This window comes from Scleropages formosus, chromosome 1 (genome assembly GCF_900964775.1).
Source record: "Scleropages formosus chromosome 1, fSclFor1.1, whole genome shotgun sequence".
Lineage (NCBI taxonomy): Eukaryota > Metazoa > Chordata > Actinopteri > Osteoglossiformes > Osteoglossidae > Scleropages > Scleropages formosus.
Window position 1 is genome coordinate 19,318,669 of NC_041806.1, and position 142,780 is coordinate 19,461,448.

The 142,780-nt window shown below is 46.4% G+C and overlaps 5 protein-coding genes and 1 long non-coding RNA gene across 15 annotated transcripts in view; 2 read left to right on the plus strand and 4 right to left on the minus strand.

The window, feature by feature from the left end:
• The window catches only part of ndp (norrin cystine knot growth factor NDP), a 6,481-nt gene extending 2,555 nt beyond the window's left edge, over window positions 1–3,926 (minus strand). Inside the window, exon 1 of the mRNA XM_018749935.1 lies at window positions 3,741–3,926. Within this exon, the coding sequence (XP_018605451.1) occupies window positions 3,741–3,926 (186 nt within the window). The remainder of the gene's footprint in view (window positions 1–3,740) is intronic.
• Window positions 3,927–14,084: 10,158 nt separating this feature from the next.
• On the minus strand, window positions 14,085–31,970 carry efhc2 (EF-hand domain (C-terminal) containing 2). The gene is made up of 15 exons (XM_029256803.1): window positions 31,874–31,970; window positions 27,116–27,271; window positions 26,160–26,310; window positions 25,846–26,069; window positions 25,517–25,768; window positions 24,048–24,155; window positions 23,682–23,820; window positions 20,183–20,348; window positions 19,432–19,574; window positions 18,904–19,100; window positions 18,086–18,219; window positions 16,942–17,136; window positions 16,417–16,509; window positions 16,045–16,147; window positions 14,085–14,239 (listed from the first exon to the last, which is right to left on the minus strand). Exons 1-15 carry the CDS (start codon window positions 31,913–31,915, stop codon window positions 14,144–14,146), a joined length of 2,199 nt encoding a protein of 732 aa, XP_029112636.1. The 5' UTR covers window positions 31,916–31,970; the 3' UTR covers window positions 14,085–14,143.
• A 361-nt stretch (window positions 31,971–32,331) lies between these two features.
• fundc1 (FUN14 domain containing 1) lies at window positions 32,332–37,336 on the minus strand. Of its 6 annotated transcripts, none has more exons than XM_018750001.1 (5): window positions 37,281–37,336; window positions 36,380–36,611; window positions 36,020–36,095; window positions 34,741–34,869; window positions 32,332–32,950 (listed from the first exon to the last, which is right to left on the minus strand). In XM_018750001.1, exons 1-5 carry the CDS (start codon window positions 37,297–37,299, stop codon window positions 32,873–32,875), a joined length of 534 nt encoding a protein of 177 aa, XP_018605517.1. In that variant the 5' UTR covers window positions 37,300–37,336; the 3' UTR covers window positions 32,332–32,872. The 6 variants fall into 6 exon arrangements, with proteins under 6 accessions (XP_018605517.1, XP_018605516.1, XP_018605518.1 ...); XM_018750000.1 differs by having other exon boundaries at window positions 36,380–36,635; window positions 37,281–37,334; XM_018750002.1 differs by having other exon boundaries at window positions 36,380–36,635; window positions 37,268–37,301.
• A 4,285-nt stretch (window positions 37,337–41,621) lies between these two features.
• Window positions 41,622–102,118, plus strand: kdm6a (lysine (K)-specific demethylase 6A). 4 transcript variants are annotated; one of them, XM_018749995.2, is made up of 30 exons: window positions 41,622–42,168; window positions 42,313–42,376; window positions 62,106–62,214; window positions 64,535–64,584; window positions 72,389–72,447; window positions 77,390–77,510; window positions 81,031–81,085; window positions 81,576–81,610; window positions 82,810–82,903; window positions 83,793–83,919; window positions 86,566–86,664; window positions 86,864–87,083; window positions 87,631–87,765; window positions 90,537–90,656; window positions 90,921–90,998; window positions 91,617–91,724; window positions 91,878–92,219; window positions 92,586–93,364; window positions 96,661–96,790; window positions 97,007–97,112; window positions 97,665–97,870; window positions 98,352–98,410; window positions 98,497–98,571; window positions 99,020–99,168; window positions 99,654–99,768; window positions 100,050–100,237; window positions 100,341–100,482; window positions 100,737–100,863; window positions 100,962–101,132; window positions 101,250–102,118. In XM_018749995.2, the coding sequence occupies exons 1-30, from the start codon at window positions 41,999–42,001 to the stop codon at window positions 101,274–101,276; spliced, it is 4,260 nt and encodes a 1,419-aa protein (XP_018605511.2). In that variant the 5' UTR covers window positions 41,622–41,998; the 3' UTR covers window positions 101,277–102,118. The 4 variants fall into 4 exon arrangements, with proteins under 4 accessions (XP_018605511.2, XP_018605510.2, XP_018605513.2 ...); XM_018749994.2 differs by lacking the exon at window positions 87,631–87,765; XM_018749997.2 differs by lacking the exons at window positions 41,622–42,168; window positions 42,313–42,376 and adding an exon at window positions 45,470–45,487.
• On the minus strand, window positions 98,492–110,980 carry dipk2b (divergent protein kinase domain 2B). Of its 2 annotated transcripts, XR_001966044.2 has the most exons (7): window positions 110,580–110,980; window positions 110,251–110,483; window positions 108,987–109,251; window positions 108,514–108,687; window positions 107,750–108,038; window positions 103,631–104,412; window positions 98,492–98,554 (listed from the first exon to the last, which is right to left on the minus strand). XR_001966044.2 is itself a non-coding variant. In XM_018749999.2 (6 exons), exons 2-6 carry the CDS (start codon window positions 110,454–110,456, stop codon window positions 104,081–104,083), a joined length of 1,266 nt encoding a protein of 421 aa, XP_018605515.2. In that variant the 5' UTR covers window positions 110,457–110,483; window positions 110,580–110,980; the 3' UTR covers window positions 102,283–104,080. The 2 variants fall into 2 exon arrangements, 1 of the variants encoding a protein (XP_018605515.2); XM_018749999.2 differs by lacking the exon at window positions 98,492–98,554 and having other exon boundaries at window positions 102,283–104,412.
• A 2,684-nt stretch (window positions 110,981–113,664) lies between these two features.
• On the plus strand, window positions 113,665–119,820 carry LOC114910973 (uncharacterized). Its single transcript, XR_003797826.1, has 4 exons — window positions 113,665–113,728; window positions 114,722–114,778; window positions 115,761–115,859; window positions 119,345–119,820. It is a non-coding gene; the product is annotated as an uncharacterized LOC114910973 (long non-coding RNA).
• The last annotated feature ends 22,960 nt before the right edge of the window (window positions 119,821–142,780 follow it).

Here is a 142,780-nt window from a genome sequence, read left to right on the forward strand (position 1 = left end):
ATTGCAACTAACTACTGGCAGCTCTGCATGAAAAAGAGCTGAAATCCCTTATGTCGGAATGTAAATCAAATAAGAGTCAGCCGGGTTACTTAATCAGAATTTATGCCAATATGCATAAGGCAGAAACAGTGCATTTCCTCAAGTAACCACACCGCATCGTTCTCAACTTAAAGGGTCTGAGTGATCTCGTTGCTTGTGTGACCAACACAGACAGGCAGAATCAACTGAGCCAAAAAGCAAAGTGCATTACAATGGACCCTGGCGCCTCCATGTCTTCCAGCCATTCTGATGGACAGTGTCTGCAGCTGTGCCACTTGGCTTTTTGTCATATGCAAGTTACTAGCACCCTGGTGGAGTTTGTGATAACCTTGACCAAGGGTGGTCATGTGGTCCTGTGGTACGACGCTATGATGGGGCAGCCTCACAGTCCCAAAAGGCATAGGGTGGCAGCAGCTGAGCGGCAGATGTAGACCCCCCAGGCCTTCCACTGCAGCCCTCATCAAACAGGTGGATCCCATTGCGAGGCACCGTCTCACCCGCCATGGATGCTTAATAAACTCCCATAAAAAGTGTCTGGCTGTACGGCGGCAGCAGTTTGAAGTGTAGCGTGGGATTCCTGACTCATTACTACAGGGGATGTAGAGTCAGGTCCCAGGTGGGGTTCTGAACCCCCTCTGTGTTTCAGTATGGCACGGCACATCATAAGGATTGTTCCAGGCATAAATCTGCTCGATAAAAGGAAGCCTCGAATCAGACCATTTGTGCACGTTAAAAGGCTGGAGCGGTCATTCAGGGGTCAAACTGAACAAAGCAAAACAAAAAATAGATGTTGAAACTGCTTGTTATTCTGGATCTCTGAGTGTCTGAGAAAGCTGTCCATGGCCCAGAGTGGTTGTGCGTTTAAAATCCACCAGGTTCTCATTTCTTCTGTTTGTTGTTCTTCTCGCTCTTTATCAAGACAGACAAGAACTAGCTGCACTCATCCAGCTCGAGACGGAAATGGGGCTGTCCTCCAGTTCCTTACCAGCTGACATGGGGGAAAACATGGTGCGGCGAATCCCCGCTGTCTGCTGATGAGCCCCAGCTGGGAACTGGGGAGTCTGGGAAATGGGAACCACTGCCGACTTGCAGACACATGGACAGCTCTGCCAAACCAAACCCCTATTTCTGAACTGGACCTTAGGTGATCCAGGGCCAACTTCTGGAGATTGGTATCACATGCTTTTACCCTTGAGCAAGGTATTTAACCTGAATTGCTCAGTAAAAATATCCAGATGTATAAATGAACAAAACGTGTAATCAATTTACAAAAGTTGTTTTGAATAAAAGTCTCTGCTAAGCAACTAAATAATAAAGGTAATCATTGTTACCTGGCTGGGTGAAATAATAAATCCATGAAAGGAGCAGGCCTTTGTATGCAAAGCTTTTGTGGCCATGGGATCGACAGAGCCAGATCTCTGCACTGTGCTCATAGGCACTGGCCTATGTGATTAGCCTGTGTGTCATGTTTATTCGGAAAGAAAAATGAGCTGCACGATCCATCTGTGATCAATCTACCAAGAGCAACGGAGCAAGCAAACGTCTCCATTTAGAGATGTCTAGAGAATTGGTCCGCATTTGTGAACAGCTGGTTTGCCTGACAAGGCAGAGGAATGGAGTGAACACTTGCTAACAGGGGGTTATGTGACCTCCCATGGCACTAGTGTAACTTGATGAGCAGTTTGGCAAAGCAATTGCAATTATTTCATTATACATTGGTGACCAATCACCCTTCATTAGTCCAGGCAAATGAGCATCACATAAAAACCATGTTCTATTACACTATTAGCAGTCCTAAAACAATATCTGTTACATTAGATTTGATAAATATTAGTTAAGATTTAAAAGTGTGGCAACAATTTTTGCTAGTTTAGAGAAATATGTTGAAAATAAATGCATTGTATTGTTGACCTGCTTGTATGTTTGGCACCACTGTCTCACTGCATGACTTGCTTCTTCAACTCAGGGACTGATGGCGTGACATTCTTTAGAATTTTCCGATACATAGAGGAATTTGTGGTCCCTTCAGGAATAGCACGGTGCTCATTTCATGTGGCAGCAAAACATCCCCAGAGCATTACACTACCACCACCATGCTTGGCTGTTGATAGAAGGTTCATATTTTGAAATTCTACACTTCGTTTCTGCCAGACCTAACAGGGTCCATGTCATCCAGTATCCAGAAAACTCTAGTTTTGATTCATCAGTCAACAGAACATTCTTCTAGAGGTCTTTAGAGGCATCCAGGAGTTTTTTTGGAGAACTGTAGACAAGCTTTCATGTTCTTCTTAGTGAGGAACGATTTGCCCTTGCCACTCTCTAGTGTCTTTCTTCTTGCAGAATCATGACCACTGAGCCCTGCAGTTCCATGAATAATAACTGGTTCTTTTTGAGCTCAGTAACAATTGTATGCCTTGCTTATGGAGAGATTTTGGCAGGATGGCCACTTCTAGGTGCATTCTCCACTTTCCAAACTTTCTCCATTTACGTGGGTACATGGGTCTGACCATGGTTCAGTTGAAGTTCAGAGTGTTATAAATGGTTGTGCAACCCTGTCCAGTCTGATGGCCTTCAGCAGCTTTTCTCCAGAAGGCTTCAGAAATGTCCTCGGAGTGTGGCATGAGTTGCCTGTAAAAATCTCTGTTTTGCCAACCTAAATTTTGCTGGCAAGAGTTTAAGTACAGCTGGTAGTGTAGAAATTAGAGCTGCTGCCTTTGGACCCAAAAGACACAGGTTAAATTCCCACCTCCAGCTACAGTACCCACAAGCAAGGTACTTAGCATAAATTGCTTCAGTAAAAAAATTACGCAGGTGCATAAATGGATAAATAATTGTAAGTAGTTTAATACTGTAAGTCACTTTGGAGAAAAGCATCAGCTAAATGAATAAATATACAGTTAGTAGTCAAAAATTATCTTGGACAAGGCTGGTCTAAAAAAGGCCTGACTGTTTAAACCAATGACTCTATTTATCCCATTAATTAGGGTGGTTAAAGTTAGGGGGCAATTACTTTTTCAAACCTATAATTGTACATTTCATTATCTACCACACTGTGGAAATGACACGGAAGCAATACCAGTGTCCTGGCATTTCCACCTCACTCTCCATTCATTCACAATATGAACCAATGAAACTTAAACTCAAAAAGTAGCAAAAACAAATACAGTTAAAGGAGGCAAACACTTTTTCTCACAACTGTAGATAGGTAAAATGCAGTATCCTTAGTGTTCTTCTGTTTGCACAGGTTGTGATTTAACCTGTGATGGAAATTATAAATTTTTTAACAAAATTAATGCTGAGGTGAGCCTAATCAGGACAAAAATTCTTACGAAGATTGCAGTAGACTAACCAGTTTCAACAACTGCTTGTCCTAGGCGGGGTCATGGTGAGCCGGAGCCTATTCCGGAGACATTGGGCGCCAGGCTGAAGGGGTGGGGGGGCACACACTGGATGGGACACCAGTCCATCACAGGGCCACAACTAGGTACCCAGGCACACAGCTAGGCAAAGGTACTGGAGCAATTTCAGGGCAAGCACTTTGCTCAAGGGCACTACAGCTGGAGGCAGGGATCGAAGTGGCAACCTTCGGAGCGAAAGGCAGCCGCTCCAACCCCAACACCACCAGCCACCCCTGATTGCCATAGAATATGATATTTAATACTATAGATGGATGGGTGTTTAGGGCATGAAGAAGTTCTTACCTTTGAGTTGCACTTGTAGATGGGATGAGTGATAGTCTCCACAAAGTGGTGTCGCATGCACCTGTCTGGCGAGTCCCCAAGGGGTCTGACCTCACTTTTACTGGCCACACCCTGTATCATGGCTACCAGGGGACAGGTGACCAGCAAGAGCACCACTCTGAACCTGGCCAGCTCGGAGCTCATCATTTTGATCTCAGCTCAGAGCCGTGTTTCTGGCGGAAGTTCGTTGCCCTCTTTGAGAACGACCGTGCAGCTCGACTCCTTTAGCTCATGCTGGCCAAGCAGAAGATGTGTGAGATGTTGCGGTTCCTCACCGTTTCCATGGCTCCAGCGTGCTCGTGTGGCCCTGCAGTGGGGACAGTGACACTGACTCATATAGGAAGGGCAATACAAAGAATACAGCAGAGACTCTACGATCTTACTGAGAGCCAGAAGAAGTAGAGCCAAGACTGCATTTTGGTATTAGATGGTTTTATCCAGTGCAGTTTGGTTGAGTTATACAGTTTCATGCTTTTCTGGAGTAATTCAGGTAAATTTTTTTCGAGGATACAGCAGGATGGGTCCTGCTGGGACTCAAACCATGAGCCCCCTGACCATGCAGTTATCCATACTATTATATATGAAATCGTATCCTGGCTGGTGCAAACAAGCCTTACGCAGGTTCCTTGCTGAGGATGAGCAGGGTGAGTGAGAAGATACTGTGTGGCATGGGCCCGTCAGCAGTGCTTGCAAAGCTGCCAGGGCGATCCGAGGCGAGGGAGGACGGTGGGAACCCTGCAGGCCGTGATGAATGGGCTGGGCTGGTGGCCCACCGTGCTGTCATTCTCAAAGTCCTCAAGTGTTTTCATTACATGTGTGAGATACCTGATACATTAATAAACAGCCTGGAGAACGCCATCTCCCTGGGAATGCGTTTTTTATTAACAGCAATGGGCCACATAACAAGTTCCTTCATGACTGTAAGGGAAATGCCATCCACATGCAGATATTTTTGAAGCATTCTTCATTTAATTGTCCTCCTGACAATGGTATTCACGACGAAAAAATGTAAAAATCACCGAAGCCTGGTCCAAATGAGTGCTTGACAGTGTCGGGACGCAAGGCCTGCTGATTGTGGTGATGTGTCCGAAAGAACCCGAGCTCCAGACCTGGGACAGGCCTGTTTCACCTGGAGGACATTTATAATAAGTTAAAAAAAACAGCATCATGTGAAAAGATTCCTTTTTTTTTCCCCTTTGTAAATATCGTTTTGGACGCCCATCTTTGTCTGAAGATCAAAAGCAGTCCACTTGTAACTCACACACACACACACACACACACACACACACACACACACTGGCTGAAGCCCCTCATCCCAAGCAGGGTTACGGTGAACCGGAGCCTAACCCGGCAACACAGGGCACAGGGCTGGAGGAGGAAGGGACACACCCAGGACGGGACGCCAGTCCATCACAAGTCACCCCAAGCAGGGCTCAAACCCCCGACCCACCAGACAGCGGGACCTGGCCAAACCCACTGCACCACCACATCCCTGCACCTCCCCCAGCTGCAACTTTTCCCCATATTTTCCTCCTGCAAGTGAATCATTAAGCTTGAACTACCCATTAGATATGTAATGTTCAATTTTCTTGTTAAAATAAATGTTCCCCGGAGTGTCTGGTTAGTGATGAGAGCATGTGCTACAGGTTACCTGCCAACGCAGGGTAAACATTTACTGTGAAAAATGTTTTGCCTTAAATGGTATTTCTATGGTGTTTGTTTATGAACTTTAATTTAAAAAAAATTGATTTGCCAGCCCATATGGGCAGCAACATGTATTCCAAAGCAAAAATAGAGAATGTAACCAGGTACACTCGAGCAACGTGCTTGATCACCTTCAGTAGTTCATTCATTCACTGCTTTTCCAGCTGCAGAGGTTCAGAGCCTATCCCAGAAGCATAGGGAGTGAAGTAGGGTACATTACATCCTGGACAGGGCTCGGGGTTACTGCACGATCCAGCACCTTCCATCAGCCCTCCGCACCTGCTACGTCCGTGTTTTCACTGGGAGCTTTTATATCCAGCAGATGAACATCGAGTCCAGTGCACCTGGGACACGAAGGTCTGGGTGCCCTTTCAGCCCCTCACTCGCCTTTTTCCACGTCGCAGCTGGAGCCCTTTCAGCGAATGTGTCCGGCGAGGCCTTTCCGTGCAGCACAATCACAAAGTTTGTTTGTCGAAGCAGGGAAAAGAGCAGCGTTCACCTTGCTGGAATCCCGGCGTAATCCAATCCGGGAATAAGTAAACAGTCTGGCTTCGTTTAATTAGCCTTAAACGACAAGGGTACGATTTCAGGCAGAGCACGGGGGATTCATCAATTCATGTCAAACACAGAAAAGCTGATGCCGAGCAGGGCAGGACTTGACCGGAGGTGCAAAGCACAGCCCGGGAGAGGCTGAGCCCCACAGCAGCATAATGAAAATATCTGTCAAAATGGTAACAAACACCTTCATGTTTCTGAGAAGGAATTACAACTTTGTTCTGGACTGTTTTTTTTTAATGTAAGTGGGGAAAAAGTTCTACGCTGCACACTAACATAAAGCAGACTGTGCGTTGGGTTTGCCCCCCCGCTCCACTTCGGCTTACTTCCCCATTCCACTGACCTGTCAGGACAGAGGCGTGCGCCACGTGCTCACGGCCCTTCTGCCTCCAGGCATGGCAGTAGCCACAGAAACACACGCAGGGGGCTTTTGATGCCGGCTGATCCCCCCCGGAGCAGCGGAGCGCTGGAGAGGGGCCGAGCTGTCTGTCCCACCAAGGCTGTGAAATTCCAAAAATTCATACGCCGCCCCACGTTTGAGAGCAGCTCCGGTCGGCGTACCCTCTCATACGGTAACGACAAATGGCAATGGAAACCTTACCGCAGTAAAAGACCCTGTGTTTTTGCAAGCTGGATTGGACCCCTTTGCCGATTCCTGGGTGTTCTCCTCATGGAATGGGCTTCAACCTCGGCTGCTTTTGGGGGATGTTATTTCGAAGAGCCTGACTTCACCCGAGATCCACAAGAAGACCCCCGAGGATTCACGACAAGGTAGGCCAGATGGTGCGGCACACGATGGACCACAGCAGGACACGGTGCGGATGCAGCCGGAAACTGGTCGTCACCTCGCCGCGACAAGGAGTGGTCCGAACTGAGAATCGCGCCCACCCGGTGTCTGCTCCGTTGGTCACTGATGACACGCGGCTCTTCCTCCAGCGCAGGGACGCAGGGATGGACGGACTGTTATGTGACGTGTAGAAGGATGAAGGTCTGGTCCGGGAGCGAGGTCGGCCAAATGGTGGGGGGGGCCATGTGGGGCATCACCCCCCCCCCAGTCGCACTGCGGGGGGCTTTATCACTCTGCCTGCTTGCTTAGTTCCAGGCACTTTCACTAGCTTTTAATAACCCAAAGGGCAGATTCCTGCAGGGGAGGGGGGCCACACCCATGCACCCCCCCGACGAGAAGCATACCAGCCCTGAGCACTGTCATCCCGCCCCAGCGCCACGCGCTCACCCTACCCCACAGCGCCGCTAAGCCTGCCACTAAATATATCCGATGCGATAAAGCGGTGAGCGGCACGGCGGATCTGAGGGCAGGCCGGCAGCTGGCGACGGCGCTCCGCCAACGTCGCACTAATGTTAGTTTTACAGTGCGGCCTGTGCGGGGGAGTGGGGGGGGGGGTCTGTTACCAGTGCTCCAATCACATTGCTCCGTCAGCGTCAGCTTCGTCCTGAACTCGTCCTCCACCCACAAAGGGATGCGTTCTATACGGCTTTTAATATTCTCGTTCTGTCCGAGGATCATATTGTTTTGTTTTATTGCTGTTTTTCAGTATCATCAAGTGTGTATGTATAATGTGTGCTGTACACCAGCACCGCAAGGGACTTCGAAGGACACAATATAATAATTTAAGCAATTTAAAATTAAACATGACATTTTGTACACACACACACACACACACACACACACACACACACACATTTTCAGAACCGCTTGTCCCATACGGGGTCGCGGGGAACCGGAGCCTAACCGGTAACACAGGGCGTAAGGCCGGAGGGGGAAGGGGACACACCCACATTTTGTACATATTAGTTTATATTATATGTACTATATGTATATAAACACAAAATTATAGAAGTATTAAATACATTACACATACTTACTCTCCTACGTGTATGTGTATATATATATATATATATACAGATTTGATATTTTTTATATTTATACACAAACACATACATATTATATATTTATACACATACACATATATTTGTTATACATATAAAATATCAAATCTGTCTTAAACCACAGCTCAGGTGCTGTGCTGCCATTGTATTTTTCCAGAGGGCGAAGCCTGTGACACACTGAAACACCTCTGTGTGTGTGTGTGTGTGTGTGTGTGTGTGTGTGTGTGTGTGTGTGTTTGTATCTGTCCACACACACTGCAGAGTCTACCCAGAGTAAGCCATGGGCCTGACACTTTCTCCTCCCGCTCAGACCACTGCAGGACACACCACTTTCATCGCTCACACACACACACACACACACACACACACACACACACACACACACAAACCACTACACACCTCGCCACTCGTGTCGCCACAAGCACCCCCACATGCATCACCCCCTGCACACTGTGCCATTTCACCCCAGGGCTCAGGGGCAGACACCACCCCGCCCCACCACCACTCGCCCCACCATCACCCCTCCCATGAATGACTCAGTGGAGTCGAAATTACACTGTCTGCCTGCGTTCCCATGTAGCCCCCACGAAACTGCGCTCATCACTGCTACAGAGAACGGCGAACATGACGCATAAAAACGTGGAACAGAACGGCTTCGTTCCCGCTGTGCTTTACACAAAGTCGCCGTTTCTCACCTTTTTGTCCATGCACCACATGTGCCAATGATATAAAACATCACACCATGTGGAACAGCTCTGACAGGCAGCTCTTTCGCTGCCGTTTGTGGGGAACGTCGCACGCGGGTGGTGCGCCGATGAGCTCAGGCGTACGGAGGAGTCCGAGCGACAGCGTCCCCGTTCTGGTGGCGCGCGCCCCAGGTGGACGTCCCGAGCTCGTTCGAGGAAAGGACAGCATGCATGAACATCGGCGTGCGGCCGGCGCAGAATCCGGAACTTACCCTGGATGTGTGTGTGCGGCCCAGAGGGGGAGTGGCGGCCACACGTCGCCTCACCTCTACCGCAGGAGCACGACCGAGTTAATCCAGCCACCGGAGCTACGCCGTCAACTGAGATGGAGTTTCCTCAACAACAATTGCTTTTCTTCCTCCCTCCTACCCTGCCCCCCCTCTCTCTCCCTCCCATTCTCACAGTGAGACTGCGGTCGAGCACGCTCCTGCTGCCTCACCCCCTGTGCCCCCCACCCCCCATGATCTTGCCATACTTCAGCTTGACACACGTGCCTTTTGCTGCTCTGCATGTCCACGGGAATTACAAGAAAAGACAAAAAAACAGGGGGGTGGGGGGTTGGGAGGTTCTGCTCATTTGAGGATCAGCATCAGATGTGGAGCGTGAAACAGAAGCTATATATCAGTGAAAGGGAGCTGGACGGGCGCACGCGCGCACAAGCACGGACGCAACAAGCTCTCCAAACCAAAAGGGGATTCCAGGCGCGGAGGGGGCTGTGCTACCTGCAACACCCCCCCCCACCTCCCTCTTTTATGAGCTTGTGCGTGCGTGAGCGCAACAAGTTTATTTTAAAGCAGCTGGCCCAACCCGTTCTGCAAGGTGACCGTGTGGACCCACTCCCACGAGACAGAAGGTATAGCCCACAGTGTAATTGGGTTCAGATGTGGAGGTGATGTGCCGCACGGAGCTCTTTAATCCATCGGTTTAGTGGAGGAGACCAAACTAGAGCTGTGGCTCAAATATGTTTTTGGGTTTCAGGCCACTTTTAGGACCACGTGTTGTCGTTCATCTATTGTGAAAGCTTCCTCCACCCACAGAAAACACACACATTTCTGAACCGCTTGTCCCATACGGGGTCGCAGGGAACCGGAGCCTACCCGGCAACTCAGGGCGTAAGGCCGGAGGGGGAGGGGACACACCCAGGACGGGACGCCAGTCCGCTGCAAGGTACCCCAAGCGGGACTCGAACCCCAGACCCACCAGAGAGCAGGACCCGGTCCAACCCGCCGCACCACTGCACCCCCTCCCACAGAAAACAAAGATGGACAATTGAAACTCTACAAATTGATGTATAGAAGTAATAAATTGCCTGGCAACGCATGAACTGTAGACAATTCACATGTTTCAGAAGGTTTGGAAAGGTCAGCCGATTACTCGGATGGCACCCTACCGTGAAAGGTTCTGAGGTCCGCCAGTCTTCTGCAGGCCAGACCAGCTTTTCTTTTCTAGCCAACTTCTCATCTAGAGGTTCTAATGCTGACTTCTGCAGTGGAAGCTGCCAGTGATGCCATATCTCAGTAGAGGTGACTGATCTTCCTCTCGGAGAATCCTGCCCATCTCCCAGGTGCAAGCAGGTCCTGCTGAAGGGAACTGATTTATCATTTCATCTCATAGTTGGCAGGAATCTAAGAATATGATTCTTCTTCACCTAACCTGAAAAGCAATATCAAGTTACCACACATACTGCCACATTCAAGTGAATAATCTTCTGCTGGAGGTGTGGATGTCTTCCAAGGAAGAAGAGTAGGTACCCAATGGAAATTAGCTGGTCATTTGATTCTTTCACCTTCGGAGGTCCATTACTAGGAGCAATTCTGGGGCATCGATGGTTGTCACCCTGCTAGGGAAAGAAGGCTCCATGTGACCAAGGTTTGACAGATGTTGGCATATCAGTGGTGCAACATGGAAACGATGTGTCAGGACTACGTGGGTGCACACTGAGGGGCGATGAAGGAGAAGGTGCCTGTACCCTCTGATCACTGTGACGGAAAATCAAAGCATACCTCAGAAGGTCAAAGGTTACCTGGAGAGGCAAGCTTACCCTTCTGGAAGGGTTACCTCATTCTTTCAGCTTCGGACTCCACAATTTACAGCCAACGGCAGGAAAGAACCACTTCAAATGCTCTGAGACATTTTAGTTTTTTTTCATCTTTCTTATATCTAAAATATGAATAGAAAACTAAACGTTTTACATTTTTATAGAAGAACACTCAACCAACGAGCTTCGCACTTTGATTTGGTATTTTTAATGACCCCCTCCCCCCTCAGGACATGACAGAGGACACAGATATGGGATGGATCTGTAGTGTCTCATGTATATAGTGATGGGAATATGGTTTCAGCTGTGGAGGACTATTAATCATATTTGAACTCTGACTGTGCGCAAAGCACTGTGAATGACCCAGAGCAGGAAATGGAGAAGTTCTCATCAGCTGAATGTATGAAACGTCAAAAAAATCCTGGCAGAAACTTCCCGAAAGTGCCAATTCTATGAAACTCAACCTTTTGTGCATTCGCCTGTCGGGCTCCATCGAGTAAGGGCTGGTATGTGTATATTCCTAAGTGAAGAGCCTTCCTTTTAGTGTCAGTGCCCCATATGATAATGGACCCCGTTTCACACCCCATTCCGCCCCATGGAGCCCACCTTGGGGTTGCCCTCCAAGGCCAACACCTTGCTCCAAGAACCAAAGGCCAACAAGTATCATGATAGCTCTCGTGGAGATCCTGGAGACGGCGGACATCATACAGCTTCATGGGCTTCATCTTGACACTAATGTTTCCGACAGCTGACATTCATGGGACGTCGTCTCCTTCTTCTTCTACCAAATACTTGGACACCACCATTCTCTTCATCAGCCACAGCTGTCTCTTCCCTTTGACTTATTGACTGCTGATGACAAACATGCGCCAGGACTCCCGAAAGCCAGTCACCTCCATTCTAGACCCAAGAGACGTGAAGTATATTCAATCTTCATGTAGGACATTTGCGCCAAGCTCCACTTTAAGGCACATTTTTATTGAAAAAACTCACAATTTCGGACTGTTCTGATTTACGTTCAGCCATAAGCTTGGAAAAACAAACTCACCACCTTCCAAAATGACTTCCACCGGGAGCGTAGACTTGCATGAAGTCCCACATTTCTAATTTACAGCCCATATAGAATAACTAGTCTTTGTTTTACCACCTAAAATAATGTGTTCTCTGGGGCATGCCAAGGACAGCATCGCGTTGATTGCTGTACCAGGTTTGGGCAGCTGTCGCTCACGAATGCTCTGCTGAGGGAACAAGTGTTCTGGGCGAGGGGGGTTGGGGGGATTGGAGTAAAAAGCGACGGGAAAGTGGAGCTGATTACCTTTGCAGTAAAAAGCCCCTCTCCGTGGCAGCTATGGAAGGAGAAACTTGTGGAGAAGGAGACTGCTTCCCCATGTGTGGGCCAGGGCTCCCCAGTACATTACAACAAGCAACAAAGTTTTGAGCTGTTTTAAAATAGAATCCGAATTAGCGGATAATTCAAATTTATCTGAGTTTTGCAGGAAAAAAGGCACTAAAACGTGTCTTTCTCTGACACTTCAGACCTTGATCAAGGTAGTTGATCCACTTGTGACCACTGACTGTAAAAAAATGCTCAGCTGCATAAATGGGTAAATCCCAGTAAGTATGACATTGTAAGTCACTGTTGAGAAAAACATCAGCTTATTTAATAAATTATATAATTGAATACATTATTATTATTAGTAGTAGTAGTAGTAGTAGTAGTAGTAGTAGTAGTATTATCATATACAGGTAATTATACAGCAAATGTATGTTTCTGTTTCACCAGCAACCATGAGAATCAAGTACTTTTGGTCACAAGAGCCATTCACTGACACTTCAGTTTCTCTAATGAAAAATGTTATTGTAGTGCACATATTAAATCTGCTACCACAATGGATTACTCTGCAGTTTACTCCACTCTACTGCTTTCATATATTCCATAAAAAGAATTTCCTGCCGTAAGCCATATATTTTACATGACATGTAATGGAATATTCCAGCAGAGTACAATCACCCATGAAAATGTTAAATGTTACCCTTTTAAGCTATGTATAATTCGTCAGCTATAAGGTAATTGTACATGACATCTTATTGTTCTTTTCGTTCTTTTTTTGGAATTTCACAGTACATTATTCCGCATTAAACTGGTCCTTGGCTGACGTGGGGCGGGGGGAGGACCACTGCACTTCAGCACAGGCTTCATTTCAGGGGACCTTGGCGTTGCTGTGGACTGAGCCAGAAGTCACTAAATTCTGTGAGCCATTTGGGAAAGGAGGCCTTAGACAAAGGGTACTGGGCAACTTGAAGAGCATGTTGCCATTGAAAGACCTGTGTTTACGGGGAAATTTCAGCATTAACAACAAAGCAGCCATGAACTCGTTCCTTGTTAGATTACAGGAGGAGACGGCAGTTATTACGTGTCACTGGAAGAGTTTAGGTCTCCTGAAGAGCCATTGCCCTCCTGTTGCACTGGTAAGAGAGTTCGAATGAGTGCTTCTTCAAACTCTTTTAGACAGCTTGGCAGACCACACACTCTTTGTCGTGGACCAGAGGCCAGAGCTTGGACCGGTTAATATTTAGTGGGTGCAAAAGCAAAGAAGAAGGAGCAGATAATCCCCATGTGACAAAAATGGCTTTCTACCTCCCTGGAATAGGGGACCAGGCGGTATTGCTAGGGGACCTTATAGCACAGGTGAACTGGGGACCAGGAGCTGCAGTCATGAGCAGGAAGATATTGACCCAGGAAATGAGTGCTGAGAAAACCTGCAATCCCTCCACAGAGGACCAAGGGAGAGGGGCTCCAAAAGAATTTTGATCTCGCCAGCAGTTTGGCTGTGGAAAGACTGGTTTCTTTTCAACAACGAGTGTTCTTGGCTCTGAATCCAGACAGAGTGTCTTCTTATGGACACAGGAATGCATTATTAAGATTTATGCAAATAGTAATGTGTATTATTGTGACCACTGAGTGCAGCATTTCTCTATATTTTGTCACATATACATATACACGGGTAGCAAGCACCATCATGGCCTTTGGATGTGAAAAACAGATTTGAATCCTCTCTCCTACTATAGTACCCTTGGCCAAAGTACTTACCCTAAATCGCTCTAGTAAAAATTACCCATCTGTATAAATGGGTAAATCGAAATAATTGTCTTACACACAGTAAATCACTTTGGAGAAAAGTGTCAACTTACTGAATAAACATTTACTAAGCGTAATTCAGCTACTCTGCAAAATTAATGCACTGTTCACATTAAATCGTTTCTTTATTTCTGCAGCAAGAAATCAAAGCACGCAAAGATACAAGTATGTGACTACTTGCTTATAAGTTAAAATATCTAGGAGAAACGAGCAGGTTGTTGGTGGGAAGGGGCGTTTGTTTCGAGTTCCAGGGGACACTTGCCACTAATGTTCTTTATTCCTGCTTTCCGAAGAGATCTTCCATTAAGGTGGAGAAGTTAATAAGCTGTATTGGTGGGCCTGTAGCTTCACCAGTCCAGACTGTGTGCACCTGAAACCAAGCAGCGGAGAACTGGTTAAGACGACCACATTAAAACAGAATACAAATACGAACACTAAAAAATAGCAGTGCATTAGACACTATGCATCTATTGAAACCAAGCTCTCGAAAAATTCACAGCCCACTTCTGCATGCAAGTTCTCAGACACCATTGATGGCTAGTAGTCTTGCTGTGTTGAAGGGGCTTGAGCTCCTCGGGAATCCTGAGAACCTTGTGGTCTATGATCTTCTCTCTTAACTGCTGAATCTCCTTCCAACAAGAAGGGCCTCAAAACCCATCACATTCAGAACCCCTTCTGTCTTCATAAACTTGCATCACACAGGTGGTTATGGGCAGTATCTGAAAGTGTAGTCTTTGTTGGAAGAGTATCTAGGTTGGGGACATGAGGGCTGCTGTTGTTTGCATATGACGGGATCTTGTTAGCCTCACTGTAATAGTATCGTAAGCAACACTAAAGGATGGGGGGTATGGTGGCATGGTGGCACAGTGGGTTGACTGGGTCCTGCTCTCTGGTGGGTCTGGGGTTCAAGTCCTGCCTGGGGTGCCTTGTGACAGACTGGCATCCTGTCCTGGGTGTGTCCCCTCCCCCTCCAGCCTTATGCCCTGTGCTGCTGGGTTAGGCTCTGGCTCCCTGCAACCCCATAAGGGACAGGTGGTTTCAGACAGTGTGTGCGTGTGCAACACTAAAGCACCATGCAGATCAGTCCAACACAGTCAAGATGATGGTAAAGTGGTCTAGTCAATTCATAGCTGTAATCAGCTGATTCCAAGGACACAACAAAAAAAACCCACAGACCATGAAAGGCCTCTGAGAAGATGCCTGGATGTCCCTCCTCAATACTGTGCAATGGCAGGCTACATTTCACAAGGAAGAAGGCAAAGGTGTTTCAGCAGTCAATTGTCCATGGACATCTGGGAGCCAAAACTACATAGCTGAGTTTGAAAAGGCTGCATGTGGACATGTGCAAGTGGTGTTGTCTGACCCAAACAGCATGACAGCTATGCGATGGGTCTTAAAATATGAGTATCACAGCCTTGGCTGGATAACTAGTTAAATGGATGAATGTAAATGGAGTGGCATAGTGAGTAGTGCTGCTGTGTCACAGCACCTGGGTGGTGTGAGAGGACATGGGTCTGATCCCTGGTCAAACCTTGTAGAATTTGCATGTTCTCCTTGTGTTTGTGGGGGTTTCCTCCCACAGTCCAAAAACATTCTGTTCAGGTTCACCCATGTTGTGTGAGTGAGAAAAAAAAGAGTTCATTGGAAGTCACTTTGGAGAAAAGCCTCTGCTAAATATGTAAATATAGACAGAAGTGTTCAGTATGGTGAACAGAATATAATGTTGCACTTCATTATATGCTAATTATTCTGCCTTGAAAATATGTATTTCATCATCTTCAAACTTGCTCGTTCATCCTCTGAGTCTCTTAAGCTACTATTAAATCTAGTTAACGAAGCAGTTATTAATAGCAGAAAGCCGTGCGACGACCTAAACAACAGCAAAATACCACCCTCTGCTGGTCCGCACTGGAACTGCATGGCGGCCCCCTTAGCTCACAGTCATGTGTCCACTGCAAATGTTTCTCATCAACTTGTTTCGAAGCAGGTCATGCTAAGCCACCAAGAAGGCATCACAGAGCTGGTTTGCTGAAGCTGGTTCATTGGTTCGGGGCAACAGGCCGGGCTGATCAAGTGGCCACTTGGGTACAGAGGTCTCCAGTTTTGCTTCCAAGCCTCAATAGATGGGGACAGCAAAGCGGACTAGGACTAGAGCTGCTGTTAAAGGTCACGTACTTGCACCGTGTTGTCAGGTGGAACCAGAGGAGCTGGATTCTCCCTCCAGTTGATGCCAGACAGGAAGGCATGGTAGTCCATCTCATCGGTCTCTGTCTTGAACCTGAGCCGAGGTGATATACAGCACGCAGAGGGTCAGCAACTGAATATTTCACCTATTTAATTTCTGATCATATCATGGGGAAGGTGAAAAAAACACTTTACAGCCATAGCACTTGACACATCTATATATTTTGGATTGTCTGGGCAGCTTTTGGTTTCAAGTTTTATCCCCAGTCATGGATCAAACTGCTTTGCAGGTTATGTGTGTGATATACTGTGGATTTCATCTGAACCTTTGGAATAGAAAACACACACGATTCGCAGTCGTACCTGTTGAGGATGGTCAATAGCAGCTCATCCGGCAGAGGCAGCTTGAAGGCTTTGCACACAGTCCTCACCACTTTGCTGTTCAGCCGCCCGCTTCTGTGATAACCAGTGAAAATATCCCACAATGCAGTGTGGAGTTATTATTCTATGTGACATGTCGACACCGAGGGGAGTTATCATGCGCTGAAATGCTGACTTCATTACTGGGGGAACGTTACACCAAAGGTGAAAGTGCGAGGCGTCCCCGCACGCCTACGAACGGGACACGTGGATTAGCCCTTTAGCACTGAGAGTGGTCCGCTTCCCCGGCGTGGGGTGTGCCACCCACCCCCGGAGGACGCATCTGTTTTCAGTGCTGCTCCTGAAACGCTGGAACGAACTGCAGATCCTCGACCAGCAGACTGCTGAAGGGTGGGTGTGTGTGTGTGTGTGTGTGTGTGTCTGTGTGTGTGTGTGTGTGAGACGGGGCTCTGCGTGTGCTGTGTGTGCGGCAGGTGAGGCCTGATGAGCAGGGGGTTGGGATGCTACCTGTCGCGGTCCTCGTGAGCAAAGGCCCCGCTCATCTCCGGGAAGTTCTCAAAGTGTTTCCTGCTCAGGTGGTCCTGGGCCGCGGCCAGAAGGGAAGCCAGGTCGTCCTCGGGGGGGTCGCGGACGGCGTAGTTGCGGCCCAGGGTCAGGATCTCGTGGCCTGACAACCGGTAGTTTATCCCATCCAGCAGGGTCCTGCAGGGTCGGCGCAATTAAATCCCCCTGCTTTAAATTTCATCGACATCCCAAGCAATGAATCAAAATGGAAATTCTGTGTCACATTTACATTTATTCATCTAGCAGGCGCTTCCCTCCGAAGAGACACACACCTGAGAAAACAATAGAGAACGTTTATCACGCCAACAGAAGCGGCGATCTGGATGCGGAAACATGATTCTTGAGCACAGTCAAGATGTCGGTGTGACTATTGACCCTATTTTACCCCGTCTCCCAAACAATGGGGGTTCCACGGAACCCGGAGCCGAACAGGGACGACGGGGCGGAGAGAGAGCTACGGCCGCTTTAGCACGGTCTGCGCAGCACCTGCATAAACCACTGGAAGAGAACACCCTCCCCCTTGCACTCGGCATGTGCAAATAAAAGTTAATGAATTTTTTAATGAATTTTTCAGATTTATTTGGCAAAAAATTATGTTTTCTCTCAAGTTCAGACAGGTGTTGTTTGAGTTCTGAAGTGAATTTACACACACACACATACACACAACCTAACCCGGCAACAGAGGGCGTAAGGCTGGAGGGGGTGAGAACACACCCAGGACGGGACGCCAGTCCATTGCAAGGCAACCCAAGCGGGACTCGAACCCCAGACCCACTGGAGAGCAGGACCCAGGCCAACCCACTGCGCCACCGCACCCCCCAGAAGTGAATTTATTGAAGGATTTTTTTAAACTGGTTATTATTATTATTATTATTATTAACAACAACCACAACACATACAATAATAACAGTAATACTACTACTACTACTAATTACAATAATAATAATAATTTAAAAATACATATATATTATTAAAGTGGGGCCATTTGTATTGTTGAGTGGCTACAAAAGTGGCCAGGTGAGAAACTGGTTGCCCATCCCGTTTCAGAGCAAGCGTCCCACTCAAAGGTTTTCGTGAGGTTCCCCACCTGAGGGACTCCAGCGGAAGGACTCCCATGTTCCCAGGGTCACAGGTGGAGAAGAACCGCTTCATCTCCTTCCTCCCGTCCTCGCTCATGGACTTCAGCTTGCTCAGAACGGCAGCGATGTCGGCCTGCGGAAACTGCAGAGCGATTCTTGTGAACAACGCTTGCAACGGCGGCTCCTCATCGACAAACCTATGGAGAAGCCATAACTGCTGAAACACGAGCTTACAGCCCAGTAATGTTCCGTGACGTGGACTCTGGATGCCATGTGTGTGTGTGTGTGTGTGTGTGTGTGTGTGTGTGTGTGTGTGCGTGTGTGTGTGCAAAACATGTTCCACGTTAACCTGATGGAGTAAACCATGTGCCAGAGCTGAAACACAGGAAACGCAGCACCTCCTCAGTGACATCACATAGAACTGGGAAAGGGCAGGGCAGTGTAAGAAAAACCATAAATAATAAATAATAAAGTGCGTGATGAACGTTCACGGAGCCTCTTCGCTACTGTGGTTTGCGGGGACATGCCGGGGGTCAACTGCTTCGCTAAAAATGAAAACATAAACCGTGATGGGACAAATCAGGGCTTTTACATCAGAAGGTGAGGGTATATAAGGGTAAAGGGTGATCTGATTGGTCAGGATACACGGCTTCGACCCTCTGCTCATCTGGTTCAATGAAAAGGCCTCGATTCTTCCTCTTCCTTCTCACAGTAATGGAAGTTCTTCTTCAAATGGGAACAGAAAGAGGGCATGGAGAGTACGTGAGAACAGGAGGAGACGGACGGGGAAGGGAGGACCCTGGCGATCCCTCGTGATCCCTCGTACCTCCTCCGCATGCCTCTCCATGTAGCTCAAGGTGTACTCATCAGCGTGGAGCAGCTCAAATTCATGTTGGTGCAGACACACGCGGGCCCCCACGTACAGGTCCCAGGCCTGGAAGTACTGCGACGGCTCGCTCTTGAACACATCCTGGCCCGGCTTTCTCACCCGGCACCTCTCCAGGAACTTGCCGCCGAGCACCCCTGAGACCACGGGTGGAGAGGACGCGTGGGTTCACGACCCCAGCATATCCGCTTCAAGTGCGGGACAGGCCGCTCCTTGCGTTATTAAGAAATCACACACAGGGAAGGCAGCAGGGGGCGCAGTGGTTAGAGCTGCCACCATGCTCTCAAAGGATCCAGGGTTGAATCCCACCTCCAGCTATAGTACCTTTGAGCAAGGTACTTACCCTGAATTGCTCCACTGAAAATTACCCAGCTGCATAAATGGGTAAATAGCCATAAAAACCTTAACATTGTAAGTCGCTGTGGAGATAAAGCATTATCATTACTGGCAGCAGGTTACAGGTTATACCTAAATTTCTTTGGGCCGGTTCAAACACAGAGATGGTGTCGTCGCTGAGATAGAAGGAGATGATGAAGCGCCTCTCCTTGTTGACCGGGTCATCGCTCACCATTCTGCCCACAAAGCGCAGCACATGGCTCAGCAGGCCCTGCCTGAGCAAAGGGAGAAGCAGAACAAAACACGAAGACCGCTTCTCAAAAACACACCTATGCCGCGCACTCACACAACAAAGACGTACCGTTATGCGAGTAAAACTCGGAAAAAAAAAATATATTTGCATGCAAAAACTACACGGAAAGAAACAAAAAATTAGGTCGGCAGGTCTCCTACAGGGAAGGTTTAAACTGCATGGTGAAAATGATAGATGGATGATAAGTGATCAAGGGTCTCCATCAATGCTCTCTGACAAAGAGGACCCCCCCCGGACCTCCTCAAGTCGAGCACCATTTCTTGTATCTTGTTAACGTTGAGCTGCAGATGGTTCCGGTTGCACCCCTCGACAAAGTCCCTCCCCAAGGCCCTGCACTCATCCTGCTGCCCCACCCAACTACTGCTGTGTTGTACCTAAAGTCCAATGTGTGCCGGGCAAATGGAAGGGGGCTCCAGAGCTGCTCGCAACCACATCTGACACAAACCTTGGACTTTACCACCGATGTTGGGCCAACGGAAGCCAGTGCAGCAGATCGGGGGAGTTGAGCGAATAACCCTGAAAACGTTTGGTTTCATTTGGTTTTGGGTTTTCAGGGTCTCCTCTCCCTACCTGTCTTTCGCCATGAACTTCCCGAAGTCCCTGCGCGGGGGTTTGGGCAGCAGTCCCTCACAGGAGCAAAGGGAGTCTTCCTCGGAGCCAAAGCCATTGTAGGGGGGCACCGGCCTGGGCGGCTCGGGGGCCGGGGGGGGCCGGCGGGGCACGGGTGTGAAGTCCTCTGCAAAATCCAGCCAAAGACAAAGAAGCAGAAGGATGGGGGGAGGGTCAGGAGTCACTGGATCCCGTAACAAAAGACGGAGACCTCCTCCCCTCCGAAGATCAAACCGCAGTTCCATCAGCACCGTCTGTCAACCTGTCACTGGTTGCCTCCACTGACATCATGTGTAACTAATGCGACCGGGACCGTGAAGCAAGGCGGGACGGGCGATGCCGCGGCAGGGAGGATGTCCGCTCGTCTCACGTTACCGCCACCGAGAAGCGCCGTGTCCTTTCTGAGCCCCGGCGAATAAAGATAAGAAGGCAGGATAATCAGTCAAGCGGTGCATTCGGAGACACGTGGTTCAGAGTTGGGACCCTGTCACGGCGCGCTGTGTGCCAGGTGCCACGTTCCTCGTCTGCGAAACGAATAAACTCGGTGCGTTTCGGTCGGAAACATTTCAGATGGGCCTTAATGCATTTTCGGCTAACATCCTGGCGGCCCTTGGTGGCAGTCCAGAGACGTTTCATACAGCCACCCTGGGAGTAATGCAGACACTGTCCTCTGGATATTGGAAAACAATCTTTCCTGACAGTTTTTTTTTTTTTTTTTTTAACTGTGTCTCATCTGTCAGCCGGTGAGCGATCCTTATATCCTCAAGGTTTTTTCAATCTGTGGTATCTGGAGTTGGTTACTGTTTATTTTGGTACGGACGGAACATTTTTAAACGAATAAGGACTCGATGGAAGTTTTGCTTTTGCGTCGTGTGCTGAAAAGGGGCTTTCAGAAGTGCGCCCCCTGTTGGTGAAGGACATTTTCAATAAAACTTTCATTTAGGGCTGTAACTGTCGATCATCTTAATATTGACTGGGGTACTGCGCCCGCTATCCTCACGATTAATCGAGTCATCTAACAGGAAGAATGCTTTTCCCCTCTAATTTGTTTTAATAATCAACTAAAATGAGAGAAAAATACAGGAGAGGAACAATATGACAAGACTTGAAATGAACAAATGCTTTGTTTCACTCAGTAAATATAATTTATATTGTTTAAGTGGCACTATTTAAATGAAACAAAAATATAAGCTAAAGGGCAAACTAGACCTGTTGAGCCGTTAACAACCATATTAATCATGATTTTTAAGGAAAACATATTTTATATATACTGCAGTTCAACAGCAGGGGGACGTGGTGGCGTAGCAGGTTTCGTCTATGCCTGCTCTCTGGCGGATCTGGGGTTCGAGTCCTGCTTGGAGTGCCCTGCGACGGACTGGTGTCCCGTCCTGGATGTGTCCCTTCCCCATCCAGCCTTATCCCCTGTGTTGCTGGGTTAGGCTCCAGTTCGCCGCAACCCGACTTGGGACAAGTGGCTTCAATCGTGTGTGTGTGTGTGTGTGTGTGTGTGTGTGTGTGTGTGTGTGTGTGTGTGTGTGTGTGTGTGTGTGTGTGAAATCCAATAAGTAACCAAAAGCATATTTCAAATTAATTTCCAAGGCACAGCCAGAAATCAAGGCATTAGTAAACTACACACACACTTGCTGAAGCTGCTTGTCCCAAGCAGGGTCACGTTGAACCAGAAACCTAACCTGGCAACACAGGGCACAAGGCTGGAGGTGGAGGGGACACACCTAGGACAGGACGCCAGTCCATCGCAAGGCACCCCAAGCAGGACTCGAACACAAGACCCGCCAGAGAGCAAGACCTGGCCAAACCCGCTGTGTCACTGCTCCCCCTGCTGTTAGTAATCTAAAACAAATAAAAATAAACAGCATTCCTTTCTATATTTTATTAGTGCAAGTTTTACTTAGAGTAAAAATAGTGCAACTTAAATTCCAGATAAACTGCAAGTTATAATTTAAGAACAGCTAAGGAACGATGTAAGGTTTAGAGCAGCATGCAGTGTCAATGAACAATAAAGTGTGTAACATGTACACCAATAATAAGGTGAATATATAGATGGAATGGGCCCTCCAGGCTATAAAATTTGAATGGAGAAATTTTATTAGTTGAATTATTGGAGGAAATGTTTCAGCCCTGCAATAACTGCAGTTTGTTCAAATACATTTATTTATTTTGGAGACACTTTTCTCCAAAGCACCTTCTAATGAACTCTATGTAGACTTATCAGGCCAAACACCTCATTCACCAAGGTGACTTACACTGCTAGATACACTACTTACACTGGGTCACTCATCCATACATCAGTAGAACACACTTTCTCTCTCTGTCACTAACACACCGTGGGTGAACCTGAACAACATGTCTTTGGACTGTGGGAGGAAACCAGAGCACCCAGAGGAAACCCACGGAGATACAGCAAGATCATACAAACTCCACAGAGACTGAGTGGGGAATTAAATCCACATCCTCTCAGACCACCCAGGCACTGTGAGATAGCAGCAGTACTCGCTGTGCCACCGTGTCGCTCCAACAGATCGTAAGTCAAGAAAAGCCTGTTTTGTGTCAAATTTAAAATTCATCCGCACTATTATGAATATGAAAAAAAAACTTTGATTGAACAGATTGGAAACATTAGAATAAAATTTCCAGCTCATGACATGTGGATCAGCAAGCCAGATGGTTTTGTTTTTTTTTTACATTTTATAACTGTAGCCACATTTAAAAGCTTAATCACCGCAAATGAATAAATTATCATATGTTTGTTAATGCAAATGGGAAAAGTTCCTAAGCATAAAACTTAGCAGTAAACGCAGCAAGGGATGAAACACATGAGAAGGCTGTTCACCCGAGCAAATGTCGTGAAGTTTAAAAGCAAGTGTTAAGTTAGCAGGTGCCCCCCCGGGAGAGTTCTGGCAGATGTGGAAAAGTGGAGACGGCAAAACTTATGGACCTGCTGACATCCAGCGGTCAAACACAGTTGATACCTTTTTTCAGAACATCATGGGTGATTTACTGAGATTGGGCCACTCGTGTTCGCATGAAAGGGAAGACTCTGGGAAAGAGGTAAATTGAAAAACTGAAGCGAAACAACACAAGTCGAATTTAAAGAACCCTCTTTTTATGTGTTCAGCTGGAAAAAAAAAATCCCTTATTGTTCTTTCATAACTATGCTGTTATTATTTTGTGCTTAGCAGACATTGTTATTCAGATCCCCCCCCCCCCCCCAGCTAGTTAATCCACTGGAGGGATGCAGTTTAACAAGCGGCTCAAGGGTATAAGAGCAGGACACATATTGGGCATGTGGTTACAGCCCTTGTGTGAAAGCACTTAAGTAATTATATGAATTACTCACAGCTCCTTTTTTAATAAATTTAATTTACAGTGAGGTGGGGTTGCTTGACAATTCAGCTCCAATCTTATGTGCTTCGTGGCGGAACCATGCAGTGTGACTCACCTACGCCGTACTTGGTGCGGTAGAACCGCTTGGTGAAGTCATCGCAGTCGCAGAGCAGCACCTTCCGGCCCCAGACGTTGATGACGGCTCCCAGCATCAGGTCGCTGTCCTTGTAGAAGTCCTGCTGCACGGCGCCCGTCTGGTCACCCCACACATGCACACCAAGGGCCTCCTCTCAGTTACATCCCAGCGAGTGTGGGGCGCACTCTCCATGGAGAGCCCCTTCCGCCCAGTGCCCGACTGGCGCCCATATGGACCGCAACCTCTATTCTAGTTAAATGGGACTTTGCGATTCCTGCCAGTTACGTTCCTGCTACTAAGTATGCAGGAGTAAAGAAGTTGAGAGGACACTGAGACTTCACCTACTTTCTGGCAGTCCAGGATATAGCGCCCACCGCGGCCCACCGGCCCGAAGACGTTGAGCACCGTTCGGTCCGTCGCCTCCCCAGGCTGATACCTCACGGCAGGAGCGTGCTGTTGAGAGGGAGGCCAACAGTTTCTCTTATTTCAATAGGGCATGAGGTTCGTTGGGCTCGATGATGTTTCGATGCTGTGGAATCGCAGGGTTCAGGAACACAGGGTCCTAGGTTCAAGTCCCAGGCGGTTATGCCATTTGAAACTAGACTTCCTCAAATGGCTTTGAGTAATTAGATCTAGCAAAAGACAAACACATCTGAGTAACAAACACACGTGCATCTGGTACAAGTCTGTAGTTTTCACAGAAGCACAGTCACAAGAATGGAAAATACTGACTTTACGAAACGATAATGTTGGCAGGATGATTGCAACTGGTAAGGTCCATGGACGACGTGACAGAGATCTGCACTTGCCCTAACCCAGACCACTACTCCAGAAAATAACTCTAAATATCTTATGTATGCTAATTTTCATCATAATAATAACAGCAATAGTAATAATTCATTTAGCCGATGCCCATCTCCAAAGGAACATATGGTGTTAAGCTACTTACAGCAATTTACTCATTTACATTACATTAATTTATTTAGCAGACGCTTTTCTCCAAAGTAACTTCCAATGAACTCTATGTAGTGTTGTCAGCCCACACTTCTTATTGACCAAGGTGATTTACACTGCTAGATACACTACTTACACTGGGTCACTCATCCACACATCAGTGGAACACACTCTCTCTGTCACTCACACACTATGGGGGAACCTGAACAGCATGTCTTTGGACTGTGGGAGGAAACAAGAGGAAACCCACACAGACACAGGGAGAACATGCTGACTCCACGCAAACAGAGCGGGGATCGAACCCACGTCCTCTCGCACCACCCAGGCACTGTGAGACAGCAGGGCTATTCGCTGTGCCACCATCATTTGTACACTTGGATCATTTTTACTGTACTGATTCAAACCAGGGGGGTGCGGTGGCGCAGTGGGTTGGACCGCAGTCCTGCTCTCCGGTGGGTCTGGGGTTCGAGTCCCGCTTGGGGTGCCTTGTGATGGACTGGCGTCCCGTCCTGGGTGTGTCCCTTTCCCCCTCTGGCCTTACGCCCTGTGTTGCTGGGTAGGCTCCGGTTCACCGTGACCCTGTATGGGACATGTGGTTCTGAAAATGTGTGTGTGTGTGTGTGTGTGTGTGTGTGTGTGTGTGTGTGTGTGTGTGTGTGTGTGTGTGTGTGTGTGAGAGAGAGATTCAAATCAAGTGCCTTGCTCAAGGCTACTACTGAATTCTGAGATCTTCTTGAATGCTAAAAGGGAATCAGCAGTTCTGTGATTCCAGTGTTGGACACAACTTTCTTAACAGGCTGTGTGTCTACACATGAATCTCCTGACATGTCCAATGTCCAGCCTGTTGGCTCCAGTCTCACCTTAGGCAACTTGCTTCTGTGTAGGAACTTGGGCACGGCATCACGGCCTGAGTTGGGGTGGACAACCTCCCGGATTTCGATGGTATCGTCGGCCAGGAAATAGTGCAGAACAAGCTCACGGGGGTCCCCGGACATGTTCTCCGAGTCGTCCCACAGGCAGAAGAAGCGCAGCACGTTGCGGTCGTGCTCCAGGAACTGCTTCAGCGTGTCCCACCTCTCGTACGGCCGCAGGGGCTTCATGCTGTCCTCCATCTGGAAAGGCGTTAGTCAGCCAAGTCAAGACGGCATCCTCGGGGCGGTCAGACCCGGCAGAGGCTACACCCACTCACCTGTTTGCGCAGCTTGCTGTACGGGTCCTCTGGGACAGAGTCAGGTGGGTTCAGCCGCACGCCCAGCTTCTGTAGGAAGGTGCGTGTGAAGGGATCGCAGTCTGCGATTCTGAAGGTACGGGAATACAGCACCACGTCCTGGTTCAGGTTGAAATGGTACACGGTGTAAAACTGGTCATCATCGGGGGATGGGAGGGGGATGCGGTGGCGATGGATCAGGGTTCCTGGTGGGGGACATAGCAATGTAGGCTGTCAACACAGTTCAAAAAGTAATTCACCAAGCTAGCATGGTTCTTGTTTCATTTCACTGCTACCTTGTGGTATCCCACTGTTCTTGTATTCGGGCTCCACAACCTGTATGGTGTCATCCTCCAAGTAGAAGTAGATCTTACACTTCCTGATCCTGTACGTCTCCTCCCGCTTCTCGGTCACAGTCTCCTGGAAGTGGGCATCGAAGCAGAGCACCTGGAGACAAAATTGCAGCAATAATGGAGGTTATTTCTGGGAAGGCATTTCATTAAACACTAAACAGTCAGCTGAAGCTCACTGGTAGGGCAATGCACCAGGAGTGCACCAGCATTCAAGGGAAAAGAAAATAGACAAAACATGCAGTATGACCACATTAATGCTACATTTAGCAAATCTTTAAATAGCGAAGCAGTTGGACAATATTTAAACATATCCCCGAATCAGTCATTATCCAGTGTTGTAAAGACTATTCAAACAAATGATCACTAGAGCTCTGGATAATTCATAAAATTACAACTTAAGTTCTTAAGTTTTTAAATATTTTTATTTCAGGTTTTTTCTGCTGACTTAGTCTCCTGTGAGAATACCTGACCAACTACTTCAAGAAATACAACAAGGCACATTGATTGAAGTATATCAGAAAGAGCCGCATTCAGTGTAACAATTCAATTCAATTCAATTCAATTCAACTGAGCCAATTTTTATAAAGCATCCCCCCCCCCCCCCCCAAGTGTAACATAGAGTGCTGAACATAGGTCACGATAAAATACAAAATACAATGCAAAGATGCAACACAAAGTAACAGCAGTTTTCCCCTATTACAAAAACCAGCTGACAGCTGAGGAGAAGAAAACAAAAACTCTTATTGTGAAGAATTACGGAAAAATAAAATTGTGGGGGTCTAAGTACAAGTGGCTGCCATCCCCTCCTAGACATAATGTACCAGAGTTCTGAGCACACAAAAGACTTTTCTGACTCAAATAGGGAGCCCACTATGAGACAAATATGAGACTTTGCGTACCTGTTTGTCAAAGGCCAGCCATGGGGGGTAGTGACTGTCCTTTGCTTGGGGGAACACAGGGTACCATGGCTGGGTATGGGCCTTCTGCGGAGCCACCATGGGAACACCTCCAGAGTAGTCAAAGTGGTGGGCTTTGTGGAATTTCTCTCTTCCTAGCTGGAAAAGTATTATTACAATAATTATAGCAATATACAATAATTATAGTGTTGATGGAGAGAAAAAGATGCCAGATTATCTGCCATTATGAAATATTTAGTAACACACACACACACACACACACACACACATTTTCAGAACCACTTGTCCCATACGGGGTCGCAGGGAACCGGAGCCATCCTGGCAACACAGGGCGTAAGGCCAGAAGGGGAGGGGACACACCCAGGACGGGACGCCAGTCCGTCGCAAGACACCCCAAGAGGGACTCAAACCCCAGACCCACCGGATAGCAGGACTATGGTCCAACCCACTGCGCCGCCGCACCCCCTATTTAGTAACAGTTAAGTCAAAAAAAGGGTAGGGCCAGCAGGAGTAAACTGGAATATTACTCTTTCAGCAAAAGGATTCCACTCTTTCAAAGTAAGCTAAAACCAAAACCCTCACTCGCTTCAGCTGATCAATTGTCCTTAACAACAATATATCGGTCCGTAACCCATCCCAGAATGACTAGAGGCTGGATACACCCTGGATGGGATGCCAGTCGATCAGAAGGTAGCACCATAGGAGCAATCTGCAGTTACCAATTCAATTTACATTTACATTTATTCATTTAGTGGACGCTTTTCTCCCCTCCATGAACCGCCACCTTAACATGGTGGAGGGGTTTGAGTGCCTGAATGATCTCAGGAGCTATGTTGCCTGGGGCTATATGCCCCTGGTAGGGTCTCCCAAGGCAAACAGGTCCTGGGTGACAGATGAGACAAAGCGGTGGTTCAAAATCCCCTTATGACTATTAAATCAAGGTCCTCGTTTACCCCGCGGGCGGGTTTGGGCTTATTAATAGCCCCCCAGTTCAACCGCCATGTGTTGGAGTCTACCCCGGTGAACGAGAGGGTCGTCTCCCTGCGCCTTCGGGTCAGGGAACGGTCTCTCACTGTCGTTTGTGCTTATGCGCCTAGTGGCAGTGTAGAGTACCCGGCCTTTTTAGAGTCCCTGGGGGGCGTGCTGGAAAGCGCTCCCACTGGGGACTGTGTCGTTCTACTGGGGCATTTTAACGCCCACGTGGGCAGCGACAGTGACACCTGGAGGGGCGTGATTGGGAGGAACGGCCTCCCTGATCTGAACCCGAGTGGTGAGTTGTTATTGGATTTCTGTGCTAATCACAGTTTGTCCATAACGAACACCATGTTCATGCATAAAGGTGTCCATCAGTGCACTTGGCACCAGGACACCCTAGGTCAGAGGTCGATGATCGACTTTGTAGTCGTTTCTTCTGATCTTCGGCCATATGTCTTGGACACTCGGGTGAAGAGAGGGGCTGAGCTATCAAGTGATCACCACCTGGTGGTGAGTTGGATTCGATGGCGGGGGAAAAAGCTGGACAGACCTGGCAGGCCCAAACGCATAGTGAGGGTCTGTTGGGAACGTCTGGCGGAGGCTCCTGTCAGAGAGGTCTTCAACTCTCACCTCCGACAGAGCTTCAACCAGGTCCCGAGGGAGACTGGGGACATTGAGTCCGAATGGACTATGTTCCGCACCTTCATTGTCGGGGCGGCGGTTCAGAGCTGCGGCCATAAAGTCTCCGGCGCCTGTCGCGGCGGCAATCCCCGAACACAGTGGTGGACACCGGAGGTAAGGGATGCCGTCAAGCTGAAGAAGGAGTTCTATTGGGCCTGGCTGGCTCATGGGGCTCCTGAAGCAGCTGACGGGTACCGGCGGGCCAGACGGAACGGGGCTCTGGCAGTCGCCGCGACAAAAACTCGGGCCTGGGAGGAGTTCGGTGAGGCCATGGAGGAAGACTTTCAGTCGGTCTCAAAGAGATTCTGGCAAACCGTCCGGCGACTCAGAAGGGGGAAGCAGTGTTCCGCCAACACTGTTTACAGTGGAAGTGGTGCGCTGCTGACCTCAACTGAGGATGTCCTCGGGCGGTGGAAGGAGTACTTTGAGGATCTCCTCAATCCCTCCGACACGCCTTCCGTAGAGGAAGCTGAGGCCAGGGACTCGGAGGGGGACTCGTCCATTACCCTGGCTGAAGTTGCTGAGGTAGTCAAAAAACTCCTCGGTGGCAAGGCTCCGGGGGTGGATGAGATCCGCCCCGAGTTTCTCAAGTCTCTGGATGTTGTGGGGCTGTCTTGGCTGACACGCCTCTGCAGCATCGCGTGGAGTTCGGGGACGGTGCCTCTGGACTGGCAGACCGGGGTGGTGGTCCCTCTTTTTAAGAAGGGGGACCGGAGATTGTGTTCCAACTATAGGGGAATCACACTCCTTAGCCTCCCTGTGAAAGTCTATGCCAGGGTACTAGAGAGGAGAATCCGGCCGATAGTAGAACCTCGGATCCAGGAGGAGCAATGCGGTTTTCGCCCTGGCCGTGGAACACTGGACCAGCTCTATACCTTCACTAGGGTGTTGGAGGGTTCATGGGAGTTTGCCCAACCAGTCCATATGTGTTTTGTGGACCTGGAGAAGGCATTCGACCATGTCCCTCGTGGCATCCTGTGGGAGGTACTTCGGGATTATGGGGTTCAGGGCTCGCTGCTACGGGCTGTTCGTTCCCTGTATGACTGGAGCAGGAGCTTGGTTCGCATTGCCGGCAGTAAGTCAGACCTGTTCCTGGTGCATGGGCTGCCCTTTGTCACCGATTCTGTTCATTATCTTCATGGACAGAATTTCTAGGCGCAGCCAGGGAACGGAGGGTGTCTGTTTTGGTGGCCGCGAGATCTCGTCTCTGCTTTTTGTGGACAATGTGGTCCTGTTGGCTTAATCGAATCAAGACTTACAGAGTGCACTGGAGAGGTTTGCAGCCGAGTGCGAAGGGGCGGGGATGAGAAACAGCACCTCCAAATCCGAGGCCATGGTTCTCAGTCGGAAAAAGGTGGATTGCCCCCTCCAGGTTAGGGGGGAGTTGCTCCCTCAAGTGGAGGAGTTTAAGTATCTTGGGGTCTTGTTCACGAGTGAGGGAAAAATGGAGCGGCAGGTTGACGGACGGATCAGTGCGGCGTCCGCAGTAATGCGGTCATTGTACCGGTCTGTTGTGGTGAAGAAGGAGCTGAGTTGTAAGGCGAAGCTCTCAATTTACCGGTCGATCTACGTTCCTACCCTCACCTATGGTCATGAACTCTGGATCATGACCGAAAGAATGAGATCGCAGATACAAGCGGCAGAAATGAGTTTCCTCCTCAGAGTGGCTGGGCGCACCCTTAGGGATAGGGTGAGGAACTCAGTCACCCGGGAGGAGCTCGGAGTAGAGCCGCTGCTCCTCCGCATCGAGAGGAGCCAGTTGAGGTGGCTCGGGCATCTGTTCCGGATGCCTCCTGGACGCCTCCCTGGGGAGGTGTTCCGGGCATGTCCCACTGGGAGGAGGCCTCGGGGCAGACCCAGGACACGTTGGAGAGACTACGTCTCCCAGCTGGCCTGGGAACGCCCTGGGGTTCCCCCAGAGGAGCTGGAGGAGGTGTGCGGGGAGAGGGAAGTCTGGGGGGCTCTGCTTGGACTACTGCCCCCGTGACCCGGTCCCGGATAAGCGGAGGAAGATGGATGGATGGATGGATGGATGGACGCTTTTCTCCAAAGCGACGTACATCTCAGCGAAAATACAATTTGTGCATTACATTAGGAGAAAAAGACATGACTGCAGACATGTGATTCTTCAGTAAACCTAGTCTGCTACTTTCCACTTGATGCACTGATGTTCATCGCTCTAGTAGGTGCATAAAACGCAGGATAGATGAATCCTGATAACCTTCCGACATTTTTTTTTATAATGAGGTACACAAACAAACTATTGAACTACTCATCTCTGGAATGTGGCAAGAAACTCATGCAGGCACAGGGAACACAGACTAAACTCCACACAGATGAAGGTGGATTCAAACCTATGCCTGAATGATCCAGGCACTGCAACACAACCACTGCACCACTGTACTGCCCAGAACACTACAACCCATCCTTTCTTATAACAGGCTTGGTACTTGTCCATCAAAACCCAAATACAACGAAAAGACCCTCTCAGTGCAGCAATACATGTAATCAATAGTGATACCCAACAAACAGAACCTATAAAAACATCATTACTAAAAAAATCCATCATTAAACAAAAGACACGTAAACCTTCCCGACTATGCAAATGAATAGATGAATATGCATGAAACGTGAAGATGTATATATGAATATTTAGTTCACCTCATGGGGCACACCGTTGAGTCCGACGTTTCTTTATCGTTAAAGTAATATTATTATTATTATTACTGCTTAATTTGACCTTTTTTCAGCTGATGCCTTTTTCCAAGCCAAGGTGTTTTATTGTCGGGTAATCGACGTTTCACTGATTTACTTAGTTTTACAACTGTGTCAATGCAGGGTAAGCACTGCACCTAAGTAAGGAGGGGTTCTAGAGCTGGAGGTTGAATTCAATCCAGTAACCTTCAGGTTACAGTTCCAATATGCCTGAGCTACACTCTGTCGGTTTCGGCTGCAAGTATTCCTTCATGTCGGACAGTAGTTCGCAATAAATGAAAGAAAGAAGATGATGCGCTAGAGTCGGCGCCGGTTCCGCGGTGTTCCGAGCGCACAACCCTCTTCGTACCCCGATAAAACAAAACGTACATTTTTCCTGGAAGGGTGTCTCAGCAGTAGGGGCAGAGCCATGGCGGAGGGCTGTCCGTGCCAAGTGTGTGCAGCGCTCAGGTGGCCGATGGAGCCGATGGAGTCGACGGACACGACCGTGTTTACAGCCGTTGCCCGGCAACGGCGAAGGGGAGCAGAGACACCACCCGGTGCTCACGCGGCCGCGTATGGAGCGCGTATCCTCCACTTGCACGTCACCTTTCTCACGTATAAATTACATACAAACATACATATTCCTATATTAAAAATATTGGAAAATTATTTCACTTCACTTACCGTCTACTGCGTGGTATATTTTTGTTAGCATAATGTCGCCAGTGAAACACCGCCCTTCATTGGCATAAGTTTATAAAATACAACGATCACGCGATGAGCGTTTCATCCTACAGTTTTATTTTCAGACACACAACTTAAAAATAATTTAAAACAAAGGATCGTTTACTTGGCACAGAAAAAAATAACATTGCACTTAACATCTAATATTGCACCGTTCAATAGGCAACGTGTCGAGAAAGTATATCTGAAATGAACACAGTTTTAAATGCTGTTGACAGTAGACATAATGAAATGTTAGTGTTTTCTACACATAATCAAAGACAGGAGTGTGTAACCAAGGTGCCACCTTGCTCCTGGCAAGTAAAGAGTACGCATATTATACGTATATGGATCACAATGAGATGAATAAGGCCCATCTATCATACAGTACTCAGTTGGTTTACTGTGTGTTGTGCTGCTCTGTGTTCGGAGGTTGTACAACGGGAACTATAGAGGCACAGTATGTGGGCAGGGCTCGGGGTGAGTGGATCAGCTGGGAGCATCACTGCAGCGCTGCGTTCAGGCCTCGTCCCCGCAAGCCAGGCGCACACCTGTTTAACCCTTCTCGCCAAGTGTGGCGGGAGAGGATACTGCACAGCTATAGCAATGTCTTGTGCGTAGGTCAGACTCCAGAGGATCTGTCCAGTGGTAACCGACAGGTTTTTAGGAGGCTAGTCCCAGCAGGAATCCTCCCACAAATCCACTAGAGAGGACAATGTTCCTCTTCACAAACTCTGTGGCCTACAAAGGGGGAAAGCATGTTCAAAAATATTTAGAACAACAAACACAACAATAAAAATCCAAGATAATGGAAAAAGTAAATTTAAATTTGCCTCATTCAAGATACTGATAATTTAAGGTTTCCAACTGTGAACGGTTTCATTTGTTATGACTGAAAAAAACTTCAGACACCAGCTTTATTATGCCTCTGTACAGGATCCACATTTCTGCTGTGTTTGAGGACATTCTCATGTCAACTAATGGGTGGATGCAGAAAGTCATGTTTGCGCCGCAGCAAACTCATTTTAGAAAATACAACAAGAAGGAACATAGAATTTACAATAAACTGGAAAGTTTATCCTCAAAAATCTATTACTAAACTTGAGTTGCCTGCTTTTGAAAAGTCTGGTAAGCAACATTAGAACAATCTTATCAAATGTAAAGAAGTTGTACCAAAAGCATATTACTTCACAATAACATTACGCACAATGTATGACACTTTGGAGAAAAGCATCTGTTAAACTGGAAAGTGTAAATGTTATGTAACATTACAAAAATTATGTAAAAGAGCCTGTCAATGCAATATCTGCTACATCTCAACCAGAGTGCTACGCTCTTCCACATCTGCCCACTTGGTGATCCCATGCACCAAAGGTAAAGCACGGAGGTTCTCAGTTCTGGCTCTGTTGTGGTGAAATGACCTCCTCCTCTCGCTCAGAACTGTTGAATCTCTGTCCACATTTAAAAGGAGTCTTAAAACTCATCTCTTCCAGACCCATTTTGCCCATAAGCTCTTAAGTTCATGTAAGGTATAAATGTTCATGATCGCGCTCGGATCAATTCTTTAGAGCTACTCCTGCAATGTAATGTAAATGTTTATATGCATCTCAAAAAAAAAAAAAAAACTACTAGGGAGGTGATGAGGAATCGGCGATATTTCGGTAAAGTTTTATGCAGCTACTTGTGTGATGAACGTCGGTGCATATGGTGAAGGAAACTAACTGTATTCAAGAGTCACATCTGCAGCTATGTATGCATTTTCTATGAGATGTCGCTTTGGAGAAAAGCATCTACTAAATTAATAAATACAAATGTACACTGCTTGAAAAGTATGTGAACCTCTAACACAGTTGGTCCAACAAAGTCATGGCTCAATTAGAATCAGCTCGTCTTGATTCTTCTCACAGTGCTCTCATGTAAAAGGAAAGAACAGGTTAAGTAACAGCTCTCTTCCTGTGCCCCTCGAGTACTTCTTTAGATCCTGGAACAGTGCATTACATTAATCTCAAATGGTAAATCTAAAATGACCAACTTTCTTGAGAAGCCGGCCCAGAACTTATCTTCGAAGATTTTTCTGTAATTCCTGAACTTGGTATGATTTTCTTCCCCACACCTGATGATAACCTTATTGACTAAGTTGATTTACATTGGGGTTCACATATTTTTGTACATGCAGTGACACAACCTAACAAATGTACTTTTTTCTGTTGCATGCATCAGTTCCTTTAGCATTTGTTTTGCGGTTAAAAGCCTTTATGTACAAAGAACAGTCTGATTCCGATGATTTTATAGTACAAATATGACATGTACTGTATGTACCAGGGGTTTACATTCTTTCAAGTGGCAGTGTACACTATAGCAAGCATGTTAAAAATGTGATCAGATTTAATAAGACACTCCTTTCTTATGAGCAATACTGAGAATCAACCAACTACTGTATTTCTTGAAAAACAAAATATTGACATGCAGCATTACTTACAAGTAATATTTAGATATTGTAAAAGGTAAATAGTAGGAAAACCTAACTTTACCTCGTCAATAAATGTATTTATCTCAGGTGCAGCTTTATTAGCCTTCTTCTTTAGGCATTTCTTTGCTTTATTAACATCCTTTTCAACTTTCTTCCAGTCAACTTGCACGTAGCCACTGTGATTTGCAATCTGTAAGGCAAGAGACTGCAGGACTCAGCTAAACAATTCTGTGTCTTTAGCGCATATAGACTTGTCTCAACGTAAGAACAGACTTGGCACAGAAAATGTGGTAAAATTTGTTTCTCTCTGCAAGGCCCGAAACAAGTACATTCTGCTAGGTGAGGCATAAGTAACCCATAGTTCTTGTACAACAGTTTGTGCATGTGAGTAAAGGACTACAATATAATATCACCATTATCCAAAGTTGTGGTGTAATTTAATTTTTGTGTTATAAGCTACAGGAGGACACGGGGGCGCAGTGGGTTGGACCGGGTCCTGCTCTCAGGTGGGTCTGGGGTTCGAGTCCCGCTTGGGGTGCCTTGCGACGGACTGGTGTCCCGTCCTCGGTGTGTCCCCTTCTCCCTCCAGCCTTGTGCCCTGTGTTGCCAGGTTAGGTTTCTGGCTCCCCTTGACTTGTCCCGTATAGGACAAGTGGTTCAGATAATGTGTGTGTATGTGTGTGTTATAAACTGTTCAAAGTTGACCTGTGTGTTATACACTGTGGTTTAATTATCCTAGAGTCCTTGCTGTCTAATTCACAAATAATGTCATTTAATTCATTCACTTCATTTAAGTACTTTGTGCTGATAATTTCCTATAATTTAAGCTGTTTTCAAGTGCTTCTAGATATGTTGCCAAATTAACCTTAAGATTTTATGAAAAATCAGTTAACTTGATGATATAAAATCAGCCAACCCTGTTATTTGCCCATTTATAGAGCAATATAACACACACACACGCTATGCACAGTTTACATTTCCTAACTGAAATGACGCATATCTTTGAACAGTGGGAGGAAACTGGGGCTCCCAGCAGAACCCACACAAAAGGGGAGAACATGCAAACTCCCAAACAAACTGAACAGGAACTGAACCAAAATCCAAATGTCACAGCACAGGAGCTCTGATGCACCAGTGTCACCTGCAACGAGGTTATGAAACGGATGTAAAAGACATAAACAAATATAAAGAAAATCTAAAATTAATATATCATCCACTAAAAGCCATATTCAAACAAAAAGCTCTTACTCCGAAAGGGAATGCTGTATAAATTAGAGCGTAAAAGTGTAGATTTTCCCAAAAACATGCTTCACATTACATGGCGCTTTACAGTTTGCTACCTGTAACAGAAGGAATCCTCCACCAACAGCTGTGGCTGCAATCTTCCCAACCCTCTGAAACAGATATCCTGCACACCTAACAAACATAAGCATGTTGTTACGCAGAGATATTTCACTTTCCCAAGAACAGAAATGATTCGCTCGGGAGAAATACATGCACGTGGCGTCACACGGGGGGGGCAGTTTAACAAAGGCAGATGTTCCAGATGTCGTGAAGGGAATTTTAATCCGTTGCACACGGCTACATTAACACTGGCCTTGTTGGCAAAACTCCGAGAGGGCCGAACGTCTCGTGTCCCAGACAGCCCTCTTTCCACGCAGCGACTGAGATGTAGAGATGGACGGGATCCATCCACCTACCAGCCGGTTACTCCACCCATCACGATCTGCGTGGCCACAGAGTACTTCTCGGCAATGGGCCCCGAGTTGTTGCCGAAGACGCGGCTCCACCACTGGTGATGCCTGGTGTAGTCGGTCAGGTCCATCACTTCGAAGGAGTCCTCATCGCTCTCCGCGTCCACGCCTGGGGACACAGTGCCGGCGGCAGGAACACGGCGCCGCATCCACGGGCTGTCCGAGCAGTTTCCTTCCGCTGTAAAAGCAATATTCTCACAGGCTGAAAGTGAAAGATTTTGTGAAAACGTGGACATGAGATGACCGTGGACATGAGATGACCGGTGGAGATGACGTGTAACAGAGTCATGGAAGTGAATCGAAGGAGCAGGTATGAAATCTTTGTAACTAAAACGACAGCCTGTGACTAGATGTCGGCGGTTTCCACAACTTCCCCCATCAAAAGACAGCTGAAACTAACTAGTCTGCTTGTTAGTAACCTAAACATTATTTATTCGGCTTTCAGTCCCATGATGATGACACTTTTGACAAATGTGCTCCTCAGCTTAATAACACATTTGAATTAAGCTCCCAACCCCGTCTATTAAAATGTTATGATTACCAGTTGTTGGGAAATATTAGGCTAACACACTGTCACTGCTATTATATAAAGAAGATATAATATTATAACGCCAACGAAAAATATTTTTATTAATTTATTGCAAGACTACTATAGCGGCACGACGACTCGACTGCCCCCTTCGCTTAGCGGCTTACAGTTTTAGCTGAACATCATGTCTCCTCCCCTTGAGAATAAATGCAGTGCGCTGAGAGAGCTGTAAAAGCAATAATGAGACTGGCACTGATATTTACTGACAAGTCGTGACAGCAGTATGCTTATTTCTGACTGCTTACTGGTTGTCCTCACCTGCCCTGCGCTCCGCCATTTTGCAGTAAACACGGATGACGACGTTCACTGTTGGGGCTCCCTTAAGCCCCGCCCCTCGGGGGCTATGACGTCAGAATTTAAAGACACAAACCGTAACTGCTTTCGTCCTGCCTTACGATTGACACGGATCACTGGAGTTAGAAAAAAAAAAAAAAAAAGATTCATAAGGCGAATTCTCGTGCGTTGGAAACGTAATCACAATTATCTTTACCATTTTTTTTTGTGGTTCCTAAGCCCCAAAAATAACACATCATTTCTGCCAGAATTATCCCCAATCCTATTACTATTACAATACAATTGCTTCAGTGGTAAACAATTAGCTATGAGTGATGACAAGACAGTTTCCCTTCATTAATTACTTTGTTATGCTGTATGGCTCTGTATCACAGACATTTGAAAAAAGCGTGGCTTCCATCCAGGTGCTCTGGTTTCCTCCCACATCCCAAAGACACGAGTTTCACGTGAACTGGTGACACTGAAATTCCCGAGAGTGTGTGTGTTTCTTACACTGATCTGCTGTACTGCAGTGTATCTAACACTGTAAGTTACCTTGGAGAAAGGTATCGGCTAAATACTAGTTAGTAAACATTATACACAGATCTGGAGAAAAACATCCGATAAATGAAGAAATGTAAATGTAAACATAAATGCTGCCTGCAGCTCAGACGTCAACTCGTTTCCACAGTGTTTACAGCTGGTGTGTGATGTCTGTCCATGTTGGTGACTGTAGTAAGTAAAGGCCTACTGTTTACATTTAACAATTTATCTGACACTTTTCTCCAGAACAACTAATAACATAAAGCTATTTACAATTACTTACCCATTTATACAGTGGGTTAATTTTACTGGAGCAATTTAGGGTAGGTACCTTGCTCAACAATAATACAGCTGCAGATGGGGAATCAAACCTCTGACCTTTGGGTCCAAAGGCAGTGACTCTTACCATGACACTATCAGCTGTAGGCCTACTGTTACTACCCACAGTGGAGGTGCCAAACGAAGCTGAAAGTAGCATGAAGACGAGGACTGTCCTTCGTTGCACTTGAACGATTTAACACTCAAGTAAGGGTCTCCACATATCGTATTTTTATTTTTTAATTTAATTTTAAGGCATGTAGAAGTTAATATAGGCAGCATGGTGGCTCACAGACCCTGTTTTCCGAGTTTGGTCAAAGGTTTGAATCCACCATGGTCGGTGAGGAGTTCACACATTCTCTTTTGTCTGCATGAGTTTCCTCCCTCAGTCCAAAGACATCGGTTTCAAGCCAATTAGTGATTAAACTATGTGTAGCATGTGAATGTGTGAGTGACTGTGTATGTGTTTGTGCTTACCCTGTGATGTGCTGGTGCCTTGACCAGAGTGTGCCCTGCCTCAAATCTACACTTTGGGGATAGGCTCCAGACCACCTGCCACTGGAGAAGCAATTATTGATCATTATTGATGAGGGGCAAGGGGTGCAGTGGGATAGTGGTGCAGCAGGTTTGACTGGGTCCTGCTCTCTGGTGGGTGTGGGGTTCAGGTCCTGCTTAGGGTCCCCTCCCTGTGTTGCCAGGTTAGCCTCTGGTTTGCTGCAACCCCACTTGGGACAAGCAAAATTCATTTTACAGTGAAATTTTTACTTTATTGCAGTTTTATCTCAGGTTTTACAAGTCTTAACCCACAGATAAATTGAGGGAGATCTGCATAAAGCATTTATTCATTGCAACTTAGTGCTAAAAGTGACTTGATAGACACAAAATGAGTAATGAACATACTTCTGGTCCCAGTTGTGCTTTGTAGCTTTAGCCTTAAAATATTTTTAACGGTTAAAGGACATGTTAATTACAAGCAGACTCTGACCTAGAGTGGGAGAATGTAAAAAGAAATATCAATTAAATTTTCTGCAAAGATAGGAGCCTGTATTGGAGAAAAGAGCTTGTACACAACACAAAGGCCTCATAGCAATACCATTCACTAAGGAATGCTCCTAAAGTTAATATTTAGTAAAGACACTTCCTTTGAATTTGTCCCCATTTTTCTCGACAATGCTGGAGGACAAAAGACAGCTGATACTGGGATACAGGCAGCATCTTTTGAGGTGGCAGGTTGACATCAACTTAAGTTATTACTGACTTCATAAGAGCAGGTCCTTAGTCATACCAACATCCGTTCAGACTTCGTCCCTTTTTGAGTTAACAATCTCCCTGTTTCAGGGGGATGGAGACCACTGTTGCAGTCTGCTGTCAAACCCATCTTACCCTCAAGCTTTCCCGAGTCCTTCTTGTCTGCCTGTGTTTCTGTACATCCTAAAAAGTTTCCAGAACATTAATGCCTTGGATTTTTGTTTCTTTGAAGCTAGAGCAAGAACCAGCTGTAACTGCTATCAGCTGACTGACTTGAACAGATTTATCATGACTGTATTGGTGACCATAATGTGGAATTCCCTGCTCCCATTTGTGGTGGTGCACATATAACATGGCCAGTTTCTCTAGCTTATTCTCATAATTTCTGAAAAAATTCTTACAAATGAGAATGTTAAAGCAAGAAAAGAATCAGGCAGAATATATAAAAAAATAGCTTTAATAAAAGGACCTTGCTTTTTTTTAAAACAAAATCCTAGGGAACTGTAGAATCTTATTAAATTCCATTATTTTTTCTTTTACAAAGTTTGACAAATTACTCAAATTATGTTCAAGGACATCGAAGACAAATGTATGCATAAAATGCTGTTTTCCCCAGAGCCAATCTGAAAAAAAATGAAATCCATTTCTGTGTGCTTCAAAAATATTTCAGCTTGAGCTTCTCCTACTGAAGATGTATGCAAACTGCTGCAGTTCTCAGCCTCCTCAATTGAGCGAGTCATAGAACTCCATCAGTTTCATTAGTGGCAATGATAGCACCCAGATTGGAAGCCAATGTAGTAAATATGCTAACCGATACCCTGCCTCCTTTGAACAACTCTAGCAGAGTCTGAATCAGTTTTTTTTTTTTTTTAAATAATATTTAAAAAAAAAAATGGGTGGGAGGGTATCGGGATTTGCGTATGCTGCTCGGTGCAACAAGCGGTAGGTAAACTAGGTTTGCTTGAGACTTTCAAGTCTGCAGCTATGTCTCCTCCTCTTGATGTAATGCATACATTGGACTTCTGCTAGGATATATATTGCTTTGGACAAAAGTCCCTGCTAAATGAATAAATGTCTATATTTCAGGACCAAAAGGCACGGTGTTCTGTAACATGGCACTCCAAAGTAAATTCATTTGACATTAAACTATACGTGCGACATCACCCCATATCTAAGGTACACATAGGATACCCAAATTCCCATCGAAATATAGGTTGAGCGTAAAGGTAAAGTGTCCCAGCTCTTGTCAGCTAGTTCAGGTGCAGAGGCCATGACGCTATATGTCACTGCACCTATTGCATGGGCAATATCAGGCTGCGCAAAAAAAAAAAAAAAAAAAAACCCACGTAAATCCTGCTCAATGAAATTCAGAGCGGGTATTCATGAAATGTCCACTTTAAGGACAGAATTAAAACTAAAATTCAAACACTCAAGGCACAGCTTTCAGACCGGGGGGGGGCTGCGGAAGACTGAACAAACCAGGAGTATTCTCTAAAGTGGAAAAGCGTCGCATACGAATTCGAAAAATTCAACCACAAACCGTTAAGAATATCCTTGGCATATCCTTTCGGTGTCTAGTGGCAACAGGTAAACCTGCATCGTGACTGAGAAAAACTTTAGCTCTCCAGCATGTCAAATATATGCATAATTTAAACGATATTTTATTAATTGGCGAGCGTCACAGGATGATCTACTCATTTGAATTCGGTTAGTTTAAAACAGATCTACGCTCGCAGATCAGCCTCCATTGGCAAAAAAAAAAAAAAAATGGATTTTAAAAACTAAAAAAAAAAAAAAAACCATCAAACGACCTATTAACACGAACAACTAACTATGCCGAATTATCGTGAAAACAAAGAGAGTTCAATAACCACCTAAAATGCGAGGGTTTTGACATTGGCGAGCACCTCACTACTACTAACTAACACACTTGGCCATGAAAATAGGGCAGCGACTACAACTGCCTTTATAAAGGACGTGGTCCAATCTAACTTGTTACCTATAATTGAACGTACGCGTCAGACATTTAGAACTGTGTCCAATAGACGATTGCAGTATAAATTACATCATAATTATTGCCAAAAAGCAACCAATGAGAATCCCTGTCAGAAGGACGTCACGGAAGCTATGTCTTTTGGTCAGCCGCCCCTAGTAAGTTTATATGAGAGACGAAGCTCTGGAGAAAGGGCCCCCCAGGACAGGACCAGTCACGTGCCGCCGTATAGATGCGCCTATTGGTTGGGGAGAGAAGAGAGGGCGTTCCCAAAGCGGCGGCGTGGGTTCGCTTGTGTGACACAATTACAACAACTTTGAGCCAGTGGTTGGGGGAAGTTTGTGATATAACCAAATACACCCCGTTTAAAGAAAGCTGCACGAGCAGCGTTCCATGCATCACACGGCATTGAATGCATACAATACTTTATATGAAAACAATGTGAAAGGGGAATGATGTGGGTTTCTCGTTTTCCTAGAGGATTTGCAATTGCTTCTGCAAATTAATCCTGGAAAAGTTGGTTTACTTCGTTTATTTTCGCTCGTTTTTTTAAAAAAAAAAAATCGGCGGAGTTCCCCGCTTACTTCACCGTTGCGTTTCCATGAAATCGTGCGGAGTGTCGCTCGCCGCCGCCGCCTGCGTTTCTGCTCGGAGTCTCGGCGCTGCTGGTGATGAGGAAAAGAAAATGGCGGCGGGAAAAGCGAGTGAACCCGAGGAGGACTTTCCGAGGCTGACAGCGCAGGAGAGAGACAGCCTGGCTGCGATAGACAGGTTGGGAACGTACAGCTGCGCGAGCTCCAGCGGCTTTCTTGCCGTTTTTGCGCGCGCATCCGCGCATTTTGAGCGCGCGATTGTCCAGCGTAGCGCGCCCGAGTAACGCGGAGCCGCCTGTGTTTGTCTTGTGTGCTTTTGCAGTTCACTGTTTGGATTTCAGAGGCTTCATGAAGATGGCGCCAGAACGAAGGCCTTGCTGCTGAAGGTATGTCGACTCGAGAGGAGCGCTGACCGCTCCTTTTCCCCTCCCCGAAACGCTCCCGGTTCGCGCCTTCGCTCGGCCCAAGGGTGGCGGGGCTGGGCGCGCGCGTTGCCCGCGATCAGCCCCCGACGCGCGGGGGAGCCGCGCGCGCACCGCGCTCCCGCTGCAGCCGCTCGCGGCTCTCCGAGCTGCACAGTTCCCGCTGCCCAGGGCGCCGGCGCTCAGCGCGCGCATCATCCCTGCGTCTTGGCGCTGTTTCTCGGGGTGGCCACGCAGGAGGAGAGGGCTCGATCGGAGACCCCCTACAAACACACACACGCACGCACGCACACACACACACGAGCGCGCGCGCAGGCAAGCTGTCAGCCCGCGGGCTGCAGACACCCCCGTTAGCTCGCTTGCAGCAGCGGGGCTGGACCGACGTGTTGACACTGCACGGTGCAGCGCGTTCGTGTGGCCCAAAGTGTGTCCGCGCATCGCGTGAACCCGCTCACCTCGGCTCATGACGCAAAAGTGTCTTAAAGTGTTACTTGGAGCTTATGGGTGGAGAACCCTCGTATCGGATAGAGATGGAGCGATCAAAGGCCCGTTTTTGTACTCTCTCTTGTCCGGTAGAAACCTGATTGACTTTAGCCTGCGTTTCTCCGTGTGTGTGGGGCTGCGGTCCGTGCCCGCTCGTGCCCGCTGCTGGGCGCGCGCGCGCTCTCAACAAGCCAAGCGCTCCCGTCGGGCTGCCGCGCGGTGTTTGTGCACTGCCTTTCGGGCTCTCGGCGCCCGGTTCGCTTGGTAATGGCTGCTCCCGGCGGCCCAAGATGGCGGGGCGGCGACGGGAAGCGGGAGGCGCGCGGCCGCCGGTCAGCGCGAGCCCCGCGCGCTTCGCTGGACCGTGGTGGCGCAGCCGCGCGCACTCCCGTCTGCACTTTGTGCCTTTTGTGTCCGGCGGTGCGCGTTGACGGGCGGGCGCAGCCTCCCTCGGCGCTTCGTTCTGTCGTTGCTCACTGTCATTACCGCCATCATGATGATGATCAGCATAGGACTAATCAGTCATCGGCAGTCATTGCCATCGGTGTCTTCATCATGGTCGTCATCGCGTGACATCTTCACCACCAGCGTGGTCATCATTGTTAGGATCACTCTGGCACCACAATCATCACTGACATCTCCACCAGCGCCATGATCGTAACAATGATTGTTAGAATCATTACCAGACAAATCACCGTCATCAGTCATTCATTGTTAGTGTTATCATCAGTATCTTCCTCATCATCCTCAAATCAGACATCACCCCCCCAACACAAGCATCACAACATCATCGCCACCGGTTGTCGCCACCGTCATTTACGCTCAGCATCTTCATCGCGCTCATCTTCATCCACCTGTAGCACGCGAGGCTTTGGATCTCGTCTCTTTCGGCGGCGGCGGCGGCCTCGTCCGCGCTCTTCCTCAGCGAGTAAACCTCTGCTCTCTGTCCCGGACCTTCGCTCGTCTCGACTCGCTGAAGCTCCGCTTTAATTTAAACGCCAGTTTCAACTCCATTTTCCTGCATTTCGTGCAACTTTAGCGACGTTGCATTTTGTCAAGAGCTTCCACCCAGTACTCCTGTTCTTAATGAGACACATGAGAGGCCCCACCTTAGCAAGGTGCCTCCACCACCGCTTGACCGCGTTGCCGGTACCGGTGTTTCATTAAAGACGGCCGTTCCTCACGATTGAGACGCGCACTCTCGAACGGTGTGTGTGGGGCACCGGGGCACCTCTGTGCACCCAGTCTCGGCTTCGCTTTGGGGAGCTCCCCCGCTGCGTCACGTTCTCCGCTTTCTCCCGGGAAACCGTGCAGTCCATAAAGTCCCCAATCTGAACGGTGAAACTTCAACTTTTTTCCAAGCGTTACGCTTTTAAACTCCCCTTTGCTGAGCAAAAAGCCCGATGACACTCGATGAAAGTGGACCCGCATCGCGTGCTCTCTTCGTAGGAGGGTGGCATCTGGTCGTCCGCGAACGCTCGAACCTTTGCTTGGCTTCCGAATGTGGCGGAACTGTTCTGCGCCTTTGCGTTTCAGTATATTTATGAAGCTGCCTTAAAAATGGTTTTACAGAACCGTATGTGTCTTTCGCTGCTGCTACAAATGAGTTGTGACGCCGTCTTTCGATTTTTCAGCTCGCTGGTGTAGGCCCGGTCCTTATTTAGTGGTGGTGGCTCTTTTTCGGCCAGATGTGCGACATGGCAGCGTGTAACTCCTCCTTTCGATAGGTTCGCAACAACTCCGATACAACCTCACTTTAATGCATGAAAGCGCTTGCAAACTACAGTTTGGCTTTAATTTTGCTGTGATTGATATTAATGTAATTATAGACCTTTTTATTTACAGCTAATCAAATGTAGAGTGGTACCGTATCGGCAGCCGAGATCATTTGTGGCCCATGTCCAGAACACCTATTTGTAGGGGCTCTTATTGGATCAATTCATTATTTAAAAACAAATAATCGAGAGCTATGAAGTCAAGTCTCGCTGTTTTAGGTGTCCTCTGTGTGGTCCCTGTTTTGCCGAGTATTGATTATCCGTACATGCATTCATTGTTCTCTATGAATGGCTTGAGTATCGACTTCCCAGCCTTGCTGCTGTGCCCTTGATGAAGGTACTAAGCCAAAGTTGATAAAGTAAAAATGCCCAGACTCCATCAATGTGTCCATAACTAATTTTATTCGAGAAAAAACATCTGCTAGCAGTATCAGTTCTTCGTGCGCTGCCTTGTGTTTTGATGTGAAGACACTACAGCTAGGGTGTAGAAACGCAGTTCAAAAGCCATCTTTACTGTGCTTCCGCTAATCCGTCTTCCTGCATGGTTAGTTATTAAATTTTTTTTTCCCAGAATGGAGCACCTGAGATGAGACGGAATGGGACTGAACATGCATGTTTTTTTTGGTGTGTCTTCTGAATGTTGTGTGTGTGTGTGTGTGTGTGTGTGTGTGTGTGTGTGTGTGTGTGTGTGTGTGTGTTGTAATGGACTGCAGGCCGATGCACGCAGTGCCTGCCGGCGAAGTTCCTGCCACACGAGAGGGTGTTTGCATGTTGAACCGCCACGATCGTGTTTCCTCGTGCGGTCCTGAGGAATGAGGTCAGTGTGACAGTGAAACTGGATGGATGTGGCTTTAACCGCGTCTCACTGCGTTCGTGACACTCAGCAGAAGGTTGGAAATATTGACATTTTCACTGCCAAGTACTGGATGCGCTGGGCAAAAACGCGTATTGTCTGGTGGAATTCTTTGATGTTTTGCTTTGCATGCTGGTCCTGTTTTAAAATGATAATTACGAATATAATTTCTCGGCGCCTCCCTTGCCTTTTGCTGAGAGCTCATCCGATGTCGGCTGTGGCAGCGATCGAGAGTTCTGTCTCTTCCTTGGGTGCAAAGTTTATCGATACGTGGATGTGGGACGGATCCAAGGGGTGATGTGTGGCACAACGTGGGGGAATAAGTGTGTCCTGTTCGGGGGGGGCACAGCGTGCGCTCGGCGGGTGTTCGTTCATGGCTGCAGTTCTCTTGTATGAAAATGTGAGCCGAGCAGTTGAATTTTTCCTTCAGACTAAGTGAAGAGGAGAACGTGTCCGTGTAGCACTATGGTAAAGGGAGATTGCCTACGTATGCACTGTCAGCACCTGTCACTTCTTCTAACCGCCATCCAGCGTGCTGCCCACTTTGAAATCATGAACCTGAAAGTCCTGGAATTCTGTTGAAAATAGACATTTCACTTTCTCTGCTCTCCACATTATATTTTGTACTTCAACAGTTATTTCATATGCATATTTATCGGTATGTACAGTAGCTGTGTGTGTCTACATATAAATAAGATCATCTTGTGCTTTGTGAGGTTGTGGGATCTTGTTTAAATAGACATGCTGTATAAACTGAATTTTATGCTGCATTAATTTCTATATCTTTTGCCTCAATAACTGCCACCATAAAACGGGGCTGTACTTCTTGCTTTTCATTTCATATTTCATATAACTGCACCGTAGCGCATCCTTTCTCTGTGCAAATAAAAGTTGATAATCATTTGAAACACCGTTTGTGCTCTTTGGAGAGTAGATGGATGGATGGATGGATGCACAGTTTGCAGATGTTTTTGACTCTGCTTAAAAAAATTGGTTGTTGGACAAAAATGTGTCAAATATGTATTTTAGCTGACATCTAGGCTGGTAATGTGATAAAAGTTGGGGAAAAACTGAATCTGTATGGTTTTTTTTTTTTTTTTTTTTTTTGTTAAATTGCAACCCAAACTCCTTTCTAGTTGGGGTTATGGTACATACACTGACTGCTGTTGTATATTTGGGAAGGAAATGTATCCTGTAGCTGGTAGTATAGTGGTTAGGACTGCTGTATTTGGCCCCGAAGGTCACAGGTTTGATTCCCACCTCCAGCTCTAGTACCTTTGAGCAATGTACTTAACTAAATTGCTCCAGTAAAATTATCCAGCTGTATAAATGGATCTGTACTTCTGATTAGCTTAACACTGTAAGTCGCTTTGGAGAAAAGTGTCAGATAAATGAATGAATGTAAATGTATTTTAGTGCTGTGGTCTAAACCTGAAGTTCCCTCTGTAAACATGGAAAATAACTTTCCAAATGGAAGAAAACATTTGATTTGCATGACAGTTCCAGTGAATTGTGCAATATGTGGACACCCTTCTGGAAGTTACTAGAAAGTCCTGCACGATCATAACTGTGATAAACTGTAACCTTGCGACTCTGAGCCCTCGCTGTTTTTGTGCATGACAATGAAAGCACAAGCACGTGTTCTAAAATTTGTAACAAAATTACTTAAAGCTTCTCTTCTGCTGGTATATTTCTGTTCAGTCCGTCTTTATCGATAATCACTTAGCGGGATTTTGGAGGTCCGCAATTTATCCCTGAAACGCACGCTGCGAGGCATTTCGATAACTTGTCTCGCAGATGTTTCCGACGTAGGACAAAGTTGTCAAAGTTAGAAAGTTGTGTGTCTTTCACCTCCCGCGAAGCAGGCGGATGCTGTGCTGTCAGTCGCTGTCTGGTGTTAGTTTGAACCCACCTCCTGCTGTAATTAATAATTAATTATTAAAACAAGCTTTGCCACATCGCTTTCAGCTGTGTCGACACACTTACCTTATCGAGGGCTGCGATTTCTTCTTTCATTGTCCATGTCACAGGAATTGCAGTGTGTGTTGGTTTTTCTAATAGAGTTAGTTGATGTTCTTTACAGAGTAAAAGGCAGTGAATAAGGTACCTATTTTTGACCAGAATGAGGAAAAATACCAAGGTACCGAACTATAAGTGAGTATGGAAAAGTGATATTTTCATAAGCCGTTTTCGTGGGTCTTGTTTGTATGCAACCTTGCTGTATGAGGGCACAGTGTGTGCTTTGTGTGTTGGTGCGTGAACCGGAGCAGACTGTGAAGTATTTTTGCATTTCACCTCACTGAACACATGAACGTGCATCGGTTGGCTTATTTATCGTCTTTTGCATTTATTCATTTGGCAGATGCTTTTCTCCAAAGTGTTGTCCATATCATAGAAAATACAATGTGTGCATTACCTTAGGAGAAAGACATAGCTGCAGACATGTGATTCTTAAGTAGTTAGTCTGTTTCCTTCACCATATGCACTGACGTTCATCGCACAAGTAGCTGCGTAAAACTTTACCGGAATATTGCCGATTCCTGATCACCTTCTTAGTGGTTTTTTTTTTTTTTTTCTTTTTTTTTGTTGTGCATATAAACATTTACGTTACATTGCAGGAGTGGCTCTGTAAAGGATTGATCCGCACATGATCATGAACATGTATACCTTACGGGCATGAATATTTATACCTTATGTGAATTTAAGAGATTATGGGCAAAGTGAGTCTGGAAGAGGTGAGTTTTATCACCCTTTTTAAATGTGGACAAAGATCAAAGATTCAGCAGTTCTGAGTGAGAGAGGGAGGTCGTTCCGCCACGACGGAGCCAGAACCGAGAACCTCCGTGCTTTTGTATTACAAAGTAATTCTTTGCGTCGTTGCAGTGTGTTTCATGCTGGTCGTTAGTTAAAATGTGTCTTGAAGGCATTTAAAATTGGATACACCAATGAATTACTGTTTTTGCTGATTCCACGGTGATTTCTGCAGGTGTCTTGGACCGCACACCTTGTATACACACTTGGGTGAAAGATGTCTGAGTTTCTGGCCCCCGTGGTCCCATGTGATGGATTGTATCTAAGGTATCGTGTGTCAGCAGTGTGTATCTGCGCTGGGTTTCGCTGGCCATTAGGCCACGTTTTTCCCCACTGCTGTGTGGTCTAGTGGGAGCCGGCTGCTAGCGTCGTGGTTAGAGCTGCTGTCTTTTCACCCGAAGGTTGTGGGTTCGAATCCCACCTCCATCTGTAGCATGTTTGAGCGAGGTACTTTAAATTATTCCAGTAAAAATGACTCAGCTGTATAAACAAGTAAATAATTGTAAATAGCTTAATGTTGTAAGTTGCTTTGGAGAAAAGTGTCAGATGAATGTGTAAATATAATGTGTGTGTGTGTGTGTGTGTGTGTGTGTGTGTGTGTGTGTGTGTGTGTGTGTGTGTGGCATCCAGACGCGCTCCTCGAACGCCAGGGGTTTGTTTCGAGGAAGGTATATTATGAACTTGGCAATATTAATATTAACTTTTCTCTAATTTTTGCTACTTGCCGACATCTAAGAGTTTGGTCCCCCCTGTTTTAACTACCCATCTCAACGGAGCTCTTTTCACTTGATCGCTTGGTTATGTAGCAAGCGTTGCGTGTCTGGAGTACGTTGTGTACGTCGGGAACACGGCTCAGTTGTTGTCGATCGTGCGAATGATTTGGCGTGTTTTGTTTGAGAGTGAGGTGTGGGGCAATACAAGGTTACAACATCAGTACCGTGCTCAAGGCTACTATAGGAGGAGGTAGGATTTGAACCTGGGTCATTTGATTGCGCGACAATGGCTCTAGTCACTATGCCACCTGTACGCTTGGTTACCTGGCTAACAGTATGTCTTTGGGTGTGACACCTGAATGCCTTTTTTTGGACTGTTGCACTCACCACGCAATTGTAGGTACAGTGCCTCTAGGTAAGTGTGTGTGGTGATAGACGGCAAACCGCAATTGCTGGAAGCCCCCCCCCCCCCCCCCCCCCCCGTCCACAAGCTAGCGGACCAAACCGAGACCAAATATGACAGCTTTGTCTCGGTGTGTACAGTGGTTTGGACACCATTTATGTAACACTTGACATCAGTCCAGAACGGGAAGTGTTTTGACTTTAGTGTGGTGTGGTGTTTTTACTGCAATGTTTTTGGCGCGCGACTATTTACACACAAAATTTTTATTAGACTCAGGTGCCATCCTGCTTCGACTGGAAGACGTGGTCTTCGTGTGTACCATACCAAGAACTTGGCAGCTAACCAAAATCATGTAGGTATTCTGTATAGAAATTGATACAGTTTAAATTATCGCAAATTCTGATTACACACACACACACACACACACACACACACGTTGACTGAAGCCGCTTGTCCCAAGCGGGGGTCACGGTGAACCGGATTCTAACCTGGCAACACAAGTGCAAGGCTGGTGGGGGAGGGGACACACCCAGGACGGGACGCCAGTCCGTCGCAAGGCACCCGAAGCGGGACTCGAACCCCAGACCCACCAGAAAGTGGGCCTCGGCCAAACCTGCCACGCCGCCTCGCCACCGCACCCCCTTCCTTCAGATTGATTAGTGATAGTATATTCTGGAAGTCCTAGTCCACATTCAAACCGTGAATGTCAATGAAAATGCACTGAAGTGACGTTTGCTATATAAAACAAAAAAAGAGCATTGATGAATGGAGCGAAAAGGAGCATTGATGGGTGTATATAAATAAAAATGAATATTTTACTGTGTAAGAAGTGTGACACTTGGGCTGTTTGAACTGCTTTAGTTTTAAAAGTCATATGGAATATATTGCACTCCCAGATTCTCGTGGTTACTTTTAAGTACACACACATTTTCTGAACCGCTTGTCCCATACGGGGTCGCGGGGAACCGGAGCCTACCCGGCAACACAGGGCGTAAGGTCGGAGGGGGAGTGGACACACCCAGGACGGGACACCGGTCCGTCGCAAGGGACCCCAGGCAGGACTCGAACCCCAGACCTACTGGAGAGCAGGACCTGGTCCAACCCACTGCGTCACCACACCCCCTACTACTTTTAAGTATTCGGTACTAAAACTTCACATGCTTCCTGCACATGCTCAGTTTAATCTCTTAACATGTGTTGAATGTTATAAAGAAAATTTTGCTGAGAAAGTTTTGTTAATTTCTTGTTTGTATTTATCCTGTGGGAAATGATCACTGTGGCACTTGTGTTCAGTTGTTATGATAAGTTGATAATTTACACTTATTAATTTAGCTTGTACTTTTCTCTAAAGTGACTTAGTGCTAATACCTACAATTATTTGCCCTTTTATACAGCTGAGTTTTTTTGTTTCACTGGAGCACTTTAGGGTAAGTGTGTTGCTCGGGGGTACTACAGCAGGTGGTGGTGTTCAAACCTGTGACCTCTGAACCCAGAGATGGCATCGCTAACCCCTACACTACCAGCTGCCCCAGATTTAATATTGACTTGATCAAGGTTAATGCCAAATAATGGCAAAAATTTTTTATTATTTTTTTTTTTTTTGTTTTGTTCATGTATCATACTCCACCCAGGGCTGGGATGGACAGCTGTGTGCGTGTGTGTGCGCGCGCGCAAGATGCTTCTTGTCATTTTAGTTGAATAAAAAAAAAAAATCTCTTTCCATGACATGATTTCAATGCTCATAATTCCTTTCCATTTTTGCTGGAAATTAATTCCTGAGTGAACTGCAACACATGGAGGTTTGTCAACACGCTTCCACTTTTGCCATCAGCAGTAGCACACGTTTCTTCTGAATGCTGACGCTCATCTCTTGAAACGTGACGCTGAATTTCTCGTCAGGATCTTACATTATCTGCTTTCAGAACACGTTGTCTTCTTGCTTTAATAAACTGGAATTAAGAAGCGCTGCAGCCTGTTGGTGGTGATGCTTTTATTGCCGCGTGGGTGGGGGTCAGTCAGCAGGTATGCCTCCGTCCTGAGGTTGTAGGGAGATGAGGTTTGGTGTAAAGCTACTAGAGAGGTGCTGTCACCCTGTGAGATTTGAGTTCTCCAAGTGTCTTTCCTCAACATTTAATGAAGGTACAGCGGTTCCTCGTGTCACGAATGCTGGGGTTACAGATTTTGAAAGATGGTTTCCGAATTATTTTTAGCTGCGTTTTCTTTCCGTTTTCTTAAATATGTCTTGCAGAGGGAACGCCAGCTGTGTTTCCGTGTCCGACCATTAGTTGGCAGTAAAATGCAACGAAGCAGAGTAGGAGGGCAGGGACCAGCTTGAGTCGACTCTCTTCCGCACGGTTTGTAGCTCGTGTCTGGTGTTCCTGAGTTTTGGTGATCAGTAACAAGATGAGGAACACTGGACATGTTTATGGAATAAATCTGTCAGCACTGGATAGGTTTTTGGAGACCGCATATTTTTACTGAATGTAGCTCGGAGTTAATGAAAATGCTAGGTGTGTGTATTTTTATGTCTTAGCTTTATCTGAGACTTTTACAGAACTTAACCCTAGCAATACAAATCCGTCTTTTTAACCTTTTCATTGTGCACATAATAAGAAAGCTGAAAGTGGCTAAAAGCTGAACATTGGACAGCCTTATAGCATAGATTTGTCAGCCGGTGGAACTGATGAAGAGCTTCAGAAAATGTGATTTCATGCACGCATTGACTGTAACCGATTGTCCCGAATGGGGTCGCAGCGAGCCGGAGCCTAACCCGGCAACACAGGGCGTGATGCCGGAGGGGGAGGGGACACACCCAGGACGGGACGCCGGTCCATCACAAGGCACCCCAAGCAGAGCTCAAACCCCAGACCCACCAGACAGCAGGACCCGGCCAAACCGGCTGCGCCACTGTGCCCCCCGGATGTGATTTCAGTCATTTTAAATTAATTTCGCTAGAACATTAAAAACCATTTTTATTCCTTTGTTAGAATTTAACAAATAAATCAAGGTATGTCAGTATAGTTAAGCTTTTTCTATTGTGAATTAGGGGCAACATTGATTTTGGATTTTCAAACCACATGATGAGCAGCCTTCAGTTTTGAAGTATGTTTGTTGCCAAGGAACCAGTGTATGCAATACATTTTTTTTTTTTTTTTTTTTTTTAAAAGTGTTATTTCTGTAGGTTACATGTTCATGCCTGTCCCTTTCCCCAATAGAATTACTATTGAGGCTCCAGTTTATGCTAAGGAGGACATGCCGAGTGAGTTTTGCATTGTGCACGTTTCAGAGACGTAGCTAAAAGCTGCAAAATGACTTAGTGGGTGAGATGCTGACCTCCCAAAGTGATACGTTTATATTAGTCATGTTAACATGACAGTGGCTCTCTGACTGCACATCCGTTTATTTGCATGTGGGTTTGGTGGAAACACCTGCAGTGTTGGACTTGGCTCTCTTCGAACTACACTGAGCTTGTTTGGGGGATGTCGGACACACAGCCAACTTCCCTGCAAACTAAACAAGCGTGTGTGTGTGTGTGTGTGTGTGTGTGTGTGTGTGTGTGTGTATATATATATCCTCTGGATAACTGATGAGAATGAATTAACGTGGTTGTCAGGATTACATTTTGCAACTGCTTTACAAAGAGAGTCATTTGATTATGGGGGAAAAACAAGGAAAATACCTCATTTTTATTTATTTATTTTTTTTTAAAAAATATTTCTGTCCTAAGTAGAATCTGCCCCGTGTAGATGTACTGTTCTTTGCAACTGTGTTTTTGTGTATCTATTTGCTGATATCGCACCCCCTCAAGTCTTTAGACTTTCTACCGGGCAGTGCTGCTTTGGTGCAGTACCATCATTCCAGTTTTTTAATCACAGGTGGGTAGTAGTAAGTTTATTTTTGTGTCAGTATTTAAGTAAATTTTTCTTGGTACTTTTCAGTGTGATTGCTGACATTAATACTTTTACCGGAGTGAATTTGAAAGGAAAAAATATACTTTTACTAAGCCACATTTCTGCCACCCTCGTTATGTTACAGTTTTTACAAATTTGTTTTAACTTTCTCTCCTTAAAACTAGTCTCTATTATGGTGAACCATGACGTCTTCAATTTATTTTACCAGCTGTTGTTGGCTGTCATTCAGTCATGTTTATGGCGAACCTTTAAAATGTCTTTGCTGTTGTCTGATTTTTTTTTTGTTCATTTCATTGGTCATACTCGCCATCAGTTTAGTACTGACCAATCGCAGCTAGAGTTGCGTTTAATCCCGCCTTGATTGACAATTGAGTTCATTCCTCCAAAGAAGTGAGTTGGAAAAGACAAGAGTTTAAATGTGTTTAATATGTTATGGATTTATATTTTGAGAGAACTGTGTACATTCTAAGTCTCCCGGATAAACAAGAGGTTAAATATGTTTAATATGTTAAGCATATATATTTTGAGAGAACTGTGGACATTCCAAGTCTCCTGGATTTCGGCACGTCCTCCCAGACTCCCACAAGTGATCCATAAGCACCAGGAAATGGCCCTCTGCTCTCAGATTTTTCTATTTCTGCTGAGATCTTTCACTCCCCCATCCATAAGTTTCTGGAGTACTTTTAAAAAATGATGTTTTCTTTATCCTTGTACTGCCTGAAAGTATGTGAATCCTGCCGGGGTGGTTATTATTGTTGTGTAAAATATTAAAGTAAAATGAATAAATGATTTACGCACCTGATTCTGCTTACGTACTTGGTTTAACCAGTGCAACTTAGACTTCACTTATTTTTACACCTGCTCTGCTGCCCTGTTTCTATTACACACATGATTTCCTCTAAAGCAATATATGGAACTGGTAATTCCACACCCATTACATCACATGAGAAACACTTCTTAATTTGCGGTAAAATGTAAGAACACAAAGGGTTCACATACTTTCAAGCAGCACTGAGTTTTGTAGTAATTCTTGTAAATTAAATGTTTGAAAATATCTTGTATAAAAATTATATAGGTTAAAAAAATAAATGATTTTGCTTAAACACACAAAATGTTATTGGTATGAAGCATTTTAATTTACTTTGGTGACGGAACTTCAATTGTAAAACGTAGTACAGGTGGTCCCCGATTTCCGATTGTTTTATTTATTTATTTTGCCCTTTTTCTTTTCTTTCAACTTTACGATAGTAAGCTGGCAATACACATTCAGTAGGAACTGTACTTCAAATTTTGATCCGCCCTCCCGGGCAAGCGATACGTGGAGTGATACTCCCTCGTGATGCTGGGCAGCGACAGCGATCCACATCTCCTAGTTATTATAATTATGTTACCAGCTCTGTGTACTTTCCTAACCAAAATAGCAGCGTCAACATTAGCACTGGAATATCACTTGAACATTTAAGTAGGTCAAGATTTAGTGCAATGCAGCCAACTAGCTCTGTGTTTTGTGTTCAAATCAATGCTTCTCTTTCTGTCCAGCGGGGTCCCGGTCATCCAGCCGTGTAAGTCAATGGGGGAAGCCTGGTACACGTCCGAGGTGACCCATTTGTTGCCTAGCTATGGTGCATCACTGAGTCCAACACGTCCAGAATGCGAGACAAACCATCTATGGTTCTACTTGTCCTTGGGTTTGGAACGTCGAAACTGAACAGCTCTTTTTCCATTTGTTTCCTTTTTTGATTTTTCGTTATTTTCATAGTGCTACTTTGTCTCTGCTCTCTTGTTATGGGGCGGTCAGTGATGGGACAGTTACAGGAGGTGACTTGTAACCTGCAGGCTGTTTGTTCGAGTCCGGGTCTTCTCACTACGAAATTGCCTTATTCTGAATTCCACCACTTTAAATACTTTCTTTAACGTTCTCAGAGGTTTCTTTGTGTTCGTGGAATGTATTTAATTTGCAAAAAAAAAACATGTAGAAATATTTGTCGCTATTCTGACTGTCCCGAAGCTCGGATAAGCGGTTCTGTTTTTGTATCCTGAAGCTTCTGGAGTAAGTGGGGTAAGTGCACCTCATTGTGTGGGACACAAAATACACATTAGAAGAGACATTTCAAAGTGCTTTTTTTTTTTTTTTTAAAGCAAGCATAGTCCTGCTGGTGTTAGTGGAAATTTGGGAAAGATTAAAAACAAAAGCACGAAGGTCCTTAGTTCTGGTTCTCAGTTCTAAGATCTGTTGTGGTGGAACGACCTCCCCCTCTCACTCAGAACTGCTGAATCTCTGTCCACATTTAAAAAGGGTCTTAAAACTCACCTCTTCCAGACTCACTTCACCCACCATCTCTTAAGTTCATGTAAGGTGTAAATGTTCATGCACTATAACTAAGATCGTGACCCAACAAGCCTTTACATAGCTACTCCTGTAATGTAATGAAAAATGTTGTTTACACACATTTAGTTTTATGCAGCTACTTGTGGGATGAATATTGGTTCATATGGTGGAAAGAAACAAACTAATTGTACTTAAGAGTCACACGTCTGCATTTAAGTGTCTCTCTCTACTAATGTAATGAACACATTGTATTTTCTATGAGATGTACAACCCGTTGGAGAAAAGTCTTCTAAATGAATAAATGTAAATGTACATAATGTAATTAATAATGAGCATATTTAGTAGCAGTGGAAGTGCCTCATTTGAAATGAAAGTAGCGGTTGGAATAGATTGAAAACAGCCGACGGATCGGTTCTGGCACCTTCCTGCAGCTGAGGGTATATCTACGGAAAAGGACAGTGGAGTGGTGCTGTTAGCAAGTGCGTCACCCTTGGGCTGATTTATTTCTCTCTTGCTCGCACACACACACACACACACACACACTCACACACTCACTCACTCACTCACTCACTCACTCACTCACTCACGCACTCACTCACGCACTCACTCACTCACTCACTCACTCACTCACTCTTCTGAGAGCCATCCTTGCTGAGGCTCATCAGAGCTGTGAGCTGTCAGGGAGCACCAGATTGCACTGACTGTGATGCCACTTTGCAGATATGGGAGAGCAGCCTGGCCAGGTAATGCCTTGTTATATCTTTTTCATTGGACTTCATTTTTTTTTTTCTAAAGTTCCCCTCCTAATTTGATGCTTATTTTTGTCTTTACTGATCTTACTGTTTCAGAGTTGGAGACAAATGTTTGGCTGTGCTTCACAGTCCCTTCTTATGTGCATCGCTTGGATTTGGCTCAAAAGTAACAACTTTTTTTTTTATCCTTAAATAGCCCTTGTGAGAATAATGTTCAGTATACATAAGCGAGGTACTTATCCTGGATTGACATGCTGAAAATTACTCATGTGCATACATGGGTAAATAATTAAGTATCTTAAAATTGTAAGTTACTTGGGAGAGAAGCATCAGTTAATAAATGTGGTGTTTCAGTAATGACATTTAATTTACCTTTAATTGATGTCGTTGCTTGAGATTGTTCATGTGCTAGGAAGCAGGAAGTAAACAGTTCTCTAACTGAAAAGTGCCATTTTTTTTGAAGGAGTGCTTAAGACTGTTTCCATGGAAACAGATGCGATGTACCGCATCCTATAATTGCGCATGTGCTTGATAACTTTTCTAAATAACACACAGCACAAAACGAGGGTGCGAATGAAAAAAAAACAATGAGTCAAATTAATGCAAACACATGTTGCAATATAGATGAAGCTATCAAGTCATTTACAGAGTTTAACAATTTTAAATGCTTTATTAGTGGAGCCTTGTGTAGTACTGATGTACTGTTTCTTTTCATTCTAGAGTGCTATACGTATTTGTTGCTAGAGAATTTGCAGTTATTGATATGACATTTGGTTAATAAAATTAGTAGTTGGTCTTGTTGTGGGAGGAGGATGGTGTCTGTGTGCTTTGCAGAGTAAAAGACAAAATTAAATAATGCTGGACGGTGCATGAAATGCCTGCTGTGGAAGAAAAGTGACGGCACAACAGGACAAAATATGGCGTACTGAATGATAAGGGGCGTGCTCGTGTCTGACTGCTCACGCTGTGACCTGATAGAGGTTGAGGAAGTTGGCACTTGTCATTGCCATTCATTTTCCGTAAGTAAATATAAAGGTATTATCTTCAGGCCACTTTCGGCCATAGATGTGTATATGTCTTATTGGTTATCCTGTGTGTTAATTCAACAGATATTGAGAGAGCCTGGTCTTAAGTGGCCTCTGAAGTAGGAAGAAACCCGTAAAACACCAAGCCTGCATATTTTTACATGGAATACATACACATTTTTACTGTGCACATAGCTGAACAGAGCCTGACACGAGGGCAAAGGTTTCTTTTTCGTTGTCTGTCATCGTACATCACCGCTCGTCATTTACAATTTGAAAACTTGCATGGTACCTGTTGTAACAAGAAGCTAATGTTTTTCGTCTGTGCGAAGCGTTAAAAAAAACCCCCTTGGTTTAAGATGTTAAAAGTGGATAGTGGATTTTCTATCTGGACGCGTAAACATTTGCCTTAACAGCCAAGTGTTTGCTCATTTACGGTAAAACCCTCGGCTGGCGCTAATGGATTTGTAACAAGCGGCCCCCGAGGGACCGGATCTGGCGCTTTAAAATATCAATCACAGCACTTAATTGTCCAAAATAAGTGTGTTTGCGTGAGAAGGCCGTGTGAGTCCAGCGGCGCTTCAAGGCGCTGTCTCCGCGGTGCTGTCGGCATCTCCATCACACTTTAAAGTCACTTAAGTGGCTGGCCGTGTTACATATTCTTTTGTGAAGACGTACTTAAGATCATTTGCTACCTGCGGTGTGAACGCGTGTTTGCGGCCCCGAATAAGTTGGTCTCGAACGGGGTCTGCAGCAGCTCGCTTGCATTCACTCGCCGTGGTATCGCTTCCTTGGGTTGTGGTTTTTGTCTCGCTCAACCTTTTATTGGCGTGTCCTTTGTAGGAAGGTGGGGGTGGCATGTTATTGCCATTGCACTGTAACAGTCAGCGCCATGACACTCGGTACAGTGACCGTCCTTGCTGTGACAATCGTTGCCGTGACAATCAGTATAGTGACGTCATCGCCGTGACTGATTTTACAGGCTGCTGTAAGTACAGCATCACCCGTATTGTGACCTAGCACGTTAACACCAGCAATGCAGAAATAACTAGTTTGGGGGGGGGGGGGGTCTCTGCCCAGTTACAAGAATCTAAACTTTTGTTTTCCCTCATAGTTTTCACAATTATTTCCAAAAAAGGCTCATTTGTGTTTGAACAACTGTGTCCATGTTTCTCTTCTGCAATAAAAGGGACACTTTTATGATTTTGTGCAGCTAGACTTCTGGGGGGGTTCAGCCAGTATCTTGGTCAGGTCTATTTTTGTCTTGCTAAGTCAGTTTTTCTTCTATTGTTTTTGTTTTTATATGGTCTTTTTTTTTTTTAAAAAAAAAAAAAAAACGCTTTTACCTTTTTCATATACAGGCCGTTGATACTACATTACACTGAAGAATACAGCCTTGAACAATAAAGAATAAAAGAGCTTATAAAAATAGGCACTTCACATAAATGTTAGTATAACGAATAAAGGTGAACACTGAAGTTTATATAAAATGAATAATGAACTTAATTTGGGGGGGGAAAAAAATAAAAAAAAAAATGTACAAAAAGCCCAGTGTCTTTGCGACATATTAAACATTTAAGTGCCACAGCTGCTCAGTAAGGTTTGTTTGATTAAAAACAAACCGAGTTGTCATCAGATTTGTCACACACATCTTCCACCGAGAAAAGATGTTCAGATTATCTGCCCAGTAATAACATTTAAATTAGGGGAGGCGAAACCCGAGCCCTCCTCCTGCCTTCAGTTTGTGTAGGTACTTTTTTTTTTTTTATATTCCGTCTTGCCGTCTCATATGAATGAAATTATCCTCGATTACAATTTCTTGGAAACTTTTTGTGGTATCAAAGCTGGAATGGATTGGAAGAGATATGAAAATCTTGGGAGTATCGCCATTTTCAGGGCATTAATCGGACCTTGATGGAAGCCAAGTCCTCCAGAGTTGTAGTGTTTGCGAAACTTGCGCCTCTTTATTTCTGCTTTCCGTTGCAAACCGAACGGTGTTCCGTAACAATGTGTCAGAGTCAGGTTACGAAGGCATCGACCCCCTTTGCTCCCAGTGCTCCGTAAATGCAGAAGAAGAGCTACATGAGCTCGTGGCGATGTAGCAGCGGTGCAGTAGGATAGAGCTGTCCTCCAGTACCGGTTATGCAGCGTACCGTGGTACGTCATCAGTGTAAAGCGCATGTGTTGTGGACGCCACGGCCGTTTGCTGCGTCGGGATGCCATCTCACTCCTGAGGCCCGCGATTCCATTGTTGTGGCAAATAAGGTGACAAAGATGCTCACAATTCCTCTTTTGTTACAGTTGCTGCTTCACGGGAGGCACGAATAATTTTGATCCGTTTATAAACCTCCTTTCAAATCCACTTTTTTAAGGGTCGCAAAAGTATAAGACCATTCAGTTTTATCGCATGTTGCACATCTAGTGACCTCAAACGTCTTTATGCTTATTCTGTAATACGTTAAATAAATGTGTCAGATTGAAACGTGTCTCATGGGCACAGCGACTAGCCTCTTGGTGGTGCAAAAGGATGTGGGTTCGATCCCCGCTTTGTCTCTGTGGAGTTTGTATGTTCTCCCTGTGTCTGCTCTGGTTTCCTCCCACAGTCCAAAGACATGCTGCTCAGGTTCCCTCATAGTGTATGAGTGACACAGAGAGAGAGTGCTCCATTGATGTATGGATGAGTGACCCAGTGTAAGTAGTGTATCTAGCAGTGTAAGTCACCTTGGTGAATGAGGTGTGTGGGCTGATGATACTACATAGAGTTCATTGGAAGTCGCTTTGGAAGAAAGCATCTGTTAAATGAAGTAATGTAAATGTGTCAAATTCAAATGTGTCACAGTCAGATGTGTCAGATTTAAGACCCTGGTTATTGTCTACAAATGTGTCAATAGAACTGCTCCCAACTATTTACAAGACTTGATCAACCGCTACACCCCAACCAGAACCCTTCGCTCATCTACTTCTGCTCGCTTGGTGGTCCCAGGCACAAAAAAGCAAAGCATGAAGATTCTCAGTTCTGGCTCCGTTGTGGCGGAATAACCTCCCCCTCTCACTCAGAACTGCTGAAACTCTGTCTACATTCAAGAAGGGTCTGAAAACTCACCTTTTCCGGACCCATTTAGCCCAAGATCTCTCCAGCTCATGTACGGTGTAAATGTTCACACACCGTAACTTCATGATCATCCCCGGGTGAACCTTTATACAGCCGCTACTCCAGCATTGTATGAGTATGTTTGTTTGTGTATTTTATTAAAAAAACACTAAATGTAGGAAGGTTACCAGGATTCATCTATCCTGCGTTTTATGCACCTATTCGTGCGATGAACCTCGGTGCATAAAGTGGAAAGAAACAAACTAAGTTTACTTAAGAATCGCACGCCTGCAACTATGTCTCTCTTTCTCCTAATGTAATGTACAAATTGTATTTTCTCTGAGATGCTGCTAAATGGATGAACGTAAATAAATGTAAATGTCTTAGGCCTCTGATCTTGGTGTATTTGGACCATACGGATCGCCCAGAGCCGCAGGAATGGAATTTTAATCAAATACCTGCAACTCCTATCAAAAATATATGTATATAGAAAATGTGTGCTCTTTATTATGATGGCCCCACTTCCTAGTTGTGCAGCGTGATTGGTACATGTGAGCTCTGCGCGATCAGTCTGCCACGTCTCTTCAACGTGGGTCTTCGCTCCATCGCTCGGTGGAAATAGAACCTCCTTTATTTGATCAAGTCAGACTGGTGTTGTTTGCTATGCGTGAATATAAAGGATGCAGGTTTGAGTACGGAATCACGTAGTCTTAAAAGATTGATTCACGAGGAGCTTCTGCACACGTTCATCGATTAGTTATTTTAAAACCTCTTTAGCAAGTGGCACGTCTCACATTTTCAAGCGACCTTTTTAACAATGGACAGATAGATATTTCATCAGATGCTGCCCCCCGTCTGTCCGATAAGCACATGCTCCCCAGGGCTGTGTCCGCTCACCCCCACCCCCCACCTCAACCACTACTGGTCAGTTATACTCTTCTGCTTATTTTGCACTACCTTCAATAACTACTCTACTGAATATGCATATTTAAGTTCATTTTCTTGCACTTTTTTGTTTGCGCAGTCTTGATGCTTCCACTGTTTTTGTTTTGTATATTATTGTTTGTGCAGAATGATTGTCTTGCCTGTTATTGTGTGGGTTTTTTTTTTTTTTTTAAAAAATGCTTGGCACTGAACCACAATTCCAGTATGTTTTACATGCTGGTAATGAAGTGTCCTGAGCTCAGAGTTTATAGTTTTTACCGTTAACAAAGTGAAAGTCCCTCGAAAACATTGATACCCTTTGCTGATGAACCTCACCCATCACTGTTGCTGAGATTCTCACTGGAGGAATTTTGTGTGCGTGTGTGCGTGTGCGTGCACGCTCATTTTTTTGAATTCATCCTGCTCTTCCCGTTCATTCGGAACTGGGCTCTGGCACACGGTTTGTACTAGACGGCTCTGGTAAGTGTTGCTCCTGTCGGTCCAGCTTTCCACCCCCAGGGCTGCTCTCCTCCCGTGTTTTGGCAATCACGTTGGCATGATGAGGTGGAGAATGTTTTCCGTTTTTACGAATTAGTGAACTGATTTTTCTGCTTTCCCCACAGGCCATTCGCTGCTACGAATCTCTAATCTTGAAAGCTGAAGGAAAAGTGGATCCTGAGCTGTTCTGCCAGCTTGGTCACTTCAACCTCCTCCTGGAGGACTACCCAAAAGGTACCTCTCTCCCCGTTCTACGTGCTTTGCGTGGCAGAGCAGAGGTCATACATGATGCATGATTTCCAAACAGCTCTCGCTGCACTGTCACAGTGTGTTGCTGTGCAGTTTACTTTCTGTACCATCAATATTCTTACTATTCTTTAGAAAATCACTTAGGTGATGCGGTGTTCAAACATTTCCAATGTGTTTTTAATTACGTTTTCTTCACTTGGCAATTTTCTGAATTTCGTGTAAATGTCAACAATATTTGTGTCCAGCCTTTAGTCAGCAGTACGGTTCACCCAAACAGCGTAGTAGTGTGGGACCGCCTTCATTTAACTCACTTCCACAGTGTTTACAGGTCCTGTCTGGTGTCTGTGGGTGATCAATAATACAATGTAACTAAATTTCATTATGTTTATCCCCCCCATTCAGTTTTGCTGGATTAAATTTACTTTTGTCGTTAGTTCATACTACATGTCCCTTGTTAGAAAATATTCCACATTTTTGAAATCAGCAAATATTGGCACTGGGTTCCAAGTACCAAATATTCCTGTTCCTTTTAGGATGTGATGCTTTCTGTAATGTGTTGGTACTTTTGAGAAATGTTGTAGTGCCTTCTACAGTCTTCCACTGGCTTTAAAGTACCGAACTAAAACTGACACTCTGCTTTAACTAGTGGTATTTTTTTTTTTAATAGTTATTAACTTTTATTAATTGAGACATATAGGTAAAAAATCAGTTTGAACTGATGAAGAGAAGAGTCGCGAGTGGACTGCTGGTCCCAATTATGTTCATGAGCTGTGAAGCTAGTGTACTTATTTGTATGCTAGTTGTTCTTTGAAGACACTGTTTCTGTGCAGCGAGGTGTCTGTCTGTAAAAGCGTACCGTGTTCCCAGGCTCTGCGTCCTGTGTGACAGTGATGTGCAGCTGCGTTGTAACGATTGTGTTTTGTTGTGGTAAAAACGGTTTTGCTGTTTTTCTCCGGGTTCTCTGTTTCTTGCATGCGATTAATGTTTTTCCCACAGGGGCAGTACAGTTGCATCGGTGTGAAGCTCTCGGAAGGTGTGTTCCTCAATCACAGGGAGACATGGCTGCCTGTGCTGTATTGTCAATGTGCCATGGCAACACTCCTTAGTGTGATCACACTTCTGTTTTTTACCCTTTTCCCTCCAATTTTCTTTTAATACTCACGTGTGCAATGTTTTCTTACTCGTTTAGACCACCGAAATGCTTATTAAATGGTATAGGAGCCCTCCTGATTGTGAGAATTGCATCGTGGTTTTTGGCTTGTGAAGGCAGTGTTCAGTGGAGCTCATTTGGTTCATACAGGCCTTATAGATGAATCCTCCTCTTGCTGAAGTGACTGTAAGGGCATGATGTGTTTCTTTGCATTTCATTCCACTCTTTTCTTTTCCATTGTTTTTGCTGAAGTATGACGTAAGCTGAATTGGTGTTAGTTGAGGATGCAGCTTGTAATTTTGCCAAAATGCTTTCGCTGATCTTCAGAGGTTGGACTGAGCAATGTTTTCGTCCGAAATAAGGGTTAGGGCTAGGGTTTGTTCTTGGGTTAAGGTTGGTTCTTGGGTTCGAGGGGTAGGGTTGGTGCTTGGGTTCTGGTTTTAGGCTTGGTTCTTGGTTTTTATGTGTTCAGTTGCAGAACATTTAATGTGTTTAACGAACTTGTAGGTACAGCTTGTTTAGTGTATGATGACAGTCTGTCATACAAGTCTTTCTCCACTCAGGCTTTGTATGAAATGACAGCCACTACACCTCTCAGGTACCTCTTAGTCGCAGAAGCACACTGCTTTCCTCTCATGGTTGTCTTCCAGGACAGTTGGGTCTTTGGCAAATTGGAAAATTGTTGCTCTCCCCTTGCGCTTCCTGCAAAGTGTGTTTGTCCCCTTGCATGTGTACAGCGCGGGAGGCTGCGGGCTTTTCAAGAGAGAGGTCGAGTATCTGCCTTGTTTTGCCTGATGATCGCTCACGTTAAATTGTCGTCTTATTTTCAAGCCTTTTGATGACTCTGCAGAAGCATTAGGAGAATTAATATGGCTAATGCATACCGGTAACACAAGGAGTGACTCACAATCATTTGGTAATTGTCCGCATCGGAGCTTAAATGGAATAAATGTAATATTGTGTGTCTCGTGTCGATGTGTCAACAAGAATGTTGCCGATTGTCTCACTAATCAGATTCCCTTCTCTTGGAACTGTACCTTCAAGAGAGTTTTTATTTTGGTGTTTGTGTAAATGTGAGGGTAGCTGTGGAGAGTTGTCACCGAAAGACTCCTTATTTACATTTTTTGTTCTTTCTTCTCTTTTTCTTCCTCACAGCATTATCCGCATACCAGAGGTACTACAGTTTACAGTCGGACTACTGGAAGGTGAGTTCCTACTAAAGGATATTATATTTGGGGGTCAGCTGATGATGTGGCGGTTAGAGCTGTTGCGTTCAGATCCGAAAGTTGCAGCTTCAAGCCTTGCCTGTTGCCGTAGTAACCTTTAGCAGTACACTTACCTGAAATTGGTTCCGGAAAATTGTCCAGCTGTATAAACAGATAAATGATTGTAAATTGTCAGTCGCTTTGGAGAAAGCGTCACTTAAATGAATAAATGTAAATATTTGTCAAACTGTGTTTAATGCTGAAAAATAATCCAGTGTTTTTGACACCTTTCTCTGAGGTGGGTCTTGTTGCTTTGGTGACGTGACAAGCAAGATGTCAAGGGATGGAGTTAAAGCTGAGACATGGATATCTGCTTGGTGGTTGATGGGTCTCTTCCCAGGCCATGTGAGGGGAGGAGAGGGGAGGGATGGATTGGTGGCCCTGGCAGGTCAATTAATTTCAATTAATTTTTGTGTAGAGCCCTTCCCAACATGTTGCTTCAGAGTGACTAACAGAAATACAGTCAGTACAGTTTTACAAAAGTCTAACAAAGGCAGCAAAGGAGAGGAAACTAAACTCCTAAAGTTAGCCTGGGGGTTGAGGGCCAACAGACTGCCTGCTCTCCAGGGAAGGCCAGTGCTACACAGTAAATGTCAGTTCTGTCCAAGAACTTTCTAGTGCGGTCAGGTGATCGTCTGGACACAGTCTGTCTGGTTAGCAGATGATGCACAGGTCAGGCCGTCCTCCTGTGCCCCAAGCAGCAGTTACGGGGGCAAGAACTAGTGTATGTGTGTGTGTGTGTGTGTGTGTGTGTGTGTGTGTGTGTGTGTGTGTAAATAGACAGAAGCAAGGCAGGTCTTTTAAGGATCTCCAACCCCAGACCTTATGGTCACTGATGTGACCCCACTGGGGCTCTGCAGGTCCAGGCCTTGGAGACCATGGCTCTACGCAGACATCAGTATGCTTCGCTGTCATGTTGTTCGTAGGAATGAAGAATGAATGGCAGTGTATGCAGGTCTGTCGAATACCGTTGCGCGTGCCAAATGAAAGCCATTACGGCCTGATAATTTAATGCCCATAACATCTGCCTGTTTTACAGCTCAGTGTGCGGAATATTTACGTAATGAGCGGCCTGCTTGTGTGTGATAAGGCCTCAACAATATGAGCTGGTCCAAAGAAGTGGACGTTGGGCTTCATTTCGCCATTAAAAGTGAAGCGTTTATGGCGGAGGAGGGTGCTGATGCATATTCATTGTCGAGGCCTTTTCTTCACGTACTTCTGATTTTATTCACTGTAAATATATGTAAAACTGCCAATCATTTAGAAACACGATATGTTACTGGCTTTTCCCTCATGATATTCAGAGAGGTCTTGGAATCACAGACAGACTAGAAGCCTGCGAGTCTCTAGGGGTGTCTCCGGGTCACCTGACAGCCCCTGACACGAGTCATCGCCCATAAGCTCCGCCTCCATGTGCTCAGTCATCGTAGCGGATGAACTGTTGCGCACTCCAATGGGTGCGTACTGTTAAAGTTCGCTGTCAGGTAAAGTGGTTTCTTCAGACACATGCAGCCAACCCCACGTAGGTATTCCTGACAGCACGACTCCTGTCCCTGGTGAATGGTGCAGAGCAGCCGTTCAACGACGGTAAAGGAAACATTGAGTAAACTCACGGTAACACAAAATACATGAACTACGTGCAGAAACTTGGTTATGCGTAGGACAAAGGAACATGGGAGAAGTGATTGTAGAGACTGTCAGTGAGACAGGAAACACAACTTTCAGTTCATATCAAACACCGTCTTGTAATATTACGACCAAAACAGCACATCCATGCTATTATACTATTCAATAAGCTGATCCTTTTTACCAAAGCAGCTTAGTGTCAAGCTGTGTAAAATGATTTACCCATTTATGGAGTTGGGTAATTTTAACTGGAACAATTCAGGGTACCTTCCTCCAGGATACTGGAGATTTCTCCTATTTTGAATTCTTTTAAACTGAAAACATGTAACTATTAACTCAGTTGCCTTCGGTAATTGTGATGAGGACTGAGGAGAGACTCAAGGCACACATGAAAGTCGTGCTGTTATTTGTGTTCATGAAAGAGGGCATGCTGCTGTCCTTCATGGGAACTGTGGTGTTGCTTCTGTTTCAGTTGGCTTTTGTTGGAATTAATGTAGGGAGTGCGCGGCTGGTCGATTAAAGGTGTGGTGGTCATTATGTATCTTCATTAGGACTCTATCAATGGATATCGGCTGAAAATGAAAGACAATGTTTTATATTGATTCTAACATTAACATTGAGTTTGAGCAAGGAGAACAATGTATACCGCTGTAATTCCAAGTAGAAGTGCTTCGGTCTTGGTAAGAATCCTTGAATTGTGAAGCCTCAAACTGTCTCGCTTATTTAGCTCTCTGATAGTGCGTTTGTTCTGCTGTGGTTTTAGAAAGACAGCGGGAAGGATCGTTTTGACAGCAGCTTGGAGTAGCGGCTAAAGCTTTTGCGCATGGCCAGTGTGCTGCTTGGTTTCATGATGAGTGTTGCAGATGAGTTGTGGAAAATGTACACTCATTCTTATCGCAGCAGGGTGAATCCCGACCCCAGTTTGTCCTGTTCCTCTGTATGACACACCACTACGTTCCCTTGGAGCCAGTAGTCGGCTTGGGCAGCTGGTAGCGTAGTGGTTCGAGCTCCTGCCTTTGGATTCAAAGGTTGATGCTTCAAATCCCACCTACTGCTGTAGTCCCCTGAACAAGGTGGTAACCCTGAGTTGCTCCAGTAAAGTTGCCGAGTTGTGTAAATGGCTAAATAAATGTAAGTAGCTTAACGTTGTTAGTCTCTTTGGAGAAAATGTAAATATGTAAATGTAAAGCGTTGCCACCCTGTTAGGCGAATTTCTGCTGAGAGGGCTCACGTTACCTTTATTTCCGTTGGAGAAAAACTGGTCACCTACTGTTTGGGTGTCCTGTTAAATACCAAAATTAGGTAGGTAGGTAGGTAGATAGATAGATAGAAGGGTTCTCTTCCAGGACCCTTTTGTCAGTCTAAATTTACGCAAGTTGGAATTAACCCTACCTCACGGGCTATATATACATTTTTACTGTCAGTGCATATACAGATAACTAAAATGTTATTTTATCAGCTTCTTTCATGTGAAATGCACGTTAAAAAATGCATTTAATAATTAAAGTACAGGTTTGCGCCATTTAACGATGGGGTTACGTTCTGCGAAAGCAGTCGCAGTCCGACTTCGTCGTTGAGCGAAGACCATGGAGTGTACAGTACTGTCTTACATTACAGAACTTTAAGTAGGAGTACACTTAAATAACAAAACTACTGTACAGTAAATACATAAACCAGTAACAGAGTTGTTTATTATCATTATCATGTATTATGTACTATACATAAATTGTATATACTTTCATATGCCTGGCAGCACAGTTGGTTTGTTTACAAAACACACTTAAAACATGTGAGCGTTAACGACCCATATGACGGTAACGACATCGCTCTTTAGGAATTTTTCAGTCCGTTTTATTTTTATGGGACCACCCTGAGGGTCATATATGCACTCCGTTTCGTGTACTTGTATTAATTGTATAAAGTACTGTAAAAAATATTGTACATACAGTATGCATATAAAACATTACAGTAATATAAATGTAAGTGCTAAATAAATACTGAGCCATTAACATAGTACATTCAGGTTTACATTTATTCATTTTATTTGATATTTTTCTCCAAAGTGACGTACAGCTCAGAGGAAACAAGTGTGTTTGTCTGATGCCGCTGTCTCAATCAGCATAGCTTACAGAGGTGGCTGCATATAGAATTGCATTTATCAGTAAAAACTGATGGTAATAATCAGACTTTACCAGTTCCTGTGAGGAAATTCACTCACGGTGCCACTGTGACTTTGGGATGAAACTGGAACAACGTAAATGCATAATGTAACGGTAGTAATTGCCAAATAGAGTAGGGCCACCTTTTGCCTTCAGAGCAGCTTCAGTCCTTCTTGGAATGCAGTTGTACGAGTCCTGGACTGTGCGTCGTTTTGAGGAACTGTGCGTCGTTCCTCAAAATGGAAAGCCTCCAGTTCTTTGAGGGAAGAAGGTGGTGGAATTTTACTTCCTACAAAGGATCGGTGATGATTAAACGTGGTGATTGAGACGTCTGAAATTTGTATAGCAGTATGCGTGGGGCCATTGTCATCCTGGAATATGGGACCATTGTGAGGGAACTGCGTTCGCACCAGTGCCGTGGAGTCGGAAGCAATTATTGTACAGTAATGTACAGACTCCGACTACATGTACCGTATATGACGGCGTATAAATTGATCCGGTGTGTAGGTCGACCCCCAAAAATGAGAGGTGTAATATAGGGTTAGGCCTAGATTCGCCAGATAATCTGACCCCCAAGGTAATGTGCAACTCTTGGGAAGTGCTGTGGAGTCAGAAGGAATTATTGGGTTACTGGAGTCGGAGTCGAAGGTTTTGTGTGCCGACTCCACAGCCCTGGTTTGGACCATAGGAAGCACCTGGTCCTGTGAAGTGGTCCCATATTCTTTGGCTGTTCTACGACTATGCAGAACAATCATTGGACCTAATTCGTGAGATGACTGCCCATACCACTGTAGATCCCTTGCTGTGTTTAACAGCTGGCAGCAGACATTGTTGGTTGAAGGCATCCTGTGTCTTTCCCCAAACATCTCAAACATAAAGCCCACCAGATGTAGGAAATGGGGGTGAAGGAAGACTCGGTAGACCATAGTTTGTTTTCCCGTTGCTCAGAGGTCTGGGTTTGTGCTCCTTATACCTGGTTGTGTGTCTTTGTGCGTTGGCTTTCGATACGAGCAGTTTTTGGACAGCAGCCCTGTCATAAATTCCAACTTTGTGAAACTCGTCATGTTCGGTTCTTGTCGAGGCTGTAGTTCCGTGGTAATTTTTGAGCCTGATCTTTGTGGTCTTTACCAACTTTCCAGCGAAGCGTTTGTCTGTCGCTGCCGACGAGCTTCTACTCGGGAGCACTGCTCCTCTTTGCCGTCGTCCACGTTGGACATGTGCTGTCATTATTTTTAAGACTTTTCCTCTTGACGCGTTAAATAACGTAGGAGTTTTTGTGACCGATGCACCTGCAGTTCCGCCAACTCCGTACATTTGGCCTCTTTAGACCTCCGATTTGCCGCTTTGCTTCGAAAGCACACGTACCACAGTGCTCATGGTCACACCTCTTTTAAAGCAGACATACACGGCCAAAGTGAGTCACCTTTGCAGCTGTGTTTGTTAATCTGGTTTTGCTACTTGAGACTCGAGCTCAGTTATCGTGTCGATTCTCTCTTGTCCGCCTCCTCTGTTGTTGTAAGCCCTACTTTGTCGTCATGCAGGACCCCGATATGAGGGCTCGGCATCCGTTTTCCCGACATATTGTTCTCTCAAAAATCAAACTCTGCCTGTGTCGTACACACAGGTAAAAACGGGCATGTTGTGCATATTTACAGGAGGTTCTGCACAGCGGAGCGGAGTTGCGACTCGATGCGACTGTGACACGTGACTCAACTTCAGCACTTTTAACGGAACATGGCAATGACTCCCGAAATATGACACATTTTTTCTGTGTGAAGTCAGTTGGTCAGGGCAATTTTCCATGTGCTCTTATTTCTCAGCCCCCCCCCCCCATTCCTGTGTGAGCTTGGCACATGACATCACACACGTTTGGCAGTTAAACTTTCGTGAGCAGATTAGCTTTTATAGCCAGTTAATGAATGTTCGAGCCTCATCTCCAGCTGTAGTACCCTAAAGTGCTCCAGTAAAATTACCCAGGTGTATAAATGGGTAAATAGTGTAAGTATCTTAACACTGTAAGTCACTTTGGAAAAAAAGTGTCAGTGAAATGAATACATGTAAATGTATGTAAGTGCAACGTGATGGTGATGTGTGCGAAGTGATGATCATCTTATTTGTATTCTGGAGTTGTGTGTGTGTGTGTGTGTGTGTGTGTGTGTGTGTGTGTGTGTGTGAGTGAGTGAGAGAGAGAGAGCGGGACCATGGCTGGTGACATCATTATTGTAAGAGCTATATGCAATAACATTCCCACTACAGAGGACAGGATGGCTGTGACAGTAGACCTGTACAAAGTACACTTGGGTCGGCACATGTTTTAATCACGTTTCTCGTGTCTCAAGTCTTATGGTTGTGCCGAAGTTGCAACCTGGGAATAATCATTAAATCTGTGGATCTCCCCCTTTTGTGGCTGCGACCCTGAGTGCAGTCTAGTCCTGACCCGGTGACCCTGAACGCCGGTACTGTACATGTTCATTAACCGGTCGTTTTCACACTTTTTGGTCATTCATCTACTTTTATTGAAAGAATTAACAACACATATTGTTTTTAAAAGTTTTCTCAACTGGGCAGAATGAAAAGCAGATTTATATGAAGTTGGGATGAGAGTCTGTTTAGCTTGTGGGGGTTTTAAATGACAGCGTTGACCAGTGAGAGTGCGACTGCTGTCCACTTCCTGTTCAGAAGATTCCCACAGCAACAGAGAAATTTGGTAGGAAGACCAGTTAAATGTAGTATTTCATACAAATATGGTCTCTACTAACGTGTAACTGTCACTTTTGGGGGCTGTGGTACTTGTGGTGTTCGGTGCAGCAACGCCTCGTATCTTCATACAATCTAGTTATTGCTGTTTTGGATTTTATCTTCCAGGCTTTATAACCTTCACTGGATAGTTGTTTAACCCAGGGCAGATTTACAGTATTTATTTGTCTGGCACGTTTCTCCCAAGCAACTAAATATTTTAGGTTTGTACTTAGTGGTTTACCCATTTATGCTGCTTGGGAAGTTTTACTGCATAGGTTTAGGATAAAGTACCGCGGTGAAGGGTGCTACAGCCGGATTTGAACCTGGATCCTTTAAACACAAGGAGGCGGTTCTAATCCTTGCGCCACCTCCTGCCGTGGTCTGAAAGTGGTGCTGCTTGACAGCTCAGGCCTTGTGCCTTTGTAAACACACTGACTTTTTAAAAAAAAAAAAAAAACATGGGGAGTGTGTGTGTGTGTGTGTGTGCAGGAAGCTGTGGTTGAGAAACAACCTTGTGGTTTCTGCTTTTGAGTCACACGCCACAGTTTCTAGCCGATGTGAGATTAGATTGCGGCTCCCCCCCGCCCCCCCACATTCCTGCTCGGCATACCCGTGGCTCCGCCCCCTTTCACAGTAATGGCGACATTTGCGTGACTTCATTCTCCTCCACGTGTAAGTGCGAAGCAGGGCATGGAAGTAGCTCTTTGCTTCTGTCATGCCATTCTTTTCCACAACCGTGCAGTGATTCCCCTGAACAAATGTAATGCGGTAAGCATGGTAAGGGAAGCCTCAGGCAGTGAGGACCACTAATTATTAACAGTAAAAACAATGTGAAGAGCCATATATATGTTATCCTGAGTAGCACTGGAGAGGGCAAAGGGTGATGATGTGCTTGGTTGGACCGGTGCCTGAAGGTCACGAGGTTGAAGGAGTTTCCCTGGTTCATAGGTGTCACGCTCTGTTTTACTGCTCTTCTCGGCAACCCCTGTTATTTACTCCTGTTGCCTTCGTTACATCAACAAATTTATTTCAAGAAATTCTTAAGTGTTGTGGTTGCTGACTGCCGCACGCCCCGTGAACCCACACTTAAGGGTTACATTGGAAGGGCCGTTCCGGGTCACCACCACCCGGCACAAAGTAACCCTTTGCACTCCTCAGAAAGGTTCAACTGTATGCTCCAGGTGACCTTAACCATCTTTTCTTCTCTGCGTTTCTTTCAGAATGCTGCCTTTTTATATGGCCTCGGTATGGTTTACTTCCATTACAACGCATTTCAGTGGTAAGTACCCGTCCGCTCTCGGGACACGTCCTGCACGCGAGACCTTGACCGCTGCTGAACGCGGTTGCGTGCAACTGTTTGTTCTGGTACCCCGACAAAACACGGATTTCAGCTGCGCAAAGTCACAACTGCCAAGAAAAAAAAAGTCCACATTATTGATTGCGTAGCTTTTTCACATTCATGTCGAACAGTCCTGATGTCCAGAGCTTGTGTGGCGCTCAGGTGTGGTGTTCTGATTCTGATATGTAGCAAAGCACACATACAGCACTTGCTTTCCCCCCCCTCCCCTCTTCTCAGTTTTTCCTCATACCACTTTTAAGATAACGTGTTTTTGAATAGCCTGTGTGTTGTCGAACTTGGGTGCGTGTTCTGTAAGGCTGGAGCTGTTTCTCGCCGTTTGCATTACTTGGGTGTTCCCGTGTCCTCCGCGTTCAAGAGTCGGCGATTAATTCGGAAAGCTTCCTTGAGCACTTCGCCCACGGTGAGAGGAGCTCAGAGGAGCCAGTCGGGCCCCACTATGCCCACTCTGCTCTTTGGCTGCTTGACGGAGTGGTAACGTCAAGGTGCAGCGGAGCCAGTCGGGCATCGGAGGCCGTTACTCAACGTTTACTCTAAATCGCATCACATTTTTTCCCCCACTTTATGTAGTTTCCGATGTATATGTGCTGGATGTTTGTCCGAAAAGCCAGCGTTTTAACAAAAAAACACAGAAAAACAAACAGATTGCCCTGAAGTTTTTCTCTTTTTTTGCTGGTGCAGTAGTTGAAACAAGCACTTTTGTGCCTGTCATAACAAAAGACATGTCAGTTGATTTATAAAGGTCTTTATTATTGAAATATGACAATATGAGTACATGCCACAGGTGTTTAATAATGCTCTCTTTCTATAATGAGAGAATGTTGGCAGGATTGTGAGAGCTGTAAGTGTAACATTTGGGATGTTGTGGGAATTGTCGAGTGATTGTAGAGTTGGGGGGTTGTCGGAATTTGGTGCTTTTCGGAGGAGACGCGCTCGCTGTGTTGCATCACGGAACGGCGCTCAACTCAGTCGCTGCCTCATAACCGTTAATCACGTCATGAATAAAAGCTCTTGGAAAGTCGGTCGGTCTCTCGTTTCATTTTCAGGTCAAAACTACATGTACGTGTTTATGTGACTTGGGTCATTTTCAGAAATTCTTCTGGAAACAGCGTGTAATCAGTGTTGACACAACAGATGAAGTCATAGTTAGTCGTGGGGGGGGAGACAGTTTCTGAAGTGAATGGGTGTGCACACACACACAACCAAGATGACTGATGCTTCGTTATGGGCTGAAATGTGGCTGTGTGCTCCTCCCCTGTCTCATTAAAGTTTAATATTGGCTAAACTGTCCTCGGAAGAGGAGGCTGAGGGCTTGCACAGGGACGGGCGTTTCAACACTTTCCCTTCTCCACTTTTGGTCCCTGGGTTATGGATGGGCATGAACTTCAACATGTACGTGGAAAGGACGTCTCTGCGCAACCTAGTATTTACCGGGCTCTTTTATTAATACCTCAGGGTGCTTGGTTTGCGTGACATTTTAACGTCCTAATCAATTTTTGAAAAATTGTTCCAAAATCTCATCTTGTTTGCTTTATCTGGGGAACATCTAATTGTCATAATCCACACAATACTGGCTTGTTTGGTTGTTTTGCAATAAACTTGAATTTGATCATAAGTGGGTTGTTCAACGGACAGGTTAGGATGGGCTCTCGGCATGTAGTTCCACTTGACAGTGTGACACATCCTTTGCTTTACCTGCAGAGGTTTGCAGTCGTTCCATTGTCAGCTCCTCGTGTTCGAGTTAAGGATTTTCAAAGATACAAACATTTCCCCGTTTTCCTCTGTCTTAATTTTTGGAGACCAGTTAAAAAAAAACCTGCTTTCCTGTGTCTCATATCTCAATCAAAATATTGAGATGGAGTAAAAACAGAGTAGGATCGTGGGACTGCCTTTATTCAGCTGGCTTCCATGGTGTTGACAGCTCATGTCCGCTTTCCTGAATGGCGGTGATCGTTAACAATGAGGAACGTTGCTCATGTTTACGGGACGAAGCAGTTCAGATGTATTGTTACTTTTCAATCGTTTCGAGCTCATTTTAATGTTAACCTTATTGTTAAGTTAGCGTTGCACTGAGATGCGGTGGCGACAGGTCCAGGATGTACCCTGTCTCGTGCCGTGTGCTTCCTGGATACAGCGGCGCCACTGCCGCCCTGCACTGTACAGGCGGTTAAAGTTAATGCACCGACGGAAGTGCAAAATCATTTTATTTATTACAGCTTTGTCTGAGGCTTTTACATAATGCAGCCCAATCGTTAGTGGAAGGATGTCTCTATTAGTGTATTTCAGCAACAAAGAGCGCGAGAAATGCAGACACTCAATTCTCCAAGTGCCGTCATTTAGTCCCAAACCCACCGTTTTTGCTGGCACACATTACACAAGTAGCTACACGTTAAACTGAAACGCAGTATTTTTTTAATTTTTTTATTTTATTTTAATTTTAAAACTGCTAATGTAGTGAAAGCTTATGGAGCAGATAGGAGGTCAAGTGACAGTATCCTTGGAGGGGTAAGCAAGTCAAGTTACACATACAGGTGGTCCTCCAATTACCAGGGGGTTTCGTTCCGATGACGTCGTCACAAGTCAGCTTTTGTCCCAAGTTGCACACCCTTTATTATATAAACCACAGCGATAAAGAATTAACATACATGAATGCTTCATTTTTTTTTATAATAGGCTTTTGTTATGTTTTTTCACTAATTCCACACATTGTTAAAAAATACTAATATACAGCAGTTTATGGCATAATACTGTAATTATTTTTTTCAAGATGCACTGTTTTCACTTTCATTTCTAAATGTTTTCTTTCACTTTCTTACCCCCACAGTGCCAGAATGCTCATGTTTTTCACTTACTAGAGACTGTAAATAAAAAGCAACAAAGGGCATCATAAATTAAATTTTGATTAAATAAAACAAAGTTTTAAGCGGAGAAAGGTGGATGGATGGATGGATAAAACAAAGTTTTTTTGTAAATAAAGCGTGGTTGATGATGAGACACACAGACTCAATGGACATTATGACCAAACGTTGGGGCTCAAATATAATAAGGTTGATTAGATGGCCGCCGTAAATCCGGGTCTTTGTACGTCCGCTTTGAGTTTTTAGGAAACCAATGAAAAAATAACCCATCTGCAAACTTTGTGATCTGTTATGCAAATTTTGCCATTGAAAATGGTTACCTTGTATGATGGCAGAAACCATTTACTTTAACCATTTACCATGAAGCTCTGAAAAGTCTGCACAGCGTCATCTGTGACACGTTTAAGTGATTTCATGTTCTGCTCACTTTCCTTTTTCATGTGGGCTTTCTACTTGGATGTCAACAAGCGTCACCAGCTTTGTAAATGTTGGCCCGTCCTGTATGGTACAGCTGAGACGTGGCGACCACCGTGTCTCTGAGGGACGATGCAGTAAATACCCGGAATGGAGCGTCCCCAGTGACCCGCGGTCGAGTTTGTAGGGACGCTTTGCTGCCATCGTGCCTGCGGACATGTGAAAATGACAGTTCATCAATGAAATTTAATCAGGGAGGATCTGAGACATGGGTTTCTGTGTAATGGCCTTTAAAGAGCTTAAGTTATCCCTGCAGCATACAGTAAGATAACAGGAGGGTGGATGATAAAGATGACATTTTCAGCCCTGATTCAGTACAATTTTAGCACATTTCTTGTGAAAGTGCTTTGTGCGGGCCCCTCTTTGTCATTTTCGTAAGTGCCGTGTGCCCTGCTGCGTACGACGTACGCGATCCATAATCTACCGTTTAACCCCTTTATGGAATCGATCCAATGGTGCCAAGTATGTGTGAGTTAACTTGGTTACTGTTGCTTTGAATCCGTTCTCCAGTTTTTGAAATCATGGAGAAAATTTCATTTGTACTGTTGTTTTATGATATTTACCGTCATTGCTACTGTTCTCGGTGGCAAGAGAACAGCTGCAGGCTGAGAAGTTACGCTCGTTGCAGAATTTTCATCGTACTTGTGCGGAGGCCCTGTGTTGGGCGTCGGAATTTGTCGTCTCATTAGTTACGTGCAGGTGAAGCTGTCGAGAGCTGCGTGGTAAACGCAAAGATGTCCCACAGTGGGTGGGTAATCTGCTCACATGTCCCCCTGCAGATAGTGTGTCGTGTGTCTGGTGTGGCAGCTTTTACCTGCTGCCCTGTGCCATGCTCCAGTGTGGAGTAGCTGGGCTTGGCCCAAGCGGGAGGTCCCCGCGCCACCCGATAGAGGAGGGCACCAAGCGCGGCAGAGCCCTGTCGTCGCGAGCTGCGTATCGCCGTTATTCTGCAATGCCCCAGCCGTGGCGCAGGAGCGTTGCTATGGCGATGCCAATGCCTCTGCGAAGGGTGTGGCTTATGAATTCCCATGATCCGAAGGTGGAAAAGTAGATGGGAATGAAGCTGAAGGGCCCCTGCTGACGCTGATAGACGCACACTGGGGTCGAGCACACGCAGTGCAGGTGGTTTTTGGGTCAGAGGACTTAATGAGGATGAGATGCAGGCTGTATGTTGAAGGAGCAGAACCACGAGCTGCGGCGGCTGAACTGCGATGTCACTTTATAAACCCACTTGTCTCTTTCACTCAGTCTGAGGGTCATTTGTGTGTCACTTTTCTTGTGATCATATTCTCTTTATTACTGTATTTGATAGAATGTTTGTCTGTAAGAGCCTGCATTCCTTTGTCTACAACTGTCAAGTTGTGTCATTTCAGTAATGTACCTGCAACCCAACGACCTACCAATGGACTAAAGTCATCCAAGGCACGGTGTGAAAAGCATCATACGACCGGGTCTCGAATCTGTGGTGTCCATGCAGTTTGTTCAAGCCACTCGTTTTGTCTGTGCTGCTCACTCCTCTTTCCTGTTTGCAGGGCGATTAAAGCCTTCCAGGAGGTGCTTTACATCGACCCCAGCTTCTGTCGGGCCAAGGAGATCCACCTGCGACTGGGGATCATGTTCAAAGTCAACACAGACTACGAGTCAAGCCTGAAGGTACGCGTGAGCCTCACCCTCCCCACCGATAAGTTCACCTCGGTACAGGCTGAGCCAAAGTGACGATTCTATGAAATGTGTGATTGTAATGCTGAAACACACTGGTGTAGCAGTAGGTAACGTCTGCGGCGCAGCTGACGTTTCGTAGAGGAGGTGACACCCTCCCCCCTCCAGCAGAGGGATTGATGTCTGTTTACAGCAGCACGTTCCTCCTTTTTTATATTTCGTCATCAGGGGCGAAGTGTTCAATACTCAGCACAGATCAACACGGTGACCCCACCTATTTTGCATTTCCATTCATTCATTTAGCAGACACTTTTGCTCAAAGCCACTTGCACTGTTAAGCTACTTAGACTGGTTCATCCTTTTATACAGCAGAGCAATTTTTACTGTATCAATCCAGGCTAAGCACCTTATTCAGGGGTACGACAGTACGAGGTGCAATGCGAACCCAGGTCCTTTGAGTCCAAAGGCAGCAGCTCTCGCCACTACACTGCCTGGTGCCCAGTGTGAAACCAGAAGGAGGCAGGTTCTCGTTCCGCCAATCCCTCATGCGTGTTATTTCTGCCCTAGCAGAGTGCCCATCTGAGCAGTTTCGCACGTGGTACACACTTGTCTGGGGGTTCTGTGTCCTGCTGCTATGAGCCAGGCTAACAGACTGGGTTGGGTACAGGCTTCTTGCCGTGCGGATCGCCGGGTGGGGGGATCCCTCCTGCTAGGAGGACAGTTCTGGAGGCAGGCCCCGCAGCGGGCCCTTGGCTGGGGCACCCGTGCCACTCCCATAAGGCCTGTGGTTTTGGCAATGCCCCTGGTGTGGAGTGTGTGCGTGTGGTGTGGCCATCTGGGTGGAGAGGGACCCCTGCAGAGGCTGCCCTCTGTCCTCAGCCTGTCTCTGTCTCTGAGTAATCTCCCTGCAGGGGGCCCTGGGCTTTACCGGCTATGTGTTTGGTCTGGACCAGGTGAGTGTGGCATCTTTTTGTGTGTGTGTGTGTGTGTGTGTGTGTGGTTAATGATTGCGTGTCATTAAAACGGTAACACACGAGACCCCCACGGCCACAGGCAACGCTATGAGTCCTGGCGCCCAGCCAAGCCCTCGCTCAAACATACCCTCGGGGCAAGTTGTGCCGAGCAGCGTGGCGTTCTTCACACACACACACACTGTGGAATGCAACAGGAGCCTCCCCCGCCCCAAACTCCAGCTGTCCAGCGGCGCACACCCTGTGTGATGTCAGGGACACACACTTGAGAGACGGGCGGTGTTTCTGTCTCGGGGTCACAGGCTCCACTGCACCTCCTGCAGAAGTACTGCATCTTTTAAAGTGCTGCTGTCATTTTCATGGCACTTGTGCTGCTGCTGCTTCTTTTATTATATTTATAATCATTTTTACATTCTCCTACGTTCTTTATTATTACTACGTTCCTCTTCCCGGTCTGCGTGCCACCGCCTCCCACGTGCTTTCATTTTTATGCCGAGTGCGTTCGGCACCGCTCTCCCCGTCTCCAGCCCGTCTGCCTGGAGGTATTGTACGGTCTCGCACCGCGATGCTCCCCTGAATAGTAATGAGCTCAAGAGGCGGGAGCCGGCAGCCCCTGCTGCAGCAGGCGAGCGGCGGCGGAGAGCGTGATGTTGGCTGTGGCGGACGTCCTCCTCGTGGCTCGGCGCTCCTTGTGCGGTAACGTACCCCGGCTGGGTGCTTCTCTGTTTCGGCTTCGGCGCAGTTGCTCCGGTGGCACCGTGTCCTCTGGTTTCAATGAGCTTCGGCAGCGGTGGCCGTGATGTCCGTAAAACAGCTTCCCGTAAGCCGCTCTGCTTTCTGTGTGCTGGACGCTGGGCGACGGTAGTTTGCAAGGGAGAAGGAATTTCAGTTTAATTATGGATCCTTTTGCTTTTATATATTGGTGCCTTATTGCCTTTCTCACCTTTACTTAGAGTAATCGCTTGGCATCTGGACTCTGGAAACGCTCAGAGGTGATTAAAATTCACTTTGACTTACAAAACCGCGGGAAACAGTTTTTCAGTATTTATTTTGAGCTCTTGTCCCCTTTGGTGCACAGTCGGTGACTTGTGCGGAATGGGTATTTCCCGTTTGATCGTCGCACAGCACAAGGGCCGATCTTGACTCGGCGCCGCCCTTCCCCCCCCCCCCCCCCCCCCCCCCCCCCAGAAGGCAGCGTGTGAAAGGTGGTTCTGCGTGGTGGTCCAGTAGCAGGGAGGGGCGTGGAGCTCCCTGGTGAATCCCCTCCCCAGTGCAGATCGCTTGGAGATGGGGATTTACAGAGGCAGCCGTGCTTGTTGTTTACTAAAGGTGTGGGCGTTCCCTTTGCACACAGCAATCCGGGACACTGAGCAGCTGTTGTCAGCGTGAGGGTTGACAGGAGCACAGAGAAGCAGGAAATGAAGCTTTCACAGATGTTGCCTTCCTGCACAATGTCTTCTACTTAAACTGTTCTAGAATCTGTGCTCAAAGACTGACGGCGCATCTGTCCTTGCGATAGGTGGAGAGACTCATCACTCCGCATGGTTTGGTTTCAGGGGCTAGGAGCTCTCCATGGTCTCCGTGCTCTTTTTGGATGGTACGGTGACCGCGTGGCTCTCTCCTCCCCCATATAATGTTTTTCACCCCCCGTTGTGGTGGGAATTACACCCTCTCCTCATAGGTGGGGTTATTTGATGCAACGGGACATTAGGAACTGTATTAATCGTATTAGGAACTATAACCGTATTATTGACGGTTATTGTTGAAGTGTTTGTCAGCCCATGTTCTTTTAAATTGGGCAGTTAGAAGAAACCTGTTTTATAACTTTATGCTGTTGAATGTGGTTAGCAGAAGCAATTTGCTCAAGGATATAACTGCAGTTTTTAGCCTCTGTCCTACATGCAGTACGGGTTGTCATCTTATTCTGAGAGTAATTCATGCCTTTGGACCCCAAGATCGCAAGTTTGATTCCCATCTCCAGCTGAAATGAACCCTTTAGCAAGGTACTTTCCCTAAATTACTCCAGTAAAATTACCCAGCTGTATGAATGGGTAAATAGTTGCCGGTACCTTAACATTGTAAGTCACTTTGGAGAAAAGCATCGGATACATTTACATTACATTTTATTCATTTAATGTACATTTATCTGTTCCTGTCAACATTGCAGTTCCACTGTGTGGATTGGCTGTCGTCATTCACCTTTTATTCCAGTACCAGAGAAATATGTACGCTCTGGGTATGAGAGTGTCCTGTGTGTTGAGTGTGACCTGATGTGGCAGTGATCTGCGTACAGCTGAAGTGGATGTGACCACAGACGATGTGAAATGCGGTAACAGTGAGGATGTTGCTCACTGTGCCCCGTGTGACTTTCTCTTCATATACTTCTATTAAGATTTGCATGACACTGAAGTCCATGGCAAAAAATTAATTTTTAGGTCCTGATGCAGGAATGCTCTCTTCTTTCCTTTTCTATGTCATGTGATTATGCTTATATTTTAGGAATGAAATGTCATCTCTACCTTCCCTCTCCCCTCTGGTTACAGCATTTTCAGCTGGCTTTGATTGACTCGAACCCCTGCACTTTGTCCAAAGCTGAAAGTAAGTACCATTATTAAGGTTTCCTGAATTCTTCTCTAGCGTATTGTAAGCTAGTTGTGGGAACTGAGCTGCGGCTTAAAACGCGGAATGCCCACATGCACCACTGGACCCTTACAGGGAAGGAGAAGGGGCAGTAGTGTCTTTCCTCTACTTTGTCTTTCATTTTCCTTGCATTTCATATTGGCCCGAGGCTCTGGTTACCTGGGAAACCCAATACGGGTTGAGGCTCCAGTGCTAATGCCAGACTTGACATGCGCAGAGGACGTCAAGGGCAAGGCTGATCTGCTCCTTCGTCTGGATGCGTACTCAGAAACTTCACCGTTCTGAATTAAAACCCCTTTAATGGGTGAAAGTCCTGTTCTGGATGTGGGATATTTGCACTTGTTTCACACTGTCCAATATTGCTGTTCCATTTTTAAACATCTGCTCAGTCGCAGCATTTGCTATCCTTTTAAATCGTTGCCTTTTGTCTCTTTTTTTTTTGTTACAGTTCAGTTTCACATTGCTCATTTATATGAAATACAGGTAAGGTACTTTACATGCTTCTTTTAAACTTGCGTTGTGAAAAGGTGGAATGCTGGCATACTGGTGTGCTACTGTGTATTGGCTGTAAATGGTGTCTGATCGCATGTGTGGAGATCGGTGAGCCAGGGGTCGAGTGCACTGGGGATTCACTCAGCTGTCCCTGTTGAACCTTTACTAGGCACATACAGCGTTAAGCCATTTACACTGATTTACCCATTTGTACACCTTGCAAGTTTTTATAGGATCAAAGAAAGGAAAAGTGTCTTCATCATTGGTTCTATAGCAGGTGGTGGGATTTGACTGAGTCCTTCGAGCCTAGAATTCTAAGTATTACGTTGCATGCCGGTACCCATCATGCTTTGCTGCTGCTTTGAACTATAAACGGCACAGGTGATACCTGACTACAATAGAAACCAATTTACGGTTTCATGACGTCTGCCTGCATTGGTACAGCCTCAACTCTTCAAAGCATCTGGTCAGCCAATGTTTGGACACACCACGTGCCGTCCCACCCCACCTTGTACCGTCCCACTCTCCGCGTTGGCTGGAAGCGCCTCCCAGTGGCAGAGCTTCACCAGCGAAGATAAAGGCAGCAATTTGCCTTTGACGTGAACACCGGACTCACTTTCCAGCCGGAGCTGAGAGCACCGCTCTGCCTTGTTTTTCATACTTCCAACTGCACTCGGCTTCGGCTCGCTGCTCCCCGTCTTGCTTTTGAACAGACCGCCCGTCTTCTGGGTAAAACCCACCTTATCATAGCTACAGATGAACGACTGGAGCTGTCACCCTGTTTCGTTTAATTTGAAAGGAGTGACTCTTTCTGCGGGCTCTTGCTCCACAGCCAGTCCACATGTTGCTCTCTTTGCATATTGCAGTCACTGGCGATACTGAAAAGATAGGCTGCTCTTTCGAGTGGCGTACTGGTTTTTGTCCTTCGCACTCAAAAGCCGGATGAGAGAACCCATTCTGATCGAGATGACCTGGAAGAAAAAGCTGCGTTTCAAAGTGTTGGCAAGATACACACACGGTCACACACAAACCCAAGAAGTCAGCAATGGCTAGGCTGCTTCATTGTTCACTGCCATCTGACCAGTTGACGCTGACAGTGCGACAGGTGTCCAGGTGCAGTGGCTCAGTGGTGAACACCTTCACAAGTGGCCCATAACACACTCGCTTCTCTTTGACCCCTCTGTCTGCAGAAGAAGTACCGTGCTGCAAAAGAGGCATATGAGAACATCCTGCAGACTGAAGATCTTCCCTCACAGGTGAAGGCCACCACCCTACAACAGTTAGGTGGGTGCTGCTCCTTTTGTAACACTTCTGCTAAATATTAAATGTATGTTCAGCATAAATGTGCTTAAGTAGATGGGTTTTTTTTAAGCCTGACTTGCTGCTGTTTTCCTCAATCTTTTTTTATATGTCTTAATTGTATTCAGGTGCATGTATAGGGTTGAAGGTCATGAAGACCCCAAGGAGGGTCCAGTTTGTTTATAAAGGTCTTATGGTCCAATGTGGCTGGTGGCTACACACCTTTGGACCAGACCTGATTAACATAAGGGACATGGTGCTGCTGTGCTATGTGCCTTTTTCTGTACACTGGTGTATTTTGAAATTCTTTTCCCTGCGTATACCTCGAGCCATTTAAAGCTGGGGAAGGGACAAACTCTTTTGTCATGTGATCAAAGAGAATGTATAGTAATGGACAAGTATATGATATCTCCTACTAATTTACAGATGTTCTTGTGGGCCACATTGTCTGGAATGGGCCACACATTGATTTACAACTTATTCACCTTCTGTTTATCGTTGTAGGCCATTGTACAGGACCCTGTACATACAGTGACCCATGAGGACTGAGTGTAATCCCTTCTTAGTATTTTGCATGTTTAGTATTTACATGATTGCCCTTCCTCCATACAGATACTCCTCTTGGAGAAACCTTTCTGTTGACATTGTAAAAACCCAATTTGTACTGCCCGTGCCTCATGTAAACTTCATGTTGCCATGGTGAGCCCCCTGCAGGTGTTAAGTGGACGAGCGTGACACATGGGGCCCGGGGAGGAGCAGGGAGCAGAGTTGGATCCCTGAGGACCTGTTGAGCCCCCCTCCTGCTGAGGGACTGCTACACACACACACATTGAATGGTAGTGCAGTGGCATTAACACGTGTGTTTTCCCTGCAGGCTGGATGCATCACACTGTAGACCAGCTTGGAGACAAAGCCAGCAATGACAGCTACGCCATCCAGTGTCTGCAGAAGTCTCTGGAGGCAGATCCCAGCTCGGGGCAGTCGTGGTACTTCCTCGGCAGGTAAGCGTACCGTGTTTGTCCTCCAACGTTGTCTTGGGAGGAAGCAAACTGACCACTACCAATGTAGTGCCAAGTGTCAAGAGTTCAGCATTGAGTCCAGAGTCCAACCAGTCATGATGTTTGTCCATGTTGGAGCGGCGGCTGCATTGGAATTTGTAAACGAATTAAATTCAGCAAGGTTTTAAAAAGATCTTTTGGAAAGCTATGTTTGTGCACATTTTTTCGTTGATGGGGTTTCAGACACTCTGAGTCCTGTGTGCTTCCCGAGTGTGCCTCTGGCTAGAGAGTAGTGCGTGGAACACCTACGCTACAGGGAGTTGAGGTCTTGTCGTCCAACGCCATGCAGCAGCTTCATAAAAATGGCCCATTGACACAGAATAAACCGAGCAGTTTGTCTCGTAAAGCAGACTGAGCTCATCTGGTGTAACACGGTAACAGATGCACGTAGTTAGTGGACCGCATGGCAGAGCTTAATTCACTTTATTTATCTGACACTTTTCTCTGAAGCCACTTAGTGTTAAGCTACTTAGAATGATTTGCCCGGTTATGCAGCAGGGTAATTTTTACTATATCAGTCCAGGGCAAGTGCCTTTATCAGGGGTACAACAGCATAAGGTGGGATTCCAACCTGTGTCCTTTGATGGCAGCTCCAAGCACTGCAGCATCTGCTGACCCAGCTTTATAATGAGCGAAAATGCCCCACTGCTTCTCTAGTATTTGTGTTTCATACTGGAGCAAAGGAGGTATTTCATTGTTTTTGTTTTGGGTTGAAAGGGGGTGCGGTGGCGCAGTGGGTTGGACCGGGTCCTGCTCTCCGGTGGGTCTGGGGTTCGAGTCCCGCTTGGGGTGCCTTGTGACGGACTGGCGTCCCATCCTGGGTGTGTCCCCTCCCCCTCCAGCCTTACGCCCTGTGTTGCCGAGTTAGGCTCCAGTTCCCTGCGACCCCGTATGGGACTAGTGGTTCTGAAAATGTGTGTGTGTGTGTGTGTGTGTGTGTGTGTGTGTGTGTGTGTGTGTGTGTGTTTTTTGGGTTGGAAAGGCTAAAGGAAAACCATAGCCATAGATTTTGGGTTTTTTCCTCCAAATGGTTTTTATATATTACATTTACGTTACATTTATTCATTTATCTGACACTTTTTTTTGTTCTACCGAAATAGCCAAGGCTGTTCTGCATTTATAACTTGCTGGAACATGCGACATGAATTGTTTATTTGTGCAACAAATTACACTAGTGCTTATGAGAATTTTATAGGAAAGTATTTTAATGGAAGTTAGTTCAAACCTATTTAACAGTTATCCCAAAGATGACTTAACTTTCACTTTTTTGTGGCCTTGAATGAAATATATCGACCTCATCATAGACATGGTTGTTATTTTGAAAGCAACCAAGCTGTAAAAATGTAAAAATATATTTAAAAAAAGGTCATAAACTCCATTTATATACTGCATGACCAGTGAAATGAATGTTGTCCACATACAGAAAATGAGTTCCTAGACCTAGCTGAGCACAAAAAACCCACTTTTTTTGTTATGCTGAAAGTGTGCACAAGAACCCCCTCCGAATGGCACCTCTTTCCCATCCCATTGCCATTTTGACCACAAGTGTTATACAAAGACGTCCTTTCTGGTTGCCCAAGTTGCCTGGTGCTTCTGCTTCGTGGTCTCCGTACAGCGACAGACTGACAACTTCGTGGAGGAAGGGAAGGGCGGAGCGGCTCAGGAAGGCGCCCTCGGGGGCATTGCTGTTCCCTGGTGGACGGTGCCAGCGATGAGCAAGTGCTTTCCTGTTAAAGGTCCACAAAACAGCTTAGCAGAATTTCACATATTACTAACTGTGTGTAAAAACCATACCATGTATGACATGTGAGCGATGGCAATCAACAATTTGCAGTAAAAATGAGTAACAACCGGTAAGTTACATGAAGTGGGTGGTATCGGCAAGATCATATCAGCAGAACGCGTCTCCAGGACTGCGTGGCTCATGTGTCTTTTCTTCTGCTGCTATTTGAGTTTGTAGTGTCCTGATTGGAGTATCAGGCTATTGTAAGAAGTGTTTTTAAATTTGCAAAACAAGTTCCTCCCATCTAAATGTCCTGCTTTTAAAAAATCGTTCTTATATGATTTAATGCATAGCTACAAGTTGAGCTGTGAGTGTATGAGTTATGAAAATTCACCTAATGAAAGGGTTTATGAGGAGCACATTATCTTTGTAAGGTGGGAGAAGACGGTATCATCTGGACACTATGTAGTGTAGCTCATAGGGGTAGCAGTCCTGCTGTGAAACAATAACTGAATGATTTGCCTTCCGTGTCAGGTCTCATCTTGCTATTGTTTCTTGACATAGAGGGAAATAAGCAAAGGATACGTCCTAAAAGGCATCCCAAGGCCACCGACAGTTCTGTTAGTCTACTGCTTAGCAGAGTGTACGATACGGCGGCTCGCCGGTGCGATTCAGGATTCAAGAAGCAACATCTTCCGGGTTCAGAGCTTGTATCTTTAATATTAAATATGTTTGTTGTTTAACTGTTGTTTAAGTTTGGCCTTTTCTCACATGAAGCATGCAATGCTTGTAGGTGCCAATTTCTGCAGTGTACCCACTGGGTTAGGAGGTGAAGGTGTTAATTCTGCATCTCCTTTCTGCTCCAGGTGCTACTCCAGTATTGGGAAGGTACAGGATGCTTTCATTTCCTACAGGCAGTCCATTGACAAGTCGGAGGCCAGTGCAGACACGTGGTGTTCAATAGGGTGAGCGCCACCCTCTTCGCTGTATCCCCAGGGCAGAGCACCACACCCTCATCTCTGCTGCGGAACGTGTTCCTTTCTTCCTCATCATCTCACCAGTAGCTGGCAGTAAAAGTGAAGATCACTGTTTTTGTACTCATTTGGGCTCTCTGCCTTCCGTGACCTCCCTCCGTGTCACTTTCGCTTTGCTTCCCTCTCGCAGTGTGCTCTACCAGCAACAGAACCAACCCATGGATGCCCTGCAGGCCTATATTTGCGCCGTGCAGCTGGACCACAGCCACGCGGCCGCATGGACTGACCTGGGCACGTTGTACGAGTCCTGCAACCAACCCCAAGACGCCATCAAATGCTACATCAATGCTACACGCAGCAAGTCGTGCAGCAACGCCGCTGCTCTCACCGCTCGCATCAAGTACTTGCAGGTTAGATGCCATTTCTTTCCCTGCAGGACATACTTTGTTCTGTCCCTGGTCAGAGTTAAGGTGTGCTGTCCTGGTCTATGTTTGTCTCCAGAGGAGATACAACACCTGGGTCAGAGTTGTCTCAGGTGCTGTGACCAGTGTTTCTCTATGTATTCACCCACATTTACTCCAAATATACCTCTGCATTTTTGTTCATTTATATATGTTAATTTTAGGATTTGAAATATGAATATGGATACTAATATATATGTGTGTGTGTGTGTGTGTGTGTGTGTGTGTGTGTGTGTGTGAACATAATCAGTGGTAAAATGATTTCTAAAAAAAAAAATCATAATTCCATGACGTTGAAACATTTCTTCCATTCTCGATCCTTTAATTTTCATCATTTTGTTAATTTTCCTAAACAGCCTATGTATTTTACAGCAATCTCTTAACGTAGAATGAAGCGCAGTGTGTAGATGTATCCTTTGAGAATGGCACACTTGGTAGTACACCAGCTTTCGTATTTAGAGCAGTATTGAATGTTTTTTTACGCAATTTTTCCTAGGCTCAGTTGTGTAACCATCCACAAAGTAGTCTACCGAATAAAAGTAAAATGCTTCCTAGTATTGAGGAGGCGTGGAGCCTACCAATCCCCGCAGAGCTTACCTCCAGGCAGGGCGCCCCGAACCCGGCCCAGCAGGTGAGATGAGAGTGAGTCTGTCCCCGCAGAGAGGCAGCACCAAGCCACCCTCACTAACCACTCCTGCCAGTGATGCTCCTGTCCGCAAACACCAACACAAAGTGCCTAAACACTTCTTCTCCAGTGGCTCTTCACACGGAAGCTGAACAGAATTTGGAGAAAAAATGAGGATTCGTTTAAAGAGAAAAAACACACGCACACAAAGAAACAAACACTGAAAGATCACTGGAGGTAATGGTTAGTGAATGTGTCACCGGTCTGTTACTCTTATTGGAAGTATTAATCAATTTAATTACTCAACCTGATCTAGACAAAGGAAATAGCTGCCCACACAAGGAAAAGCATAGTTTTCTGTAGAAATGCTGCTTCAAACTGCAGATCTGTGCTTGTTTTTGTGCTGCTTTATCCCACAGGTATGTAGTGTCACTCAGTGTGTAATGGTCTTACTGTGCAGTGTAATGATCTCTCTGTGCACTTTGTATCAGCATTGGTATCACTTTGTTCCATTGACTGCGCAGCATCCCATGTACTTTGTAAAAACCCAAAAATGTCAGGCTGGTTCCTCGTGGTCATAATTTCATGGCTTTTCTTGCTACATAAATTGTGTTACATTTAACCTGTCATGCTTTGGTTTATTTGTCGCTCCATTTTTCTGCATTGCTGGTATTTCCAACCATTAAAAACTGATTGTTTTTTGATACGTTGCATAAGTAGTATTGTTTTTCAGTGTTCCAAATACTTTGCTCTATTTGTAGTTTTAGTATGTAAGAAAGTTGAAGCAAAGGCATGGTGTGATGTGAAACAGTACAGTGTTTGTTTTACACTTTGCTGAATGTGGGTGTGAAGGACTGTCTCGTGAAGACAGCTTCCCCAGTATCACTACAGGTTTACCACCCTCAAGGCTTTAGAACCCTACTCTTCCGCATCTGTAGTTGGTTTAACTTTATTTGCTTGACCTTCAGCAGGAGAAGAGGAACATATGATGATTCTTTCTCAGAGTGAGATATTTAGTGACCTGAGCTTTTGAAGAAAAAGCTGTCAGTTGTCCTTCTTGGATAGTTAAAACCCTATAGATGGAAGAATAAGTGATGTGTCTGAGAACCTGAATAGAAAGCAGTTTGGTACTGACTTTATATTTCCTTAAACTAAAAAACTGATTTTACTGTGAACAGTGTCACACACTGTACAGTGGTGTGAAAAAGTGTTAGCACTCACATACACATTTTCAGAGCCGCTTGTCCCATACGGGGTCGCGGGGAACTGGAGCCTACCCGGTAACACAGGGCGTAAGGCCAGAGGGGGAGGGGACACACCCAGGACGGGACGCCAGTCCGTCGCAAGGCACCCCAAGCGGGACTCGAACCCCAGACCCACCGGAAAGCAGGACCGCGGTCCAACCCACTGCGCCACTGCACCCCCCCCCCCCCCCCAAAGTGTTAGCATTAATTACTAAATTTCAGTTCTGTCATTTCTAGTAGTATATGAATATGGAGCCTAAGACAGAAGTGTCACCCCAGTATAGTTATTTTTGTTCTTTTTAGTGTTAAAGATAATGTACAGTAATAAATACAGAAAAGTAACTGGCCCTCCTCAGTCAATTACAGGTTACACCACCTTTAGCTGTAATACCTGCAACTTAACACTTCCGTAGCTGCTGACCAGGGTCTCACGTCACTGAACTCCTCTTGCTCAGTAATATTTGCAGGTTTTCCAGCAAGAACAGCTATTTTCAGGTCTTGCCACTCAATCTCAGTCAAATTCAGGTCATTTATTTTCTTACTACATGAACCAACTGTGCTTCTTCAACTCTGGGATTGATGGCCTGACATTCTCCTGTAGAGTTTTTTTGATGAAAAGAAGAATTTATGGTCTCTTCATTGATAGCTTGGTGCCCATTTCCTGTGGCACCAAAACATCCCCAAGCCATCACACTGCCACCACCAGGCTTGACTGTTGGTAGGAGGTTCTTACCCTAAAACACTGTATTTGGTTTATGCCAGACCTAATAGGGACCATGCTATTTAGAAGGCTCTACTTTTGATTCATCGGTCAACAGAACATTCTTCTAGAGGTCTTGATGGCTTTTTGGCAAATTGTAGACATGCTTTCATGTTCTTCTTAGTGTAGAGTGGTTTGGCCTTGCCACTCTCCAGTGTCATAACCACTGACTTGAGCTGAGGCAAGAGAGGCCTGCAAATCTATGAACGTATATTTGAGCTCACTTATGATTTTAAGCCCTCCTTCTGAAGAGATTTTGGCAGGATGGTCATTCAGTTAGATTCTCCACTGTTCCAAACTTTCTTCTTTTGATAGTCTGACCATGGTTCAGTTGAGGTTCAGTGCCTTAGTAATGGCTCTGTGATCCCATCCATACTGATAGGATTCAGCAAGTTTCCTCTGAGGGTTTTCAGAAATTTCTTTTTTGAGCGAGGCCTGATTGGTTTTGCCAATTAGATTTTTCTGGTAAAGTTTTAAGTATTTGTAACTTATTTTGGACAGGGTTGACACAAATCAGGCCTGACTTTATTGAAACAGCTGAGTATAATTACCCCTTTAATTAGTAGACAGTTTTGTTTCTCGCCTATGATTGTATGTTTCATTATATTCAACATGGAACGAACATAAACAGTATTTGTGGCTTGGCTGACTGGTACGCAGGAGACATCGCCAACCATTTTTGAGGCTCCGAGGTTGCTGGCTATATCAGCGTTGCTACAGCACTTCCCAAGCATCACCTCCTCTCGCTTGCCCCTCCTCTGTTCTCCCGGCAGGCCTGCAAACCACACCAGAGCGGTGAGGGGAGCCTGGGCCAGCCGCCGGTGCGGCCACCGTCCCAGCCGGATGGCCGCTCCAGCCCAACCAAGCGGAAAAGGACGTCAAGCCCAGTGAAGGTATGTCGCGGTGGATTGCCTATGTTCGCATTTTAACCTGCTGCCATAAAAGCTAAGCAACAATGCCATGCGAAGCAATTGGACTTTCCAAAAACAGGCACATATTTGAGTGTGCAGTTCTAGACACTCTGTGTGTGCTGTTTGGAGAGGGGAAAAAATGTAGAAATAACAAAGGTATTTGCAATAAAGACTCATTGTTGGTATGCCAAGAATTTATGTATAACTATTTCTTTAATACTGTCCCCCCCTTCCCCATACAAACAGAATACTCCGGACTCCTGGGCAAACAGTCCAGTACAGCAGCAGGTGCCCAACTGGTACCTGAGTCCACAGAAGCTACAGGTGGGTGGCCTGGCTGCGATACACTGGACTCATGAGCTGTGTTGCTGGGTTTAATGGTGAACACATAAATGAACATTTGTTGAGATTTGGCAAGACATACTTATTAATGGTCATTATTATTATTATTATTATTATAGTAATCACCAGTAGCTGGATGTTGAAATGATCAATCAGTCCAGTGCATCACAATCTTATTCTGAAAAATTTTTTTAAGAAATATTTTAAAAAGTTTGGAGAAAAAACTGAGAAAACTGGACACAATTACTTTATTTTAACATTTAAAGTGATTTACACAGCTCTTAATGCATAGCAAAGAATATTTTAATAGAAATGTGAATTGTTAATGCACCAACTGATGTTAGTGTCTTATTTTGTCATATTATGCAGTGTTGTTAATTTTTTTTGTATAACAAGATTACTATCAAGTCAAAATGATTTTTTTTTTTTTATTTTTTTATTTTTTTAAATTATGTATATGATACATTGGAATTGCCAGTCAGTTGTATGAAAGGACCTCAAACATTAGTCTGGATGTTATGAGATATGATCATAATAATAATAAAAACAGTAATAATAAGCATTCTTAGTTCTGTCTGTTCTCATCCCACGTCACTGTAGCTCCTGGATCACCTGCGGACCAACAGGGCAAACCTGAAGCCCATTCAGCTGCAGATGTTGGAGCAGCTGGAAGGCCAATTTGCCCTTATGCAGCAGCACCAGCAGCAGGTAAGAAGCTGGGTGGCTTTTTTTTTCTTTTTTAAAAAAAAAAAAGAAAAAAAAAAACCACCTGTTACCTTAACGGACCCCTGAAGGAGGGAGCGTGGTTAGTTGGTAGGGAGTTGCTGTGGAAGGGTGTAACACTTTCCCTTTCTGGTGCAGATGAGACATGGGGCTCCTGCACCGGTGCCACCCGTCATTCCCAACGGCCCCACGGTCAACCCCTCACTGCCTGCTGACCCACTCTCCGCCCCACCCCCCCACACCACCCTGTTCCGGACCTCTAGCGCTCCCCGGCCCACCTGTCCGGGCCAGCCTCTGTCCAACGGGCCTTCTCCGGCGAGCTCCGCCCCCTGTGGCGCTGCGGGCACTAATCACGTGGTGGCAGCGGCGAGCAACGGAAACGTGCCTTACCTGGAACCAAACGCACTACCTCACAACTGCACAACCCCGACCAGCAGCGCGAACGAGCCGTGGATGGACCAACATGTAAACGCCACTCAGGTACAGCCCCGTACAAATTGTGTTTATGTAGCTATTTAGATAGTAAGTTATTTATTCATTTAGCTGACACTTTCCTCAAAAGTTAGATTTCCCCATTTATACAGTGTGGTAATATTTTCTGTACACTTGATCAAGAGTACTACAGCAGAAGGTTTGATTGAAGCCTGAGTCCTCCAAGTCCAAATGCAGTAAATCTAATCTGTCACCTGGTGCCCCTGTATAAACGGATACCTTTTTATGAAATAAAATGGCGTCACTTCTGGGTACATGGCTGTAACACACATGAGTGAAATGCATCCTGCTCTGGTAACTTTAGGAGCTTTGGTGTATGTGTGTTTGTTGAGCTGCCGATTTCTCTCTTCCCAGGGGCTTCAGAAAGGTCCAGGTTCACATGCGGCAGGTCCCAATGGCGAACAGCCTTTCTCTTCCACTGGGGCTTCCAAACATTCCCAGGCAGCTGGCGCTGGCGCCCACAATCAGGTTGGACATCCCACCATGCCTAGCAGTTCATCGCCACAGGGGGCCGCTCTCAATCACCTCTCCTCCCCCCCTCACACTACTACCTCAGGTGGAAAGCAAGGCATTACCTTAACCAAAGAGAGCAGGCCCTCAGGGGACAGTGCAGCGCCAGGGCCTGACTGCCACAGGCATTCTGGGGGAACCTCTAACAGCACTGCCACTGTGGAAGGACCCCCCAACCACGTCCATCAGGCAGCAGGGGACACTGTTCCCAGCCCCAGTCACTTGGAACCCAGGACACCAGTTGTACTTAGTTCAGACAATCCTCAGCTCTCCGCCTTGCTGGCCGGGAAAGGTGGTGCCGGCGAGAAGGTCAACAATGTCCACCCAGCCGTCCACGGCCCCAAGGCCCAGGAGAACTCTGTGGGCTCCTCGCCATGCTCGGCCATGTCCGCAGCGAGCCCCTCCCCGAAATCTGTGGAGCAGACGGCCCCCAACAGCGTGGGCAGCCTAAAGAGCCCCCCTGCGGTTCCAGGGCCTACAGTGAACGGCAGAGGCCTGGAGGACTCTCAGAGCCCCCTGCAAACGGACCTGGCTGCGCTCGGCCCAAAACCCGTCGCTCCACTTGCACCCTCGTCCTCCGTGTCCATCCACCCCAGTTCCGCGGATGTGCTCAGGGCATGCAGGTAAGTCCCTGGGTGGGTGCATCGAGTGTGGCGGGGGTCTCAAGTGTACGTGCATCCTTTCCACAGCCGCATTACCAGATTACCTGCGTTACTCTCCTGGATGGTTTTAAAAAATTCTCATTACTTTAGGAACGTAATTACTCACGGAATGTGTGACCTGAAGCAAATGAGTGTTTCATGCCTTTAATGTTCTTCGATGATGGTTTTGAACTGATGAAAGAGTTCCGGAATTTCAGAGGAATTGCCTGTGACACAACCAGGATGTGCTGGAGATGCCATGTCTGTTGGGGAAGCTGCTGACCTTTTTGGTTGCTTGACATCAGCAAAGCTCATGCGAATCAAAATGTGTGTTCTCATAAAGCATTTCTAGTAAGTGTGAGTTGATAGCATGTTGTGCTAACTTTGGGGTGCAAATTGTTTGCTTGTAATCCTGGATATTTGTAACATGAGCCTTCATTATGCGAGGGAAGCCTGAAATTAGTTTTCAACGGAAGTAAGCTTAGCAAATGCTCGGGTAAAAAGTTAAAACTTGTTCACGTGGCTTATCAAAGTGTCGGGTAAAGATTGAAATTCTTATGCGCTTCATTTATTTTAATAAAGATTTTAGTTGGACCTGAGTTAGATGTAGTGCACCAGTCTTGATCATCCATAGAGGTAATATAATTAATTAGGTGACGTGTTTTGTTGTGCGGCATTTTTACAGCCTTTATAGCAATGGCCTGGACACCGTTTCACTGCTTGTTGAATTAATTGTCTGTGAAGCTGTGTTGGAAGCTGTCACTCCAGCTACGAAGTTATTCAGCCACATGGTGTATTTTGCAGTCTACCATTCAGTTTAAATCACTTTGCACTACTGTTTGCTCAGAATTACTGGTTGCATCTGTTTAAAAAGGGTGCCCCCTCGTATGTCATATTGTATGTGATCTGTGATGAGAAAATACTCATCTAATAACTTTTTTTTTTTTTTTTTTAAATATCTTCCACCCAAGTCAAACTTCACCTTGGTTGTAACTACAAGTGACTGCAGTTTTTACACTGTTACAAATAATAGTATTCATGGAAGTGTGCAAAATGTTTTGTACATTTCATATATAAATATAAAGCCTGAAATGCCGTAACGTTAAGTTTAAACTTGCGAAGTGATAATCTTTTTTTCAGTCAAAAATTAAAGCTCGCCAGCATAAACGTATAGATCGTTTGCATTGGTTTCCCAGAGTCTGGCGTCACACTCCTCCAGTGGGCAGTTACATCACCAAATATTCCTTAGCTGACATATGTGAATGATGCATATTATTACCCTGAAATCTGCTTGCTGTGTGGTAAAGGTTACAGTGTCACCATAAGCACTCAGCTCTGAGGTTTAGACCTGTACTGATGGAAAGTAAGCCAAGAAAATTCAGTCCCACACTTGCCTTTGTCTTAAAATGCTCTTTGCAGTTACTGAGATTTCCACAAACATGGAAAAGTAGCGATTATATAACAAACTTCATTATATAGCACCTTAAAGCAGCTTATTAGAGTGCTTTGTAGTAAGAATGTAAATAAGGTACAGTCATAAAACAGTGAGAACAAACTTAGAGTAAGAGCAAAAAATTTTAACAAAATTAAATGGCAAACCTAATACAAAGGGATTATAATTGATAATAGTAAAGCAAATGATGAGAGAAAGGGGAAAGAAAGGGAATGCACAGGTGTGTCACTTGAAAGTAATTCTGAACATGTGGGTCTTAATCCTGGATTTAATGGTGCTGAGAGCGGGAGATGCCATGATATTTTTGGGGAGGGCATCCCACAGTTATGGGGGTATATGTGAGCTTGAGGGACATGTAGGAGACTGGAGTGTGAGGAATGAAGAGGTAAAGAATAAACTGATCGAAGATCAGAGAAGTACAGTGGTGCCAAGAGATGTAGAGTTGTGCAAGTGTGCATGTGGATATACATATTCATGTGCTCAAGAGGAATTTGTTGCAGCGATATTGCAAAATAAGAAGCGATCAGCGGGCCGGAATGTCTGGCTTGACACTCTGAGGGTGTGGCGGTCCTTGGGCTGTTGTGCAACGCGTTTGATCAATGTGGTGTCCACTGCCAATCTGATCCCGTGTCACTCACTGCTGCATTGCTGGCTCGTCTTTTAATTAATATCTCTTCTGACTCACAGGCCTGACTTGTCTGAAATTACATTAAGTCAAAATGTCAGCGAGGAACTTGGCGCAAACGTCGTGTGTTAATGTTCTAGGCGGTTAATTTTGAGGAAATTTGGAATGTGTTAAGTTTTTATTGAGTCCATTTGCAGGTAGTTTGTCCATTATACACTTGTGTAAGAACCTTTTGTCTACATCGGGCACATGTCTCCTCATCTCCCAGCCTGCGTGGAGGATATTCGCTGGCTCCGTGTATTCAGCTTCAGTGACCCAGCAGTCGCTGAGGGTCTCTGTTGGCTAGGTGCTGTGTTTTTGGGTTGCCCTTGCTGAACCTCGTGCCGTCAGTGTGTTTCGTACGTCCAAGCAACCCCACACGAGCAGGGTTTGGGTCCGCAGCCATTTCCAACACTGGACATATCATTTTGGTGGGGCTGTTCGTAGCGGTACAAACCAGTTCATAAAGCCATTGTTAATTGTTATATTTAGTGTGGTCAAACCCTGGGCTGATAAGGTCCGGCAAAAAGACAGGCAAGCCGTGTGGACTTTGGTAAGGCGTGAGTCTGAGTTCTTGAGCTGCTTTCTGCCAAAGCGGAATGCTTTCAGCACCGGCTGGCTATGGCGTCACTATAATAAACACAAATCCCACTCCCACCCCCAATAAATCTGCCGTGAAGGCCTCACCAGCTGCCAGAACGCAAATCACATGAGTCCTTGGAGGCCGTGTGTGTGTGATCGTTGACCCGGCTCATGAGCTGCAGCCCAGCCACAGATCTGGCGCTATTAAAAGCCCCAAATAAACAAAGTTATTAATATTTTAAAAGATTTATCTTTTTTAAACGTGGAGGAGGGATTTTAAGCGTCCGGCCATGTGTAAAGATTACCGATAATAGTAGCAAGTTGAATAATCTGGGTGAACACTCGAGTGGTAACAGTTGCCTTCCTTCTTGGGTTTGCTTTCTGACAGCGTGCTCACAGGAAGCTGCGTACCCCAATTTGTACGTAACTACGTCGTGTGACAAGCATTGTGTTTTTGAATAATGTGGTCCTTATCAGAGTCTTTTCTCCAGTTGCCCATTATTTTTGTATTTGTTTCTGCCCCAATATTTGTTGCATTTTTATGGCACAGCATTATTTCCTCTTTTCTTCCCATTTCAGAAACCTGGGCAAGAACGGTCTGTCAACCAGTAGCATCTTGTTGGACAAGTGCCCCCCTCCTCGACCGCCGCCGCCACCCTCCCCCCCTCTGCCAAAGGACAAACTGAACCCTCCCACCCCCAGTATTTATGTGAGTATAACGTGTGCGTGTGGCTTCCGCAGTTCGGGATTTACAGCACACGCTTGCCTTGGTGCCGAAGTGGAGAGGGTTTGCATTTCACGCCCTTGCACCCGTCTTCGGCCGCCGAGTATCGTTTTTGCATATTGAATCGCTGCACCGTTGAGTGATTATCTGCAAAACTGTGTGTGTGTGTCCCTCTCACTTTTGCCTCTGAAACATTTGCAGCTGGAGAATAAGAGGGACGCATTCTTTCCGCCTTTGCACCAGTTCTGCACGAACCCGTCAAACCCAGTGGCAGTGATCCGCGGCCTGGCGGGGGCGCTCAAACTGGGTGAGGAGACTGTGGTGGCGGGGCTGTGGTCTACAGCATTAGCACAGGTTTCCATATGCAGCATGATGGGGGTGTTGTGCCGAAGCTGGAAGCCACAACACCTCCTCTGAACCCCCTGCGTCTGGCAAGTTGTTGGATGGTGTGAATGACAACGGCGCCACCTGCAAGCAGAGAGACACACTGCATGTGTGCTCCTGGCAGGTCTCCTCTCTTTCCACTCTGGTCTTCTGCTGTGTTGAGCACTGATCTGCTGCATTACCATGTTTTACCGCACAGCTAAGGGATTACTTTTTTGATGTTCCTTCAATGGATTCTGTATATTGAGAAAGCCAAAACTTTGTGTTATTGGTGTGGCATATCAATGGAGAGGAGCTTGGCTCACGTAAATGACTGGTGATGTCTTCTTTGCCGTCGCTGTGCGTTTGCGGTACGCCATCAGCGATGCTTTGAGTGTGTTTGCTGGATGAGTGCGGTGAGCCTGCTGTGTATTAATAAAGCTGAGTGAGTGTGCGTTCAGTGCCCTCTTCTCTGCTGTTCCCTGCCCCTTTGCAGACCTGGGCCTGTTCTCCACTAAGACTCTGGTGGAGGCGAACCCGGACCACCAGGTGGAGGTACGCACGCAGCTCCTGCAGCCCACTGATGAGAACTGGGACGCCACGGGGACGCGGAAGACGTGGCGGTGTGAGAGCAGCCGCTCGCACACCACCATTGCCAAGTATGCGCAGTACCAGGCCTCGTCCTTCCAGGAGTCCCTGCGGGTAAGTGAGGGGGCATGCGCTCAACACCATCTCGGGGTCTGTCGTGTGTGTAAAGGTGCAGATGAAATGCACATACATGCACGTGTACAGAATGGCTGGGAGGAGGCAGGCGTGTGTGCACCGAGAAGCACGGATCAGCAGCCGCGGGGGATCTTCAGCCTGGCTCAGAGTCGACTGTGACAGCTCAGTTAAAAGTGGCCTTGTGTAGAAGTGAGAACGTGCCTCTCTGTGGCGTTCGGCATTCACTGGTCCTCATGTAGTCCTCACGTAGTCGTCACGCCTTCTCCCATCTGTAGCACGTGGCATTTTTACTCAGTATGCATCTCCAGTGGGAACAGTTTACGTTTCTCTACTTGCTTTTAGCAGTGTTGTTCTTCCCGCTCTTCATGGCATCACTCTGAAAGCTGTTAGACTGTGGAAGAGTGAGCACCTTTTAATAAAAGTGTGATGTTTTCCCTTTCACCCTGGTTCCTGCGGCAAGGAGGAGAATGAGAGGAAAGGGCAGAAGGACCATTCGGACATGGAGACGGCGTCAGAGAGGTACATCCGTGTTCTGTGCAGGATGGAGGCGGCCGAGTGCCGGTGCGATGTCATCTTGTGTTTAACTGCGATCCTTCCCGTCGCAGCTTGGGAAAACGGCGAAAAGGTCCCTTGAAATACGTCAGATTTGGGACGAACGTCGACCTGTCCGACGAAAGGAAGTAAGTGATGTTTACAGACTCCTTTGAGAAACAAATGATTTATTTCAGTTATTTTAGTAGGGCTGTTTAGCTCATAGTGTTTACAATCTGAGATGATGGACTAATTGGGGGGTACAGTCCTATGATTGTATAATGATCACTTTAGAGTGTCATATAGTGTGTGATTCTTTTCTTAATCATTATAATATGGGAGTAATCTTATGACATGTAAAATGTTTTATATACTACAGAAAAATTTTTCACATTGTCTTATAGATCACTTGAAATAATGTTTTCATTCCCTCCAAGTGCTGTGTATTCCCAAAAAAAAAAAGAATGAAAAATAAGCATTAATAAATAAGAGGCCTAAAAACGATGCCATTTTTTTGGTGAATAAACTGTTCGGGGCTCTTGATGATGTTGGTGTCTGTAGCCCAGTGCACTGAGCTGTGTGGTGTGCCCCCTGCAGGTGGAAGCTGCAGCTGCAGGAGCTGAGCAAGCTGCCGGCGTTTGCGCGTGTTGTCTCCGCCGGTAACCTGCTGAGCCATGTGGGCCACACAATCCTGGGCATGAACACTGTGCAGCTTCACATGAAGGTGCCTGGCAGCAGAACGCCAGGTGAGCAAGGAGCCATGCAGTGCCACTTCGCACGCACCTGTGTGTTTAACGACAGTACAGTTTGCTTCGCAGCAAGGTCGATGATTTTAGTCAGTCATTTAGCTGGTGTATTTTCCCAAAGTACATATTTTTAAACTGCTTACTATAATTTGCCTATTTATACCACCAGGTCATTTTAGCTCTATCAGTTCAAGGTAGTAAATACCTTGGTGAAGGATACAAGAAGAGGAGTGGGATTTGAACCTGGGTACTACTAGTGCAGGGCAGTAGCTCTAGCCACTATGCCACCTGGTGGCCCTGAAATGGGATTGAAATGAGAGAGAAGGTCAGAAACAGTGTGAGAGTTATCAAGTTGGGCAACTTGTACTCTACACTCTAATTTTAACTGCTGTCCCCCCACCGGGTTCCTTATCTGGTTACCCTGGTAGTGGAAAAGTAAACCAGGGTGCTATGAGTCTGGTCTTTGTCTGGTTTCTCTTATATAGGTCACCAGGAAAACAACAACTTCTGTGCGGTGAACATCAACATCGGACCAGGGGACTGCGAGTGGTTCGCCGTGCCGGAGCCGTACTGGGGTGTCATGAACGACTTCTGCGAAAAGTACGAGAGCCTCTTAAGGCCAGGAGCCGTGCCGTGTTTTCACAGCCAGCTGCCGTACTGGCGCTTGGTGTTGTGGCATTGGCACTCAGCCAGGTTGTGGCCATTTACCTAGTGTCTCTGCCTCCTTCGCACCGAAGTGCACTGTCTTTTCCATCATAATTGGGGTGACTTTTGATTGTAACGCCGTTTGTTGAGGGTTTACAGTTTGGGAACAGCTGGTGGCGCCTCACTGCTTTTTCTCATGAGTGCATCATGAATGCGAACCTGCTGTTTTGGTGCAGGAACAACATCAACTTCCTGAAGGGCTCCTGGTGGCCCAACCTGGAGGACCTGTACGAGGCCAACGTGCCCGTGTACCGCTTCATCCAGCGCCCGGGGGACCTGGTGTGGATCAACGCGGGCACCGTGCACTGGGTGCAGGCCATCGGGTGGTGCAACAACATCGCTTGGAACGTGGGCCCGCTCACAGGTGGGTGCCAGGTCTCGCTGCTGCCCTTAGTAGTCACTGTCTCCATGCATCTCTTATACACTGTTCTTACTGTGACTCTGGCTGTCTTTACCACCGTCCCCAGCATATCAGTACAAGCTGGCTGTGGAGCGCTATGAGTGGAACAAACTGCAGAATGTGAAGTCGGCTGTCCCCATGATCCACCTGTCGTGGAACATGGCCAGGAACATCAAAGTATCCGACCACAAGCTCTTTGAAATGATCAAGTGAGTCAGTGGTGCTCTGTCGGTGCCGGGATACGAGTGTGTGTCTGCCACATTCGTGTGTGTGTGTGTGTGTGTGTGTGTGTGTGTGTGTGTGTGTGTGTGTGTGTGTGTGTTCCTGTTGCCCCTCACACCTGCTCTGCTCACCCAAACTTGGGAAGGAGACTGACAGCCTTTCGCTGGTAAGTCAGTCACAGTGCGTCCCAAAATGAGTCTAAAGTGCATGTGTGTGTGGTTTCCCCACTCTGTGGCTGCAGGTACTGCTTGTTGCGCACCTTGAAGCAGTGTCAGGCCCTGCGGGAGGCCCTTGTCTCTGCGGGGAAGGAGCCCGTGTGGCACAGCCGCAGCCGGGACGAGCCGGCGCACTACTGCAGCATCTGCGAGGTGAGGACACCGCAGCCAGCGCCAGCTGCAGAGGGTTGGGCTTTGCGAGACTGCCGTCTAAGCTGGTCCTCTTCCCCGACCCTCCCCCACCCTCCTAGGTCGAGGTGTTCAACCTGTTATCGGTGATGCGCGAGAGCAGCTCCCAGAAGGCCTGCGTGGTGCACTGCCAGGACTGCGCGCGCAAAGCCAGCGCCGAGCCCAACAGCTTCGTGGTGCTGGAGCAGTACAGAATGGAGGATCTGATGCAGGTCTACGACCAGTTCACACTAGTAAGTCCACTTTGCCTGCATTTGACTGTGCAGAAAGTAGAAGGAAGAGGTTTTATTCCGCTCTCTTTCTGCACTGGGCTTATTCAGTTGTCACCGGTTTCTCTCATTTCGCCGCAGGCTCCACCTTTGCCGTCTTCGTCTTGACGTCCGTCGCCTGTCACTTGGTGGACTGCTCGCGATAACCGCGCGAACCCCGTTTCTGATATTCAGGAAGCGACCGTGCCGTGCCGCGCCGGTCTCTGTAGCTACCCCCCCCGCCCCCTAAGGCTGCTGCCCGAAAGCTGTGTGTCTATGCAACCTGCCCAGTGCGGAGTGTCCACCTGTGGGTCGGGAGGGGCTGCAGGACCCCCACCCGACCCCCTGGGACCGTCAACAGCTGCTTCAGCTGTAATTATATATAAAATTATAAAGTAAAAAAAAAACTTTTGTATATATCGTCATCGGTGACGACTGGCAACAGTACACAAAGACTACTGAGTGGACCCTCGTCCCGTTTTGTACTCTTGTTTATGGGCCGAAACCGGACCTCTGCTCATCAAAGTTCTCACCCCCAATGAGTACTAGCTTAGCTGGTCTTTTGTATAGTAGATAGAAATTTTAAGTCTCTTTGGGCAACAAAACAATGAAAAAAAAATCCCAAAAAAAAAAAAATTTGTAATGTGAAGAGTTAGGTGATATAATTTTTTATGGCTTTTATGTTTAACGTCTTGTTTTGAAAACATGTTGATAATTCTTTTTTGGTTTATTAGTTATATAAAATAAGAGGAAAGAAATAACAGCCAAGTCACAAAGAAAATGGGTTGCACATAGACTAAGAATTAAACATTAATCTGTGATTTTTTTTTTTTTTTTTGTTTCTAATCTTGATGTAAATTTACACTATTTATAAATACATATTTATTGCTTGATAATATTTGTGGATGGAATGCTGTTATTTTTTTTCCCCCAGAGTACCTGCCATTAAATTTTAAGGAGTTTTGTCATTTTAAACATTACTCCTATTATGTTTTCTATATATAAATAAAACTGCTTAGCAAGCATTGTACAGAAACCAACATTAAAATTGTTTTATTGTTTGAAGGATGTTTTCGACTTCAGTGCTTATGCTTATTTTTATTCAAAGCTGTTTGAAGTCATGCAAAAATGCCCAGTTTGTTTTTTTTTTTTAAACACCTTAAATGCATCTCTTTGCATATACACACCATGGCAGTTATGCAAACTTCAAACGATATTTATGTTGCTGTGAGATTCATTGTGTTGTTTACTGCGCTTTCCACCTGTGTTAAATACTTTGTTTTTGTTTGTTTTGTCACTGTAGGAACCTTGCTCATCTGACTGATGGCGTTCAGGCGTCTCATTCACAAAGTGCGAAAGTGTTTGGTGAACAGTATACTCAAATTGTGTGTGTGTGTGTGTGTGTGTGTGTTACGGGCTGCGTGCTGTACAGTTGCTGCTGTGTCTCTCAGCTCTGCTAACACATAATTAATCTACGTTTGAGTTTCTTCCCTCCAGTAACTTCAGGAGGTTGAACGAACGAACAAATTAATGAGTGAAAATTGAATTGGTTCTGACATGTAACCGCACAGTGATGGCGACAACTGGACAAAGACAGGAATCGCACCAGTGGTAAATAAGCACGTTTAAACAAGGGTGTACGGTTATCCTCCGTTATCTGGTCCTAATTCTCAATATCAAAGAACAGATGAGAAAATTTTACTATTTTGGTATGTTCCTGGTTTGTTCTTGTTTTTCCCTATTGCCTTTGCAAAGCGTTTCTGAATCGCTCGCCTTTATAGTACAAATCATGCACCTATGTAGAAAAAAATTTCCTCACCACTCAGTGTCAGTTTTTTATAGGTCTGTGAGGAATTGAAGTAAGAATATTCAGTTTTTGTTTCATTGTATATGTTTAACTTTTTACAGAAATTAGTTTGACTTTATTTTACAGTTGCTTTTTTCTTTTTGGCTCCCTCACTGCTGCTGCTATGAGGACCCCCACAGAGCACACATTCTGCGTCTGTAGGGTAATGGGTGAGCTGTTTGTCAAAAATTAATTCGCGAAGGGTTTAGTACATATAAAGTAACATATATACACCATATGAAGTCATATATAAACTGAACTGTCTTGAAGAATAAAAAGCCTGAGAGTGTGGGTACACCATTCCCACAATGCATTGCACCTCAGTCTCTCTGACACAACTGCTTGGCACAGTTTTCAAATAGTCTATTAACTGCAACACACCGTGTACATGACAATTTGGACAGCGGTATGAATAATCTGGCTAGATAGTGGAAAAACCGGCATACCGGGAGACGGAATAACAGGGATGAGTGTATATATGTCTGTATATACACAAAAATACACAGCATAGTAAGAAAAGACGCAAAGACAGCTGCTGAACCTGGCTGCCCCTTTGTGTGGTGCTGGAAGACCTAGATGAGCGAGGTTCCCACTGTCATTCTGGGTTGTGAAGGCTGTAAAGTGTAAGCTGTTGTACCTGTTAGTGCTGCAGCAGGACAAGCCGTGGTTTGGGGTCCAACGAGAGCAGAAGCTTCACCCATCAGACTGGAAGCGGTGGAGACCTGATCTACAGCATGGAAGCAACAGGCCCAGAGGTTTTGTTTTGGTCCGTAGGAATGCAGGAGGATGAAGACAGTGCAGTTCCTTTCCACCATGCTCTCATCAGTGAAGAAACTGCGAGAGGTCCTGCAGGACAGGAAACCATGCATCTCCTGAAGCTGATGCAGCATCTTCACCTGTTTCTCCCATCTGTTTTTTTAGGCACTGCTTTTCTTTACACAGGTGGATATTTACTAAAGCTCTTCAGTACCTTGTCAACCAGTGCAAGATCGGCTTTGTTCAAGGTTTTCAGTCATACATCTAGCTTCTTAACCACTTTGCGACCCCTGTAGTGTCCTCCGTCTTGGCTGTGTGTAGCCAGTGCCACTCAGAACTGGCTGCTGTAGGTGCACTCTGGGTAGCGGTAGCTCAAGCGAGGGCTGCAGGGCCTGAGGGGCCTCAGGACGTCCATCAGCTTGCTGGCGGCGGCCAGAATGCTCCAATCGGACTGTGCCGGGTCTGCGCAGATACCTAGCAGATGCCTGGCTTCCCCCTGCAGATCTTGTGGTAACAGCAGTCTGGGCAGGGGATGTTGGCAGAGCAGCATGATGCTCTGGGATGGGCGCACGGAGCTACAGGGCAGGGCTCTCTTGCAGGACAAGCCCAGGCAGGAGAAGATGTCTGTGTGGTCTCTCTCTGGCTCCGCCTTCTGGGGCAGTTCTATAGATGAGATGCGTGGGATTATTTACAAACCTCAGTCCCCCTGACCTGTCGCTAATGGTCCACTTGCGGTTATAAGGGTCCCCTGTCGACTTGTTATTAAACCATTGTGGTGGACTGTCTGGAGACTGGTCTCTCGACGTCCACGGAGTACGTTCTGTTCCCTTAGCCGGTTCAGTCCGGTTAGTAATGACTTGTGTACTAAACACACGTGTCTATTACTCTGTAATCACTAGAATAAACAGTACTTCTAGGTACAGTCCCAGAGAGAGAGACACTCTGGTGCAGTTTTTTCGAAACTGACATAATCAGAGATACCCCATATTGATACTTGTGATGGAAAGATACGGCTCGGCTATCGGTTCAGGGTAAGTACCTTGGTCAAGGGCACGACAGCAGGAGTGGGGATTCAAACCCGGGTCCTTGAAGTGGAAATCTGCAACTCTAACCACTACACCACCTGCTAGGTTATAGCCAGTGTCCACATGTGCATGGCTGATCTGTGTGCAACAAACGACCGTTGCTCTGATTCCTTTGTTTCAAGGCTGCGGTGACATTTTCGCCTGCCTTCGGCAGCAGTGTGCTGAAAGATGCCGTTACCATGGGATTCCGTGGTAGGAAAGCTTCTGCTCCAAGCAACATGACTTTCCATCTACGTGTTGAAAATGTCTGCTGCCTGCTCCACAGGGCACCGGTACCCTGGGAAAGAGCTGCTGAACCGTTCACTGCATTCCCCCCCCCCCCCCCCCCCCCCCCCCCCCCCCCCCCCCCATGGGAACAGAAAGGTGATTTTCCAGGAAAACGATGCTGTTTCAGAACAAGGGGTTTTAACATTTTTAAGATGTATGAATTTATTTTATCTTTGTAACCAGAGGAAGAGGAAACTGGTAGCGTAGTGATCACAGCTACTGCCCTTGAACCCAAAGGTCAGAGGTTTAAATCCTAACTCCAGCTATAGTACCCTTGAGCAAGGTACTTATCTTAAATTGTTCCAGTAAAAACAAAAAAAAAAACCTCAGCTGAGTAATTGTAGGTATTTTAATAATGTAAGTCACTTTGGAGAAAAACATCAGCTAAATGAATAAATGCAAGTATTTGTAACTGAAGAGAGAAGCGCAGCGAGTGCCGTTAATGAAGTACTGATTCTGTGGACAGACTTGGGCCAATGAGTGGCTGATGAACAACTTGATTTTTATCAAGCTGTGTTTAATAATTGTAACAACACTTTGTACTCTGCTCCCACAGCAAATAATCCACAGAGCGCAACTGTGAACTTGTAGCATCACATCACCTGTGAACCAAATTGCTGGTTCCCTGGCTCTGGACCGCCGCGACCGTGCCTTCTGCCTTGGCATACGCAGCTAATAGTAGTGACTTCGGAAGTGCGTGTTTTCAGAGCACGGCATATCTGTGCACGCAGGGGGGTTCGAGGAGCCAGTTTCCCCCAATCTTGAGATACCTTTGAATATCCTAGTGTGGGTTGGTAATGTGACATCTGCATCTCTGGAAAGTGACAGCTTTCACAGAAGGTTACGTCATGCTGCAAAGCGGCCTCCTGCTAGCCGTAGAGATGCCAGATGGAGCGGGCTTCTGGGTGCCCGTCTCCCTGTGTTCCACGTAGTCGTAACTGGACAAACGTTTTGCTGAAAACAGAAGCAGCAGCATCTATATCTGTTACAGATTCATCCTAGAGGGAACCGTATCTCTACAGTTCGGCGTGCTGTGAAAACTTCTGCTAAAGCAGTCTGACTTACTCAGCTGCGGAAGTTTAAAATGTTTTGGCTTCTTCGGTGTGTCTGCCGTCCGTCTTTGCCACGTATTGTAATGGTCCAGTTGGGTGTGCCGCTGAGCTGCTGTGAGGAAAGTGTGGAGCGCTCGAGTGGAGTCGGTCCTGTTCATTTTTTACTGTATCGTGTCCAATTGAATTTTGGTTCATTTATGCCACGGTTTTCCAGCTGCATTCGCTGGATGGGCAGCTAGTGTGTCCCCGCGCTCGCCTGGCAGCCGACCAGCCTCTCGACAGGGCGCTCTAACGATGCTACGTAACTTGTGGCAGCCCTCATTCTGGGTATCGCTGGAAGATGAAGTTTCGGGGATGTTTCTCTTGCTAAACAGTATCGTGTTGTTGATTTACATTTATTCATTTAGCAGATGCTTTTTTCCAAAGTGACGTACATCTCATAAAAAATACTATTTGTGCATTTATTATTATTGTGCATTTATGATTTTTTTTTATATATATATATAGAGAGAGAGAGAGAGCAGGGGTGCAGTGGGTTGGGCCAGGTCCTACTCTCTGGTGGGTCTGGAGTTCGAGTCCCGCTTGGGGTGCCTTGTGACGGGCTGGCGTCCCGTCCTGGGTGTGTCCCCTCCTCCTCCAGCCTTATGCCGTGTTAACGGTTTCGGCTCCGGCTCCCCGCGACCCCGTATGGGACAAGCGGTTCAGACAATGTGTATATATATATGGCTCCAAATGTGGCACCTTCCAAGAGGAGCCCTCCAGCCATCCACAGGAGAAACACACACTTTGCTAACAAAAGTTCTGACTCTGGTGGGTGACCAACTTGCTTCACTTACCTCTTGAGTATCACCAGACTGGGAATTGCACCATCTCTGTTTATATCAATTCATTCAGCTGATACTTTTCTCCAAAAAAAAAAAAAAAAAACTTACAATGTTAAGTCATTGACAGTGATTAACCCATTTATACAGCTAGATCATTTTTACTATATTGGTTCGGGGTTAGGATTAACATCACATCTATTCACGGATCTGTCACTTTTCTTCAAAGCAACTTAAAATGTTAAGGTACATACAAATTTTTACAACTGGGTCATTTTTTTTTCCTGGAGCAATTTAGGTTAAGTACCTCACTCAAAGATACTTTAACCAGAGGTGGGAATTGAACCTATGACCTTGGGGTCCAAAGGCAGTAGCTCGAACCACTACACTACTAGCTGTCTCTAGCACCTCGATGGGGGTACTAGAGGAGGAGGTGGGATACAAACCTGGGTCCTTTGAGTGCAAAGTGGCAGCTCTAACTGCTACAGCTAGCTAACTGCTGTCCTGCTGCAGCTCTGGATGTTTCCACTTGTGTGACAAGATCAGTTAACCAAGTCAGATTGTATGTTTTTTAAAGAAGGGGAGAAACAAAAAAAAAACTTCAGGCACCTTGTACTGATGATAGTCTGCAACTGATGCCAAGAAAGGAAATTTGAAATGAGAGACCTGACGCTCTCACTCTTCCAGTGCAGCTCTACTCTCCCGTGTGGCTATGGAAACAATAGTGACAGCACCTCACGGACGTTTCTTAGCAAAGCAGTTGTCGGGATCCTACCCTCCAGCCGGTCGATTATGCCGATGGCACTGGCATCCACAATGACGACCCTCCCGTCCTCAAAGGTTGCAAACATGTCATCGGCAACATGTGTGTAGTAGAGGTTGAAGTGCAAGCTGTTGGTGCGCAGGCTCTCTGCCATGTGCAGTAGCTGGTAGGCTGCGTCGGCTCGGGTTGCCAGAGCGCCACCGAATAGGTCCGCCAGGGGCCGGGTGCCTGCGTGCACAATCACCCTGCCGCAGGAGCCCTGGTACCTAGGGAAGGGCCAGCCCTCCGTTCCCGGGAACATCTTCAGATGGCCATGTGGAGACGGGGAACAGGAAAAGGTGAAGTTCGCTGCCAGAGTAAACGATTCAGTCAAATCCGAGCTGCTAAAGCCTTATAACGGTGTCTTCTAAAAGATTTGAAGTGTAGAAAGTAATCTCCAAATTGTAAGTAATGTCTAACGTTAAATGGTTATAATTTAGTTTGTGGGCTATAGGTGAGCAGAAGCATCCATCAAAAGCTGAACTACCGCTTTTCCCCGTCTGCCCTTCCTTGTTGCTTCTGGGAATGTCCTTTTTAGTGCTAGAGCTCCTGGAACACAGTTGGCTAGTTGTGTGGATTCAGTAATAAAAACGGGACTTTGTTAGTGCTGCGCTTCGAGAATGACACTGCTAAGATCACTGGGAGGCTGACAGACAGGGTCCGGAAAGCCTGTGCTGCAAAGCTAAGATACGGGATTCCCACCGGAGTCATGCTTTTTTATTCTAAGGGCTATGCACCTGCAACACAAGCGGGTGTTGGTTCACCGCCAGCGTGTAGAGCAAGCGCAGCTTGTCCCGCTCAGAGAAGTGCTTCATGAGGATGCTGCCGACGTCGGTGACCTCGGTGTAGCGCCGCACGATCCGATCCAGCAGCCGCTGTGAGGGACAGCGCAACATCGGAGAGGCCAAGCCCTGGAAGAAGGAAATAACGCACTGCTGTCCCTGCTGAATGACTGCAGGTTGTGTACTGCGGTGTATCTAGAACTGTGAGCCACTGTTTATTCAAGTTCCCTGTGTCCACATGAACTTTTAGGGAAGGGCCCTGTTTTGAATTCCACCTTTTGCTGAAGGTGCTTAACCCGAATTGCTCCGCTGAACATTACCCTGCTCTATAAATGGTAAATCACTGTGAGAGAGAAGTGTCAGACAAATGAAAATGACTGTAAATTGAATTGATAAACGAATGTGGTTTTGCAGCGCAGGGTCCTAACCTGGACCAGATGGGGCAGCAGCAGGTCCGACTGGGCCCAGCTCTGGAAGCGTGGTGTAGCCCTCAGGACTGCCTCGATGCTGCAGGTGGGCTCGCGGCCTACGGACTCGCAGATCGAGCGGTCCGAGAGCTCGTGGAGCTCGTGGGGGATGAGGCGGGACAGCACCGCTGGGCGCCAGCTCTCCGTGCTGTCTGTGCAGTAGCCCAGGTAGGTGCTCTCGTTGATGGGAGGCAGCTGCAACCGGGGAGACGGCCACTTCTCGAACCTGGGACGGGCTTGCGATCACTGACATGCCCGCTCACCGCAGATGCATATTTCTTATCACAGTCATCCTCAGTATTGTCTAACATGGCGATGGCTGCGACCATCATGAATGTAACACCGAGGAACTGTCAATTTTTAAAAAATTATTTATTATTTAATCCATTTGTACATAAAGCCAGTTCTTGTGCAGTTGGCTCAGAGTCAGCGCGATGAGGTATAAACGGAAATGCCCCTCTTGGCTGATTTCACCGTGCTGAAATAGCCTGACACTCCTCAGCTAAAAAGTACAGTTTTAAAGTTCTGAGAAACCTGTGTATCTGCAGCTTAGAAACGGAGAGCATTAAGCGTGTTGGGAGGCCTTTCCCGAGCAAGAGCTTCCTGAGCTCAGCAGTCATGTCGGTCACTCAAAACGCATGCGCTGGGCACGATGCCCTCGACCGCATTCGTGCCTAACGCTGAGACCTCCAGCTGTGCCCTGCAGACCTGTTTTTGTGTCTGCACAACTCTTTCTGTTCCCTTTTGCAGCGAGAACCAAAAAAAGCCATTTCTCATGAGTGGTTTCTGATCAGAAGAGTTCATTGAATAAACTCTGTCTGGTTCTTGAGGATTTTCTTAGTTGGGTTCACCCAGTGCTAGTGCTGTTTTTTAGAAGGTAAAATACTCATCAGAATCCAAATGTAACATTACATTTAGCTGATGCTTTTCTCTAAAGTGACTTATAATGTTAAGGTTACAATTATTTACCCCTTTATACAGCTGGGTAATTTAAGGTAAGTAGCTTGCTCAAATGTGGGGATCAAACCTACAACCTTTGGATCTAAAGGCAGTAGTTCTAACTACTTTGCTACCAGCTGTCCCATCCTCTGACCCATGTCTACTCAAAGACGGGCAGAATTTTTATTTCGAAAAGTTTCCATTGTTGTATGAAGTGAACTTAGTCATGGTTTGATTTTAACCCCAAACCTTTACTAGACTGTGGTTGAGGTGCCACTAGACTTACCGAATCTCCTCTTTGAAGAACTTCTTACAGATGGACGTGCCCACACAAGCGTTGCATTTGTCCAGTCCCAGGAAGCTTCTCCCGAAGCTGTATTCTTTTTTCAGGGACGGTGGGGTGGCTGAGGCCGCAAGCGACACCATCCCTGCCAGGGCCCACCAGAGAGCTCCAAACTCCATAAGTAACCGCTGTGGTCCTCCTGCGGTCATGATTAGCTACACGTCTGCTCCCGGACCCTGGGCAGCAGGAGGAATCTGACTCACAGTGCTCGAACTCCACTGCTCAGCCCATGTCCACAGTACAATGGGTCACTGCCTGAGCCATCGACCCACCTCCTGAGGAAGTGCGTGCAGGATGCAGATAACCTTGTTGCCTTGGTGATGCTTCCTCCATCAGCACAGATGTGTGCTGTCCATGGTAAGCCATCTGCCCCTTCCCCCTTCAGGTAGGGCTACACGTGGGTGTTACAAGGAGGTATAAAGATGAAGTTCCCCAGATACCCCGAGCTTTCAGCTGGGAAGCGGGACCAAGCTGGGTATACACAGATGCTGTGGAGGCCAATTTGGTATGAGTACCGCTCCACTCTTCTCACTAGTGTATGCACGTTTTAGTGTCATACTGCACGCTTTTCATTAGTTACACTGCTTTAACATCATACTGCATACTTACTCTCTGCTGAGCTGTCACACCACACTGGCAGTAGGTCTCAGAAAACTGGTTTGCGTTTCAAGCCAAGAAGGTAATTTTCCTTATAATTTCCTTACCTTGCCAACTTTGGAGTCCTGTATATTTGCTCTGTAGTAGTCTGTTAAATACTAACCTGTTGACATAGTATCTGCAAGTAACATCCATTATCTCACATATTCTATAGTTTGTGCTGTATTTTGTGCCACAACTGGAAAATGCACTACACTTAAAAATGCTGCTCTTTCAGCTCCAGGGGAAAAAAGTGTCAGGAGGCCTCCCCAGGTAATACTTCAAATGTTTCCTGGAGTAGAAGGTTTATCATATTCTTTCTGGCTGTAATCTCATAATGTGGAAGTTCCACCTTCAGCCCCATTGGTGCTGTAGCCTTGATCAGGCCACTTTCTCTGAATCGATACATTAAAAAAATACTGTTGTACAAATGGATAAATCATTATAAAATTGATTACCTAACAGTGCAAGTCACCTTGGGCAAAGGTGTCATCATCGTCATTCTTCTTCTTCTTCTTCTTCTTCTTCTTCTTCTTATTATTATTATTATTATTATTATTATTATTATTATGTAGAAGAGGGGTTCGCCAGTTGCAGAGATAGGACAGGCGACCAGCAGGTGTCGCCCTCCGTCAGTAGTGCGCGGCCCGCAATCTGTTGCCCCCAGCGGCCGTGCTGAGTACTGCACTTGGCTCCGGCCGCGGTTAGTCACGCGTGTGATTCACGCAGCGCGTCCCGCAGCCCTTACTCACTTCCTCAGTCGGCCCGCTGGATGTAAAGGCGGAGGAATAAATGGCTCCGTATCCAGTCATGGTTGTTTACTTACTCAATTTACTATTTACTCAGTCTGGAAAAACAATTTCATCCAACACATTCAAAATCCGAATTATATGAAGTCTCGTGGCGAAATGTAAGAATTCAAATAGAAATATGCTTATTTGTAACAAAATGACAATGCATTTATTGAAGTATAGTATATGAGCTTTGACTTGAATTAATAAGAAAAAAAGCGTATAAATCCTTCCTCGGTCGGGGAAAGTCACAAAAGTGAATATGCTGAGAGATGCGTAGAGTACCTGTGACTTCTTTGTATTACTTTATTAGTTTACTTAGGTGGTTCTTTCGGCAGCGCTAAAAGCAACGACGTCTCAAGACTCGTGAGTTATAAATTTGTACTAAAAGTGCAGCTCTTCAAAGTGAACGTGTCCGCGCGTGGTCGACTGGCACATCCAATGCCCCTCAATGAACAGCGGAGGACCGCTTGGTTCAGGCGCCGCGCCGCACTCCCGTCCCGCACCTTATATACCGTGTTTATAAATACGCGTCGCCCCGTGAGTCACTCAGTGCCGTTAATCAGCGCCCGAGCGCACAGCGCGCAGGAGCACCACCGACACAGTGACCGCAGCGAGCCGCCCGCGCGCCCTCCCACAGAAAGCGTGCGGCGGTGCACTCAGCCGGGCGCGCGCGCGGCCGCTCCAGCGCGCCTTGTTGTGCACATCATGCTCTTTTCATTTGAGAGTGAACTTGGGGGGAAAATGTGCGGAATGAAAACGTGTGTGTGTGTGTGTGTGTGTGTGTGTGTGAGAGAGAGACATTGTGAGGATTTGCAGCATTCTCGTTTTTGGTATCAATTTCATTCATCCAGCATGACAAAGGCTTAGTAACAACAAACCTGAAAACTTGGGCCGTAAAGTGATTCGGTACCGAACGCGAACACATAACATTCGTGTTACTGCAATGACACCAAATCAAATGGAGATGATAAACGCGTCAGAACAGCACTGTCTGTCCCCCACAAACGGACACTTTTTTTTGCTTGTCCCCATTTGACAGGATAATTACAAGCAACGTTACAGAAAATTTCCTTTCCTATTACACAGTAGCATCAATTGATGCTCTTGTCAGTATTTCGTTGGAAAATAATTAAAAAAAAAAAAAAAAAAAAAAAAAACTACAAGTGCTGGACTGGCGCTCGACTGAGCCGCCCGGTCAAACCCAGGGGAATAGAGGAGTTAGATACGCGCGCCGTTCAGAAATCCCCGGATGGTTCTGCGCTTAGTGGCTGCACTTGCCGCGTGAATCACGAGGCTGAGACTCGCGGCTTCAGCCCGTGCCAGGCGCGCGCGGGTCCTGTTGCGTGCGATCGCTTGACAGAATTTATGCGCGTTGCAGTGAAGGGGTTCCCGGGAGGACTCCGAGTCCCAACGGTTGTTTTGAGTATCGCGCACACAAAATTAAATATAAATATATATATATATGTATATGGATATAATTATTTGAGTAGCATTCGTTTGCTAGAAATTACTTGGAACTCTGAACTTTTAAACTTCACCTCGTCCAAACGAAAACAATATGAAATAATATTGTACCGACCCGCGTTACTGTTCTGAGCGGGAAATGTGTTTTATTGTAATTGGTTAACTTTTGGTGACGTACGGTATAGGGAATATAAGGGGGTGTTTGCGGCTGCCAAAAGGGAGAAAATGAAAAGAGTCTGGGGGCGCCAAGCAGGCTGGCAAGACGCGCAGGTTCTGGCCGAAACGGGGTCCTCGGACCGAGAGCATTTTTGTGTGCCGGTATTCGAATAAAACGTTCGGAATGAACGCTGCCTTTGCGTCCTTCTTCGCCCCATCCAAACCCACGGCGCTGCGCGCCCCAAATACGAAGAAATGGACGCTAACTTGCGTGAACTTAACCACGCGTTGCTTTTTTTACGTCAGGTTATTCACAGTTTTCCCACATTTCGCTGTGAGCTGCACTTTGACGGCGCTCCACGGAAATGAGGGTAAAATTTAAGCGATGTGAGCAGTTCGAGTCCAATGACTCTGGCTGCGTCGCGCTTCTTACTGTCGCATCGCGTTCATATGGAAAAATGTGTCTTTGGGATAGGCGAAATGAATTAACTACGTTACGGTTGTGGCGATGTCAGTATCTTGCCAGCGTAGTTTTTTTTGTCTCTTGCCAAAACTTCTAGGAATCAATGAGGAATTTGAGTAGTAAGGGTGGTGTTCCGATAGGTGGCCGACAGGGGGCGCCGCTCCTCAAGAGGATATGGAGCTCAGGTGTTCTTCACACTCTCCACTTGACTACTTTTAGCTGTAATGGCTGGATGCTTTTTTGAGTAACAGCTCTGGTGTGTGTTGTATCTGTGGCACTTTCTGTTTTTGTACACTGGCTGCTGCAGAACAGTGAGTGAACACCACCCATGGGTAAACGCGGGTGAGATGGCGGGCTGCACTCAACACCGTTGACTGAACGCAGGCTGCGGTCGGCCGTGTCGTAAATGGGCATTAAAAGAGATTATGGCAACGTTACGGAACAGCTCCTGTCATGAGTGCGGAGGTTAAGGCTCCATTCTTGGTGCATGAATACAGGAATGAATCACATGGAATGAAGTCGGTGAAAGGGCAGCGCTTTCAAGAGAACAGGGTTGTGCAAAAGCAACACGCTCATTACACACGGCGACTCGCGCCGCAGTCCCTGAACCGGTTTAGTATGGGCAGAATTATATTTAATTTTCTATAGTAATTGCAAGAATTATATTTAAAAAGTAGTACTTCTGAGCAGATTGCACACATGAAAAACTAATGGAAAAAATCATGCAGCATCAATTAATTGTGAGGAAAGTATGGAAACTAACAGACGTATGTATTAAATTTGTTTGGAAAAGTAAGGTAGGTTAAGTTTAAGAAGAAAAAAAAGTTTTGCTCTGTGTTGTGGTAGATGAGTAACAGTCAAAGTAAAGATGCCATGTGGATGTATATTATGTATATCTCAGTTGTTGCTGTCCCTGCGATCCCCGTGGCTCAGTATCTGGAGTCAGCGAAACACAAGGGTGAGCTTTGTCTTACATTATGTTTAATCATACTGAAAAACCGACATTTGTAGCACTTAATTTCCAGCGATGGTCCATCATAGAAAAAAATCACGTTTTCAGTAATTGTTCAGATGTTTAAGTTCACACAGCGCTCAACTGCCCTGCTGTGTGTGGCTGAACAGGTAAAATGTTGTCATTTACTGTATAAATGTGCCACCCGGGTTGGTTGTGAAATAATAATGCTGTACATCTACATATATTGTTTTTTCAGACTCATTTCTCTAAATTGAATGATTATTAACTGGTATTAGCTGATGTTTTTATCCCAGGTGACTTACAGTGTTAGATACACTACAGTACACTACCTACAGTCATTCACACATCTATATAGCAAATTAATGTAACACACACATACGCACAGACAAAGGGCAGTTTTGGAACTGCCACTTCCCCTGAAACACACACCTTTGTAACTGTGAGACTGACAGGAATGACATGGTGCTCCGTGGCGAGAGGAAGACCTCTTTGATTCCCATCCTGGATGTGACCAGAACCGAATACGACCTGAGACACCTGCACACGTGTCTCCGTGTTATCTGTCTGCAGGACAGCAGTTTTTGTAATGTGGAGCCCATCTTTATTGCTTTTGACACCTACGGCTCTGGAGTAAAGCCAGCATTACGTAAGAAAGAGGTGCTATGAAGTAGGTAGGGAGGTCTGTCGATGAACAGCAAACAAAAGGGTGAAAACAGCTCAGTTCTCACTTGAAATTTTCCTGTTTTTTTCCTCCCAAAAATATTATATTACAACATTGAAATACAATATTGAGTTCTTCTCTTTGTACCCAGTCTTGTAAACATTTTTAATAATATTAAAAAACACCTAGACAAAATTGAAGCTGAAGCAAAGGTTTGTGTGGACACAGCCATCCGGGGCGTGAGTTTTAGACCCCTGGCTGAGTCATTGGCATCCAGGCATTTCCTTTCTTCTCTATGTGCAGCTGACATTCTGCTCGAAGAGGGAATCCCTCAGGGGTCAGGGCTGGACCACTTCTCCCACCACGGTCGCGTACGCTGGTCAGCACTGTGACATGTCAGAGGTGAGCCAGTGCAGCGGTGCTCCTGCAAGGTGCGACAAACACCCCCTGTGTCTAGCTGGTGTTTTACGAGTCCCCATGTCTACCCATCCCATAGCCCATCTGTTGCCTTCATCGCCTCATTTTTGTTTCTGGAGGATCTGTGGTTATGACTCACCAGATGGACCATCCCACCGGCACGGCGTTTCTCAGTGAACATGAGTGACCTGCTGTGTTCGGTTCTACCGTGCTCATATTGGCTTTAGGGCTTCTTCTTGGGATCTGAGAATACTTAGGTAAAGATTGCTCAAGATCGCTCATGACTAATTCTGCTCATTTATTTCATTTACTGACTCAGATGGCGCTTTTATGCAAAAAAGACCTACAATTTTACAGATTAAAAAGCTTAATGTTTGGTTGGGGAAATAAAGGCTAATTATGTTAGTCTGTGCTAAGTGTTACCACAGAGGAACCACTCCTACTGTAGGACTTGAGCCAACAACCTTTTCCCTCCTGGTTCCCGTTCAGATGCCTTATCAAAATACTCTATGTGCCATTCTTGGGGGCTGCAGATGGCGCAGTGGTTAGAGCTGCTGCCTTGAAGGAACCAGGTTTGACTCCCATTTCCTGCTGTAGTACCCCTGAGCAAGGCACTTACCCTGAATTGATACAGTAAAAATTACACTGCTGTATAAATGGGTAAATAACTGAGTAGCTTACTACTGTAATCTGATTTGGAGAAATGCATCAACAAAATTTAGATGCAAATGTACTCTCCAGGTGTAGTGACAAGATCATGCAGATGTCAGCCAGTTTTATTTTTAAAAAACTGAAGAATTCAGTGAGGACACTTATTCTGTACACTGTTAAATAAATGTTTGATACACATTTGTTTTTCATTTTTAAAATCTTTTCTGAAGTTTTCTTGCACAACCCATCTTGAAATTCAGAAATTAAATTCAACTTTTCATCATTTTCTTAAATTTGACTGTTATTTACTGCATAAATTATTTATATTTAGTACACTTATTGCATTGTCAAAAAAAAGGAAATGCAGAAAATGATTTTTTGACAAAAATGTCACTGGTGGTACTGTGACAAGTGTCTGTCCTCATGACAGCAGTTTACCAGTCAGTAAACCTGACATGCAATGATGTCAAAACACTTCAGAAGACTATAAATATGGAAAATAAACCTGTCGGTATAGAACCCGTCGCCGTAGTTATTTGTAATTTTGTCAGCGATGTAGCTGTGAGGCAGGTTCTCGGCAATGGCTTGTTTTTCTGGCCAGACAAGTGTGAGAAATGGAAGATGCTGAGCTGAGAAAGAGGTGGCGGGGACCTGGCGGGGCACCTCTCTGGGAAAGGACAAGGTGCCATGAAGGATGGATGGCTGCAAAGGCGAACGGGAGGCAGCGGCGTGTGACAGCTGTCAGCGGGAACGGACAGCATCAGCGCAATTCGCCCGCCTTGATGTCACGGAACAAACGCGTGCTGGAACCGTAAACGGTGCAGCAGATGACATCATGTGATGTGGACGTCATGCTGTCACCTGCAGGAGGTCACAGATTTGTGGGTAGACACAGTTATTTATGTATTTATGTATTTATTTATTTATTTAGCTCACACTTTTCTCCAAAGTGACTTACAATGTTAAGCTACTTAGTTATTTATCCATTTACACAGCTGGGTAATTTTACTGGAGCAATTTAGGATAAGTACCTTGCGGCAGGGCTCCTGCAGCAAAAGGGAGGTGTCCGAAGGCAGCAGCTCTTTCTGCTACCCTATCAGCTGCCCTGTAGATGGGTACAAAGATGTAGGTATATGTGTGAATAGACAGGTAGGTAGATAAACGGCTAGATGATAGCTGGAGAAGTGATGATGGATAGACAGGGAGCTGAATGAATGGGCAGGTAGGTAGGTAGATGGGTTAGTGTGTAGAATGATGGGTAGGTAGAGAAGAACTTTATCGATCCTGAAGGGAACCGTACAGAGCTCTATGTACAGCCAGTGGTAACAAAATGTCACTGGAATAAATAAAGGGCGGAAAAGCAGCCACTGAACTGACTGGATGTAAAAAGTAAAGTAGCACCGTCAGCTCAGCAGCGCTGGGACAGTGAGGGGACTTGTCTTGGACCCTAAGGGCCGCTGGCAAGGACGAGCTCAGGTTACGCTCCTGTGATGTGACGCTCCCGCACATTTAGCGTTCAGCTTTGTTGAAAACATTAAAGAACTGGATTTTTTGGAAAATGAAACGTTGAGGCTGCCTACTAAATCCGGAACTGTGTACAATCTCAACGTGGGGAAGCGACAGCGGCTGCCACTTGCAGGAGCTCTTCCGAGGGGGACCGGGAGGGCTCGATGACCGACTCGCACGCTGCACGGCGAGAGTGACCGCGGACGACACGTTTCCCTTCCTGCATCGAGGGTGCAGGAGCCATACTGGCGGTCAGCCTGCAAGAGTGAGCGCCGACCTCGGAGAGGTCCGTTTGTGAGGGAAGTGCTGTCACATCCAAGAGGAACTGTGACTCAGCGCTTGTCGCATTTTTAGCGGCTGAATCAGCTCGTGCGGCGGAAGCGGCGCTCCCCGGCAGTTTAACATCTAAATTGCAGAAATCCGCTTGCGGTTGCGGCGGAAAGGGGGCGGGAGCTCACTTCCTCGACACCGTTAGGCGTCCCGTCCATCCGTCCTCGAGCAGGTCCCTCTCTCCCTCCCTCCCTCCCTCCCTCCAGTGACACCACCCTTCTTTTCCTCTTCTGGTTTGGTGTCACGTTTCGTGCCTCTGGTAGTGTTAACCCCTTCGGGCCACATTTGCAGACAAAGGGGCGCATGATCACCCCCCCCCCCCCCCAGCCGCCACACGCCACGCACACATGGTTCGCGTTAGGAACACACCAAGGCCCCGAGACGTCACGTCTCCCCCTTCCCTCGCGTTCCTCTGCCCTTAAGTCATCCTCGGTGTTTTCCTCCCCGTTTAAAAAACCAAACATCAGGCGTCTTTGTAAAAAGAACGACATTTTGGCCCTTTTTTTAAATGACCGGTGTAAATACATCCATAGCTCTGGTAATTAATTAATGGGCATCCGATGCTGTTACTGTGTTGCTGTTATTACTGTGTGCACATAGTTATAAAGTGACCCCCAGCCCGTGTGTGTGTGTGCGCACGCGCACTGTCTTTTGTCCCTCCAATACACACCTGTCTGTGGGTCCCCATGGCACCATTGCCCCTTATCCCGTTCTAGAGATGTGGCTGTACACACACACACACACACACACACACACACACACACACACACACACACACACACACACACAAAAGGTCAGAAACCAGCTTTCACAATAGATTGCATGGGGAACGTCCGCCACCGTGGAAAAAGTGTCGTCAGATGGGTGGGTGTGTGTGTGTGTGTGTGTGTGTAATCCAGAACTGCTACATCAGGTGATGCTAATGATGAGAAAGAAAGGATTGAGGAGCGAGCATACATTGCGCTCATTCTTTCCTTTCCCAGGAAAAAGGAGATGCTTGTGTGCACCGGCCACAGTCAGCCACGACAGAGGTAAGTAGGGATGGTGGCAGTGTGACCCAGCTGGGTAAGTGACCCGTCAGGTGACCATAGTCATAAGTCTAGGGTGCGAGGTACAAATGCCAGAGGCACTGAGCCAAGTTGCCAACAGAACCTTAACGACGCCTCCTTGTGGCGGTGAAGTGGTGTCTTTCAGCTTGATGTGACCGTCACGGATGGCCGCTTGGAGAAGAGTGACCACACGCCCCGTCTCGTGAGTAGTCTGGGGATGCGCGCTCCATCTGGAATGTTCCCCAGGAGCATGTTTTCCGACACGGGGAAGGACGGAAGGAGGAAGTGACTGGGGATGCGAGGGATGTCTGTGGAGCCTGTGGTACGGAGCGTGGGAGTTCTCCCTCTCCGGGTGTGTGACACACATAGGCGCGCACACCCACCCACCCAGCTGTTTTCAGCCAAAAGAACACTGCAAGTCTGAGTGTAGCTTAAAATGTTGTTTTTGTTGCAAAAATGTGGTTAAAGTAATTAATTAACCAACATATGAATAATATGTGCCCTGTAGAGCATGATGTGTCAGAGTGCGGCTGGGTGTGGCAGGGCCGGGGGGGACCCTGTGATCATTCACACTTGTCTGTGCTGCACATCCTCTCCATGACGCACACACGCGCACACACACTCAAGCACGCCCTACCACAGGGTGTAGAAGGTACACACTGTCTCTGTCTAGTGCATATGTGTGTGTGTGTGTGTGTGGGGAGACATGTGATGTGCCGTTGCACTTGGATGGGATTGTGACATAGAGCCATGACATGTGCCGGGGTTTGGACCTCACCGCCTCCTGTCCCCAGGCCGAATCTGTCCTTTTGCTCACTTTACACCTTTTCCACGTGACTCATCCAGGGCTTTGGCAGCATGATGTGGAAAAGGTGCTGCGGCAACACAGAGCAGGAGCTCCTCACATATCCCATCTTTTCCGTTTAATACCTTACTAGCTCCATGTACAGTTTACTCATAAATCAATTTCTGTTTAAGAATTGCAGATTAAAATCAATGACTTCGCTCTATATGTTCATGCTCCAGGAGGGCGGGGTGTTGCAGTGGGTTGGGCCGGTCCTGCTCTCTGGCGGGTCTGGGGTTCGAGTCCTGCTTGGGGTGCCTTGCCGGGAACTGGCATCCCGTCCGGGGTGTGTCCCCTCCCTATTCAGCCTTGCATCCTGTGTTGCCGGGTTAGGCTCCGGCTCCCCGCGACCCTGCTTGGGATATGCGGTTGTAGACACTGTTTGTGTGTGTGTGTGTGTGTGTGTGTGTGTGTGTGTGTTCATGTTCATGCCCCAGTACAATGAACTTTATGCTTTTGAAAGCTTTTCAACCACTTTAACCATCAGATTGTGTTCTGGCCAAATCTGATCCATTTATACTTTTATACAATGCTGCTTGAAAGTATGTGAACCCTCGTATCCCTGAGTTTTACCACAAAGTAGTTATTTAATGAGAAGCAATGTGTTTGTCATGTGACATAATAAGTGTGTAATGACCAATTCTATGTTTCATTAGAGGAAATCGTGTGTAGCAGAATCACAGTAGTAGTGCAGGTGTAAAAAATAAGTGAACCCCAAGATACATTGGTTAAACCAAGTAGTAGAATCAGGGTTCTATCCATCCATCCATCTTCTTGGCCGCATGTTCCTGCAGGGTCACGGTGGCTCCAGTAAAATTACCCAGGCATGTAAAAGGATAAATAACTAAGTAGTTTAATATTGTAAGTCACTTTGGAGAAGAGTGTGAGCTAAATAAAAAAATAAATGTGTCTGGCTGCTTCCCCAATGGAGGTTTTGAACTGTTTCCACTCGGACTCCCTGTTCCCTACCTCCTCCAGGACATGGGAGAAGTTCTCACGGAGGTGGGAGTCAAAATCATTCCGGACAGGGTCCTCTGACAGTTGTTCCCAGCACACCCTCACTATGCACTTGGGTCTACTGGGTCTGTCCGTCAGTTTTCCCCGCCATCTGATCCAACTCACCACCAGATGGTGATCGGTTGGCAGCTCAGCACTCCTCTTCACCCGAGTGTCCAGAACACGTGGCCTCAAGTCAGATGAAACGATTACAAAGTCAATCATTGACCTTCGGCCCAAGGAGCTCTGGTACCAAGTACACTTATGAACATCCTTGTGTTCAAACATGATGTTTGTTATGGACAAACCATGATTAGCACAGAAGTCCAATAACATTTCACTACTTGAGTTTAGATCAGGCAAGCTGTTCTTCCCAATCACCCCACTCCAGATTTCCCAGTCATTGCCAACGCGAGCGTTGAAGTCCCCCAGCAGGACTGTGGAGTCTGTAGGTAGGGCCCTAGAATTAGGGCCGAACGGGCGGCAAAATCGGGGGTGTAAATCATAATCATTTATTAATGTTGTTCATTTTAAGATTTATACTAAGTTTATTGCAATATTTTATTCAAGAATAATGACCATTCCTATAGGGTTCACATACTTTCAAGCAGCACTGTAAGTCATAAATATGGTGCATTTCACCTCAGTGCTACCAGCTGTGTGATGTCCACCACACCAGGTGTCTGAACACATGAAATTACTGATCAGTTCCCTTAAATTTAACATGGTTTGATCATATGCTGTACATCTTTGGAGTGTCCAGTCAGGTCTTGAGCGGCCACAGGAAATGAACGGCTGAGATTATAATAAAGAGTATACCACATTCAGGAGTTCATGCACACAATGGGGTAAAAACTCAGGTAAATGATGTCTGTGGGAGACAAATTCCAAAAAGAGGAGCAGAACTTGTGATAACAACCGGGAATGAAGTTGGTTAAAAGATGTAAAGGATCATTAGGTATAATGGACGGGAGCACCAACACTGGAAAGCTCTGGAATGTGGATGTCACAAGAGCTAAATCTATTGAAATGAAAAGACCCTGATATGTACCACTCACCTTTCTCATATCTTTAACTTTTTCAATCCACTTTTGTGCTGATTCAGTGGAATTTCTGCTTGACTCACTGTTTGACGAGGATATCGAGTGACTCGACGCTTTTTTTCTTAGAACGGCATGTGTGTATTGAGCTGTGGTTCCTCCATCAAGGAGCTCTCTCAATCCTCCATGATTCTGTCTCACCCAGGTACGCTGCTGCGAGAACGTCTCTTTGCGCTTTGTTTCAGAAAAGGAAAAAACCAAGCTTTATGTCTGCGTGCTCCATTTGCACTTCCGAAACTTTATTAAGGAATGTTGTGCGTGGTGCTTTGTGTACCTCCTGGGACGGGGCATGCGTTTCTCTTGTTACAGAAGTGGAGATACTCAACACATTCAAAGTGAGTTCCTCCCGGTGGGTCTGCTAGGGCAGGACAGGGACAGATGGCCTCTTTCTGTCCTCATGGGGGTCTCCGCTACAGGGATCAGCCGTGGGGTTAGGGGTTCGCTCCCTAGTCCACAGTCACTCAGAAAAGGACTGATAGGTGTGACGTGATGTGATGTGCCTCCCCACTGGGCCGCTGCCCGCTGGCCCATTCTTACATTCCTTGGGTGTTATTGGAGCCATCAGTCTCACGGAGGACATGCTGGCTGGGGGCGAGTCGCGTCCTCACTGTGGAATTTACACCCTGTCCATGTCCTCGCAACCAGCCCTCACCTCCTGCATTCAGGTATTACTCAGTATATTTGGTATGTAATGTAAAATGTGTGTAAATATAAGTGCTTCATCTTTGAATCTAATGCATTTTTTTCCCCCCATTTCTTCCAGGCACTCTGGTTTCCTCCCACTCCGTCCAAAAATGTGTTTCAGGTGGACTGGCGAGTCTAAATTGCCCTTAAGTGTATGTGCTTGTTAGAGTGAGTGAATGAATGAGTGTGTAATAAGCGTGTGATGAGCTGCAATCCCATCCAGGGTGTTTCCTGTGTCGCACCCTATGCCTCCAGGATAGGCTGCAGACCACCAGGACCCTGCACCAGTCAAGCAGCTATGAGCGGTGACTGAGTGAGAGCACACTCGATTTAGCAGAAGTATTTCGTATTGCCCACCGATGCGTAGGGCACTGTGCGAGTTTGCACCACTTGGGTCCGCAGATACACAATTTTTCCTGCGACTGTCAAGAAAGGTGTTGGTTTGACACGTAACTCAATCCATGATCGATGGGAGGTCTGCACGGGCCGGGGGCTGTTGGGGGAGATGTGACAGATGTACCGGCCTTTCCGTGTCATAGCGGCGCTGCGGGGTCCTGAGAGGCTGCCCTCATGGCGACATCGCCCTCCTGCTCAGCTGGCCATTCGCAGGCACTAAAAGGGCATTTCTATTTGTATGATAAAACGCCAAATAAAATGCGACACACATACTAGGACGCTTCATCTTTATCATGTAGACGACAGATACGTTCCGTGAAAAGGCTTTTTTTTTTTTTCCCGCTGTCAGTTCTGTTGGTGGCAGAACTTCGTCATCTTTGGTTTGGGTGTCAGACAAACGTGTCACTGCCGAGGGGTGGGGGAGTTCCTCGAGTAATATGACAGTCAGCTGACCGCAACTCCTAGGGCAAGCAGAGCGCCTGCATGTGTGTGTGTGAGAGAGAGAGCGAGAAAGACTAAGAACAGTGACGTAAGAGTGGTCAAGAATGTGCCCTGGCTTCCTCCCCGACCAGAGCACATGACCATCTGCATGACGTCACCGCCCCCGAACCTCTAGGAATATTCTTTCTAAGCATACGAAGGAGGAGCCGAGGGTTGCGTGTGTCGACCTGCGGGACGCAGAGTACCTTCGGCGTGGGACTGCACTTGAAGGACACAGCTGCAGGTGTCAGCCGTCGCACCTCGGTTGGCCACCAGCTGCGTAATCGGATGCAGGACACAGTTAAACGCTCTGCAAATCAGGATTTAATTTTGTTTAAATATTCTCAAACTGAATGGAAAATCAGTCTGCGCTCAACAACATGCTGAAAACTAACAAGGTCCAGCAGTAACATCACTCCTCTCAGCCTTGACAGTTCAGTACAATGGTAATATTTTCTTGCTGCAGTTTATACCTGAAATTCCTACTGTTAAAAACAGTATTGTTTAATCTCTACAACACCTCATATGAACTGTGGATACTTGTTGATCGTGGACTTTGAAATTTAGTTTTTTTGTTCTTGCTTTAGGTATGTAGCTGTATTAATTATCTCTCGGTGTTGGCTGAACAAGTAAAACCAAAGGTCACACGAAATAATGATGCAAAGCATGTGTATTTAATTTTTGTTTATTGTTCCTTGACAAACATTAAGTGCATCGACAGTGAGCACAGAACCAACACCTACCTCTTTGATTCCGAAGGTCCAGCAGGAGAAGACGCGGTTGGTTTGTTGCTAAGGAGACCCCCCTGAAACCCAGCAGACAATGTAGCTGTAGCTCAAACAACACAGGAATCTACATTGTATGCCAGGTTCAGGCCGAGCCCCGCGGCGACCGCACGTTCGGAAACGCGACGCTGGCCATGGCTTGCACATCATCATTTACATGTATTTATTTACATACATGTCTGTAAGTACAACATCCCCCATTATTATGAAATATGAACCAGTCTTGGTGAGCTGAACATGTTGGAGATGTGGCATATAGTGAATGTCACCCCATCCATAGCATGGAATAGCACACGTGTGCTCCAAATTTCAGCAGAAGGGTAATAATCACTAAGGGACTGTACACAGAACATAACAAAAGTTAATGTGCTGTAAATGACAAAATACACTTGACCTCTAGTTAGTCATACATCCAAACAACATGTCAAATTTCAGTTTAAAGATGTTTTAAAGATGTCTAGCTGCATGGATAACAGATCTTTTGGATTTTATGAAAATACAGAGTTATTACCAGTTATCAAATGTCAAAGCCGTGCATTTCATTGTATCCAAAAGTGCCGGTAAACATTTTATGGTGCGTTAGAGACGCATTTCAAAAGCGATGAGGCGAAGGAAGGAAGCGGTTACAGAGAAACTCCTGAGTTCTGTGCCAATCGAGAGCAGCAGAAAAAGAAGAAGCAGAGCGAGGGTCTTTCACAAGGACTCCAGTGTCAGTGACAGTGTTGCCGAGTGCCAGACCGGTCACAGGACGGGCCCGTGAGCGATAACATGCCACACGCTCTGGAAGGAATGTGCCAACAGGAAGTGGGGGATGCCATCAGAGACCCAGTAGCCAGATGTAGCTGCTGATGGAAACACAGGATCTACACTGACTACTGAGCAGCTCATGGCGCCTGGCGGTACGGGGCTTCGGCGCATTGCCGTCTCCTCAGCGAAGCCCTGGAAAAAAGAGGGGGGGGGGGGGGGACTTCAGAGCACCTCTTCCTTGGCTGTCCCTCCCAAGCTGCCGCCCCCCTCGGGCCTGGGTGGCCGCTCCCCAGTTATTCAGCACGGCAACATTTTCCTCATTCTTTCCGTCAGTCCACTCGCTGTCCCCAACCTCGTGGAGATCACGCGTCCAGCTGCACCGCGTGGGACAACCACAGAACCCCTACAGGGATGGCACGTGCCATGCGATGTTGGCAGCGCCAACTTGGAGAAGATCGAGAGGTGCTCTGGGCAGCGCCTGTGTGGCTGCAGGGGTCTAAATGTAGACACACAAACTCCTGTCTGAGAGAGAGACAAAGCCTTCTACTGGACACCGGTGACGTGAAGAAAAGGACACGTGTGCTTGCTGAGCAAAGCGTGTCCTACAGTGCCCCACTACTCCATTAGCCATAAAGTCAGAAGTGAGAGGACATAAGCAGTTTTTTTTAGGAAGTGTCCTCGAACCACCAGCGACCAGTGTGCACCACTCTTTTTGTACTGGATCCCAGATGGGCTTCACACTCAGCCATGTGCCCCTGTCCCACAGCCCCAAAACACTGTCCAAATCCCTGCTTCAAGCACAGTTGAACCTGGAAACCAGAACTGTGTCCCCTTAGCGCAGTCATGGTTGTGTCTGAAGGGATCGACCCACCAAAGGGCATCTAGCCGTACGGCATGTGGCGTCTGGCACGAATCCAGTCCTGCATACCTGGGGCCTTGTGACCGTATTGATCGAACATGCTTCCACCAGCTGAGGGTCACTTGACTCTGATATTCCTCCATTAGGGCGGCTGTTTGCTCCCTGCCCCTCCCTCTGCAGTTCCCACCCGGTGCCTGTCTCAGACCACCAGCTGCCCTCTCCTGGCCCCTGTGGCTTCAGTGCTGCCTGTGCCCCCGCTGTGGTGTTTTACTCAACAGGGGGTGTGGCTGCCCACACGGCAAAGACACTTCATGAACATGCTGATAGCTCTAATGCAAGAAGAAAAAGTGGGAGTGTTTAGAGGAAGGTGAGCTGCCGGGATCCTAGTGAAATCCATGCTATGCTGGACAGGTAAAGCGTCTAGACATCCGTGGGTGAAAAGACTCTTATGTCCCTCGTGAGGTCAGAGTCTCTGCTCAGGGAGATGAGCAGTTCTGTGCCATTAGATACACTGCAAACCGTGATCCAAGAAACCTCCATTCTGACTTCTGATTAGCAGCATAGTGATTAGACGCCATGTCTGGACCCAAAGAACCGAGGTTTGAATCCCATCGCCTGCTGTAGCTTCATTGATCAAGGTACTTAAGCTGAAATGATACCCTGCTGCACAACTGGGTAAAACACTGTCAGTCGCTCAGGAGAAAAACCCTCAGCTGAACCTATGAATACAAATGGAAGGACGGCCCCATGGATCCAGTGGATGATACGGTGCGGCCGCTCTCAGTAAATTCTCCCCTCCTGAAAAGCTCTCGAAGAAGAAAGAGCGTACAGCAGCTCCCACCGGCCACTGCTCCGTGTCACTGATCACCTCTCTAAACCACTCAGGACACAAAGTCGCACCATTGTGCCCACCGTGTGGGCGGAACACGTATAAACACCGTGACTCACCGAGTCATTTATTCTGGGAGCATTTATTCAGCTTTCTTCTTGTCATGGTGGCTTTTGCTCCAGATAAACAATATACCAGTATAATTTTGTACGACATGTACTGCTCCCGCCCCAGCACAACCAGTTGGACTTTTTAAAATAGTCTGAAATCAACAGCGTACATTTAAATAATCCACAATCGATGTAGAATACTCTTGCGCCCAATGTGAGAGTCACTGAAAATAAAGGCTTGTGTGTTCATGCAACAAGGCCACTAAGGGCTTTTTGCAAAATGACTAATCAAATTAAGGAACTAACGATGATATCTGATTTCTTATGTAACGCAGAGTGGTCATCATTCACACTACTGTCCTCACATCATAAGCACATTCAAAATGAAGTCTCTCACCTCTAGAAGCGAATCCAGTGACCATTCTGGATATCTCTGCTTTGGTGTCACCTCCAGTGAACCTGGAGAAAAAGAAAGAGCCGTTTTGCTTTCACACCAATTATGAATAGTTTTTTCAGTTTAGTTTATCATTATAGGGCACTCATCAGAATGCCAGAGAGCCCCGATCAATAGGTACAACAGAGCAGTTACAGAAAAGGTGAATCTCTAGCTGAGTCGGTCAAGTAAGTTGCCCTGCAGCTGAGGAGAGGAAAACAAAACACTCCCGGCCACGAAAAGGGAACAATAAACCTCTGGGGTGGGCATTCTCATGTGGTTACAGTGGACCTGTGTACATGTGTCCATGGCTAAAAGATCAGGATAAGAAGCAGTACAGAGCTAGCGTCCTTGGCCCAATCTCAGGTGGCTGATCCACCGTGGGCAGCGACCGGTCGTCCGCTCCTGGCTTCAGGTGGCATCCAGTGGGCGTAGATGAGCTGGTTTGACCGCCAGCTTCTTTGTGCAGCTTATAGCATTTAAGCCCTCGCTGAAGCTGACAAAAAATGAGCCGCTCGCACACGAATGGTGACCTCCTGATCTCCTCCGCAACACTTCTGCTCAAGTTGCCATGTCCCCCATACAAGGCTGCCCTTGTCCAGCTGCCAAGTTGCCGTGACGCGGAGGACCGAATTCAACCGGCCTTGGAGCCACTTGGTGACAGCGGCTGGAAAATAAAACAGAAATGCACCTTGACTCGCCTGAGATCTGTGTTGTGGAATAATCCTGACAATTAACGTCTTCAGGTTGACCTTCTTGCATGTAATCTCATCTGTCCCTTTTTCCCCTTGCACATTAGCAGTAATGTCAGAGCTGGGCCACGCAGCGCAGCCCCGCAAGCCTGCAATGACCTTCTTTTGGAAAGCCAGCTGTGTCTTTCACAGCTCACACCAACAGTGTTGCGGATGGAAGCCAGGTCATCAGCAGGAAGTTTGCATTCACTGATCGAGAAGAACACAAGGTGTGGTTTCACATTCCCATCCAGCATGGTGCCTCAAAGACCATGGTTGGTACCATAATGGTGGAGGGTTGAGAGTTTCCAGCCATCTGCCATGTGGCTTCAAGGAACAGGGCGTTTAAACCAGCATCACACAATTGGCCATGGACGTCCATTTACACATGCAGCTTTTCCAAAATGATCCTTAAGCCAAGTGTGCAGCAGTGGACATTAACCGCTTCAGCCATGCTGTTACAAGGTGACTGAAGTGGTGGTCTCATCCAGGACTGTTTCCTGCCTGCATCCCCATTTTGCTGCGTAGCTTCGGCTGTCCGCTGGTATGTTCTTCCTTCCTGACCCTTGACAGAGGAAGCTTTCTTGTTGAAAAACGTCAAGAGCGGTTTGTGTCAGGCTGTCCCAGCTAAGAGCTCCTCCATTGCCACAAATCCAATTACGTCCTCAATGGCGCCATTGTTGCGTGAAAAATGAAGGCCCCACTTTTTACTGGGGAAACCAGCTTTTTCCCCTATCAGGGCAGCTGATGGAGGCGGTCTGAGGAAAGGTTGTCGTTCAAATCGCACATTTACCCTGTTGAAGGATACAGCTTTAAAGGGAAGGCCAATGACTCCCAGCTGAAGTGTAGCGAGAAAGACATACAGTCCTGCATGCTGGTGGTCCAAGGCAGAAGACGACCCCAAGAGGAACAGGCCTTAGAAAGGGCATATGTTCACATTGTAGGAGGCACCAGTGAGTCTCTTTACAGAGGCCTTGCAGGTACAGCAGCCACGTGATTGGAGAACGGATGGAAGAGGCGGGGCTCTCTGTTCAAAACCCCCCGCTAGACCCCGAGTCGTCATACTCGCAGGCAGACCCACAAGTTGTGCATGACCCAACCCAATCACTGTTTGTAACACTGGATAAACCAGCTCTTTGGCACACTCTCACCATTGCCATTGTACCTGGCCAGTCAGATTGTCTCCATGGAATCAGTAAACATTCTTTGCAGGGGGTCCTCTCAGAGACAGCAGGTCTCACCCTTGATTCTTCACCACGGAGCCTAACAGGATCCGAGTCGCTGGTCCAGATGATCCAGTCCAGCGATGTAGACAGGTATATCCTGTGCGACGTGCCAAAGGGCTGTCCGTCACTCCTCTGAGGTGGCCACGGTAGCAAGTCATTGTCAGCTGGTCTTCAAATGGAGAGACAGAAAAGATGACGATCATGCAATCTTGCTATATGTTTATCTTCTGAACAAAAACACCGAAGAAACGCAGTGATTGAGAACTCGGGCTGTCCTCTGTCTTTAAGAGCTTTGCCGTGCTGTCATCCCAGCGACATGCAGCATGGGAGCACCTGGCTCTCTGAGGTATAATTCAGGCAAACTGCCTGTGCGAAGGCTGAAAAAGAAAAGAGAGTCAACAAACGCATTTCCAGCGCTTGCCTATCGATCTTCGTTCTTCCGTGACGCCTGCCCATACAGGCTCTTCCTGGCAGCTACAGACTGATTGGAATTCAATGTGCCACTTCGCTGAGGCCCAGGTATGGGAGGAAGCTGCGCCCTTATATGGACAACAGGACGCACGCGCACGCGCACACACACACACACACACACACACACACACACGCACGCACGCACGCACGCACGCAGGGCAGGACTAGGCGTGCACCGTTCGCTCGTAGTCCCCAAGCGCGTCACGGCTCGTGGGCGGTCCCCTCCCTGGCTCCCAGTGCGCGCTGACGTCTGCGCTCCTCTCTGTTACAGTTGGCACGCGGTCAAACCCAACAAGTTCACGTGGAAGGTCTGGATTACAGCTCTTTCACAATGAATCCAGCCTGAAAAATTACGGCACAGATCGGCATCCCTCGTTACGAAATGCGGCGCGTAACACTGTGCCGGTACATCCCTTACTTGTTGTACGGCATAATTACTCCACACGTCACGGCTCACGTCACTTTCCCCACATGCTGACGCCAGAGTTACCGCCACAGGGTTCGGGGTTCAATACCCGCCGGAGGCTGGTGTCAAAGCCTGGGATACGGGGGTGGGAGTGACCCACGACATGCATATTTACGTTAATTTAAGAACATTTATGGATTTTGCAAAACACAAAGGAAAGGAATGCTCCAAAGGAACTTGCAGCGTTGTGTGTGTGCTGATCCATTTACACAACTGGGTAAGTTTTACTGTATCAACTCAAGTACCTTGATCAAGGCTACTTCCAGCAGGTGGTGGGGTCCCCAGAGTCCAGAAGCCGGAGCTCTACCTACTAGTCCTAGCTAAATTACACAACATAAGTGGCAGCAGGTGGCGTAATGGTTGAAGGCACCATCTTCGGAGTCTAAGGACCCAGCTTCAGATCCCATCTCCTGCTGATAAATGCTATGTAAAAATGGGGCTGCAAATCTAGAGAATACCATGTTAACGAGGGCCCCAAGAATGGAGATGTGTGCTGACCAAATGCGCTCCTTAAGGAGGATCACACACTTTCTTCTCGCTCAAGCGGTCGTGAGGCTCGTGTTCGCGCGCTGAAAGTGAAGGCGGAGCTCGGTGACTCGCACCGTGTCCTCACAGGAACGCAGAGCGTCCATCCCAGGCCACGTTCCTCAGGAAGCTCCTGGACGCCAGGTGGCCTCCATGTCTAACTTTAGACCTCACCATTGTTCCAGTTCGTGTCCCACTGCTATGTATAATGCACCATAAAATAATCAGGTCAATGTGCGAGGCGTGAGTTTAACGGGCGGTGGCTCTTTCACGACACTCCCTGCGCCTGTAATCATTACTGTGCATGCATTTGTGCGCACGGGCGTGTGCGTGTGTGTGTGTGTGTGGGGCGGTGGGAGGAAGGCACTTTGCACTCTGGGAAGGGATTCCAACTGTTGTGAGTCTCTGTCTCACATTATTCCCAATTCACACTGTTGTTCAAGTGCCTTTAGGGTTTGGACCCGAGTAGACGGCCTCACCCCAGACGTGCGCACACACACACGCAAAATCAGAGCATGACCTCTGACTGTGAATGACAGAAATATCGCCTCTGTTACGGCGGAACTTCGAATAGAGAGTTACTGTCTCCAGGAGTTTCTTGACTCCTTTTCGGAAGTTTGACGTCTGGTTCATTACCATATAAATTTACTCACTTGGCTCAGAGGCCACGCGTTTTGGGGGGGGGGGGATGTTTGGCTGGTATTTAGCCGCTCCACCGTCGTGGAGAATGTTCGGTCAGCGCAGCGGAAGAGGAGTGAGGTGCGAGTCGGGTCACGGCACTACACACTCTGCCTGTTTGCTCAGTGACTAAGTCCCCCTCGACAAACACATATGGGCCACATCTCGTCTGCCACTGATTCATTCATGTTCGCCCACCTCTCCCACACCACCCACCCACCTACCCCCCCCCCCCCCCCACACACACCACTGGCTAACTGTGCCAGTACTGTGACAGATGGTCCCCGGGATGTGGCTCGCGCTGCCAGAGTCGAACCCACACATCAGCGGCTCCTCCTGTCTGACAGTTCCAGGCATAAAATATCATCCCCAGCTGATTGGCCAGCTTCACAGCCAATAAGAACACAGGTGCTCTTAGACAAGCAAATCAGCAAATTAAAACACCTACATTTATGTAAATTCATTCAGCAGATACTGGAAAGATATTAACTAGAACTTAAGTGACACCTTTACCCTAAGTGACATACAGTGCTAAAACCGAGCACAAGCGCACTGTGCGCCCAAGCGAACACACCTTTTCAGAGCTTGCCAATCAGCGGGCTGGGACAACCGCGGGTGACTTGTCATGCACAGGCTCCACCGAGCTCGTACCCAACTATGGCACGGAGCCCACACAGGTGGACCCCCACCTGACAGGAAACACAGCACCAAAGGTGGCCCCGCGGCACCGTGCCCCCGCCGCCAGTCGGCCGGAAGCGCCCGCGCTACAGGCTCGGCTCCCTTTAAACATAAAATGCGGTCTGGGCTCGAAAGGAGCCCGTCCTGTCCGCTGGTGGTGGGCGAGAGGAGCTCGGCCCTTTTGCGACGAGCGCAATGAATGAACGCGAGCCGCTGAGCCGCCCGCAGCGCTCTCTCGCTTCTCCTCTCTCTACTTCTTCTCCAACTAGCTGCAATTGCGGGAAGCCGCGTAGGACGTGTCCGTGTCCTATGCTGTCCACCCACCCGCGCCCTCCCGCCGGCCCGGCTTCGTTTTTCAGAGCTTTCGTCTGCTTATCGGGAAATCTGCAAACAATTTCACAATTTCAACATAGAGCATGTGATATCCATTAGCGGCAAATGCTTTCCCTTCTTTAACTTACTCGGCGTGGGAGAAAGGAGCGTTTCCTTGCCGCTCACACGGAGGAACCGGGGTCAGTACTGCTCAAGCCGTTCTCTCTCAAGAACAAAAAAGTGAAAAATAAAAAAAATTAAAATTATGGAAAGGCACAGAAGAGGGTCCACACACACGCTGCTGGCTGAGGCTTTCTTTCCCAGGCACATTCTTCAGGGTTTAATCAGTAAACGGCGTTACAGCGGCACTGGCGCCAGCAGCGGGGCCCAGGCGACGGGGTGCTCACAGTCCAGGCGCTTTCCCAGCTCAACCGAGGGTCCGGTTCCGCGGGTTGGTGGAGACCCCACCAGCAAACGCCGCCGCCGTCGTCACGTGTTCTTTCTCTCGCTCCTCGCACCGATGGACGGATGGGCAAGCAGGCGGGCGGGCAAGCAGGCAAGCAAGCAGGCAGGCAGGCAGGCGGGTGCACGCGCTGCACACATGCTGCAGGCACACAGCCGGAGCGCTTATAAAGGGCTGTGGGGGCGGGGCCTATGTGCTGGGAGCCAATGGCAGGCCAGCGTCCTGTTACAGCCTGAATTGAGAGGTTACAGGGAGGGCACCCATTCAGAAAAAAGAGAAGGACCTCGAACCGCTGCAACGCCTTCCGCCTCAAAGGCAGGAAACTCCCCCGGTCATCTTTAAAGCGCCCGGCATGCTGAAGAATGAGGGGGGAAAAAAAAAATCGGGTCTTCGAGCAAATCGTGTAAAATCATGTACAGCTCTCCCGTTGGAAGCTCAACTACGCACTTACACCCAGAAAAACAGAAATCAAATGACAAAATCTCTAATATATAAACAGTTCCTTTCAAATATTCAGCATATTAAATCTTACTGAAATACATTTTTATCAGTCAAATGTCTATATAAACATGAACCAGTTTTTTTTTTTTTTTTAAAAAAAGAAAAACTTTTAAAAAAAATTCCAAAAAGGCCTGAAGTTAAAATACTCTTTATTTTAATTCATTTAGTAATTTGTAATTGGCCCAGTAATTTATTCATTTAAATTTATGTAAATCTCTAAACAGCTTCACTCTTCAATCACAGATAATCGTGCAGTTCAGTTTGTACTTAAATCATTAAATAGAAAAAAAAAATAAAAATCAGCAAATTAACCGATTAAGAAAATCCATTTTGATGCATTTAATTTTGCCACAATCGACAAAAAGTTCTGATTGGCTCAAATTTGAGAAAGAATTGCTGGAAACACAAAATGGGGTTTAAATAACAGAATGCCCCATATGCCCTGCTAAAAATATAATACATTAATACATATATCATTATTATAACGTATAATACAGAGAACAGTCAGAGAAAGACACAAAGTATAACCAACAACCCCTAAGAAGTTATAAGAATTAAAAAAAAAAAACACACAAATGTAGTTTTCCAGTAACATTTTTTCAATTAGTTATTTAAATTTTAACGAAATATATATATGATGAGAAATTATGTTCCTGTAATGTGATCAAGGTGTGAAACTAAAATCCAGAATTTCTCTTTTGGTCTCACATGTGTCTGCGGAGGGGGAGAAGGTCCCTTAGCAGGTGCAGAGAAGAAGGGCCACACGTCAGAGCAGCACATGCAGAACACGCGTGTCAAGGGCACTGCACAGACAGGTACATCATGGGGGGGGGGGGGGGCACTGGCACCTCACCCGCTTCCCGCACCCCGGCAGGATCACTCGGGACCGAAACTACTCCTAAAATTACAATAGTTGAGGTATTAGTCACAGTGACGTGACTCATCATCGTTTACCAAGCCGCCCTCCAACGGTCCACGCAGTCCGCACACGTTCCTTTTTCACTTTAACCTTCTTCTTTTTCTTTCTTTCTTTCTTTCTTCCTCCCCAAAGAATGGCCTTCTGAGCAACACGGTGGATTTTGTAAACGGCAACATCGTCTCGGGCTCAACCGCATTTTCGACTCACCGCTTTACACAAAAAAAAAAAAAAAACTAACGAAAAAACGTTTAGTTGAAGACTTGTGAATTTTGCTTTAACTCCTTCAGGCTTTGTAAGTCTAACAATTTAAAAGAAATATATTGTGTCACCTTCACTCTTGACAAGTTACCTTATTTAGTTAAATTTGCTGCATTTTTGCTAAATAAGTATAATGTGAAAATATTAATTGGAACAAAAAAGAAAATGTTATTTTGGCATCAACCAAAGAGAACAGTAATTCCCTGACATTACATAATTCCTTATTTAGTTTATAATTTAACATTCAGACTAATTTAAATACAAATGTTACAGCTTTCTTTATTACCTTAAATTATAGTAAAATTGCTTACATGTTTGTGGTAGTTAATCACATTAAAATTATTTAAGCCCACTAATCATTTAAGCAAAACAGTTATGAAATATCTATTTTTTTTAATTTGGAAACGAGTAAATCCAAAACACTATGTGCCACATTAAATTTAAACAAATACTCTTTAAAATTAAGTAGTTCACGAATGTCAAATGTTTCTGAAAACATATAAAATAGTAAACTATTAATGAATATTTATAAAATAAGAACATTTTAAAATATTACTATTTTCAAAATCCCAGACAACACTTTTTAAAATATATTCGAAATATAGTTACTGTAGCTACATCTGAATGGATCCAATAAAGGCACTTTTGATAAATTATTTTTAAGGATACATGTAAGAGGTGCAGCGTTGCACTGAAACCCAGTGAACACGGTTCTGGTATTAAAAATCATTTAAAAAAAAATTAAATCTTCCCCACCTGATATTCCGGTACGGTATTGTGTGGAGTGTGTCTTTCTGCACTGGTGTGTGTGACTGTAAGCAGCCAAGCACAAACCCTCCTGCAACAGGGTTTTTACCCGAGTCAACCGCACGTACGGAGAAGCGACGTGGCTCTCTGACTTTGACACACATCCAGTGTGTCATCGGGTCAAAACCCCGACGCTGGTGATAGAAGGATGGGACGCGACACGATGCTGAGTCACACAACCCCGGTGCCACTCCCCTCTCGGGGGCTCCGGCTGACTCAGGCTGACTGCAGTGGAACGTGTGGCGTAGCGGAACAACAGCGCGAAGCGGAGGCATCGAACCCGAGGCCGTCGCCCTTCAGCCGCTCTCCACCCTTCTCTCGTGGCATCGGAGCCCACCTGCGTCGCTTCACGGTGCCCTTTTCTCACCACTGCTCCGAAACCGCGTTCTCACCTCCGCAAACATTCTGCATCGCATCAACGTCGTCGCCTTTTCATAACGTGCTTGTAAAGTTTTCGTTTTAAATGCGACTTTTTAAAGAGGGTAAAAAAAAAAAAAAAAAAAAATGTAAAGAGTATATTATGGGTTTGCTTTCACTGCATATCTAAACATCTCAGCGAGCGAGGAGATGAGGAGTGAAATTTTCGAGACGACTTCAAGCACGATCGCTATTCGAAAAGTGCTCCGGCACCCTGTGTGGTTTTGAGGGCACTTTCGACACAGATGGGAGCATCGCTGGAACTGTCGTGGTTCCACACATAAACACCCCCCACCCCCCCAAGGAGAGAAGGGGCCATTCATCACACTCTTTAGGGTCAAAGGTATGAGCTTGGGCCGAGCAGCGCTCCCACTCCACGGTCAGTCATACGAGTGCAAAGCGCTGGTGTTCTGAGCCACACCGCACCGACCGTACTGACCACACCCGCCGTGCTGACCACAGTCCCAGGTCAGTCACCGGCAAGTGCTCACCTCCTGAGATGAGTTTACAGCAGACGTCACAATATAGACAGCTCATAACTTTGGCCTTGGCAGTTGCAGGTTTGAATCCCACCTCCTGCTGTGGTGCCCTCAGGAAGCTACTTACCCTAAATTGCTCCAGTTAAAAAAGTCCTGTTCTGTAAATAACTAACGCTGTATGTCTCTTTTGAAGAACGTCAGATACATTACAATAAATCATTTATCTCGGAAAGTTCTGTTCTTTTCACTTCGCTCCCAACAACTGGCCCACTCTTCTGTTGCGACGGTGATGTGAATAATTACGCATCATTTGAAATATATACATATATATATATTTTTTTTTTTACTTTGAATTTCATTCTGTAGGTGCTTGACAGGTACCCAACATATTTGCTTAGCTGCATCTCAACCCTGCATCCATATTACTCCAGCGCAAGGACTATTATTAAAGAATAACAGTGACGTCCTCACGTTCTGTACATCCGTAGCACAATAAAGAGCCTCATGGCAAATATGTACATTTATGTATGTGACACTAACCCAAAGTGACCTGCAATATTAAGCTCCTTACAAAGTTTTACCCATCAGGCTACTTTTAATATATCGACTGAGATGAAGCACCTCGCTCAAGGGTACAACAGGAGGTGGGAACCGAACCTGGATCCCGAGAGAGCAGGGCAGAGCTCCAACCGCCGCGCCCCCAGCTTGGATTCGTGCACATCGTGTCGTGCAACACCCACTCGGAGAGGAACCCCAGGGGGGCACTTTCCTCCATTCTCCGCTACCTTAAGAAACACGGGTTCCAGTCGTGTCATTTCAGGACAACTCAGGAATGGAGGGCGGAGGGCAAAGCGAACACAAGCGGCACACGGCAAAGGTGACTGCGCTGTCGATGTGCGCGTCGGGGTACGGGGTGCAGCCAAGCGGCCGAGCGCGGGAGACGGGGCATCGTTGTCACAGTAACGAGGCACGGGCACAGCTCCGCGTCTTATCTTGTCCAGATAGCTTCCTTTGGCGCATTCCTTAGGGGGCAGCGCGGTCGAGGACGTGGGAAACACCCCCCGCCTCCTTTACACACATAAAGGACACATGAGACACCTCATCGCTATGCCAACTAGTTGCCAGAGTGACAACACAATGGATAAAGAGCACTTCACATGAAAGGTGCTGAGCGGGCGCAGCGCTCGGGGTGCGAGAAAGAGACGGACAAACGGGCGACAGGAGTAAACTGCAGCATTTCATCGAAGCGGCTGGTGTGCGGTTTCAGGAGTACTTGCGTGAACGCGTCTGCGGCCTTCTGGAAACTATAGGAGTTACGCCGTTCTGTCTACATTTTGCAGGGTAACTACACTTTCAGTCCAATGGAACAGCGCACTAGGTGGAGCAGTGCCGGAGCTGCTGCCTTTGCACCCAGTGAATCCAGGTTTGAATCCCACCTCCTGCTGTCGTACCCTTGAAAAAGCCGCACCCATCCCTCACCGAATGGGGCTTACATTTATACGTATATTTAGCTGATGTTTTTCTCCAAAGTGACTTGCAATGTTAAGGTTACAATTATTTACCCATTTACACAGCTGGGTAATTTTACCGGCGCAATTTAGGGTAAGTACCTTGCTCAAGGGTACCACAGCGAGAGGTGGGGATGGAACCTGCGGCCTTTGAATCCAAAGGCAGTAGCTCTAACCAGCTGTCCCTGGTTAATTCAAGGGCATGAAATAACCCCAATATGGACATTCAAGAAGTGATCCAATTAATATTTTTTACAAGAGAAAAAAAATCTGTTCCCAGAGGGGGGGGGGGGAAAAGTTCACCCAAAATGAATGAAATAACCAAAATATGAGACGTTTTAATGCACCCCCCCAAATTATTAATTATAGATTGTCTTTAATGTAATACCTTCTTTCATTATCAATAACCACTTGCCCAGTGCAGGGTTGCAGTGCTTCAGAATCTACTTGAGAAGACCAGGGTAAGAAACATGGTACACGGAGCATTGGAGGGGAACAGTTCAATAACTTAGCTCACGACCGTTTCTGATTTAAAGAAATAAATTTTCCAACACACTTTTGATGCGGACAGTACGCTGTCAGAGGTGCTGTGCAGAGTCACTACAATGTTTGACTAGATTATCTTGATTTGCCTGCGTTTACACCAGGGTGAAGATACTCACGTTATTACATTTACCCGACGTTGTCGTCCAAAGCGACTTGCACTTATTTGCCCACTTGTATAGCTGGGTAATTTCCTGGAGCAATTCAGGGTAAGTACAAGGGTACTAGAGCTGGGACTCAAACCTGGAACCTTTGGGTCCAAAGGCCGCAGCATTAGGCGCGATGTTACCAGCTGCCTCTTTTAAAGTTGTTTATATTATGGTGGTGCACCTGGGCATTGCACGGGGGGGCAATGGTCTCATCGCCGTTTATTTACACCCGAGACCACAGCAGGTGTCCCTGTCAAACAGAACCTGCCTCCCACACGTCCCCGGTGTCGAGTCCCTCACCAGTTATCGTTTCTGGAAACAAGGTGAAGTAAAAGCTCCAGCCTGTATTCGGTACTGCCCATGGAAAGTACCTGGTGTGTCCCACACATTTAAGCAACTCATTTCATAGCTGTATGTTTGTTGGGACTCAACATTAGGACTCAAAGGACCCTGGTTCAAATTCTCTGCTGTAGTACCCTTGATCAAGGTACTTACCGTACCCTGAAAGGCTCCGGTAAAAAATGGAGTCGGTTTCATAAATTTACAGATAATTGCAATTAGCTTAACGCTAAATCGCTGCGAAGAACCATCACCTCAATGAATAATTATTATTATTATCATTATTAATGAATGTGCTATTCCATTGTGGTGTCAGAATTAGAACTGGTTGAAATTGTCAATATGACAGGAAGTCGAGATAATTACTTGTCTGTACGGAGCTAAATTGATTTTTCTTCTGCAATTTTTAAAAATGTTTGAGTGTTTATTCCACGTCGTCATGTTGAGCGAGTGCTGTGAAGAAGCAAGCAGGGAAAGGAGTTCCGTCGGGAATCGGTCACGTGGCGTTCAGTGGACAGTAATATAACCGCATTGCAGGTAAAACCGCCGCTATACTGAATTTATAAGCCCGTTGTTTGATGGAGGGGTATAATATTTTCATAGGCTGTTACAGCAGCTTTTAATTGTACAGGACCCTGTTACGTGACAGATGAGTACTTTCCATGAACTGTTACAGTAAAAATTACCCAGCTGTATAAGTGGGTAATTTTTCAATAGCTAAACACGGTGTTACAAATGTCAAATAAATAAATGTAAACATAAAAATATTGGAGCTTATTATTTTGACAAGGTGGACTAAAAGAGATTTTTCAAAAAGACAAAAAAATAATTACAATTTAAGATTTCCATGCTTGTACGCAACCAGTGTGAGACAGTGTGTGTGTGTGTGTGTGTGTGTGTGTGCACAACAAAGAGTCCAAGGTCTTCCTTACTTGTGTGAATAGTGTGTTTGTGGGTGTGGTGGGTGTGGGTGTGGATGTGGGTGTGGGTGAGGTGGCTGGGGACTGGCATGCCCCCACCCCAAGGCATCCAGGAATCCAGGCACCCACCTATGGTCGCACCCTGGGCTGTGCCTGAACATGGTGTCTCCCAAGGTGTCACCCACCGCCCCCCCCACCAACTCTGCCCTGCTGTGTATACACACCTCTGCCGCACCCCCCACACGACGGACACAGCCCTGCAGAGCCTCCCACCCCTGCTCCGCTCTGACCCCGGGACCCCCCTCCCCTCCCAAATATCCTGCAAGCGGCCTGTGGGAAGTGCCCCCCCCCACGGACTCCCACCCTCATCCTGGAAGTGCGTTCTTTCTAAACACTCCCTCCCCCCCAGGCGAGCGGAGCGCTGTTTCCTGCCTTCGCACCCGACACCAGCCAGATGGGAGGGGTAGTCGAGGGTGGAGGGGCTCCCTCTGCGCTTCCTGGGGTGCCACCTTCCATGAGCTCAGCGCCGGCGAGGGAGCACACGCTCCCAAACAATGGTGTGCGCTCAGCACTTAGCGCATCGAACGAGAATCGCTCGAGCGACTGCGAGAGCACGGGTTCGACTGTACGCTCTGGGGGTGGAGGGCTCCCCTTTGTTTCGCCGACCCGGTCAGCAGGGCCGAGGCGCTTTTTGCTCACATTTTATTCTCTCCATTGTGTGCCGCCGGGGTCCGCCCTGGCCTGGAACGAAGGGAGGGGTCGCACCCAGGTCCCTATCAGCACATCCTGACGCACGCGACACTGGCCTGCAGCTTCCACACGATTACTAGCACCACGGCTCCTCCCGGCGCTCTGGGCCCGAGGCAGCAGTTGTTCCCACTGAGAACTGTGTTTGTGTGTTTGCATTATCACCAGGCCACAGACACGCCCACACACACACCGGAGGCAGCACATAAAGACATGGGACCAAAGATCCAGTCTAGCCAAAATCACTCATATGCCCAGAGATCCCAAATGTCCTCCGACTTCTTCAAGTGGTGGGCAAAGCTGACCGAGCTCTTCAGAGATATGTCTGGCTGCTGGGGGGGGGAGGGGGACGAAGAGGAACAGCCCCCCAACCCATCGTGTGCTTACTGTGACGTCAACTGAAAGCGGAGGCCAGTCAGCTGCACCCTCTGTGTATGAACCCCAGTCCATGACCCCTCCGCCACAGGTGCGAGGGCTCAGGACCACCTAAAGCACACTGAGTTCAAACAGTGCCCTCCATCACAAAGTCCAGCTCATGAGGACATGGCACAGAGCTGAAGACCTGTAAATAAGGTACTTACTATGGACAACCCATGATCTTAGTACAGGGTCACAGTGGTTCAGAGCCTATCCTGGAAGTGCAGGGTGTGAGGTAGGGTACGGTATGGATGGGACACCAGACCACACACACACACACACACAAAGGGCAGTTTAGAGTCACATCAAACATATTTATAATATTATTATTATTATTATTATTATTCATCTCAGTCAAAGATCTCAGCATTTATGTATTTAGTGTTCGGACTGTGGAGGAAACCCACACAAAAACTGAGCCTGATTCCACACCCTTGTCCAAACACAGAGCCCAAGTACCTGTGATGGCCATGACCTAAATTACTCATATAAAACAGTGAGCTATGCCATTGACCAAAGTTGTCAGCTATCTATGTCATTCAATGCAGGGATGTCAACACCCCCCCCACCCACCCCAGAAGACAGTGAATACATTACTGTTTGAAATGACACTAACATTATAGAAACAATGATTTTTTTTCCTACGGCGAGACAAAAACACCACAAGTGAAAATATTTACACGCACGACAAACACACATGTCCAGCTAACAGCAATGCTAATGCATTCAGTTATATAAATTGTATTTCTATTAAAAAAATGAATATTTATTAAGATATGCAATATTCTCTGCAGTTTACATTCAGCATAATTACAGGATATTTAGAAATGTAGAGGAAAGCATGTTGCATGGCCAGGATCATTTGCATGATTATAAACGGACTGGTGAAAAGGGTTACAAACCATCCACTTGTACCGACCACACAGGAGCCAAATCGCCGCGATCCAGCGCTGAATTCGAAAGCCTTTTCGAACTAAAGTGAGATCCAAAAACTGCCAAAGACAATTAAAGAAAAGGAAAGGAAAGGAAAGCAAACCATTCTGTGTTCAGTTCCAGGATGGAAGCACCTTTGAAAGAAATATGTTCTATATTCAGTGTGCATTCACAGAAGTGCGTTAAGGAAGCGCTCGCACTCCGTCCCCATCACCTGGTTCCTGCACCGCTAATTGCAGATTTGCTTCACACACTAATTGCATAAGAGCTGAGAAGCGCTCCTCCATCCATATGCACCATGCATGTATTCAGCACGAGCGCAGGGACGCACACGCACTCACACGCCGATTAGTGGCGAGCAAAGTGGAGAAGTGGCGCGACCCAGGAAAAGCGAAGACGACGGATTCAACACGGAACTCGACTTGAGGGCAAACGTGTCCAACCGGCGAAGACGCAAAGTATCAATGAAACGGCGCAATCCAACTGGGAGCCCAGCAGCCTCATTACCTTCTGGCATCATCCTCATTCTTCAGTCTCTCCTAGGCATCCCTCCTCGAACCCTTCCTCTGACACACAGCTGGGTGCTCCATCACCAACACGCACACGCACACACACACACG

Coding starts and splice junctions, on each gene's coding strand:
- efhc2 (XM_029256803.1), bottom strand. CDS start 31,915: ATGGCTCTGCCCCTACTGCTGAGACACCCTTCCAGGAAAAAT. Junction 26,311..27,115: donor GGCTGGCCTTTGACAAACAG/GTACGCAAAGTC, acceptor TTTTGTCTCCAG/GTGCTCTGCTTCGATGCCCA. Junction 25,769..25,845: donor ACAGCAAGCTGCGCAAACAG/GTGAGTGGGTGT, acceptor ACGCCTTTCCAG/ATGGAGGACAGCATGAAGCC.
- fundc1 (XM_018750000.1), bottom strand. Junction 34,870..36,019: donor GAGGATTCCTTCTGTTACAG/GTAGCAAACTGT, acceptor CTTGCCTTACAG/ATTGCAAATCACAGTGGCTA. Junction 32,951..34,740: donor TAAATACATTTATTGACGAG/GTAAAGTTAGGT, acceptor CCCCCTTTGTAG/GCCACAGAGTTTGTGAAGAG.
- kdm6a (XM_018749995.2), top strand. CDS start 41,999: ATGAAATCGTGCGGAGTGTCGCTCGCCGCCGCCGCCTGCGTTTCTGCT. Junction 64,585..72,388: donor TACAGTCGGACTACTGGAAG/GTGAGTTCCTAC, acceptor CGTTTCTTTCAG/AATGCTGCCTTTTTATATGG. Junction 81,086..81,575: donor CACTTTGTCCAAAGCTGAAA/GTAAGTACCATT, acceptor TTTTTGTTACAG/TTCAGTTTCACATTGCTCAT.
- dipk2b (XM_018749999.2), bottom strand. CDS start 110,456: ATGACCGCAGGAGGACCACAGCGGTTACTTATGGAGTTTGGAGCTCTC. Junction 109,252..110,250: donor TTCTTCAAAGAGGAGATTCG/GTAAGTCTAGTG, acceptor AGCCCGTCCCAG/GTTCGAGAAGTGGCCGTCTC. Junction 108,688..108,986: donor TGCTGCCCCATCTGGTCCAG/GTTAGGACCCTG, acceptor TCCTTCTTCCAG/GGCTTGGCCTCTCCGATGTT.